The sequence below is a fragment of the Oncorhynchus kisutch genome, unplaced genomic scaffold, assembly GCF_002021735.2.
Source record: "Oncorhynchus kisutch isolate 150728-3 unplaced genomic scaffold, Okis_V2 Okis04b-Okis11a_hom, whole genome shotgun sequence".
In the NCBI taxonomy this organism is placed as follows: Eukaryota; Metazoa; Chordata; class Actinopteri; order Salmoniformes; family Salmonidae; genus Oncorhynchus; species Oncorhynchus kisutch.
Window position 1 is genome coordinate 2315746 of NW_022261981.1, and position 121289 is coordinate 2437034.

General features: G+C 41.9%; 3 protein-coding genes across 5 annotated transcripts in view; all 3 read right to left on the reverse strand.

Moving 5' to 3' along the window:
• LOC109877318 (neutral amino acid transporter A) overlaps positions 1 to 10739 on the reverse strand; it is a 40370-nt gene extending 29631 nt beyond the window's left edge. Inside the window, exon 1 of the mRNA XM_031813104.1 lies at positions 10069 to 10739. Within this exon, the coding sequence (XP_031668964.1) occupies positions 10069 to 10580 (512 nt within the window). The 5' untranslated portion in view covers positions 10581 to 10739. The remainder of the gene's footprint in view (positions 1 to 10068) is intronic.
• A 14950-nt stretch (positions 10740 to 25689) lies between these two features.
• Positions 25690 to 55244, reverse strand: LOC116359701 (butyrophilin subfamily 2 member A1-like). Of its 3 annotated transcripts, none has more exons than XM_031812996.1 (14): positions 55116 to 55244; positions 50168 to 50236; positions 43398 to 43748; positions 42976 to 43257; positions 42568 to 42849; positions 41292 to 41408; positions 40623 to 40643; positions 39842 to 39862; positions 39577 to 39597; positions 39158 to 39178; positions 38893 to 38913; positions 30200 to 30220; positions 28609 to 28635; positions 25691 to 26991 (listed from the first exon to the last, which is right to left on the reverse strand). In XM_031812996.1, the coding sequence occupies exons 1-14, from the start codon at positions 55168 to 55170 to the stop codon at positions 26462 to 26464; spliced, it is 1839 nt and encodes a 612-aa protein (XP_031668856.1). In that variant the 5' UTR covers positions 55171 to 55244; the 3' UTR covers positions 25691 to 26461. The 3 variants fall into 3 exon arrangements, with proteins under 3 accessions (XP_031668858.1, XP_031668856.1, XP_031668857.1); XM_031812997.1 differs by lacking the exon at positions 55116 to 55244 and adding an exon at positions 50381 to 52491 and having other exon boundaries at positions 25693 to 26991; XM_031812998.1 differs by lacking the exon at positions 42568 to 42849 and having other exon boundaries at positions 25690 to 26991.
• An 11168-nt stretch (positions 55245 to 66412) lies between these two features.
• On the reverse strand, positions 66413 to 113030 carry LOC109885886 (butyrophilin subfamily 2 member A1-like). Its single transcript, XM_031812999.1, has 13 exons — positions 112839 to 113030; positions 112626 to 112694; positions 109858 to 110208; positions 109447 to 109728; positions 95186 to 95299; positions 94443 to 94463; positions 93825 to 93845; positions 86536 to 86556; positions 85834 to 85854; positions 73308 to 73328; positions 72478 to 72504; positions 70830 to 70856; positions 66413 to 69075 (listed from the first exon to the last, which is right to left on the reverse strand). Exons 2-13 carry the CDS (start codon positions 112690 to 112692, stop codon positions 68546 to 68548), a joined length of 1503 nt encoding a protein of 500 aa, XP_031668859.1. The 5' UTR covers positions 112693 to 112694; positions 112839 to 113030; the 3' UTR covers positions 66413 to 68545.
• Between the last annotated feature and the right edge of the window lie 8259 nt (positions 113031 to 121289).

Genomic DNA, 121289 nt, shown 5'->3' on the forward strand with positions numbered 1-121289 from the left:
GGTTCACTACCCACATAGTTAAACTACATAATGCTGGGGTGGTTCACTACCCACATAGTTAAACCACATAATGCTGGGGTGCAACACTACCCACATAGTTAAACTACATAATGCTGGGGTGGTTCACTACCCACATAGTTAAACTACACAATGCTGGGGTGGTTCACTACCCACATAGTTAAACTACATAATGCTGGGGTGGTTCACTACCCACATAGTTAAACTACATAATGCTGGGGTGGTTCACTACCCACATAGTTAAACCACATAATGCTGGGGTGCAATACTACCCACATAGTTAAACTACATAATGCTTGGGTGCATCACTACCCACATAGTTAAACCACATAGTTAAACTACATAATGCTGGGGTGCATCACTACCCACATAGTTAAACCACATAGTTAAACCACATAATGCTGGGGTGCACCACTACCCACATAGTTAAACCACATAGTTAAACCACATAGTGCTGGGGTGCATCACTACCCACATAGTTAAACTACATAATGCTGGGGTGGTTCACTACCCACATAGTTAAACTACACAATGCTGGGGTGGTTCACTACCCACATAGTTAAACTACATAATGCTGGGGTGCAACACTACCCACATAGTTAAACTACATAATGCTGGGGTGGTTCACTACCCACATAGTTAAACTACACAATGCTGGGGTGGTTCACTACCCACATAGTTAAACTACATAATGCTGGGGTGGTTCACTACCCACATAGTTAAACTACATAATGCTGGGGTGGTTCACTACCCACATAGTTAAACCATATAATGCTGGGGTGCAATACTACCCACATAGTTAAACTACATAATGCTTGGGTGCATCCCTACCCACATAGTTAAACCACATAGTTAAACTACATAATGCTGGGGTGCAGCACATAGTTAAACTACATAATGCTGGGGTGCATCACTACCCACATAGTTAAACCACATAGTTAAACCACATAATGCTGGGGTGCACCACTACCCACATAGTTAAACCACATAGTTAAACCACATAGTGCTGGGGTGCATCACTACCCACATAGTTAAACTACATAATGCTGGGGTGGTTCACTACCCACATAGTTAAACTACATAGTTAAACTACATAATGCCGGGGTGCCTCACTACCCACATAGTTAAACTACATAATGCTGGGGTGCAGCACTACCCACATAGTTAAACTACATAATGCTGGGGTGGTTCACTACCCACATAGTTAAACTACATAATGCTGGGGTGGTTCACTACCCACATAGTTAAACTACATAATGCTGGGGTGCAGCACTACCCACATAGTTAAACTACATAATGCTGGGGTGGTTCACTACCCACATAGTTAAACTACATAATGCTGGGGTGCAACACTACCCACATAGTTAAACTACATAATGCTGGGGTGGTTCACTACCCACATAGTTAAACTACATAATGCTGGGGTGGTTCACTACCCACATAGTTAAACTACATAATGCTGGGGTGGTTCACTACCCACATAGTTAAACCACATAATGCTGGGGTGCAATACTACCCACATAGTTAAACTACATAATGCTTGGGTGCATCACTACCCACATAGTTAAACTACATAATTCTGGGGTGCATCACTACCCACATAGTTAAACTACATAATGCTGGGGTGGTTCACTACCCACATAGTTAAACTACATAATGCTGGGGTGGTTCACTACCCACATAGTTAAACTACATAATGCTGGGGTGGTTCACTACCCACATAGTTAAACTACATAATGCTGGGGTGCAACACTACCCACATAGTTAAACTACATAATGATGGGGTGCAACACATAGTTAAACTACATAATGCTGGGGTGGTTCACTACCCACATAGTTAAACTACACAATGCTGGGGTGCATCACCACCCACATAGTTAAACTACACAATGCTGGGGTGGTTCACTACCCACATAGTTAAACTACATAATGCTGGGGTGGTTCACTACCCACATAGTTAAACTACATAATGCTGGGGTGGTTCACTACCCACATAGTTAAACCACATAATGCTGGGGTGCAATACTACCCACATAGTTAAACTACATAATGCTTGGGTGCATCACTACCCACATAGTTAAACCACATAGTTAAACTACATAATGCTGGGGTGCATCACTACCCACATAGTTAAACCACATAGTTAAACCACATGATGCTGGGGTGCACCACTACCCACATAGTTAAACCACATAGTTAAACCACATAGTGCTGGGGTGCATCACTACCCACATAGTTAAACTACATAATGCTGGGGTGGTTCACTACCCACATAGTTAAACTACATAATGCTGGGGTGGTTCACTACCCACATAGTTAAACTACATAATGCTGGGGTGGTTCACTACCCACATAGTTAAACTACATAATGCTGGGGTGCATCACTACCCACATAGTTAAACCACATAGTTAAACCACATGATGCTGGGGTGCACCACTACCCACATAGTTAAACCACATAGTTAAACCACATAGTGCTGGGGTGCATCACTACCCACATAGTTAAACTACATAATGCTGGGGTGGTTCACTACCCACATAGTTAAACTACATAATGCTGGGGTGCAACACTACCCACATAGTTAAACTACATAATGCTGGGGTGGTTCACTACCCACATAGTTAAACTACATAATGCTGGGGTGGTTCACTACCCACATAGTTAAACTACATAATGCTGGGGTGGTTCACTACCCACATAGTTAAACCACATAATGCTGGGGTGCAATACTACCCACATAGTTAAACTACATAATGCTTGGGTGCATCACTACCCACATAGTTAAACTACATAATTCTGGGGTGCATCACTACCCACATAGTTAAACTACATAATGCTGGGGTGGTTCACTACCCACATAGTTAAACTACATAATGCTGGGGTGGTTCACTACCCACATAGTTAAACTACATAATGCTGGGGTGGTTCACTACCCACATAGTTAAACTACATAATGCTGGGGTGCAACACTACCCACATAGTTAAACTACATAATGATGGGGTGCAACACATAGTTAAACTACATAATGCTGGGGTGGTTCACTACCCACATAGTTAAACTACACAATGCTGGGGTGCATCACCACCCACATAGTTAAACTACACAATGCTGGGGTGGTTCACTACCCACATAGTTAAACTACATAATGCTGGGGTGGTTCACTACCCACATAGTTAAACTACATAATGCTGGGGTGGTTCACTACCCACATAGTTAAACCACATAATGCTGGGGTGCAATACTACCCACATAGTTAAACTACATAATGCTTGGGTGCATCACTACCCACATAGTTAAACCACATAGTTAAACTACATAATGCTGGGGTGCATCACTACCCACATAGTTAAACCACATAGTTAAACCACATGATGCTGGGGTGCACCACTACCCACATAGTTAAACCACATAGTTAAACCACATAGTGCTGGGGTGCATCACTACCCACATAGTTAAACTACATAATGCTGGGGTGGTTCACTACCCACATAGTTAAACTACATAATGCTGGGGTGGTTCACTACCCACATAGTTAAACTACATAATGCTGGGGTGGTTCACTACCCACATAGTTAAACTACATAATGCTGGGGTGCATCACTACCCACATAGTTAAACCACATAGTTAAACCACATGATGCTGGGGTGCACCACTACCCACATAGTTAAACCACATAGTTAAACTACATAATGCTGGGGTGCAGCACATAGTTAAACTACATAATGCTGGGGTGCATCACTACCCACATAGTTAAACCACATAGTTAAACCACATAATGCTGGGGTGCACCACTACCCACATAGTTAAACCACATAGTTAAACCACATAGTGCTGGGGTGCATCACTACCCACATAGTTAAACTACATAATGCTGGGGTGGTTCACTACCCACATAGTTAAACTATATAATGCTGGGGTGCAACACTACCCACATAGTTAAACTACATAATGCTGGGGTGGTTCACTACCCACATAGTTAAACTACATAGTTAAACTACATAATGCCGGGGTGCCTCACTACCCACATAGTTAAACTACATAATGCTGGGGTGCAGCACTACCCACATAGTTAAACTACATAATGCTGGGGTGGTTCACTACCCACATAGTTAAACTACATAATGCTGGGGTGGTTCACTACCCACATAGTTAAACCACATAATGCTGGGGTGCAATACTACCCACATAGTTAAACTACATAATGCTGGGGTGGTTCACTACCCACATAGTTAAACTACATAATGCTGGGGTGCAACACTACCCACATAGTTAAACTACATAATGCTGGGGTGGTTCACTACCCACATAGTTAAACTACATAATGCTGGGGTGGTTCACTACCCACATAGTTAAACTACATAATGCTGGGGTGGTTCACTACCCACATAGTTAAACTACATAATGCTGGGGTGGTTCACTACCCACATAGTTAAACTACATAATGCTGGGGTGGTTCACTACCCACATAGTTAAACTACATAATGCTGGGGTGCAACACTACCCACATAGTTAAACTACATAATGATGGGGTGCAACACATAGTTAAACTACATAATGCTGGGGTGGTTCACTACCCACATAGTTAAACTACACAATGCTGGGGTGCATCACCACCCACATAGTTAAACTACACAATGCTGGGGTGGTTCACTACCCACATAGTTAAACTACATAATGCTGGGGTGGTTCACTACCCACATAGTTAAACTACATAATGCTGGGGTGGTTCACTACCCACATAGTTAAACCACATAATGCTGGGGTGCAATACTACCCACATAGTTAAACTACATAATGCTTGGGTGCATCACTACCCACATAGTTAAACCACATAGTTAAACTACATAATGCTGGGGTGCATCACTACCCACATAGTTAAACCACATAGTTAAACCACATGATGCTGGGGTGCACCACTACCCACATAGTTAAACCACATAGTTAAACCACATAGTGCTGGGGTGCATCACTACCCACATAGTTAAACTACATAATGCTGGGGTGGTTCACTACCCACATAGTTAAACTACATAATGCTGGGGTGGTTCACTACCCACATAGTTAAACTACATAATGCTGGGGTGGTTCACTACCCACATAGTTAAACTACATAATGCTGGGGTGCATCACTACCCACATAGTTAAACCACATAGTTAAACCACATGATGCTGGGGTGCACCACTACCCACATAGTTAAACCACATAGTTAAACCACATAGTGCTGGGGTGCATCACTACCCACATAGTTAAACTACATAATGCTGGGGTGGTTCACTACCCACATAGTTAAACTACATAATGCTGGGGTGGTTCACTACCCACATAGTTAAACTACATAATGCTGGGGTGGTTCACTACCCACATAGTTAAACTACATAATGATGGGGTGCAACACATAGTTAAACTACATAATGCTGGGGTGGTTCACTACCCACATAGTTAAACTACACAATGCTGGGGTGGTTCATTACCCACATAGTTAAACTACATAATGCTGGGGTGGTTCACTACCCACATAGTTAAACTACACAATGCTGGGGTGCATCACCACCCACATAGTTAAACTACACAATGCTGGGGTGGTTTACTACCCACATAGTTAAACTACATAGTTAAACTACATAATGCTGGGGTGCAGCACTACCCACATAGTTAAACTACATAACGCTGGGGTGGTTACTACCCACATAGTTAAACTACATAATGCCGGGGTGCCTCACTACCCACATAGTTAAACTACATAATGCTGGGGTGCAGCACTACCCACATAGTTAAACTACATAATGCTGGGGGGGTCACTACCCACATAGTTAAACTACATAATGCTGGGGTGCAGCACTACCCACATAGTTAAACTACATAATGCTGGGGTGCATCACTACCCACATAGTTAAACCACATAGTTAAACTACATAATGCTGGGGTGCAACACTACCCACATAGTTAAACTACATAATGCTGGGGTGCAACACTACCCACATAGTTAAACCACATAATGCTGGGGTGGTTCACTACCCACATAGTTAAACTACATAATGCTGGGGTGCATCACAGAGTTAAACTACATAATGCTGGGGTGCATCACTACCCACATAGTTACACTACATAATGCTGGGGTGCATCACTACCCACATAGTTACACTACATAATGCTGGGGTGCAACACTACCCACATAGTTAAACTACATAACTATGTGGGTAGTGAACCACCATAGCATTAAACTACATAATGCTGGGGTGGTTCACTACCCACATAGTTAAACTATATAATGCTGGGGTGCAACACTACCCACATAGTTAAACTACATAACTATGTGGGTAGTGAACCACCATAGCATTAAACTACATAATGCTGGGGTGGGTCACTACCCACATAGTTAAACTACATAATGCTGGGGTGCATCACAGAGTTAAACTACATAATGCTGGGGTGCATCACTACCCACATAGTTACACTACATAATGCTGGGGTGCAACACTACCCACATAGTTAAACTACATAATGCTGGGATGCATCACTACACACATAGTTAAACTACATAATGCTGGGGTGGGGCACTACCCACATAGTTAAACTATATAACTATGTGGGTAGTGAACCACCCCAGCATTAAACTACATAATGCTGGGGTGGTTCACTACCCACATAGTTAAACTATATAATGCTGGGGTGCAACACTACCCACATAGTTAAACTACATAATGCTGGGGTGCAGCACTACCCACATAGTTAAACTACATAATGCTGGGGTGCAACACTACCCACATAGTTAAACCACATAATGCTGGGGTGGTTCACTACCCACATAGTTAAACTACATAATGCTGGGGTGCAACACTACCCACATAGTTAAACTACATAATGCTGGGGTGCAGCACTACCCACATAGTTAAACTACATAATGCTGGGGTGCAACACTACCCACATAGTTAAACCACATAATGCTGGGGTGGTTCACTACCCACATAGTTAAACTACATAATGATGGGGTGCAGCACATAGTTAAACTACATAATGCTGGGGTGCAACACTACCCACATAATTAAACTACACAATGCTGGGGTGCATCACCACCCACATAGTTAAACTACACAATGCTGGGGTGGTTCACTACCCACATAGTTAAACTACATAGTTAAACTACATAATGCTGGGGTGCAGCACTACCCACATAGTTAAACTACATAATGCTGGGGTGGTTCACTACCCACATAGTTAAACTACATAATGCTGGGGTGGTTACTACCCACATAGTTAAACTACATAATGCTGGGGTGCATCACTACCCACATAGTTAAACCACATAGTTAAACTACATAATGCTGGGGTGCATCACTACCCACATAGTTAAACCACATAGTGCTGGGGTGCATCACTACCCACATAGTTAAACTACATAACTATGTGGGTAGTGAACCACCATAGCATTAAACTACATAATGCTGGGGTGGTTCACTACCCACATAGTTAAACTATATAATGCTGGGGTGCAACACTACCCACATAGTTAAACTACATAACTATGTGGGTAGTGAACCACCATAGCATTAAACTACATAATGCTGGGGTGGGTCACTACCCACATAGTTAAACTACATAATGCTGGGGTGCATCACAGAGTTAAACTACATAATGCTGGGGTGCATCACTACCCACATAGTTAAACTACATAGTTAAACTACATAATGCTGGGGTGCATCACTACCCACATAGTTACACTACATAATGCTGGGGTGCCCCACTACCCACATAGTTAAACTACATAATGCTGGGGTGCAACACTACCCACATAGTTACACTACATAATGCTGGGGTGGTTCACTACCCACATAGTTACACTACATAATGCTGGGGTGCAACACTACCCACATAGTTACACTACATAATGCTGGGGTGGGGCACTACCCACATAGTTAAACTACATCACTGCTGTCCTTAAGTGTTTCATTCTCACCTTTCAATAAGTGACTGATTTAGACAGGAGAAAACCAGGTGTTTACTCTCTCTCTCTAATTGTCAATTAGTGACGTTAATAAGTTAGACACTGATACATGGGACAGCCATGTTATCTTATGACAGCTCTCCCTTGTAAAATAGATATTTGATCTGAACTGGGTCGCCTAGTAAAGTTAAAGATAAAGTAAATTAAGTTCTTGTCCCAGACAGTTTGTAATAGACCACTAACACTTCAGGACAGGAGGATTCTTGTCCCAGACAGTTTGTAATAGACCACTAATACTTCAGGACAGGTGGATTCTTGTCCCAGACTGTTTGTAATGGACCACTAATACTTCAGGACAGGTGGATTCTTGTCCCAGACAGTTTGTAATAGACCACTAATACTTCAGGACAGGTAGATTCTTGTCCCAGACAGTTTGTAATAGACCACTAATACTTCAGGACAGGAGAATTCTTGTCCCAGACAGTCTGCATTGATACCTGATGCTGTGTATTATGATAAGAGGCACAAGTGTTTTCAGTCACCAGCAGTGACATGTATAGAGTATTGGAATACATGTACAGCCATACAGGGATATATGGCTGTGATATATGGCTGTGATATATGTCTGGGATATATGGATGGGATATATGTCTGGGATATGTCTGGGATATATGTCTGGGATATATGTCTGGGATATATGTCTGGGATATATGTCTGGGATATATGTCTGGGATATATGTCTGGGATATATGGCTGTGCTATATGGCTGTGCTATATGGCTGTGCTATATGGCTGGGATATATGGCTGGGATATATGGCTGTGATATATGGCTGGGATATATGGCTGGGATATATGGCTGTGATATATGGCTGTGATATATGGCTGGGACATATGGCTGGGACATATGGCTGGGATATATGGCTGTGATATATGGCTGGGACATATGGCTGGGATATATGGCTGTGATATATGGCTGGGATATATGGCTGTGATATATGGCTGGGACATATGGCTGGGATATATGGCTGTGCTATATGGCTGTGCTATATGGCTGGGATATATGGCTGGGATATATGGCTGTGATATATGGCTGGGACATATGGCTGGGATATATGGCTGGGATATATGGCTGGGATATATGGCTGTGATATATGGTTGTGATATATGGCTGTGATATATGGCTGGGACATATGGCTGGGATATATGGCTGGGACATATGGCTGTGATATATGGCTGGGACATATGGCTGTGATATATGGCTGGGACATATGGCTGTGATATATGGCTGTGATATATGGCTGGGATATATGGCTGTGCTATATGGTTGTGAGCATGCCTGTGTAGTTGACATACGCCAGCTGTGGCGTAGCTTGGGCTTCCCTACAGATAACTTTTCTTTGTGCAGAACAGAATCCTGGGTTTAACAGCTGTCAGCTTTCCCTCAGATGCAGACATACAGATGGACAGGCAGGTAGACAGACAGGAAGGCAGACAGATTGGAGGGCAGGCCGAGCGTTTGACATGCAGATAGTTGGACACATAGACCAACAGACATACACACAGACAGTCATTCGGGTAGAGAGGGAGTTAGGTAGGCAGACACACAGACCGGCAGACAGGCAGACACCCAATGACACACTGTGTTAGAACCTTTGTCTCATGGGAATGCTATTATAATATTTATTTTATGTTGTTTGTTTGCTTTGATTCTTCCTGTCAGGGTCTGTTTTGTTTTACTTACTGCTTTATATCGTACCATTATGCATAAACAAATCACGTAAATGAAAAACATATGTTAACTAATTCCCCCCAAAATATTGACCAATGACCATCTATATCCAGGCCTAGGTCTCTTGATTTCTGAGTGCCATGTAATTCCATGTAAGGTACTGGAACAAGCATGCGCCTTGGCTCTCATGTGTGTAACCTATATAGGCTACAGTATTGCGGCCGGGGGAATTAGTGGAGCACGCATTTACTCTACTACTACCCAGTCATCTCACCCCCTGAACCATGCTAGCTTATTTCCTTTCAAGAAACACTCTTTAACATAATACATGTATTAGCCTATTGAAACAACAACCTCATCCCCGCAACAGTTACCTTGCAAGATCTAAAAACGAATCCGTGGTCTCCTTGTTGGTATTGACGCTCTCGAGACCTAGATTATTTGTGTTCAGAGCCCCGGCACCGACTCCCGGTTTGATAATGAAGGCGAGGGACACACCAATTCCCGATGCGATGAGTGTGGTCACCAGGAAGTAGGAGACCGCGATGCCTCCTAGTTTTCCCAGGGAGCGCGTGTCCAGGCTGGCGGCGCCGGAGATCAGGCTGCACACGACCAGAGGAAGGATAATCATCTTCAGCATCCTCAGAAGCATCTCACCGGGGAAAGCAAAATAAGTCATCTGCGCCCGGGTTAGGTTCATATTCCGAACCATCATTCCGAGGCCGACGCCTACTAGAACTCCAGACACCGTCATTATCACTAACATATTCCTATTCAAAAATCTCATCAACTTGTCTTTACAGCTTTTCTTCTTCTTTCCATTCTTCTCCAAGATGTCGTCGGTGGAGACCGAATCGGTCATTGTGTGTCCGTTTTTCTTCTCCATTTTGATGGAAATTGTGGGGCAGAACACTGAATAACAGTAAATTCGTGAGAAAATTGAATGTTCCTGGAGCAGCGTGGGAGAACACACTCTCAGACGAGTAGCATTTGTGAGTAGACTGATGCAAGCGTAATTAGTCCTGTCAAACGCAACGTGTTTCTCCACCAATGGTGAGAGAGGGGCTACACACTAAAAAAGAGGACATGCGCACTTCCTCCTTTTGCTCAATATTAAGACCATCTGATGCAACAGTGGGAGAAATTGCCTGGGTCTGCAACTGTGCATTTGTATTGAAACATGTTGTGACTGGAAATTAGAGAAAAATGTAAACATTTCAAAGATAATATTTGATTTAGTGTACCTCTAGTTGTGTCATTATTTTTACACTAGTCATTATCTGCAGATGAAATAACTTAGGCCTGTATAGCGAATTACTTAATTAAACATTCTGAGTGAGACAGACTCTCCATGAAGGACATCATGCCTATAGGTTATTAATTAATGAAACATGTGAGTGAGACAAACTATCCATGAATGACATCATGCCTATAGGTTATTAATTAATGAAACATATGAGTGAGACAAACTCTCCATGAATGACATCATGCCTATAGGTTATTAATTAATGAAACATATGAGTGAGACAAACTCTCCATGAATGACATCATGCCTATAGGTTATTAATTAATGAAACATATGAGTGAGACAAACTCTCCATGAATGACATCATGCCTATAGGTTATTAATTAATGAAACATATGAGTGAGACAAACTCTCCATGAATGACATCATGCCTATAGGTTATTTAAGCAATAAGGCCCAAGGAGCCGTGGTATATGGCCAATATACCACGACTAAGGGCTCTTCTTATGCACAACGCAATGCAGAGTGCCTGGATACAGCACTTAGCCGTGGTATATTGGCCATATACCACAAACCCCTGAGGCGCCATATTGATATTATAAACTGGTTACTAGAGTAATTCAAAATAAATGTTTTATCATTCCCGTGGTGTACGGTCTGATATACCACTGCTGTAAGCCAATCAGCATTCATGGCTCGAACCACCCAGTTTATAATAATTCATCAAACATGTGAGTGAGACAAACTCTCCATGAATGACATTTACTTGATGCAGTACTGTTTGGTGATGGTGGGTCTGAATGGGGGTGTGAATCATGCCTATGGGGCACTGGTAATGTGCAAGCTGTTGGGATGGAGCCTACAGAGCCTAACCTTTTACTTTTTTACACATTCTATTGTTTTACAGCCTGGATTAAATTGAGATGTTATGTCACTGGCCTACACACAATACAATACCCAAATTCATTCAAAAGAAAAGCTGTAATGTCAATAAGTTTTCGATCGCTTTGTTATGGGAAGCCTAAATAAATTCAGGGGTAAAAATGTGCTTAACAAGTCAAATAATGGATCAACAACATTGTAGTTACTCCACAATAGTAACCTAAATGACAGAGTAAAAACAAGGAAGCCTGTACAGAACAAAAATATTCCAAAACATGCATCCTGTTTGCAATAAGTTACTAAAGTAAAACTGCACAAAATGCACATGCAAAATCCTAGAGGAAAACTTGATTCAGTCTGCTTTCCAACAGACACTGGGAGACAAATGTACCTTTCAGCAGGACAATAACCTAAAACACAGGGCCAAATCTACAGTGGAGTTGCTTTCCAAGTTGACATTTAATGTTCAATGGGATTGAACATCTATGGCAAGACTTGAGAATGTCTGTCTAGCAATTATCAACAACCAACTTGACAGAGCTAGAATAAAATAATAATGTGCAAGTATTGTACAATCCAGGTGTGCAAAGCTCTTAGAGACTCACCCAGAAAGACTCACAGCTGTAATCACTGCCACACATAATTCTAACATGTATTGACTTAGCGGTGTCAATACATATGTAAAATGAAATATTTCTGTATTTCAGTTCCAATACATTTGCAAAAATGTTGAAAAACCTGTTTCCCATTTGTTATTATGGGGTAGTGTGTGTAGATGTGTGAGAAAATAAATACATTATAATCCATGTTGAATTCAGGCTATAACACAACATGTGGAATAAGTCAAGTGGATTGAATTCTTTCCGAAGGCACTGTATATACTAGGAGCTAGTCCTATTGGCTATAGGCTAGGCTACAGTTATTAATCATATAGCCTATCTTGGATACAATTAGGTGCTCTTAAAATCTGTGCATCGATGCGTACTGTCAGACCATTCTCTCATAACTCATATGTGCTTCATGTTGTCATTGAGACCGAAATACTTTGTTCCCGATCCCAAAATAACACAGGCAGTGGCTAAAGAAGACGAGGGGCGGGTTTACCGCCCGGCCCTGCTAATAATCCATTCAACATTGTACGCGAGCGAACAGGCCTTTCAGGGGGCGAGTAGTCTGCGTAGATCTCAGTCGTCCTACATCTTCAGATATTATGTAATGTCAGTTATCCTATAAGATTGAAATTTGCAGCAATGTTATTTTATAGGCTGTACATGAATAAAGTGTAGGCTACAAATCAATCTCTGGTGATCTTGTGTTGTGTCATGTACAGTATATTATGGTGTAGCCTATAGGCTCTCAACATCATTATGATATGTGAATATGGCACACAGTGCAATGATAGGCCTAATGCATGATAACAGATATTGGCTAGGCCAAATAGCCTGCAGTAACTTAATTTCCTATAGGCTTTGTGTGAATGATTGATTATTCAGAGATTTTTAAATCTGGACTTCTGCCTACTTTGAGTGACACCGAGGCAGACTGTCATCACTCCTAAATTTGACCTTTATTTAACTAGGCAAGTCAGTTAAGAACAAATTCTAATTTTCAATGACAGCCTAGGAACAGTGGGTTAATTGCCTTGTTCAGGGGCAGAACGACAGATTTGTACCTTGTCAGCTCGGGGATTTGAACTTGCAACCTTCCGGTTACTAGTCCAACACTCTAACCACTAGGCTACCCTGGTGGATGACACCATAATAAAGGTTGTCTCCCACTCAGAGATTCCTGTCCTCCTCCCAATAGGCCTACTGCCAGTTTGAACATGTTTTAAAACATGCTGCAGCTTTCTAATAAGAAGGCCTAATTTACTGTCACTTATAAAAGGAGAAGGCATTTTGTTACCAAATCTGTCAGTTAGCTAAATGGCTAGGGTGGTAGGCCTAAATTACTTACATTAATGAACTAAATGAATAGGTCATTTTGATAGGTATATGCTATATATTTCATATGAGACGGTCATGTTGTCTGTTAATCAGGTTCCAGATTTATATATAGATGATCTTGATCAGCTGATCAGCTGTCCCTGTGTGATGTTGATCAGCTGATCAGCTGTCCCTGTGTGATGTTGATCAGCTATCCCTGTGTGATGTTGATCAGCTGATCAGCTGTCCCTGTGTGATGTTGATCAGCTGATCAGCTATCCCTGTGTGATGTTGATCAGCTGATCAGCTGTCCCTGTGTGATGTTGATCAGCTATCCCTGTGTGATGTTGATCAGCTGATCAGCTATCCCTGTGTGATGTTGATCAGCTGATCAGCTATCCCTGTGTGATGTTGATCAGCTGATCAGCTATCCCTGTGTGATCTTGATCAGCTGATCAGCTGTCCCTGTGTGATGTTGATCAGCTGATCAGCTGTCCCTGTGTGATGTTGATCAGCTGATCAGCTATCCCTGTGTGATCTTGATCAGCTGTCCCTGTGTGATGTTGATTTTTGATGTAACAGTGATATTGTTATTTCCATATACACTTTAGATTGAATATTCATAAAACTGTAAATGGTTTATATTCCACTGTGAAATCTCCACCCACATCTAGGCCACCGGCGAGCTAAAACTAAATCACCCGTGTAGACTAGTAGGGATGGATGATGGAATCTACAGTTTGAACTTGTGCACTAAAACAAATCTACAGGCTACCATACTGTACAGTCTTTGAGACTACATTACATCTAGGCCTTGGTCATGACTCTCAGTTCCATTAAATTACACACAAGAGTCATAAGAGTCTCAGGTCCATTACATTACACAGAAGAGTCATTGGAAGAAGGCCTCTTCTGTAGGTGGGAGTACTACATCTTCTTCAGGATCAGTGTCCCGTCCTTGGGACGGTTGCGCTAACGTAGGCTAATGTGATTAGCATGAGGTTGTAAGAAACAAAAAATAAATCCAGTACATAGACATGTCTGATATGGGCAGAAAGCTTAAATTCTTGTTAATCTAACTGCACTGTCCAATTTACAGTAACTACTACAGTGAAATAATACCATGCTATTGTTTGAGGAGAGTGCACAAATGTATGAATAAACCAATTAGGCACATTTGGGCAGTCTTGATACAACATGTTTAATAGATATGCAATAGTTCATTACTTCACTCTAAAACTTTGCACATACAGTGCTGCCATCTAGTGGCAAAAGTCTAAATTGCGCCTGGGCTAGGAACGTTTTTTTTTTTAAACGATTGTTTTTTTTCTTTGTATTATCTTTTATCAGATCTAATGTGTTATATTCTCCAACATTTGTTTCACATTTCCACAAACTTCAAAGTGTTTCCTTTCAAATGGTATCAAGAAAATGCATATCCTTGCCTCAGGTCCTGAGCTACAGGCAGTTAGATTTGGTTATGTCATTTTAGGCGAAAATTGGGGGAAAAAAGGGGCGGATCCTAAAGACGTTCCATGATGCTCGGTTTAACATGCATCACTTGGGTTACGGTTTTAAAAGCATAAGGATTATCTTTCATATCAGTGAGAAATAATTGTCAAAAAACAAAGGGTTAAATTGGTACACACCTTGATAGGATCAGGGTTAGTGTTCCCACTCGGCCATATCTCCATGTTACAGCACATGTTTATGGATAACAGATGGAAGACAGAGGGGCCACCTGTGCTAATTAGCTGTCTAGCATGCTTCAAACACCTGTGTGTAATGGAAGAAGGCTGCCAGAAACATGTTGTCACTGAAAAATACTGTCCACAGCAACTGTTATAAAGCCAGTTAAAACCTTGTACAGTAAGGGTATATTTTACATTTGTGAAATGATTTTAATGTGAGATGAAAGTCAAGGGCTTTATGATTCTAGAACCATATTGCAATTAAGAATCTATTCACTTTTAGACAGTGTATTTGGCTGTTTTGGCTGCCACAGTCAGTATACCGCTGAACATAACATTTACTGAACAAAAATATAAATACAAAATGTAATGTGTTGGTCTCATGTTTCATGAGCTGAAATTAAAGATCCCTGAAATGTTCCATAATGCACAAAACACGTACAGTATTTCTCTCAAATTTTGTGCACAATTTTTGTTTACATCCCTGTTAGTGAGCATTTCTCCTTTGCTAAAATAATCCATCCACCTGAAAGGTGTGACATATCAGGAAGCTGATGAAACAGCATGATCATAACACAGGTGCACCTTGTGCTGGGGACAATAAAACGGCACTCTAAAATGTGCAGTTTTGTCACACAACACAATGTCACAGATGTCTCAAGTTTTGAGGGAGCGTGCAATTGACATGCTGACTGCAGGAATGTCCACCAGAGCTGTTGCCAGATAATTTAATGTTAATATCTCTACCATGGGCCGCCTCCAACGTCGTTTTAGACAATTTGGCAGTACTCCAACCAACCTCACAACTGCAGACCATGTGTAACTACGCCAGTCCAGGACCTCCATATCCGACTTCTTCACCTGCGGGATCGTCTGAGACCAGCCACCCGGACAGCTGATGAAGCTAAAGAGTATTTCTGTCTCTAATAAAGCCCCTTTGTGTGGGAAATCTCATTCTGATTGGCTGGGCCTGACTCCCCAGTCATTGGGCCTGGCTCCCAAGTGGGTGGGCCTATGCCCTCCCAGGCCCACCCATGGTTATGCCCCTGCCCAGTTATGTAAAATCCATAAATTAGGGTCAAATTGATTTATTTAATTGACTGATTACCTTACATGAACTGTAACTTAGTAAAACCTTTGAAATTGTTGCATATTGCGTTTATATTTTTGTTCAGTATATAAAGATCATTGGACCTTAAAGAGTAACGGTAGGCTGCTTTAGAGTCATACATCTGGGCTACATTACAACCAACGGTCTACAGCCAAGGCTACTTTCGATTTCTCTAACATCAAATCCTAATTGAGTTCCACCACCTAAATGAGTCCAGCGTACCTCTGTGAGACAACTACAATAAAGATATTCTACTCTGCCACCACTTCGTAATTTCATTAAATAAATGTGACTGGTTCATCAGTGATCCAGGTATATCAGAAACGAACCACTGGGGACACTGTCATTTCAATGTGGATAATTGGGTAATATTTGGTTGAGACGTTGATTAATGAGATTACAACCTATATTCACCCACTCAAAAAGACAGCCAGAAGTTAGTTGAATTTCCAATGTGTTTTCCCTGCGCTTTCAACCATCTAAAAGCACAATGAAATCCCAGTAGAAAAACTATGTTCGATATTTGGTTTTGTTGCCACCCTATTGTATTTCACTGCGCTTTCAACTAATGTAAAGCACAGCAAAGTTCAAATGGGAATACAAGGTCAGATATGTTGTTTATTTATACAACAGATTAATGTGAATATCCCTGTGCTTCATCTAATAGCAGAACCAAATGACCTGGATTACAGTTGAGATTACATAAAAAGTACATGGAGCAAGTAATCAATGACATTCTAGTTCTGACAGATTATAACAGCAATGGTGAAGATCTCCACAGACCTGCGATGACCTATGCATGTTATCTAGAACATGCACGCTTTCTATGATTACATAAGAAGAAATGCATCAACATTTAAAGGAGATGTATCTATTGCTTGGATAGTTCCATCTGAGACACTGGCTTAATCCCATTCTTTAATTTATATTTTTGGGTGATTTGGGGACACAAATTCATCATCTAATTTGTCAACAAGTTAGTAGGCTATCTATTGTATTTTAAAAGTGATATTGAATTGTGTTTGGTTGGCAACGCAACCAAAAATCAACATTTGAAGGAGATGTATATCCTGCAAGTGTAGTTCGATCTGTGCCACTGATTTAGTCTAGCATTAATTCCAGTTTTTCTACAAATTAATATGTTGGATTCACATCTCCATCTCAACCAAAAATCTAAGGTATAGGATTATATCAAATCTAACTTTAAATACATTCTGATTTGATTTAGTCATATTCTTCACTTAGATGTTTGGTTGAGATGGAGACGTGAATCCAACAACAATCATCCTGTAATATGATTCTGGCCTGTGATAGCAAAAATATGTTCTAATGTGGCCCTCCATGGAAAATAATTGCCCAGGCCTGTTCTAGAGTCATCCCAGAGAGTTCTTGGACCTAGCTCATACATACATGTTTATACAACGAATGGGTCTAATCCTGATTGCTGATTGGTTAAAACCGCATTCCAGCCGTAGTCTACTCCACAAGTTGCCACAGGCTAAATCTATGATATTAAAATACCTATTTACTCTGTTCCATCGGACTGAGCAATCCACTGTCTCATCAGCCCAGCTAGGCAGTGTCGTTGGCTAGCTCCTCTGAACAACATTGTCCTGACAAGTGAGTATGTTTTCTATGCCAGGCGAAATCGAGCCTTTAAAAAAAATATATATATATATATATTTCACCTTTATTTAACCAGGTAGGCTAGTTGAGAACAAGTTCTCATTTGCAACTGCGACCTGGCCAAGATAAATCATAGCAATTTGACACATACAACACAGAGTTACACATGGAATAAACAAAACATACAGTCAATAATACAGTAGAACAAAAGAAAACAAAAAGTCTATATTCAGTGAGTGCAAATGAGGTAAGATAACGGAGTTAAGGCAATAAATAGGTCATGGTGGCGAAGTAATTAAACAGTGGAATGGTGGAATGGTGGATGTGCAGAAGATGAATGTGCAGGTAGAGATACTGGGGTGTAAAGGAGCAAGATAAATAAATACAGTATGGGAATGAGGTAGATAGATGGGCTGTTTACAGATGGGCTATGTACAGGTGCAGTGATCTGTGAGCTGCTCTGACAGCTGGTGCTTATAGCTAGTGAGGGAGATATGAGTCTCAAGCCTCATTAGCTCACTGTTATGGACGTTTCCAAATAAATGTCACTAGAAAACAGCTTAAACAAACGCAAATGCAGCTACTTTACTGTTATTCTGGCTGCACTTCTTTGACATGACTGTAAGTTAGTCATAGTTGGCTAGCTAGCAAGCAAGGGATAAGAACGTTGACAGCCAGTATGGCAATGGAACATTTAGAAAGAATGACTGTGTCGCGTCCATAGATACAGAACAAAAAGACTGAACGACTGGGTCGAGTCCATAGATACAGAACAAAGGTTTGTGTTGGGACTATATCTTGTAGAAGGATAAAATAGTACGAATAAATTCATCCAAATAACGTTTTTAATTCAAATATGTCAGTCATTATTTGAATATGTTGGTAACCCATTGTTCAAAAGTGCCCTTGAAGCCAGTGTTTGGAGGACATATTGGCACGGTTTGCCGGATCTCGACTTCGTCCCGGGCCTAACAACACACGTGCAAATATATCCTCCAACTACTGTTGGGCATTACCACTTAAATACTGCATAGTTATAACTCTTAATTAATACTGTTTACATGTGTGCATATCTTTGTCTTATAGAACCACAACAATAAGATTCCAAGTCATTCAGGTTACCAGAATCATATAAACATTCTCAAATGGAAACAGCTGTGTCTGTGTGTGTGTGTGTGTGTTGTGGTGACTATCAAGAGTATAGTGATGGACCTCAACATCATGTTCTAACTGGGCAGCACTATAGAGGGCAGAACCAAACTAATCAGTTAGAAGTATACAAGCGGGCGAGGGCATTCACAGCCGATCTCTCAGACGGGTGAGGCCATACCAGCCAATCATTTTTACATGGTCCTTCTAGACGGATTTAGTGACAAACAGTTTTTTTTACATGGTCTGTCATTTCTAAGGATTTAGCAACCAATATTTCTTACAGGTAGTCTCTGAAGAACCGGTTTATATACAAAAAGTAGCCAATGCCCCCCTCTCTCTCTGCCCCCCTCTCTCTCTGCCCCCCTCTCTCTCTGCCCCTATGGTCCTTCTGGTAGTCAGAGACTCCAAGCCAACAGAGCTATACCAATTCAAAAAAGTGCTATACAGAAACCCAGCCTAAAACCCCAAGCAATGCAGATGTAGAAGCATGGTGGCTAGGAAAAACTCCCTAGAAAACAAGGAACCTAGGAAGAAACCTAGAGAGGAACCAGGCTCTGAGGGTTGGCCAGTCTTCTTCTGGCTGTGCTGGGTGGAGATTATAACAGTAAATGGCCAAGATGTTGAAACGTTCATAGAGGTTGTAGAGGGTGCAAAGGTCGGCACCTCAGGAGTAAATGTCAATTTGCTTTCATATCCGACCATTCAGAGTTAGAGACAGCAGGTGCGTTAGAGAGAGAGTCGAAAACAGCAGTTCCGGGACAAGGTAGCATGTCCGGTGAACAAGTCAGGGTTCCATAGCCGCAGGCAGAACAGTTGAAACTGGAGCAGCAGCACGACCAGGTGGACTGGGGACAGCAAGGAGTCATTAGATCAGGTAGTCCTGAGGCATGGTCCTAGGGCTCAGGTCCTCAGAGAGAAAGAGAGAGAAAAATAGATAATTAGAGGGAGCATACTTATATTCACACAGGACACCGGATAAGACAGGGGAAATACTCCAGATATAACAGACTGACCCTAGTCCCAACACATAAACTATTGCAGCATAAATACTGGAGACTGAGACAGGAGGGGTCAGGAGACATTGTGGCCCCGTCCGACAATACCCCCGGACAACTTACAACCCTGAGACAAGGATGAGTATAGCCCACGAAGATCTCCCTCACGGCACGAACCCGAGGGGTGCGCCAACCCGGACAGGAAGATCACGTCAGTGACTCAACCCACTCAAGTGAGGCACCCCTCCTAGAGACGGCATGGAAGAGCACCAGTAAGCCAGTGACTCATTCCCAGAAATTGGGTTAGAGGCTGGGAATCCCAGAAACAGCAAGGGTGGATTGTCGCTCCAGAGCCTTTCCGTTCACCTTCCCACCCCTGGGACAGACTACACTCAATCATAGGACCCAATGAAGAGATGAGTCTTCAATAAAGACATAAATGTTGAGACCGAGTCTGCGTCTCTCACATGGATAGGCAGACCATTCCATAAAAATCTTGCTCTATAGGAGAAAGCCCTGCCTCCAGCTGTTTGCTTACAAATTCTAAGGACAATAAGGAGGCCTGCGTCATGTGACCGCAGCGTACGTGTAGGCATGTATGGCAGGACCAAAATTAGAAAGATAGGTAGGAGCAAGGCCATGTAATGTTTTGTAGGTCAGCAGTAAAACCTTGAAATCAGCCCTAGCCTTAACAGAAAGCCAGTGGTAGAGATGCTAGCACTGGAGTAATATGATTACATTTTTGGGTGCTAGTCAAGATTCTAGCAGCCGTGTTGAGCAATACATGAAGTTTATTTAGTGCTTATCCATGTGGCCAGAAAGTAGAGCATTGCAGTAGTCTAATCTAGAAGTGACAAAAGCATAGATACATCTTTCTGCATAATTTTTGGACAGAAAGGTTCTGATTTTTGTAATGTTATGTAGATGGAAAATAGCTGTCCTTGAAGCAGTCTTGATATGTTCTTCAAAAGAGAGATCAGGGTCCAGAGTAATGCCAAGGTCTTTCACAGTTTTATTTGAGATGACTGTACAACCATCAAGATTAATTGTCAGATCCAACAGATGATCTCTTTGTTTCTTGGTACCTAGAACTAGCATCTCTGTTTGGTCCGAGTTTAAAAGTTTAAAAAAATGCCGCCATCCACTTCCTTATGTCTGAAACACAGGCTTCCAGGGAGAGCAACTTTGGGGATTCATCATGTTTCATCGGAATGTACAGCTGTGTATCGTCCACATAGCAGGGAAAGTTAACATTATGTTTCCGAAGGACATCACCAAGAGGTAAAATATAGAGTCAAAACATTAGTGGTTCTAAAACGGAACCTTGAGGAACACCGAAATGTTCAATTGATTTGTCAGAGGACAAACCATCCACAGAGACAAACTGATATCTTTCCAGCAGATAAGATCTAAACCAGGCCAGAACTTGTCTGTGTCGACCAATTTGGGTTTCCAAATATCTCTCCGAAATAGTGTGGTGATCGATGGTATCAAAAGCAGCACTAAGGTCTAGAGGCACGAGGACAGATGCTGCGCAACAGCTTTCTAAAAAAAATTTGAGAGGAATGGGAGATTTGATATAGGAAAATTCGTATTTTATATTTTCTGGGTCAAGGTTTGAATCCCAGCTCTTGTCTCATACCACTGTTCCAACATCCGAAGGAACACCTGGGGCCAATCAGAAGTTGAAACGATAACACAACGTAATCCCAGCCACTGTTGTTTTGGTAAAAAGCTGAGGGAGGGGCTGGAGAAATAATATCGCTCTCAAATTCATAGACAGATCTATGGATGCAAGGACTGACCACCCATGATGCTATATCAACATTCTAGTTTTAAATATGTTTTAGACTGTATTGTGTTTGCTTACATTTACTTTGTTTACAAACATTGAAATAAAACAAGGTTATATTTTGAGTTCTGATGGGATACAACAGTTAAACTAAGCTCTTTAATCATGAATAAGTTATATTCTTCAAGAAGCAATGGGTACATGTAATTCATGTATAAGTCTGTATAAGAAACACAGATCACATGGGCTTCGAAAAAACGGAAGGGAGGGAGGTGCGGCAGGTGCCGCTTCTCCCACGAATGCTGTTATTTTGTCTAAAATCAGGTGTACGCCGTCCCCAGCTAAGTAACATGCAAAGATTTAAAGCGCGATTATGTGTTTTATCTCCAGTACATTGCCATGATTGTTTTATGTAGCTGCTCTACTGATAATCTCAGTGCGTCCTTGCTGGGATGACACAATCAATCTACTGCCGGAGAATATCAGCACCAAACGCATTGGTTCACCGTTCCACGGAAGCGGACAGTACACAGCACACCATAATGTTCTGAATAATGGCCAAGTCTACTACCGGAGAATATCAACACCAAACACATTGGTTCACCATTACACAGCGTACCATAATGTTCTGAATAATGGCCAAGTCTACTACCGGAGAATATCAACACCAAACACATTGGTTCACCATTACACAGGAGAGGACAGTACACAGCACACCATAATGTTCTGAATAATGGCCAAGTCTACTACCGGAGAATATCAACACCAAACACATTGGTTCACCATTACACAGGAGAGGACAGTACACAGCGTACCATAATGTTCTGAATAATGCCCAAGTCTACCTCGCTCCCTATTCCACTGAACCACTTAGGCGTAACAAACACAAGTCCAACATTTATCGGAAACTGTTAAACTACCCGTTAGCTACCCTCCTGCTCTCTGGGGATGTGTAACTCAATCCTGGGCCTAACATCACCGAGCCAGCGATACTCACCGGAGTGGAAAGCGGTGGATGGCCTCCTTGCTGTTGTGGAAGTGGGTGAGTGCTATGGTCCCATGGTTTCTCCTGACTCACCCGGCTCCAAGATGGAATTTGCCTCTGCAAACATATCCAAGTTTCTATATGCGATCCTTGACTCTGCTTCTGGTACGCAAGTTGTTTTAATTAGCTCCCCGCATCCAGTGCAGGCAGGAGGGATAGTTAAATGCACTACCGAACTCCCCCTAATCAAAACTAAACATAACGGCATAACCCATCCGTCAGAAAATGTTACTTTTTTCAATGTGTCAATCACTCTTGAGTAATCTGGGACCCACAAGCTAAACCCAAGGGACTACTAGGGGGGCACTTGAACATTTGTAGTGTCATTCCAAAAAGTGATCAAATTCAACATCTACTCACAGACTCCAACCTTGACTTCCTCTGCCTCTCAGAGACATGGCTCCATAAAACCTCTCCATATGCTGCTCTGATTGTGATTGGCTACAATGTTTTCAGGAGAGACAGGATTGAAGGAAGAGGAGGGAGGGGGTCTGATGATTTACATTAAAGAACATATCGGATGTAAACAAATTGAGTGGTCATGGGATAATGAACTAGAATGTATCGGCCTGAACATTACACTGTCTCCCCAAATGTCTTTTACCCTTATTGGAATGTATAGGCCACCTTCCACCAAAAGTGTGGTTTTTGATCAGTTTAATAACATGCTTTAGGGAATGTGATTTTGGGAAAGAAGTCATCTTAATGGGAGATTTTAACATGAATTATGAAGACAAGTCTTGTAGGAAAACTCTCAAATGGACCACTAAAACCTTTGACCTCACACAGCTAGTTAAAGGGCCAACCAACTAGTTAAAGGGCCAACCAACTTTCGGCCAGTCTTTGGACACTGTGCTATCTAACCTCCAAACAAGCTTCAATGCCATACAACACTCCTTCCGTGGCCTCCAACTGCTCTTAAACGCTAGTAAGACCAAATGCATGCTTTTCAACCGGTCGCTGCCTGCACCTGCATGCCCGACTAGCATCACCACCCTGGATGGTTCCGACCTAGAATATGTGGACGTCTATAAGTACCTAGGTGTCTGGCTAGACTGCAAACTCTCCTTCCAGACTCATATCAAACATCTCCAATCGAAAATCAAATCAAGAGTCGGCTTTCTATTCCGCAACAAAGCCTCCTTCACTCAAGCCGCCAAGCTTACCCTAGTAAAACTGACTATCCTACCGATCCTCGACTTCGGCGATGTCATCTACAAAATGGCTTCCAACACTCTACTCAGCAAACTGGATGCAGTCTATCACAGTGCCATCCGTTTTGTCACTAAAGCACCTTATACTACCCACCACTGCGACTTGTATGCTCTAGTCGGCTGGCCCTCGCTACATATTCGTCGCCAGACCCACTGGCTCCAGGTCATCTACAAGTCTATGCTAGGTAAAGCTCCGCCTTATCTCAGCTCACTGGTCACGATGGCAACACCCATCCGTAGCACGCGCTCCAGCAGGTGTATCTCACTGATCATCCCTAAAGCCAACACCTCATTTGGCCGCCTTTCGTTCCAGTACTCTGCTGCCTGTGACTGGAACGAATTGCAAAAATCGCTGAAGTTGGAGACTTTTATCTCCCTCACCAACTTCAAACATCAGCTATCTGAGCAGCTAACCGATCGCTGCAGCTGTACATAGTCTATTGGTAAATAGCCCACCCTTTTCACCTACCTCATCCCCGTACTGTTTCTATTTATTTACTTTTCTGCTCTTCTGCACACCAATATCTCTACCTGTACATGACCATCTGATCTTTTATCACTCCAGTGTTAATCTGCAAAATTGTAATTATTTGCCTACCTCCTCATGCCTTTTGCACACATTGTATATAGACCCCCCCTTCGTTTTCTACTGTGTTATTGACTTGTTAATTGTTTACTCCATGTGTAACTCTTTGTTGTATGCTCACACTGCTATGCTTTATCTTGGCCAGGTCGCAGTTGCAAATGAGAACTTGTTCTCAACTAGCCTACCTGGTTAAATAAAGGTGAAATAAAAATAAAAAAACCAGGGTGACTTGTTGCTCTAAAACACAGATAGATTTGTTGTTCAGTAATAAACCAGAGAGAGTGACTAAATCATTCAGTATGGTTACTGGGCTGTCTGATCATAATCTGACACTTATAGCCAGAAAGCATTCTAAGAACAGGTTTAACCTCTCTACTGTTAGAAAGCCCAATCAACTAAGAATACCTAAGAGTGAATTAAATAATTCTGAAAATGCAATTAAGGGAATTTACTGGAATGGTCTCTTGTCCTATGTCACGTTCAGACCTTAGTTCTTTTGTTATGTCTTTGTTTTAGTATGGTCAGGGCGTGAGTTGGGTGGTTAGTTTTTAGTTTTGTTAGTTTTTCTATGATTTGCTATTTCTGTGTTTGGCCTGGTATGGTTCTCAATCAGAGGCAGCTGTCAATCGTTGTCCCTGATTGAGAACCATATTTAGGGAGCCTGTTGTGTTTTCTTGTGTTTCGTGGGTGATTGTTTTCTGTTGTGTGTCTGCACCAGCCAGAATGGTTTTCGGTCGTTTCTCTTTGTTATTTTGGTTATTTCCGTGTTCATTCTAATAAATATGCGCACATACCACGCTGCACCTTGGTCCTCACCTTCTTCCACCAACAACGGCCGTTACAGTATACAATAGTCTGTCTGCAACAGTAGTCTGTCTGATGACAATGATGGAGATAAAACTATTTTTAAACACTCTTTCAGAACATTTAATTATCAAATGATCAATATGTAAAACACTTATTTTGTGCTGTTGCTACATTGTTACCTAAATGTAGGAGCACACAGCAGAAAGGTTACACAACCAGTTGCAATTTTAGCATGTAAATCTTATGCATGCCAGCAAAGCCACTATACAACACTAAACAATACATTAATTGCACTTTAACGGTTACAAACGGTGCCCACAAACTGTTAGGGCCTACATAAAGCTGTCCCAACACCTTACCACTGCTACACCTGGCTATCAGCGGAGCCATGTCTGGCAGCGAAACAGTTCATTGAGCCTAATTTACTGCCTTCTTAAATATTGCTCATATGGCTGACTTGTTTAAACGTGTTTTCTACTGACAATTGAGATGTACAAACTATGGCATAAGGGAACGAGGAGCGGATAAGAGACAATCCGTAATTTCCATTAAGACATAAATGAGCTCGGACGGATGTTGTCAATATAACTACTTGTTCAGCACTTTTTAAAATTATATACAGTATATTTACTGCACATTAGCAGAGTAACAAGCATTTCACAAATAACAATTGCACCCTGTTTGATTTAAAACAGTCAGTCAGTAGCATCCACAGGACAGACGACCAGTGAAATACTATCTGAATCACCAGGATTGAAGAATGGATAGAGTTTCTCAGTGAAGGAGCAGTCAGTGAAAGAGTAGATATGAGACCTGTCCTCCACATTGTAGAAGGAGACCTGTCTCTTCTCATAATCCACAAACACCCCCACCTTCTGGGGCTCCTCTCTCGGGGTGAAGGTGACAGGGGAATCAGCATGAGCTGTGTACTCTCCATCCTTCAGCTCCACAGTCCAGTATCCATTATAAGGGATCGGTCTAGACCTCTCATTCCTATTGATGGACTGTATGACCACCCCCAAAGTCCACTCAGTCTTCCCCTCCACCTTCACCTCATAGTAGAACTTCCCTGAGAAGCCCACATTTCCCAGGACACAGGACCAATTTGTAAACCTCTTCCCGTTGTCAGAGAGAACCTGATCTAGTTCTCCATGTCTCACTTGTTTCCCGTCATCAGACAGGATGAGTTTACAATGTGCCGTATCAGGGTCTAGAGTCACATCCACTGTGGAGAGAAACATACACTATGTAAACACAATGACATCAACATTAGTGGTATAATACACTATGGTAAACACAATGACATCATCATCAGAGGTATAATACACTATGGTAAACACAATGACATCATGACAACATCCATGGTATAATACACTATGGTAAACACAATGACATCATGACATCAACATCAGTGGTATAATACACTATGGTAAACACAATGACATCATGACATCAACATCACGGGTATAATACACTATGGTAAACACAATGACATCAACATCAGTGGTATAATACACTATGGTAAACACAATGACATCATGACATCAACATCACGGGTATAATACACTATGGTAAACACAATGATATCATCATCAGTGGTATAATACACTATGGTAAACACAATGATATCATCATCAGTGGTATAATACACTATGGTAAACACAATGACATCACCATCCGTGGTATAATACACTATGGTAAACACAATGACAGCATGACATCAACATCAGTGGGTATAATACACTATGGTAAACACAATGATATCATCATCAGTGGTATAATACACTATGGTAAACACAATGACATCATCATCAGAGGTATAATACACTATGGTAAACACAATGACATCATGACAACATCAGTGGGTATAATACACTATGGTAAACACAATGATATCATGACATCAACATCAGTGGTATAATACACTATGGTAAACACAATGACATCATCATCAGTGGTATAATACACTATGGTAAACACAATGACATCACCATCCGTGGTATAATACACTATGGTAAACACAATGACATCAACATCAGGGGTATAATACACTATGGTAAACACAATGACATCATCACCAGTGGTATAATACACTATGGTAAACACAATGACATCAACATCAGGGGTATAATACACTATGGTAAACACAATGACATCATGACATCAACATCAGTGGTATAATACACTATGGTAAACACAATGACAACATCATCAGTGGTATAATACACTATGGTAAACACAATGACAGCATGACATCAACATCAGTGGGTATAATACACTATGGTAAACACAATGACATCATGACAACATCAGTGGTATAATACACTATGGTAAACACAATGACATCATGACATCATCACCAGTGGTATAATACACTATGGTAAACACAATGATATCATCATCAGTGGTATAATACACTATGGTAAACACAATGACATCACCATCCGTGGTATAATACACTACGGTAAACACAATGATATCATGACAACATCAGTGGTATAATACACTATGGTAAACACAATGACATCATGACATCATCACCAGTGGTATAATACACTATGGTAAACACAATGACATCATCATCAGTGATATAATACACTATGGTAAACACAATGACATCAACACCAGTGGTATAATACACTATGGTAAACACAATGACATCACCATCCGTGGCATAATACACTATGGTAAACACAATGACATCATGACATCAACATCAGTGGTTATAATACACTATAGTAAACCCAATGACATCACTACTATTATTCTGTAAGTAAATCCTAGACACTCTATTTGGTATGGTATGTATTAATTTGTGGATGTCACAGAGTATAAAACACACCTTCATGTCTTCTGATGGTTTCAAAGTCTGAAATATAGAGTAAGAGACTGTTGGTTATGAAAATTAGCGACATACTGATGGATATCACAAACAACTGTAAGTGCACATTTGTGTTGTTCAACCCAGACCTCAAACTATGAAGACCTATAATAATTTGAATCTTAGTGAACATATGGGGAGAAACACTGGCATATATGACACCCCAGCAGTGCCAGGAAGGTGGGGAGACCAAGAGCCCATTTGTTATACAGTATACGCACAGTATATATAATAAATCATTTTGACAGTAACCCTCCATAAATTAATTCATAAACCTTTTTCTTTTCAAAATGTGATAGGAAGCTAAATGTGTTTTTTGGGGGGGCTACAGGAATGTGACTGAAAAAGTGAAAAAGAAACTGATTGATAGTTTGATGGGATAGTCAGGGATGGTAGAAACAGCTTGAGTTGCCGTAGCAACATCAGTGAAACTGGGCAGAAGGGAGATGTACTTCAAATACAGCAGTTCAGGAACATCAATAATTAATTCATATGTGTTTTATTTAACTTCTATTTAACTGTGCAATTCAGTTAAGAAACAAATTCTTACTTTACAATTTTTATTTATTTTACCTTTATTTTACTAGGCAAGTCAGTTAAGAACAAATTCTTATTTTACAATGAGGGCCTACCCCGGCCAAAACCTCCCCAAACCCGGACAACGCTGGGCCAATTGTGCGCCGCCCTATGGGACTCCCCATCACAGCCGGTTGTGATACAGCCCGGGATCAAACCATGTAGTGACGCCTCTAGCACTGAGATGCAGTGCCTTAGACTGCTGCGTCACTCGGAAACCCACAAGCTGACAGTCCCCGAAATCAGGCACTAGAATTACGTAAAAATATGTTCATGTTTACATGACTTCTTTGTTTGATTTCCCACCATGTTATAAGTCAGAAGACCATTCCGCACCTTGCTGGGGCGGCAGGGTAGCCTAGTGGTTAGAGCGTTGGACTAGTAACCAGAAGGTTGCAAGTTCAAACCCCTGAGCTGACAAGGTACAAATCTGTTGTTCTGCGCCTGAACAGGCAGTTAACCCACTGTTCCTAGGCCATGATTGAAAATAAGAATTTGTTCTTAACTGACTTGCCTGGTTTAAAAAATAAAAAACTAGGACCATGTCAACATCCTCTGTAAAATAAAAGTGTATTTGCCTCCCTCTGGTGGTAGAAAGTATCACTACATCCATTTATTTTACTTCACTGCAATGTTACTTCATAGGGGCGGTCCTTGGAAAAACATGTTTTTATCCATAGTTCTTTATTTAACATTTTATTCTAGGTGTTTACTGCTCCTTCTCACAACAACTCCTTTGGCAGAGGTCACCTAAAATGCTACTTTAATGAACTACAGATTTCAGCAAACAAAGAAAGTCACACAATTACACAGGACAATCAGGTTCACGGTAAGAGTTTAAGAATGGACATTTTTACAAGTATCGACTGATAGTCGGAGGTACAGTCCACACACACTCATCACAACTCAACTCCATTGACTAAGCTAACATATATAAGACATCATATACAGTAGGTAACAAAGCCATAATACTTACCCAGCTGAGAAGTCAGGATTTCTACAGATAAACACATACATATAGTCAATTAGACACATCAGTGGTGTCCAAGGAGGAATCAACATGTGTTAGCTAACTCTCCAGTCTACACTCTAAAAATAAAAGGTATGATCTTTTAGGATAATATAAGGTTTAAAAAAACTAAAAAACCTTACGGTTAATTTAAGAACCTATACTCTGCCATCAGGTCGTATTTTATTTTTTGTATTTGCCCCCTTTTTCTCCCCAGTTGGTAGTTACAGTCTAGTCTCATCGCTGCAACTCCCGTACGGACTCGGGAGAGGCTAAGGTCATTTTTTCCATTTCTTCCGAAACACAACCCAACCAAATCACACTGCTTCTTGACACAATGCCCACTTAACCCGGAAGCCAGCCGAACCAATGTGTCGGAGGAACCACCGTACAGCTAGCGACGGTGTCAGCGTGCACCGGCCCGCCACAGGAGTCGCTTGTACGCGATGGGGACAAGGACATCCCTGCCGGCCAAACCCTCTCCTACCCGGACGATGCTGGGCCCCATTGGTCTCCCGGTTGCGGCCAGCTGCGACAGTGCCTGGACTCAAACCCAGAATCTCTAGCGGCACAGCTAGCCTGATGCAGTGCCTTAGATCACTGTGCCACTTGGGAGGCCCGTCAGTTCATTTTTAACCTTTGTAGACTTAAGGGGTGCTTTGAAGAACCTTTTCAAAAGAGGGGTTTCGTTTTGGAACCAGTAAGTGAGTAAAGGGCACTCGGGCGTATAATTCAAATTGAGAACATTGGCATTATGGGTCAGCTAGGACTCAGGTAAGGCGTTACAATACAGTTTTTTTTTATCACTATTACATGAACTAAGAAACCTTCTACTATATACTCTTTTGTTTTCTATCCTATGAAATGACCTGTGGGGCCTTTGTCTGGCAAATACATTTCTGTTGTTACACTATAGAAGCGTTGGATTCCCTGTTTTGTGGTTACTTTGGAATGGCGACATCACATGACTGGATTACGAATTGCCGTTATATTTGACAAAAAACGTTGCTGAATGGAACGCTGACGAAAGGTTTATGAGCGTGATCACTCATCAGACCGGAGGTAAAGAGGCGAACATTTCATTTGACCGGAGGTAAAACTAATGTTGCTCCTCAACTGTAAATGAATGTTCCCTGTGACTGTGTTAGAAGTGACTGATGCTATTGAAGCTCTGGGACTGTTTGATTTGCGCTTTTCACTGTGAATAAAGGGGAGAGAATTGTGGTTGTTCTTCCGTTTTGGTTCTGCTCTATGTGTTGGATGAATTTGTGGAACTTGTAAGCTTGGAATCGATCGCTCGTTGAGCTTGGTATCGATCGCTCGTGTAGCTTGGTATCGATCGCTCGTGGAGTTTGGAATCGATCGCTCGTGGAGCTTGGAATCGATCGCTCGTGGAGCTTGGAATCGATCGCTCGTGGAGCTTGGTATCGATCGCTCGTGTAGCTTGGTATCGATCGCTCGTGGAGTTTGGAATCGATCGCTCGTGGAGCTTGGAATCGATCGCTCGTGGAGCTTGGAATCGATCGCTCGTGGAGCTTGGTATCGATCGCTCGTGGAGCTTGGAATCGATCGCTCGTGGAGCTTGGAATCGATCGCTCGTGGAGCTTGGAATCGATCGCTCGTGGAGCTTGGAATCGATCGCTCGTGGAGCTTGGAATCGTGTGTGTCTTTTGTTGTTGGATTTGCGCACTGAGACAAGAACTCCTGGTTGCAAATCAATGGAATTGAATGGGAATTGATGTTCAGTGCTCTTACCTGCCCTTACAATGGATCCAATTGAAACATTGCAAAAGTTCAAATGATCGAGAAGTGCTAAGTTGGGTGCACTTACTACAAGAGAAATGGGATCACACAACTTATGGGGGAAATGTTGAAATCTTTGATGACACAAAGATTACTCAAAGTTGGTTAACTTGGTGCATGATCTCAATGAGTCCATAAAGGCTTTGTTATCTGCTGAGAAGGCAACAAAGTATCAGGTTGAACATTATAGCCCAAACGCAGCAACACTGGATCGTTTTGCAACCATTTTGGACACGTGGATGGAAGAAGAACAGTAATAAACAATGGCTAAAAAACTGATGAGGAGGGCCAGCCAAGTATCTCCAATGTCTCATCAGAACATGTACATAGATCACAACACAGCAGGCACTCAGGACAATCCATCACATCTTCTACCAGGCTCTATTTGAAGGCTGAAAGGGAAGCCTTACTGGTTAAAGCTGAAGCATTGAAAAGTAAACAAGCATTGGAGAAACAGGAGGCTCAACTCAAGGCACAAAATAAAGGTTTGGAGCTTGAAGCTGAAATATTGGCTAACAGTGCAAAGCCGAATGTATTCCATGTGTAGGAAGCCACTCAAGGAATGGGGAAACAAATCAGATGATTTAATGAACGATACCTGAATGCAATGGGAAGGCCTGAAGATACCATGGGGAAGGTTACTCAAAGCAAATTGGTGCCCAGCACCACTCAGGTTGTCACAGGTCTCCATTCCACACAGTCACACATCTTGGCTGACCATCTTGGATCCCCATTGTTCACCACGTCTGTTTATACTGCACAGGGCCATCGTCAAAGTAGTATGTTATAACTACCACCACATACAGCTCTGTTTATACTGCACAGGGCCAGGGTCAATATACTATGTTATAACTAAGGACTACCACCACATACAGCACTGTTCATCATAGGTCAACTCACACACAACTAACACACTGTTGTAAAGACCAAAAGAGGCAGCTGCAACTTCCAACTAGGGGAGGAAGGCCTTTCAACCCAGATCAGGGTGGAGCTGACAACATGGACAGTATTGTCAACATTCTGCTACACCAAAATGCTATCACTGAGATGCTGGTAAGGCAACAAAGTTTTTCCTAATTACCACCTCTTAGTGTACGACTGGGTGACCCACCACACTACAGGTTCTTTGTACCAGTGTTTAAGGGTGACCCACTAGACTACAGGTTCTTTGTACCAGTGTTTAAGGGTGACCCACTAGACTACATATCTTTGTACCAGTGTTTAAGAGTGAACCACTAGACTACATATCTTTGTACCAGTGTTTAAGGGTGACCCACTAGACTACATATCTTTGTACCAGTGTTTAAGGGTGACCCACTAGACTACATATCTTTGTACCAGTGTTTAAGGGTGAACCACTAGACTACATATCTTTGTACCAGTGTTTAAGGGTGACCCACTAGACTACATATCTTTGTACCAGTGTTTAAGGGTGACCCACTAGACTACAGGTTCTGTGTACCAGTGTTTAAGGGTGACCCACTAGACTACATATCTTTGTACCAGTGTTTAAGGGTGACCCACTAGACTACAGGTTATTTGTACATGGCTTTGAACACGCTATCGAAGACCGGACCGAGAACAGCAAAGACAGGCTGTACCTTTTGGAGAAATTCACCATGGGGCAACCCAAATCAAATCTTGGCTCAGCTCCTTTGTCTTACTGAGGTTGAGGGAGAGGTTGTTGTCCTGTCATCACACTGCCAGGTATCTGACCTCCTCCTCAAGGCTGTCTCATTGTTTTCAGTGATCAGGCCTACCACCGTCTGCAAACTTAATGATGGTGTTGGAGTTCTAAGTGGCCATGCAGTCATGGGTGAACAGGGAGTACCCGAGAGGACTAAGTACGCACCCCTGAGGGGCCCCCATGTTGAGGGTCAGCATGGCGGATGTATTGTTGTCTACCCTCACCACCTTGGGGCGACCCATCAGCAAGTCCAGGATCCAGTTGCAGAGGGAGGTGTTCAGTCCCAGGATCCTTAGCTTAGTGATGAACTTGGAGGGCACCATGGTGTTGAATGCTGAGCTGTAGTCAATGAACAGCATTCTCACGTAGGTGTTCCTTTTGTCCAGGTGGGAAAGGGTAGTGTAGAGTGCAATAGAGATTGTGTCATCTGTGGTTCTGTTGGGGTGGTATGCGAATTGGGGTGGGTCCAGGGTGTCCTGAATGATGGTGTTGACGTGAGCCATGATCAGCCTTACAAAGCATTTCAAGGATATTGATGTGAGTGCAGGGAAAGGTTGAAAATGTCAGTAAAGACACTTGCCAGCTGGTCAGCGCATGCTCTGAGTACGAGTCCTGCAAATCCATCTGACCCTGTGGCCTTGTGAGTGAAAAACCTGTTTAAAGGTCTTACACACATTGGCTACTGAGAGCGTGGTCACACAGCCGCCCGGAACGCATGGTTTAGTGTTTCTTCCCTCGACAGGAGCGTAGAAGGCATTTAGCTCATCTGCTAGGCTCGTGTCACTGGGCAGCTTGTGGCTGCGTTTCCCTTTCTAATCTGTGATAGTTTGCGAGCCCTGCTACATCCGACAAGTGTCAGAGCTTGTGTAGTAGGATTTGATCTTACTCCTGTATTGATGCTTTGCCTGTTTGATGATTCATCGGAGGGAATAACATGATTTATTCGAAGCGTCTGGGTTTGTGTCCTGCTCCTTGAAAACGGCAGCCTTTAGCTCAGTGCGGATGTTGCCTGTAATCCATGGCTTCTGGTTGGGACATGTATGTACGGCCACTGTGGGACCGATGTCATCGATGCACTTTAATGAAGCAGGTGACTGATGTGGTAAACTCCTCACCACTTCCGAATTGAGCGTGTCACTGGTACTTCCTGTTTGAGTTGTTACTTGTAAACAGGATTAAGGAGGAGAGTTATGGTCAGATTAGCCAGAGATCTAGTCCACATTTACCAACATATGGAGGCTGACATAGGGTATGCAGAGGCCAAAAGACTTCTGAAAAAAGCACTTTGGAGACTAGTATAGAATTATCACAGCTTGTATTGAGAAAGCTCTCAGCTGGTCGTCCAACAAGACTGAAGATTCTGAATCCTTACAGAATGCTACAACACTATGGATAATGTTCAATATATGGAGGAAATGGACAGCCAATCAAATATGAGAGCCATAGTCTCAAAGCTGCCATAAAAGTTGAAAGAAAAATGTAGAGTCTTATGACCTACAAGAGAGAAATGGAAGAAGAGCCAGGTTTGCTCATCTGGTTACTAAGCCAGGATAGCCTCATAAGGTCAACTAATCTTTAAAAGCTTAACCTACAACTTGATAACTTCACCCATACTTATTGATACACTGTAGCCAAGAGTGGTAATATGCCTACGAGACAAAAAAATGCATAGGAAGAACCGAAACAGAGCAAGAAACGACAGAGCAAGAACCTCTGACCATGGCCTCCTTGGAAACCCAAGATGTCACTTTAGGAAGAAGTTAGGCTAGCTCACATCCTCAAAGTGATCAAAGAAGGCCATAACTCCCTCACAGCACAATTTAACTTGAAACCGTCTGAGTTCAGCTGCTCCATCTCAGCACAATTGGCTGAAATCAAAAACTCCATCTAAGGTTTGACAGCGATTATCAACACGCTAGGATCACAAATGGAAGAAGCTGAAGAGCTGCTGAGGACAAGCTAGAGGGAATGGGGACAGAACTACAGAAACTGAGCAAAAACAACAATACCTGATGAATAAGGTGAACCATTTAGAAAACTACAGCAGGCCAAGTAACATTAGAATTATCGGCCTCTGCGAGGCCTGTGAGGGGATGGACCCCATTGGTTTCTCTGCTGCCATTATCCCCTCCCTACCAGGAACCCCTGGTTATCGAATGGGAACACAGGTCACTCGCCCTTCACCCATCCCCTGATCAGAACCCACAACCCTTCCTTGTTCGGTTCCTGAGGTACCAGGACAGAGAGAATGTTTTCAGAACCGTGGCCAAACATTTCAAGGAGAAAGGAGTGATCCTATACAACGGGGAGGCAATTAAACAACGTCCTTATGTCCCTGAAAAAGCTAAAGACTGATGTTGCGTTTATACAAGAAACACATCTAACATGGGCAGAACATAAAAAGTTAGAGGGAATTGTAGCATCTGCTTCCAGCTCACACACTCAAACACGTAGATCCCCTGAACACAGCTCACTCTCCAGATCCCAATCACCTGAATTCTGTTCACACACCTGTCATTATCACACCTATTTAGTTCAGTTCTTTGCACCCCATCATTGTGAGGTATTGGTTGTTTTGTGACACATGTCTATGATAGTATGGTAGTTTTGCCTGCCTCACTAACGACACCTTTTGCCTATTCCCTGCCTGTACTTTAGCCTATCGGATTTCCTGTTATCAACCAATTGCCTGATCTCCCGGACTACATCATTAGCCATTTCCCTGCCTGTACTGTTGCCTTTTTGGACCCCCTGTGTATGACCTTCTGTATGCCCCTGGAACCAGCTACCTGCCTCCTCCTGTGGTCCCTTACAATAAACACCTGCTGCGCTCTGCGCTTGAAACCAGCTCTCGGTCTCCCTTCGTGTTCATTACAGGAATTGGCAGGACAGGTCTTTGCCTCTTCATATAACACAAAGACACAGGGAGTAGCTGTGATGATTAATAAGAATTTACCCTTCTGTGTAACGAAAACAAATATTGATCCACTGGGACGTTATATAGTGGTCCATGGCAAAATGTATTCTGAATCTTGGACCTTGCTTAATGTATATGCACCCAATTATGATTATCATATTTTTATTCATGATATATTCCCCATGGTACCAGAATTTCAGGGAACACTCTTAGTTGGGGGCAACTTGAATTTTTGTCTGGATCAGATTCTGAATACATCCTCCACTAAAGCAACCTCATTGACTAAGTCAGTCAAATGCACTCTATCATTTATGAAAGACTTACATTTGAAAGACACATGGAGATAGCTCCACCCCCAAGATAGGGATTACTCATTCTACTCCTACCTAAATAACTCTAATACCTGGATTGGTTATCTATCTCCTATCAACACAGGTAACCCATATAGTTGTGTAAACTGAGTATTTATCCAGAACTAGCTCAGATCATTCTCCCCTCACACTTTCTGTTTGGATGCCGGATGGAGTTCAAGGGACATATAGATGGAGCCTAAACCCAACTCTTTTTAAAAAAGCAGAATTTTGTCAATTTATCAGAGAACAAATTAAGTTTCAGTGAAAGAAACTGTCCTTCCTCTCCCAGTAGTTTTGTACTCTGGGATACATTAAAGGCCTTTCTTAGGGGTCAAATAATTTATTATACCAAAGGTCTCAAGAGAAATGCACTGCTGAATTGAATGTTACTACAAAAATAACACCAAAAATCTGTCTCTAAAGAAACATTCCGCTCATTGATGTATAAAAACTCATGGTTCCACCATTGGGGTGCCAGGACAGAGAAGAGCTTGGACTGGACTGAGCGGGAGCTGCCCTCCCAGGGGTGGGAGGGCCAAGAGACCAGAGGTGGCAGAACGGGGTGTAGGGTTTGCTCATAGCCTGAAAGAAGGGAGGGGCAGTTCTTCTTGCTGCTACGTAGGCAAGCACCATGATCTTGTAGTGGATGCAAGATTTGACTGGAAGCCAGTGGATTGTGCAAAGGAGCGGGTTGACATGAGAGAACTTGGGAAGGTTGAAAACCAGGCGGGCTGTAGCATTCTGGATAAATTGCAGAGGTTTCATGGCACAAGCAGAGAGCCCAGCCAACAGATATTTCTATTAGTCAAGACTGGAGATGACAAGTGCCTGGATTAGGACCTGTGCCGCTTCCTGTGTTAGGTATGGTCATATGGATGTTGTAGAGCATGAACCTGCGGTAGCGAGACGCTGCTTTGATGTTTTCAGAGAATGACAGGGTGTTGTCCAGGTTCACGCCAAGGTTCTTTGCACTCTGGGTGTGTGACACTGTGGAGTTCTCAATTGTGATGGAGAGGTGTGATAATATGAATGAGCCAAGTGACTTGGTGTATAGAGAGAAGAGGAGAGAAACTAGAACAGAACCCTGGGGGACACCAGTAGTGAGAGAACATGGTGCAGACCCAGATCCTCTCTACTGATGGTTCCCAGTGTCGAAGGCCGTGGATAGATCTAGGAGGATGAGAATAGATGAGAGAGAGTCTGCTTTGTCAGTACGGAGAGCCTCCGTGACACAAAGAAGAGCAGTCTCGGTTGAGTGACCCGGCCTGAAGCCTGAGTTAGGGTCAAGAAGATTGTTCTGAGAGCGATAACGAGAGAGTTGATCAGAGATAGCACGCTCAATTGTTTTGGAAAGAAAAGTAAAGGATACAGGTCTATAGCTTGACATCAGATGAGTCAAGTGTTGGTCTCTCAACAGTTTCCCGTGTGTATCAAGAATGGTCCACCACCCAAGGATATCCGGCCAACTTGACACATCTGTGGGAAGTATTGGAGTCAACATGGACTGGTATCCCTTGGGAATGCTTTCAACACCTTGTAAAGTCCATGCCCTAACAAATTGAGGCAAAAGGGGTTGCAACACAATATTAGGAAGGTGTTCCTAATGGTTTGTACTCTCAGCGTATGTCAGACTTGTTCTGGAAGAGGTGGACCAAAGAGTATCTTCCTGAGTTGCAGGAGCAACAAAAATTAACACAAGAAGAAAATTTGTCTCTGGGGACATGGTTCTCAGCAATATGACTCTTATCTCTGTACAAAGTGGTGATGGGTTAAAGGTTCCAAACTGTCTATTCATCACATACCTGGGGCCTCAAGGTAAGTTTTGAATTGGTTTACGAATAGCCTTTATAAAATGGTTCACATAATTCTTGCAAAGAGATGATCTGAAGACACTACTTACCCTTCTCCTTCCTGAGGACATCTGTAAACATGTAGAGTAGATGGAAGACAGTGAGAACATCATTAACATGAACACTAGAAGATGTAGTCTCTCTCTGGGACTCCTTGTCTCATATCAATGTTCCAACATCAGAACTAACATCTTCAATGAGCTCAAAATAACTTTCTTTAAATGTTTTCGTACTTGAAGTCGGTAAATTAAAGAGAATTTTACTTTTGTGGTTCTAATAATGTTATCAATGTGATGATCTGAAGACACTACTTACCTCGATTCTCAGTGAGGTAATCTGTAAACATGTAGAGTAGATGGAAGACAGTGAGAACATCATTAACATGAACACTAGAAGATGTAGTCTCTCTCTGGGACTCCTTGGTCAGGATTCAATCCAATGTGCGCTATACAGCAGGGCACTTCACAGCTGACAATGCAGTTTTTAAAGGCATTTTCCGCCGGCATTCACAGAGATCACATTCATGGTAAACACTGCACATGTCGACTCAAGTGCAAAATACCTTTAAAAGTCTGTTATAGTGTGCTGTGTTATAATGCGTCTTGAAATGAATCCCGGCCCTTGTCTCATAACACTGTTCTAACATCAGAAGGAACATCTTCAATGTGCTCAGCCACAAAAAAAGACTTAACATGCTTCACATAATTCTAGTAAAGTCTGAAGACACTACTTACATTTCTGTTCACAGAGTTCATCTGTAAACATGTAGAGTAGATGGAAGACAGTGAGAACATCATTAACATGAACACTAGAAGATGTCGTCTCTCTCTGGGACTCCTTGTCTCATATCAATGTTCCAACATCAGAAGGAACATCTTCAATGAGCTCAAAATAACCTTCTTAAAATGTTGTCGTACTTGAAGTCGGTAAATTAAAGAGAATGTAACTTTTGTGGTTCTAATAATGTTATCGAAGTGATGATCTGAAGACTGTACTTACAATTCTGGTCCCAGAGGTCATCTGTAAATATGTAGAGTAGATGGAAGACAGTGAGAACATCATTAACATGAACACTAGAAGATGTAGCCTCTCTCTGGGACTCCTTGGTCAGGATTCAATCCAATGTGTGATAAACGGCAGGGCACTTCACACCTAACAATGCACTTTTTAAAGGCATTTTCCGCCGGCATTCACAGAGATCATATTCATGGTAAACACTGCACATGTCGTCTCAAGTGCAAAATACCTTTAAAAGTCTGTTACAGTGTGCTGTGTTATAATGCACCTTCAATTGAATCCCGGCCCTTGTCTCATGACACTGTTCTAACATCAGAAGGAACATCTAGGGCCAAACAGAAGTTGAAACGATAACAAAGCCTGAACCACTCTTGTTTTGGTAAAAAGCTGAGGGAGGGGCTGGAGAAATAACATCACTCTCAAATTCATAGACAGAATTATGGATGCAAGGACTGACCACCCATGATACTGTATATACATTATAGTTTAAATATGTTTGGAGGCTGTATAGTGTCTGCTTGCATTGACTTTGTTTACAAACATTGAGATAAAACAAGGTTATATTTTGGGTTCTGATGGGGTACAACAGTTAAACTAAGCTCTTTAATCATTTATAAGTTATATTCTTCAAGAATCAGTGGGTACATGTAATTCATTTATAAGTCAAAAAATGGATGTAGCAACTACCGATTGTCCCTTTGTGCTAAAAAAAAACGGTGTTTACTTAAATTTAGCAAAGTGATGATCTGAAGACACTACTTACCTAGCTTCCTAGTGAGGACATCTGTAAACATGTAGAGTAGATGGAAGACAGTGAGAACATCATTAACATGAACACTAGAAGATGTAGTCTCTCTCTGGGACTCCTTGTCTCATATCACTTCTCTAACGTCACAAATCCTAATTGAGTTCCACCACCTAAATGAGTCCAGCGTACCTCTGTGAGACAACTACCTCTGTGAGACAACCAGCATACCTCTGTGAGACAACTACCTCTGTGAGACAACTACCTCTGTGAGACAAATATATTCTACCCACCACCACTTCTTAATTTCATTCATTAAATGTGACTGGTCCATCAGTGATCCAGGTGTATCAGAGACCACCCCTCTCTAGTTTAGTGGTCCTCCACAGTCTCAACACACCCTTAAAATCAGTCATCAGTGTTAACATGTGAATCACCTGTAGATTAAAATCAGTCATCAGTGTTAACATGTGAATCACCTGCAGATTAAAATCAGTCATCAGTGTTAAAATGTTAATCACTTGAAGATTAAAATCAGTCATCAGTGTTAACATGTTAATCACCTGCAGGTGTAGTATATTATCATGTATCCACAGAACACAACCACTGTGATTGTGTTGAGGTTGAAAAAATACATTGCAGACATTTTTTTCTAACAATTAAACATCCATATAATCTGTCCATTACCTTTCTTATTACGTATGCAGTAGACAGCCAGAGATAACCCAATCACAGTGACGGCTCCCAGACAGCATAACACAATGAAGGCCATTCTCAATGGGGTTGCGTAATCAAACAACTCACCTAAAACACACACATTAACAACCGGGTTTGGTACTAATACTACCACACATCAACAACAGGGTTTGGTACTACTACTACCACACATCAACAACAGGGTTTGGTACTAATACTACCACACATCATTACACATCAACAACAGGGTTTGGTACTAATACTACCACACATCAACAACAGGGTTTGGTACTAATACTACCACACATCATTACACATCAACAACAAGGTTTGGTACTACTACTACCACACATCAACAACAGGGTTTGGTACTAATACTACCACACATCAACAACAGGGTTTGGTACTACTACTACCACACATCAACAACAGGGTTTGGTACTAATACTACCACACATCATTACACATCAACAACAGGGTTTGGTACTACTACTACCACACATCAACAACAGGGTTTGGTACTAATACTACCACACATCATTACACATCAACAACAGGGTTTGGTACTAATACTACCACACATCATTACACATCAACAACAGGGTTTGGTACTAATACTACCACACATCACTACACATCAACAACAGGGTTTGGTACTACTACTACCACACATCATTACACATCAACAACAGGGTTTGGTACTAATACAACCACACATCAACAACAGGGTTTGGTACTAATACTACCACACATCAACAACAGGGTTGGGTACTAATACTACCACACATCAACAACAGGGTTGGGTACTAATACTACCACACATCAACAACAGGGTTTGGTACTAATACTACCACACATCAACAACAGGGTTTGGTACTAATACTACCACACATCATTACACATCAACAACAGGGTTTGGTACCAATACTACCACACACATCAACAACAGGGTTTGGTACTAATACTACCACACATCATTACACATCAACAACAGGGTTTGGTACCAATACTACCACACACATCAACAACAGGGTTGGGTACTAATACTCCCACACATCATTACACATCAACAACAGGGTTTGGTACTAATACTACCACACATCATTACACATCAACAACAGGGTTGGGTACAAATACTACCACACATCAACAACAGGGTTTGGTACTAATACTACCAACCAAAGCCTTTGGTTAAAACACATACTGTACATTAACACATCAATATCTCCAGTGTTTCATGTCTAAATAATATTATGTTGTTACTCACTAGGGAGGTGAATCTCTGTCTCCATCTTCTCATTGATTCGGCTCTGTTGGACTCTGCAGGTAAAGCGGTTGGTGTCAGTCTCCTGGACAATGACATGTTGTTTGACTCTGTAGAATCCCTTGGAGTCTCTGTGTATCTCAGGAGGACCAGCAGAGAGATTGACTCCTTTACTGTCCAGCCACACCAGCTCAGGCTCAGGGTGCCAGCCTTCTGATTCACACAGCAGACCCATCCCTCCCTCTCTGTGTCCCTCAATGGACACCACTGGCTTGGATCCTACAACTACAGACACACAGATAGACTGGCTGTTAACTGGTGACAGGCTGTGAACAAATAGACACATACTGGACATTAACACATCAATATCTCCAGTGTTTCATGTCTAAACAATATTATGTTGTTACTCACTAGGGAGGTGAATCTCTGTCTCCATCTTCTCATTGATCCGGCTCTGTTGGACTCTGCAGGTAAAGCGGTTGGTGTCAGTCTCCTGGACAATGACATGTCGTTTGACTGTGTAGAATCCATCTAAGTCTCTGTGTGTCTCAGGAAGACCAGCAGAGAGATGGACTCCTTTACTGTCCAGCCACACCAGCTCAGGCTCAGGGTGCCAGCCTTCTGATTCACACAGCAGACCCATCCCTCCCTCTCTGTGTCCCTCGATGGACACCACTGGCTTGGATCCTACAGCTACAGACACACAGATTGGATGTTACCTGGTGACAGGCTGTGAACAAATAGACACATACTGTATCCAGTAATATGAAGGAAAGAGGTGATGTCATTGTACTGTAATTAGATTATTACATTAACATGAAAATAAATCTCACCTTTAACGAGGACTTGAACAGTGAAATCATCATACCAGCTCTTTGACTGAATTAAGCATTTGTAACGTCCCTCATCAGTGCCTTGTACCCTGGTCAGTTTCAAAGAGGTGTTTCCCCTCCATAGTTCCTCTTCATACAGTGAAGTTCTTCCACTATAGAAGAGAATCTGATCCTCTCGTATGATTCTGTGGTTTTGGTAACGAAAGACACGACTGTCTAAGAAGTCCAGGTTAAGCCAGTCCACTGTCATGTCCTCAGCACTGATGTTGGGTTTGAGGTAACAGGGCAAAATGATGTCATCACCAGCTACAGCAACAATGGAATCAGTTGGACCAAGAACCTCAAACTTCTCTGAAGAGAACAGACATATTAACAGTTTCAATAGTTTACAGTGGTTTCCTCTCTCATCTGCACAGATCTGAAATACACTGTAGTATATATAGTGGTACTATACACTGTAGTATATATAGTAGTACTAGACACTGTAGTATATATAGTAGTACTAGACACTGTATTATATATAGTAGTACTATACACTGTAGTATATATAGTGGTACTAGACACTAGTATATATAGTAGTACTAGACACTGTAGTATATATAGTAGTACTAGACACTGTAGTATATATAGTAGTACTAGACACTGTAGTATATATAGTAGTACTAGACACTGTAGTATATATAGTAGTACTAGACACTGTAGTATATATAGTAGTACTAGACACTGTAGTATATATAGTGGTACTAGACACTGTAGTATATATAGTAGTACTAGACACTGTAGTATATATAGTAGTACTAGACACTGTAGTATATATAGTAGTACTAGACACTGTAGTATATATAGTAGTACTAGACACTGTATTATATATAGTAGTACTATACACTGTAGTATATATAGTGGTACTAGACACTGTAGTATATATAGTAGTACTAGACACTGTAGTATATATAGTAGTACTAGACACTGTAGTATATATAGTAGTACTAGACACTGTAGTATATATAGTGGTACTATACACTGTATAATATATAGTAGTACTATACACTGTAGTATATATAGTAGTTCTAGACACTGTAGTATGTATAGTAGTACTATACACTGTAGTATATATAGTAGTTCTAGACACTGTAGTATACAGTGCCTTGCGAAAGTATTCGGCCCCCTTGAACTTTGTGACCTTTTGCCACATTTCAGGCTTCAAACATAAAGATATAAAACTGTATTTTTTTGTGAAGAATCAACAACAAGTGGGACACAATCATGAAGTGGAACGACATTTATTTGATATTTCAAACTTTTTTAACAAAGCAAAAACTGAAAAATTGGGCGTGCAAAATTATTCAGCCCCTTTAAGTTAATACTTTGTAGCGCCACCTTTTGCTGCGATTACAGCTGTAAGTCGCTTGGGGTATGTCTCTATCAGTTTTGCACATCGACATTTTTCCCATTCCTCCTTGCAAAACAGCTCGAGTTCAGTGAGGTTGGATGGAGAGCATTTGTGAACAGCAGTTTTCAGTTCTTTCCACAGATTCTCGATAGGATTCAGGTCTGGACTTTGACTTGGCCATTCTAACACCTGGGTATGTTTATTTTTGTACAATTCCATTGTAGATTTTGCTTTATGTTTTGGATCATTGTCTTGTTGGAAGACAAATCTCCGTCCCAGTCTCAGGTCTTTTGCAGACTCCATCAGGTTTTCTTCCAGAATGGTCCTGTATTTGGCTCCATCCATCTTCCCATCAATTTTAACCATCTTCCCTGTCCCTGCTGAAGAAAAGCAAACCAAACCATGATGCTGCCACCACCATGTTTGACAGTGGGGATGGTGTGTTCAGGGTGATGAGCTGTGTTACTTTTACGCCAAACATAACGTTTTGCATTGTTGCCAAAAAGTTCCATTTTGGTTTCATCTGACCAGAGCACCTTCTTCCACATGTTTGGTGTGTCTCCCAGGTGGCTTGTGGCAAACTTTAAACAACACTTTTTATGGATATCTTTAAGAAATGGCTTTCTTCTTGCCACTCTTCCATAAAGGCCAGATTTGTGCAATATACGACTGATTGTTGTCCTATGGACAGAGTCTCCCACCTCAGCTGTAGATCTCTGCAGTTCATCCAGAGTGATCATGGGCCTCTTGGCTGCATCTCTGATCAGTCTTCTCCTTGTATGAGCTGAAAGTTTAGAGGGATGGCCAGGTCTTGGTAGATTTGCAGTGGTCTGATACTCCTTCCATTTCAATATTATCGCTTGCACAGTGCTCCTTGGGATGTTTAAAGCTTGGGAAATCTTTTTGTATCCAAATCCGGCTTTAAACTTCTTCACAACAATATCTCAGACCTGCCTGGTGTGTTCCTTGTTCTTCATGATGCTCTCTGCGCTTTTAACGGACCTCTGAGACTATCACAGTGCAGGTGCATTTATACGGAGATTGATTTCACACAGGTGGATTGTATTTATCATCATTAGTCATTTAGGTCAACATTGGATCATTCAGAGATCCTCACTGAACTTCTGGAGAGAGTTTGCTGCACTGAAAGTAAAGGGGCTGAATAATTTTGCACGCCCAATTTTTCAGTTTTTGATTTGTTAAAAAAGTTTGAAATATCCAATAAATGTCGTTCCACTTCATGATTGTGTCCCACTTGTTGTTGATTCTTCGCAAAAAAAATACAGTTTCATATCTTTATGTTTGAAGCCTGAAATGTGGCAAAAGGTCGCAAAGTTCAAGGGGGCCGGATACTTTCGCAAGGCACTGTATATAGTAGTACTATACACTGTAGGATATATAGTAGTACTATAGGGTGGAGGCCTACAGAAGAGTTGGATTCACCATTAGTTTAGTTTTTACATCAGTACAGAGGATATGAATCAGTACAGATTCATATCTCCAAGGTGGCATAGCAGTTCAGACGTCTTTTGTCCTCGTCTTGTCGTGTCCTGTATATATATATATTTACAACTTTTTCACATACATTTTATTTGTATTTTCCATCAACTCATCTTCAAAACACTCTCCTGCAACCCGCCTCACCAATGTATATTTATAAAAAAGTATTATTTACCTCAGATCTGTAATCCTCCAAGAAGCTAGCCAGAAACTCCAAGAAGCTAGCCTGAAACTAGCCAGAAGCTAATCCAGAAGCTAGTTAGCTCCTTTACTGGCAAATCGTTAGTATTCAGCTAACCACGGTTTGTGGTCATCAGCTATCCTTTAGCTCGAAAATCTATCGCCAGTTCTGTACGGCGCAGCGCGGCTCGGAACGGAACATACCGGACCAATTTTTCTCTCCATGTCCCTGGATTTCGACTGCTCTCTGGACATTCATACCCGGATCTCACAGCTAGCTAGCTGCTATCCGTGTGACTATCGGCCTTCGTCGATTCCGGAGCAAACATCAATTATTCCGGAGCTAGCAAGCTCCGTCAATCACTCCTGAGTTCCATCAATCACACCTGGGCTGCAGTCACCTATCCGGACCCGTTTTACTGCCTTCGCGGAGCCCCACCGGGCCTTCACAACTGGACTGCCGACGTTATCTACCCGAAGGAGTTATTCGGCTGGCTCCTCCGTAGCGACGTTACCTGAACGCCCATCTGCGGCCTGCTAACCGTTAGCTGTCTTACCGGCTGCTATCTGAATAGACAATCGGACAATTTTTTTATTATTTTTATTATTTTATTATTATTATTATTATGTTTTCTTCTTGGGCCTCTATAACTATATCTATTGTTTTTATTTTTGTTGTTGTTGTGTGATTTGGATTAATCCCCTCTACCACACGGAACCCCACTAATCTACTGACGGAACGCAAGAGGTGGCTAACAACAGACCTCCATCCTATGCTAGCTTGCTACCGATGCCCTGGCTAGCTGTCTAAATCACCAACCAACCTCTCCACTCACCGGACCCTTTTGATCACTCGACTAAGCATGCCTCTCCTTAATGTCAATATGTCTTGTCCATTTCTGTTCTGGTTAGTGTTTATTGGCTTATTTCACTGTAGAGCCTCTAGTCCTGCTCACTATACCTTATCCAACCTATTAGTTCCACCACCCACACATGCAGCAATGACATCTCCTGGTTTCAACGATGTTTCTAGAGACAATATCTCTCTCTTCATCACTCAATACCTAGGTTTACCTCCACTGTATTCACATCCTACCATACATTTGTCTGTACATTATACCTTGATGCTATTTTATCGCCCCCAGAAACCTCCTTTTACTCTATGTTCCAGACGTTCTAGACGACCAATTCTCATAGCTTTTAGCCGTACCCTTATTCTACTCCTCCTATGTTCCTCTGGCGATGTAGAGGTGAATCCAGGCCCTGCAGTGCCTAGCTCCACTCCTATTCCCCAGGCGCTCTCTTTTGACGACTTCTGTAACCGTAATAGCCTTGGTTTCATGCATGTTAACATTAGAAGCCTCCTCCCTAAGTTTGTTCTATTCACTGCTTTAGCACACTCTGCCAACCCGGATGTTCTAGCTGTGTCTGAATCCTGGCTTAGGAAGACCACCAAAAACTCAGACATTTTAATTCCAAACTACAACATTTTCAGACAAGATAGAACTGCCAAAGGGGGTGGTGTTGCAATCTACTGCAAAGATAGCCTGCAGAGTTCTGTCCTACTATCCAGGTCTGTACCCAAACAATTTGAACTTCTACTTTTAAAAATCCACCTCTCTAAAAACAAGTCTCTCACCGTTGCCGCCTGCTATAGACCACCCTCTGCCCCCAGCTGTGCTCTGGACACCATATGTGAACTGATTGCCCCGGTTTCAGAGCTGGTCCTGGGTGCACCTCAGCCACGCTCAAGGTCCTAAACGATATCTTAACCGCCATCGATAAGAAACATTACTGTGCAGCCGTATTCATTGATCTGGCCAAGGCTTTCGACTCTGTCAATCACCATATCCTCATTGGCAGACTCGACAGCCTTGGTTTCTCAAATGATTGCCTCGCCTGGTTCACCAACTACTTCTCTGATAGAGTTCAGTGTGTCAAATCGGAGGGTCTGCTGTCCGGACCTCTGGCAGTCTCTATGGGGGTGCCACAGGGTTCAATTCTTGGACCGACTCTCTTCTCTTTATACATCAATGAGGTCGCTCTTGCTGCTGGTGAGTCCCTGATCCACCTCTACGCAGACGACACCATTCTGTATACTTCCGGCCCTTCTTTGGACACTGTGTTAACAACCCTCCAGGCAAGCTTCAATGCCATACAACTCTCCTTTCGTGGCCTCCAATTGCTCTTAAATACAAGTAAAACTAAATGCATGCTCTTCAACCGATCGCTACCTGCACCTACCCGCCTGTCCAACATCACTACTCTGGACGGCTCATACTTAGAATACGTGGACAACTACAAATACTTAGGTGTCTGGTTAGACTGTAAACTCTCCTTCCAGACCCATATCAAACATCTCCAATCCAAAGTTAAATCTAGAATTGGCTTCCTATTTCGCAACAAAGCATCCTTCACTCATGCTGCCAAACATACCCTTGTAAAACTGACCATCCTACCAATCCTCGACTTTGGCGATGTCATTTACAAAATAGCCTCCAATACCCTACTCAACAAATTGGATGCAGTCTATCACAGTGCAATCCGTTTTATCACCAAAGCCCCATATACTACCCACCATTGCGACCTGTACGCTCTCGTTGGCTGGCCCTCGCTTCATACTCGTCGCCAAACCCACTGGCTCCATGTCATCTACAAGACCCTGCTAGGTAAAGTCCCCCCTTATCTCAGCTCGCTGGTCACCATAGCATCTCCCACCTGTAGCACACGCTCCAGCAGGTATATCTCTCTAGTCACCCCCAAAACCAATTCTTTCTTTGGCCGCCTCTCCTTCCAGTTCTCTGCTGCCAATGACTGGAACGAACTACAAAAATCTCTGAAACTGGAAACACTTATCTCCCTCACTAGCTTTAAGCACCAACTGTCAGAGCAGCTCACAGATTACTGCACCTGTACATAGCCCAACTATAATTTAGCCCAAACAACTACCTCTTTCCCAACTGTATTTAATTTTAATTAATTTATTTATTTTGCTCCTTTGCACCCCATTATTTTTTATTTCTACTTTGCACATTCTTCCATTGCAAAACTACCATTCCAGTATTTTACTTGCTATATTGTATTTACTTTGCCATCATGGCCTTTTTTGCCTTTACCTCCCTTCTCACCTCATTTGCTCACATTGTATATAGACTTGTTTATACTGCATTATTGACTGTATGTTTGTTTTTACTCCATGTGTAACTCTGTGTCGTTGTATGTGTCGAACTGCTTTGCTTTATCTTGGCCAGGTCGCAATTGTAAATGAGAACTTGTTCTCAACTTGCCTACCTGGTTAAATAAAGGTGAAATAAAAAATAAATAAAAGGAAGGAAAGGAGACTAGGAGAGGAATCCACCTTAGGTTATGCACCTTAACACTACACAAGCAACTAAAGACACAATGAGATAATATTAATCACACACACATCAGAAAGATGAAGGAAAGGAGACTAGGAGAGGAAATCACCTTAGGCCAGACACCCTAAACGGATCTCCACAGTTTACACAATGGAGCTGATGGACAATAGTAGTAGAACTATGTAGACAGAGGAGCAAAAGGACCTCCTTCTGCTCCGTTTGATTAGACTGGGTAGAACCCTTAAGACCACAATAGTGACTAAAGACACAATGAGATCATATTAATCACACACACAGAGGTATTGAAGGCAGTGAGATATTAAATGTGTTTTCTACTGTACCAGAGCCTGCTGTGTGTAGGAGATGTAGAAGAATCAGACACAGACAGTCTAGTTGAGTCACCTTCATTCCTGAAGAAGACAATTAGATTCATCATAAAGAGAAAGACTAACACAACTTGAAACCTGGAAAGCAATACTGTAGCATTAATTATACAATAACAATGGATAATATAGTATAACACATTTCAAAAGACAACTAGCTGATCCATTTACCTGGTTGAATCGGTCCTATTGAGACACTGCAGTCTGATAAATGTACTAGTGTTCTGTGATCAAACTATTGTGATGTGATCAAACTACCTTCTTCTTTCTATTCCTTGGAACAAGAACCTGTTCAACTGCATCGCTGCACACAACTGTTGCATAGTGAGCTCAGAATCAGATAACATGGGTGTGAACTGTGGTGGTACGTTTTGGTTGTGGATTCTAAGCCTGATGTGCAGACCACATGACACAGAGAGGTCTATAACCCAAGCAAAACACATTATAGTTTACTTAAATCTGTGCCACTCCTTTTATATAGTATGATATGTTTATGTTAGGTTACATGACTAGACTAGATGTAACTTAGTAAACGTAAATACAGAACATTTAAATTAGTATGTTACGTTTGATATGGTCACATAAGACAGATGGTTATTTAAGGCAAAACTGAAAGGAGGGTGGTTGGTCGAGGTGGACGTTTAACGTAAACATCTAGTGTAATAATCTAGTGTTGACGTGTTTGAATCTCACCACGAACAAACACACGTTCACACTCATGTACCTCTTCTAAATCATTTCCATTTGAATGTACATTAAAAGGAACAGCCAAGGAGAGCAAGGCTTTCAAACCTTTCTAGAGGCTCTTTAATGTCTTGTGTTTTTCCACAGGAAGTCCCTTACAGGAAGTCCCTTACAGGAAGTCCCTTACAGGAAGTCCCTTACAGGAAGTCCCTTACATTTTACAGTCCATAGTTTTCCTACACAGATCTTATTGTTAAGCACCAGTGAACTACAGGTCACATTCATTTAATATCTTTAGAATGTGCAAAGGCATCCTTGAAGATGTAGACAGGCAGCGGGAACAAGTGTGAGAAACTGTCACAAACCCAAATATCAAACACACAAAACGTAACAAAAAATATATATATTGCTCCTGTGAGCACCACCATATGATCCTTAAAGGGGCAATCTGCGATTCAAACAACTAAATGGCCACCCACTATATGGCCACCCACTAAATGGCCACCCACTAAATGGCCACCCACTAAATGGCCACCCACTAAATGGCCACCCACTAAATGGCCACCCACTAAATGGCCACCCACTAAATGGCCACCCACTAAATGGCCACCAACTAAATGGCCACCCACTAAATGACCACCCACTAAATGGCCACTCAGAAATTAAACCACTCAAATTGAGTGACCATCCATGAGATCAAAATGATAGTTTAACCATGTTCTGAAGCTATACAGCGTTAGTTACCAATTACATTATTTACAAGAAATGTAGTGAAACAAGCTGATAATTTGGGTTCTGATTAGGGAAGACATTTGAACTAAACTCATGAGGTATTTATTCATTAAATTCTCTAACAATCAATGGCTACATATCATTCATTTAAAGGTTAAAAAAAATGGATGTACCAATACTGGATTGTCCCTTTAATGGCAGATCATCTGAACACACAAGACTGTGTTTCCCCCGAGACACTAATCAGAAATAGTAGGGTTCTGGAAGCCCTATTCATTAAGACTTGTGCTATTATATTATTTAACAGTAGTTAACCCCATGATGATAGGCTGTGTCCCAAATGGCACTCTATCCCCTATGTAGTGCACTACTTTTCACAAGGGCCAATTTGGCTCTGGACAATAATAGTGCACTATATAGGGAATAGGGTGTCATTTAAGAGGAAATCACACTCTGGATCAACAACACAAACATATATCATATAAATATTGTTATGACCAATCTGTTCTGTAAATATTAAATACAATATATTTCCTATGGATTTATGATGAATTTACATGAATAACCATACACACATTAAGAATAAATACATGAAGATAAAATGTCCATCTTGAAAAGAGAAACAGGAAATTGATCTAAGACCACTGGAGGAACGAGGCAGATGACTGGAGGTAAGTGTGGATCAGTCTTAGACCTCAACCACTGTGTCACAACATAAATACATCAATACATTCAGAACAAAAGACTAACTACAGTGAGGGAAACAAGTATTGGATCCCCTGCTAATTTTGTACATTCGCCCACTGGCAAAGAAATGATCAGTCTATCATTTTAATGGTAGGTTTATTTGAACAGTGAGAGACAGTAATAACAAAAAATCCAGAAAAACTTATGTCAAAAATGTTATAAATTGATTTGCATTTTAATGAGGGAAATAAGTATTTGACCCCCTCTCAATCAGAAAGATTTCTGGCTCCCAGGTGTCTTTTATACAGGTAACAAGCTGAGATTAGGAGCACACTCTTAAGAGGTTAAAACCTCTTGGGGCTAGGGGGCAGAATTTTCACTTTTGGATAAATAGCGTGCCCCATTTCAACTTCCTGCTACTCATGCCAAGAATATAAGATATGCATATTATTCGTAGATTTGGATAGAAAAACTCAGAAGTTTCTAAAACTGTTTGAATCATGAATGTGTGTATAACAGAACTTCTGTAGCAGGCAAAACCCTGAGGACTAACCGTTCAGATTTCTTTTTTGAGGTCTCTGTCTGTTCAGTGAGTTCTCGTTGGCAAACGATATTTCTTAGGAACTGGTTTTCAGTTCCTACCGCTTCCACTGGATGTCACCAGTCTTTGGAATTTGGTTGTGGTTATTCCTTTGTGCAATGAAGAAGTAGGCCAACTAGGAACTGGGTAACACTGTTGAGAGTTGCGCAAGACTTGAAAAGTAGAGCTGGTTTGTTGTCTTCCTGTATTGAACAACAGATAGACCCGTCTACAATTTGATCGATGATTAACGTTTAAAAATACCTAAAGTTGTATAGTTTAAAATATTTTGGCAAAGTTTATAGGCAACTTTTGAAATATTTTGTAGTGACGTTGCATTTTTTGGAAGCAGTTTTTTTGGGATCAAACGCGATTTTTTAAATTGACATTTGGATATATATGGCTGGAATTAATCGAACAAAAGGACCAATTGTGATGTTTATGGGACATATCGGAGTGCCAACAAAAGAAGCTCGTCAAAGGTAATGCATGTTTTATATTTTATTTCTGTGTTTTGTGTAGCGCCTGCAGGGTTGAAATATGCTACCCTCTTTCTTTCCTGCTTGTGCTATCATCAGATTATAGCTTCTTATGCTTTCGCCGACAAGCCTTTTTAAAATCTGACATGTTGGCTGGATTCACAACGAATGTAGCTTTAATTGAGTATCTTACATGTGTGATTTAATGAAAGTTAGATTTTTATATAATTTTTTTAATTTGCCACGCTGCATTTTCCCTGTTTTTTGCCCAAGTGGGACGCGACTGTCCCGCCTATCCGTAATCTCAGTTTGTTATCTGTATAAAAGACACCTGTCCACAGAAGCAATCAATCAATCAGATTCCAAACTCTCCACCATGGCCAAGACCAAAGAGCTCTCCAAGGATGTCAGGGACAAGATTGTAGACCTACACAAGGCTGGAATGGGCTACAAGACCATCGCCAAGCAGCTTGGTGAGAAGGTGACAACAGTTGGTGAGATTATTCGCAAATGGAAGAAACACAAAAGAACTGTCAATCTCCCTCGGCCTGGGGCTCCATGCAAAATCTCACCTCGTGGAGTTGCAATGATCATGAGAACGGTGAGGAATCAGCCCAGAACTACACGGGAGGATCTTGTCAATGATCTCAAGGCAGCTGGGACCATAGTCACCAAGAAAACAATTGGTAACACACTACGCCGTGAAGAACTGAAATCCTGCAGCGCCCGCAATGTCCCCCTGCTCAAGAAAGCACATATACATGCCCGTCTGAAGTTTGCCAATGAACATCTGAATGATTCAGAGGACAACTGGGTGAAAGTGTTGTGGTCATATGAGACCAAAATGGAACTCTTTGGCATCAACTCAACTCGCCGTATTTGGAGGAGGAGGAATGCTGCCTATGACCCCAAGAACACCATCCCCACTGTCAAACATGGAGGTGGAAACATTATGCTTTGGGGGTGTTTTTCTGCTAAGGAGACAGGACAACTTCACCGCATCAAAGGGATGATGGACAGGGCCGTGTACCGTCAAGTCTTGGGTGACAACCTCCTTCCCTCAGCCAGGGCATTGAAGATTGGTCGTGGATGGGTATTCCAGCATGACAATGACCCAAAACACACGGCCTTGGCAACAAAGGAGTGGCTCAAGAAGAAGCACATTAAGGTCCTGGAGTGGCCTAGCCAGTCTCCAGACCTTAATCCCGTAGAAAATCTGTGGAAGGAACTGAAGGTTCGAGTTGCCAAACGTCAGCCTCAAAACTTTACTGACTTGGAGAAGATCTGCAAAGAGGAGTGGGACAAAATCCCTCCTGAGATGTGTGCAAACCTGGTGACCAACTACAAGAAACGTCTGACCTCGGTGATTGCCAACACGGGTTTTACCACCAAGTACTAAGTCATGTTTTGCAGAGGGGTCAAATACTTATTTCCCTCATTAAAATGCAAATCAATTTATAACATTTTTGACATGCGTTTTTTCTGGATTTTGTTGTTGTTCTGTCTCTCACTGTTCAAATAAACCTACCATAAACATTATAGACGGATCATTTCTCTGTCAGTGGGCAAACGTACAAAATCAGCAGGGGATCAAATACTTTTTCCCCTCACTGTATTTCACCATATTACTGATTATCAACATTTTGACTTTGCATTAATGTTCAATCTAGCTTTGAAGCGGACAAGTCTTCTGTGTTTGTGTGTGTGTGCATCCATCCATGTGTGCATCACTCTAGCAGTGTACCAGAGCCAGCGGCTGGTGTGAGGGTGATGGGGAACATTAGGACCTTAGCCTTCATGAAGGACAGGTCAGCCAGCCCACAGATCACCCTGGCTGCCTCCTCACTCAGCTGGTCCTCCTCATCCCTATGGGGTTTCCTGAGACAAACACACACAACACATTAAGATGGAAATACAAAGAGGCAACATTTGATTGCAGGTGAGTTTCCCCTCTTTCCATGCAAAGCTCTTTCAGACTTGGCAAAGCACGATATAAAACCAATCGATTATGCTTGATTAGCAATTATTGATCACTACGTGTGTGTGTGTGTGTGTGTGTGTGTGTGTGTGTGTGTGTGTGTGTGTGTGTCAGTCTGACCTGGTGGAGGTGGTGGTGTTCTCCATAGTAGACATGAGGTGGTTCAGGGTGTCAGCTGGACGGCTGCTGGTGTCACTGTCTAGCTCTGGATCCACCACATCACACACACACACAATACATATGTACACATACATTGTACTTGTGTTTAGAGTTCAAAACAAAAAGACCACCATGGCACTTCTGTCTTTGGTCCAAATAAAAGGTGTACAAACTACTAGCAAGTGGTGAAGAAACCATCAAGAATTTGGACTTTCAACACAGTGGGTGGCAGTATGGAGCTGGAATAAGAATCTCCAGAACAGAGGAAAGCAGCATAGAGTTGGATAGAGGGCTCTTCCTTACATCTTTGCCATACTGGCTTCCGTGACAGCATGGGCAGCAATATTGAGAGCTCTCTCCATTTGACTTAAATTAGTTAATTGACAGTCGGTTAACAAACTGAAAGGGTTTGCATACTGCCTCCTGGAGTGTATTGTCTGAACAGGCATTAAGGCCAAGGTGGGTGATTTACAGCCACATCCAGGTATGGAACGTTTGCTCAGGAGTATAATTCATTGGCAGATCCTTCCTGCTGACCTGGATGGAATTCTGTGATCCTTACATATCCTATAGAAATTCCCACCCAGTTGACTGCTTCCTTATGGTGAACGGCCTCAATGGCACTGCCGGTGTTACACCAGGATGTGTTACATCTATCCATGTCTATGGAGGAAAGTCGTCAGTGCAGTGATAGAACAGCCAGAGAAAACCAAGAGGCAGGACAGCTCAGATAGGTGTAATATATTAGAAAGAGGTTTATTCACGTATTTACAACAGTGTTTATTGCAACCACACTGAAAGAACCTTAAAACATCTCATTGGTTGGGGGGAATCTAAAAAGAAATATAAAAACATATTCAAGCTAAATCAAATGGTATTTTCTTTTGCCGATATTGTGTTTATATCAAATCAAATCAAATCAAATTTATTTATATAGCCCTTCGTACATCAGCTGATATCTCAAAGTGCTGTACAGAAACCCAGCCTAAAACCCCAAACAGCAAGCAATGCAGGTGTAGAAGCACGGTGGCTAGGAAAAACTCCCTAGAAAGGGTGGCAGGTGTTAGTCATTGTCTCTGATTGAGAACCATATTTAGGTATCCTGTTTGGTGTTGGGTTTTGTGGGTGATTGTTCCTGTCTTAGTGTTTGTACCACACGGGACTGGTTTCGGGTTTTCACATTTATTGTTTTGTAGTTTGTTCATGTATAGTTTTCCTTATTAAAAAACCATGAACTTCAACCATGCTGCGTATTGGTCCGCCTCTCCTTCGACGGAAGAATCCCGTGACAGAATCACCCACCACAACAGGACCAAGCGGCGTGGTGACAGGCAGCGGCAGCAGGAGCAGCGAAATCCAGAGTACTGGACATGGCAGGATGAGTTGGATGGAAAAGGACCCTGGGCACAGCCTGGAGAATATCGCCGCTCCAAAGAAGAGCTGGAGGCGGCGAAGACCGCCATTCAGCCAGGATCTGCCAGAACCGCCATTCAGCCAGGATCTGCCAGTACGGAGCTGCCCCTCTGTCCCGAGCTGCCCCTCTGTCCCGAGCTGGCCCTCTGTCCCGAGCTGCCCCTATGTCCGAGCTGCCCCTCAGTCCAGTGGGGTCATTTAGAAGGGTAGCCGTGGTTAGGAGGCCACGGAAGCGGAAAATGTGGCAGACAAAGACTATGGTGAAGTGGGGGCCACGTCCAGCACCAGAGCCGCCACCGCGGACAGATGCCCACCCAGACCCTCCCCAATAGGTTCAGGTTTTGCGGCCGGAGTCCGCACCTTGGGGGGGGGGTACTGTCACACCCTGACCATAGTTTGCTTCGTTTGTTTCTATGTGTTGTTTGGTCAGGGTGTGATCTGAGTGGGCATTCTATGTTGTGTGTCTAGTTTGTCTGTTTTGTGTTTGTGCCATACAGGACTGGTTTTGGGTTTTCACATTTATTGTTTTGTAGTTTGTTCATGTATAAAAAAAAACGCCTCTCCTTCAACGGAAGAATCCCGTTACACCCAGACTGTCTGGAAACATTACCAACGGTTACATCCAAGTCAGGCTGTCTGGAAACATTACCAACGGTCACATCCAAGTCAGGCTGTCTGGAAACATTACCAACGGTTACATCCAAGTCAGGCTGTCTGGAAACATTACCAACTGTCACATCCTAGCCACAGGCTGTCTGGAAACGTTACCAACTGTCACATCCTAGCCACAGACTGTCTGGAAACATTACCAACTGTCACATCCTAGCCACAGGCTGTCTGGAAACATTACCAACTGTCACATCCTAGCCACAGGCTGTCTGGAAACATTACCAACTGTCACATCCTAGCCACAGGCTGTCTGGAAACGTTACCAACTGTCGCATCCTAGCCACAGGCTGTCTGGAAACGTTACCAACTGTCACATCCTAGCCACAGGCTGTCTGGAAACATTACCAACTGTCACATCCTAGCCACAGACTGTCTGGAAACATTACCAACTGTCACATCCTAGCCACAGGCTGTCTGGAAACATTACCAACTGTCACATCCTAGCCACAGACTGTCTGGAAACATTACCAACTGTCACATCCTAGCCACAGGCTGTCTGGAAACATTACCAACTGTCACATCCTAGCCACAGACTGTCTGGAAACATTACCAACTGTCACATCCTAATCAGAGTGTCTGGAAACATTACCAACTGTCACATCCTAGCCACAGGCTGTCTGGAAACATTACCAACTGTCACATCCTAGCCACAGGCTGTCTGGAAACGTTACCAACTGTCACATCCTAGCCACAGGCTGTCTGGAAACGTTACCAACTGTCACATCCTTTCCTCTTCTGTCCTCAATTCAAGGAACATAACTATTCTTACCTCTCTCAAAGTTTATTTTGAAGAGAGTATCTAAGGTCCCTCCTCTCAAACCTCCTCTTCCAATGAGCTTTGAGAAAGGGGTGCGGGATTGAGGAGACAAAGACGGAGGAGAGTTTAACAGCTGGTAACATGTTCACACACCATAGACCGCTTTGCCAACATGAAAGAGAGGAGGATGGCATTGGTGTTCAACTAGACTATAAATCAAATGAAATATTATTGATCACATAGACATGGTTAGCAGGTGTTATTGCGAGTGTAGCGAAATGCTTATCCTTCTAGATTCGACAGTGCAGCAGTATCTAACAGGTAATATCTAACAATTCCACCTCAAAACCTAATACACACAATCTAGTAAAGGAATGGGATGAGAATACTGTATATAAGTATAAAATATATGGTTGAGCAATGACAGAGCGGCCAAGATGCAATAGATAGTAAAGAATAGATAGTGAAGGATACAGTATATACATATGAGATGAGTAATGTGAGATAAGTAAACATTCTTAAAGTGGCATTATTAAAGTGACTAGTGTTCCATTTATTAATGTGGCCAATGATATCAAGTCTGTATGTAGGCAGCCACCTCTCTGTGCTAGTGGTGGCTGTTTAACAATCTGAAAGCCTTGAGATAGAAGCTGTTTTTCAATCTCTCTCCCAGGTGTGATGCACCTGTACTGACCTCGCCTTCTGAATGGAATCGGGTAGTGGCTCGGATGGAACAGGTTGTGGCTCGGGTGGTTATTGTCCTTGCCTAGCAGGCTCACAATCTTTTTTGCCTTCCTGTGACATTAGGTGTTATAGGTGTTCTGGGAGGCAGGTAGTTTGCCCCTGGTGATTTTTTGTGCAAACCCCACCAACCTCTGAAGAGCCCTGTGGTTGTGGGCAGTGCAGTTGCCGTACCAGGCGGCGATACAGCCCAATAGGATGCTCTCAATTGTGCACCTGTACAATTTGTTGCGCCTTCTTCACCAAATCAAATCAAATCAAATGTATTTATATAGCCCTTCGTACATCAGCTGATATCTCAAAGTGCTGTACAGAAACCCAGCCTAAAACCCCAAACAGCAAGCAATGCAGGTGTCTGTGTGCGTGGACCATTTCAGTTTGTCGGTGATATGTACACGAGGAACTTAAAACTTTCCACCTTCTCCACTGCTGTCCCATTGATATGGATAGGGAGGTGTGGATAGGGGGGTGCTCCCTCTGCTGTTTCCTGAAGTTCACGATCATCTCTTTTGTTTTGCTGACATTGAGTGAGAAGTTATTCTCCTGAAACCACACTCCAAGGGCCCTCACCTCCTCCCTGTAGTCTGTCTCGTCATTGTTGGTAATCAAGCCTATCACTGTATTGTCGTCTGCAAACTTCATGATTGAGTTGGAGGCGTTCATGGCCACGCAGTCGTGGCTGAACAGGGAGTACAGGAGAGGGCTGAGAACGCACTCTTGTGGGGTCCCAGTTTTGAGGATCAGCGGGGTGGAGATGTTGTTTCCTACCTTTACCACCTGGGGGCGGCCCGTCATGAAGTCCAGGACCCAGTTGCACAGCGGGGTTGAGACCCGGGGTCGAGACCCGGAGTCTCAAGCTTAGTGATGAGTTTGGAGGGTGCTGTGTTGTTGAATGCTGAGCTGTAGTCAATGAACAGCATTCTTACATAGGTTTTCCTCTTTACCCTATCCCACCTGGATATGTGCAGTGTGATGGCGATTGCACCGTCTGTGGACCTATTGGGGCGGTAAGCAAATTGGAGTGGGTCTAGGGTGTCAGGTACGGTGGAGGTGATCTGATCCTTGACTAGTCTCTCAAAGCACTTCATGATGACAGAAGTGAGGGCTACTGGGTGATAGTCATTTATTTCCGTTACCTTAGCTGTCTTGGGAACAGGAACAGTGTTGGCCATCTTGAAGCATGTGGGAACAGCAGACTGGGATAGGGATTGATTGAATATGTCTGTAAACACATCAGCCAGCTGGTCTGCGCATGCTCTGAGGACGCGGCTAGGGATGTCGCCTGGGCCGGCAGCCTTGCAAGGGTTAACATGTTTAAATGTTTTACTCACGGTGGCCACGGAGAAGGAGAGTCCGTAGTCTATGGTAGCAGTCTAGGATAGTAGGGTTAGTCAAAAAACTATGTTTTGCGAACACACGAACACACACACACAAAAATCAGTACCATGGACGGCCACATGATATTTAGCAACATTGATTGGACAATTTTTTGTTGTTGGTATCTTTAAGTTTGTTTTCAGTGTATTAAACTAAGCATACAGTATGTAGCCTTCTTGATTTGAGAGTGTTTACATTTTTAAGTGTAAATGGTGCTGGAATAGCGGAGGCAGTGCTCATGTCGTCTTTTGTTGATTTGAGGTAAGTCTGTGTTTCTAAATCAGTGGTTGTTAGTAAACTGTCAAACGTTAACTGGCTTGACCTTGCTGCAGACTTCTGTGACTGTTGTCTTTTTATTGTCACGGCCTTATTGTATATCATGGTGGTGTATGAACGAATGGGTTGTAGAGCAAACAATGCAATTATCACAACATAGGTTGTAATATGGCTTAATTTACTGGCTTGACTTCCTCAGTGATTTTACCCACAGACCTCTACTGGTCATAACTAGCTAACTGATGTATAATGTTACGTGTCCTTGTGTTAGAGTTCTGATGTCTATTGTATGAAACCATGCTGATATTGGCTAGCTAGCTACTTGCACCAAGATGGCTGCTGTAGCATGGATCTGACATGCAACAAGATGGCTGCTGTAGCATGGATCTGACATGCAACAAGATGGCTGCTGTAGCATGGATCTGACATGCACCAAGATGGCTGCTGTAGCATGGATCTGACATGCACCAAGATGGCTGCTGTAGCATGGATCTGACATGCACCAAGATGTCTGCTGTAGCATGGATCTGACATGCACCAAGATGGCCGCTGTTGCAAGGATCTGCTGCAAGGAGATACAGCCATGTATGAGTCACATGCTAAATGCCACCACCATCACTGCAATAGAGCATGCTAGCTAGTTGTTCATACAGCAATAATATCAAAATACATGGCTAGAATTACATCAAACTCTAACAGGATACTGTAAATATAGCTAATATACATAGTGAATAGAACACAGCACTTCAGAACATTATCTACCGCTTGCATGTCAATATCAGACTGGGAAAAAGATATGTTTGCGATCTCATCCTATCTGCAGCCATAGCCAATGACATGACCCCTTATTGATATCTGACGTAAACCAACCAATTAGAATAAATAAACATTTAATACACATGTCTGCTTTGGCAAAGGGAACATTACTAACCACGTTACACAAGCATGATACATTTATGGATTTAAAAAAAGTTTCTTCGTACCTCTTGACTAGGTCTCTCATTGTTGGGTCCATGCTTCCTTTAACCTGTTAATTACTACAATATTAATTACTCTTTTCTGTAAGCCTTTATAAAGACTTCATAAATGCCAGTGGAAATGCACAAGCTTCAATTAACATAACCACAACTGGTACAAGGCTTCCACTCACAGGTTGCCAAAAAGTACTGATGCCACGGCCCAACTAAGCCACGTCTCCAATGATTGTACCTTTATATTCAACACAATTTATCATTTGGTATTCTTTATTAGGATCCCCATTAGCTGTTGTGAAAGCAACAGCTACTCTTCCTGGAGGTACACACAAAACATGGTATAATATCGAACATTAATAGACAAGAACAGTTCAAGGACAGAACTGATTTTAAAAAGGCACACGTAGCCTACATATCAATACATACACACAAACTATCTAGGTCAAATAGGGGAGAGGCGTTGTGCCTTGAGGTGTTGCTTTATCTGTTTTTAAACCATTATAATACATTATCCACACATGTACCCATTATCCACACATGTACCCATTATCCACACATGTACTCATTACCCACACATGTATTCATTATCCACACATGTACTCATTATCCACACATGTACTCATTGTCCACACATGTACCATTAAAGGTACCAAACAGTACCATGTTAGATCATGTGTACATCTGAAGGTACATGATGTGTATTTTGATCTTTTTGCACCCCAGGGAACAATACTGTACCTTAACCAGGGGTGGACTTAGTGATTTGGAGGCCCCAGGCAGAGTCCAGTCTGAGGCCTTCACCGGACAAAGCATCTGAGTGAGCGAAACAGCACTACTCTTTACTAAAGAAATGCATTATCTATTAATTGAGTAAATTCCTGTAATGTTTATTGTATTATTCGTGTTAAACTGTTTTTGTTTTTCTGGACATTTTAATTATATTCAGTACCAGTCAAAAGTTTGGACACACCTACTCATTCAAGGGTTTATCTTTATTTTTTACTATTTTCTAGTGAAGACATCAGAACTATGAAATAACACATATGGAATCATGTAGTTACCAAAAAATGTATCAAAATATATTTTATGTTTGAGATTCTTCAAAGTAGCCACCCTTTGCCTTGATGACAGCTTTGCACACTCTTGGCCTTCTCTCAACCAGCGTCATGAAGTAGTCACCTAGAATGCATTACCAGGTGTGCCTTGATAAAAGTTCATTTGTGGAATTTCTTTCCTTTTTAATGCATTTGAGCCAATCAGTTGTGCTGTGACAAGGAAGGGGTGGTATATAGAAGATAGCCCTAGTTGGTAAAAGACAAAGTCCATATTATGGCAAGAACAGCTCAAATATACAATTTGGAAAATGTCAAGGACTTTGTGAAAGTTTCTTCAAGTGCAGTCGCAAAAACCATCAAACGCTATGATGAAACTGGCTCTCATGAGGACCGCCACAGGTAAGGAAGACCCAGAGTTACCTCTGCTGCAGAGGATAAATTCATTAGTTATCAGCCTCAGAAATTGCAGCCCAAACAAATGCTTCACAGAGTTCAAGTAACAGACATCTCAACAATAACTGTTCAGAGGAGACTGTGTGAATCAGGCCTTCATGGTCGAATTGCTGCAAAGAAACCACTACTAAAGGACACCAATAATAAGAAGAGACTTGCTTGGGCTAAGAAACACTAGCAATGGGAAAGGGAAAGGGGGATACCTAGTCAGTTGTACAACTGAATGTATTCAACTGAAATGTCTTCCGCATTTAACACAACCCCTCTGAATCGGAGAGGTGCGAAGGGCTGCCTTAATCGACATCCACGTCTTCGGCGCCCGGGGAACAGTGCCTTGATGCCTTGCTCAGGGGCAGAATGACAGGTTTTTACCTTGTCAGGGGACATTAGACTGGTGGAAATCTGTGTGATTTTTGGTTCCAACCGCCGTGTCTTTGTGAGGCACAGAGTAGGTGAACGGATGATCTCCGCATGTGTGGTTCCCACTGTGAAGGATGGAGGAAGAGGTAGGATGGTGTGGGGGTGCTTTGCTGGTGACACTGTCAGTGATTCATTTAGAATTCAAGGCACACTTGTTGCTGTGATGTTTTGCTACCATGCGGTGTTGTCCTGTGTTGCTGCCATGCTATGTTGTTGTCTCAGGTCTCTCTTTATGTAGTGTTGTGTTGTCTCTCTTGTCGTGATGTGTGTTTTGTCCTATATTTGTATTATTTATTTATTTTTTAATCCCAGCATGCGTCCCCGCAGGAGGCCTTTTGCCTTCTGGTAGGCCGTCATTGTAAATAACAATTAGGTCTTAACTGACTTGGCAGTTAAATAAAGGTTACATATTATCTTTTTTTAAATTTAACAACATCTGCAGCGATATGTCATCCCATCTAATTGAAATGCATTCCAGGTGATTACCTCATGAAGCTGGTTAAGAGAATGCCAAGATGTGCAAAGCTGTCATCAAAGCAAATAGTGCCTATTTGGAAGGATCTCAAATCAAAAATATATATATATAACAAAAAATATATAACACTTTTTTGGTTACTACATGATTCCATATGTGTTATTTCATAGTTTTGATGTCTTTACTATTATTCTACAATGTAGAAAATAATAAAAATAAAGAAAAACCCTTGAATGAGTAGGTGTGTCCAAACTTTTGACTGGTACTGTATATTTACACTGGCAGAAAACAAGCATTTCACAAATACCAAATGCACTTGTTTGATTTAAAACAGTCAGTTGGTGACATCTACAGGACAGTTGAGCAGTGAGACTCTATCTGAAACACCAGGGTTGAAGAATGGACAGAGTTTCTTAGTGAAGGTGCAGCCAGTGAAAGAGTAGATATGAGACCTGTCCTCCACATTGAAGGAGTCCTGACACTTCTCATAATCCACAAACACCCCCACCTTCTGGGGCTTCTCTCTCAGGGAGAGGGTGACATGGGCGGGTAGTAGAATCCCTGCACTCTCCATCCCACAGTCATACAGTCTAGTATCCATCATCAGGTCTCAATGTAATCCTCCCTGTACTCTCCATCCCACAGTCATACAGCCTAGTATCCATCATCAGGACTCAGTGTAATCCTCCCTGTACTCTCCATCCCACAGTCATACAGCCTAGTATCCATCATCAGGTCTCAGTGTAATCCTCCCTGTACTCTCCATCCCACAGCCATATCATATCATACTAATTTGACTGTCCTGGATGTACTTTTACTATATTACATTTAGTCTATGAGACCAGTCTTAATACACAAGTGGCTCCTGGCATTATACCTAAAGTGAACATTGCCATTGGCTGCACATGCATTATCAGAAATCTCATGGAGCCTTGTTTTTGGAACACTGGAATGTGAGATGTAATCTACACCTTCTAGGAACACTAGAATGTGAGATGTAATCTACACCTCCATTAGATACACTGGAATGTGAGATGTAATCTACACCTCCATTAGGAACACTGGAATGTGAGATGTAATCTACACCTCCATTAGGAACACTGGAATGTGAGATGTAATCTACACCTCCATTAGGATGATAGAAATCCTCATTATTTTCTTGAATTTGAGAGCGATTTTGTCAGTATAGCCTTCACTCTCTCTTTCTGACTTCTGAAGCCAGTGGGGTGGGTGCTGCTTCGTGACAATGATCAAGAGCAGCTGCTCACCGATTGACTCCTCCAATGCAGTTCCACCTCAATCACTACCAAAATATCCCCTATGTGGGCGTCTTCTATCTCTGGTTAATGCTTGATCTGATTGACTCTTGGCCTCAGCCTTACTTACCCATAATTACAGCTGTCAAAGACACATGGCTGGTGATCAAAGTACATACATGATAGTTATGTCAGGATAATACTCTGGCTTGTAGAGTATTGATGAGTTTGGACCAGATCAACAGGACAGTGAGGACACTATTCCACTGGTTGAAAAAGTACCCAATTGTCATACTTAAGCTTTAAAAGTAAAGATACCTTAATAGAAAATGACTCAAATAAAAGTAAGTCACCCAGTAACATTCTACTTGAGAAAAGGCTCAAAGTATTTCATTTAAAATATACTGAAGTATAACAAAAGTAAATGGAATCGCTGAAATATACTTGAAATATATAAGTTAAAGTATAAATCATTTCAAATTCCGTATATTAAGCAAACCGGATGGCACCATTTCCTTGTTTTTTAATTTACGGTGAACCAGAGGCACAGTCCAACATTCAGACATCATTTTACAAACAAAGCATGTGTTTAGTGAGTCCGCCAGATCAGAAGCAGTAGGGATGACCAGGGCTGTTCTCTGTTTAGTGAGTCCACCAGATCAGAAGCAGTAGGGATGACCAGGGCTGTTCTCTGTTTAGTGAGTCCGCCAGATCAGAAGCAGTAGGGATGACCAGGGCTGTTCTCTGTTTAGTGAGTCCACCAGATCAGAGGCAGTAGGGATGACCAGGGCTGTTCTCTGTTTAGTGAGTCCGCCAGATCAGAAGCAGTAGGGATGACCAGGAATGTTCTGTTGATAAATGTGTGAATTGGACCATTGTCCTGTCCTGCTAATCATTCAAAATGGAACTAGTACTTTTGGGTGTCAGGTAAAATGTATGGAGTAAAAAGTACATTATTTTCTTTAGGAATGTAGTGAAGTAAAAGTAAAAGTAGTCAAACATATAAATAGTAAAGTAGAGTACAGATACTACAACTAATTAATTAAGTAATACTGTAAAGTATTTTTTTATGATACAGTAGTCTGATACACTAGTCAGTCTGATACACTAGTCTGTCTGATACAATCAATTAATAAATCACATTTATATATTAAGCTCTTTTTTCATCATCCGATGTCACAAAGTGAAATACAGAAACCCAGCCTAAAACCCCAAACAGCAAGTAATGCAGATGTAGATGCACAGTAGTCTGTCTGATACAATAGTCTGTCTGATACAGTAGTCTGTCTGAAACTGTAGTCTGTATGATGACAATGATGGAGATTAAACTATTTTTAAACACACAGGCAGAACATTTTGTTATCAAATGATCAATATGTAAAACACATTTATTTTGTGCTGTTGCTACATTGTTACCTAAATGTAGGAGCACACAGCAGAAAGGTTACACAACCAGTTGCAATTTTAGCATGTAAATCTTGTGCATTCCAGCAACGCCACTATACAACACAACACTAAACAATACATTCATTGCAAGGTAACGGTTACAAACGGTGCCCACAAACTTTCAGGACCTACATAAAGCTGTCCCAACAGCAGAGTCCCAACAGCAGAGTCCCAACAGCAGAGTCCCAACAGCAGAGTCCCAACAGCAGAGTCCCAACAGCAGAGTCCCAAAAGCAGAGTCCCAAAAGCAGAGTCCCAACAGCAGAGTCCCAACAGCAGAGTCCCAACAGCAGAGTCCCAACAGCAGAGTCCCAACAGCAGAGTCCCAACAGCAGAGTCCCAACATCCCAACAGCAGAGTCCCAACAGCAGAGTCCCAACAGCAGAGTCCCAACAGCAGAGTCCCAACAGCAGAGTCCCAACATCCCAACAGCAGAGTCCCAACAGCAGAGTCCCATCAGCAGTCCCAACAACAGAGTCCCAACAGCAGAGTCCCAACAGCAGAGTCCCAACAGCAGAGTCCCAACACCTTACCAGCTGATATGGCTGACTTGTTTAAACAAATGTGTTTTCTACTGACAATTGAGATGTACAAACTATGGCATAAGGGGACGACAAGCGGATAAGAGACAATCCGTAATTTTGATGAAGCCGTTAATGAGCGAGCTAGGACAGACGTTGTCAATATAACTACTTGTTCAGCACTTTTGAAATATACAAAAAAGGGAAAAGGGACCAGATGATTAACGTGAGGCACATGGGCTACTAACAGCTTACTACACAACATACACTTAGTATTACTTTCTTAGCTACAGTCTATATATCTCCCTGGCATATTACATCATTTATGCAGCAGCATAAAAGGCATTTTTGGGCTCACCTTGTTGTGCTGTGAGCACTTCCTTCCAAACCACTCTTTGTTGAATTTCTAACTTGTTGTGTAATGTTTATGTCCAATGGCCAATAAGCACCGATACGGTTTATCTATAATTTCACTCCATTATTTATCTTCATATGACAAGGATTAAAAAGGATTTGCCAGTAGATTGTCGACTTGATTCATGATACTGACTGCCAGCTAAGATTTTGAAAGAATGATGTTGACATGATCTGTCCAATCAAAGCTGCTGTACATGTAACATGATTTGACGTAATTTTATCTATGACCTTGAGCCTTCTTGGATGGGCACTTCTAATGTAACTCTATGGCAGCACCCAAAGGGCTAGAATTTTGGAAGTCTACCCATCGACTTCGAGGTGACGTCGTGTCCCCATGAGAGACAGAATACTGAGCCAATCACGGCACAACGCTCCGTATTTGTTGCTGGCTTGCCCCACCACCACAGAAAGCACTATACTTTTAGAAAACACAGAGAATAAAAAAATATATATAACACACTCTCATGAAGACCGAACAGTCCAAGGGAAAGAAAAACGTCAAAGATGAGAAGGTATCTTTAAGAAACGTCAAAGATGAGTCAAACATTAACAAGAAATCGGTGGTCTGGGATGGTCCAGTACCAGAATGGGTTCAGATCCAACCCATTGCTCTTTCAACATTCCTACCTTTACCTCTCTGTCCAATCCAATAAACAATCAACTGGCCCACTCTACAACAACAACAAAGATTGACAGGAAATCTATAACTAAGATCTCATGTACATTAAGTCTCTCAATAGGAGTTACTGCAGTTTATACTGAATCTGCCCTGTTTGATTTAAAACAGTCAGTCAGTGACATCTACAGGACAGATGACCAGTGAAATACTATCTGATCCACCAGGGTTGAAGAATGGATAGAGTTTCTTAGAAAATTTGGAGCGTGTGAAAGAGTAGATATGAGACCTGTCCTCCACATTGTAGAAGGATACCTGTCCCTTCTCATAATCCACAAACACCCCCACTTTCAGGGGCTTCACTCTCAGTAAGAGGGTGACAGGGGAATCAGCGTGAGCTGTGTACTTTCCATTCTTTAGCTCCACAGTCCAGTATCCTTTATAAGGGATCGGTCTAGACCTCTCATTCCTATTGATGGACCTTCTGACCACTCCCAAAGTCCACTCAGTCTTCCCCTCCACCTTCACCTCATAGTAGAACTTCCTTGAGAAGCCCACATTTCCGAGGACACCGGACCAATTTTTATACCTCTTCCTGTTGTCAGAGAGAACCGGATTTAGTTCTCCATGTCTCACTTGTTTCCCGTCATCAGACAGGATGAGGTTACGATGTGCAGAATCAGGGTCTAGAGTCACATTCACTGTGGAGAGAAACATACACTATGTAAACACAATGACATCATGACATCAACCTCAGTGGTATAATATACTATGGTAAACACAATGACATCATGACATCATCATCAGTGGTATAATACACTATGGTAAACACAATGACATCATCATCAGTGGTAAAATACACTACGGTAAACACAATGACATCATGACATCAACATCAGTAGTATAATATACTATGGTAAACACAATGACATCATGACATCATCATCAGTGGTATAATATACTATGGTAAACACAATGACATCACCATCCGTGGTACAATACACTATGGTAAACACAATGACATCATCATCAGTGGTAAAATACACTACGGTAAACACAATGACATCATGACATCAACATCAGTAGTATAATATACTATGGTAAACACAATGACATCATGACATCATCATCAGTGGTATAATATACTATGGTAAACACAATGACATCACCATCCATGGTATAATACACTATGGTAAACACAATGACATCATCAGTGGTATAATATACTATGGTAAACACTGACATCATGACATCAACATCAGTAGTATAATATACTATGGTAAACACAATGACATCATGACATCAACATCAGTAGTATAATATACTATGGTAAACACAATGACATCATGACATCAACATCAGTAGTATAATATACTATGGTAAACACAATGACATCATGACATCAACATCAGTAGTATAATATACTATGGTAAACACAATGACATCATGACATCATCATCAGTGGTATAATATACTATGGTTAACACAATGACATAATCATCAGTGGTATAATACACTATGGTAAACACAATGACATCACCATCCGTGGTATAATACACTATGGTAAACACAATGACATCATGACATCATCATCAGTGGTATAATATACTATGGTAAACACAATGACATCACCGTCCGTGGTATAATACACTATGGTAAACACAATGACATCATGACATCAACATCAGTAGTATAATATACTATGGTAAACACAATGACATCATGACATCAACACCAGTGGTATAATACACTATGGTAAACACAATGACATCACCATCCGTGGTATAATACACTATGGTAAACACAATGACACCATCATCAGAGGTATAATACACTATGGTAAACACAATGACATCACCATCCATGGTATAATACACTATGGTAAACACAATGACATCACCATCCGTGGTATAAAACAATATGGTAAACACAATGACATCATGACATCAACATCAGTGGTATAATACACTACGGTAAACACAATGACATCAACATCAGTGGTATAATACACTATGGTAAACACAATGACATCATCATCAGTGGTATAATACACTATGGTAAACACAATGACATCATGACATCAACATCAGTGTTATAATACACTATGGTAAACACAATGATATCATCATCAGTGGTAAAATACACTATGGTAAACACAATGACATCATCATCAGTGGTATAATACACTATGGTAAACACAATGACATCATCATCAGTGGTATAATACACTATGGTAAACACAATGACATCATCATCAGAGGTATAATACACTATGGTAAACACAATGACATCAACATGAGTGGTATAATACACTATGGTAAACACAATGACATCAACATGAGTGGTATAATACACTATGGTAAACACAATGACATCCGAGACACTATTTGGTACATTATGTTACGTTTCATATGGTATGTAATAATTTGTGGATGTCACAGAGTATGAAACACACCTTCATGTCTTCTGATGGTTTCAAAATCTGAAATATAAAGTAAGAGACTGTTGGTTATGAAAATGAGCAACATACTGATGGATATCACAAACTACTGTTAAAGGACATTTGTGTTGTTCAACCCAGACCTCAAACTATGCAGACCTATAATAACTTTAATCTTAGTGAACATATGGGGAGAAATATCTGACACCCCAGCAGTCCCAGGAAGGTGGGGAGACCAAGAGCCTATTTTTTATGTACGTATACATAATAAATTATTTTGACAATAACCCTCCATAAATTCATTCATAAACCTTTTTTCTTTTCCATATGTGATAGGAAGCTAAATGTAGTTTTTTTTTGGCTTCAGGAATGTGATTGATAGTATGAGGGGATAGTCAGTGCTGTTGTCAAGGCTACAACAGCTCCAGTGCAATGAGTGGAGCTTACTGAGGTGTTCAAAAACTCAGACCGAGAGACTAATGCTTCTTAGATAGTTCTTTTTGAGTTTTAGTTTAGAAAATAATCTCTCTGCAGAAGCAACAGCTACATTGAACAGTTACATTGATGGTAGAAACAGCTTGAGTTGCCGTAGCAACATCAGTGAAACTGGGCAGAAGGGAGTTGTACTTCAAATACAGCAGTTCAGTAACATCAATAATTAATTCATAATGTTTTTTATTTAACCTTTATTTAAACTATGCAATTCAGTTAAGAAACAAATTCTTACTTTACAATGAGGGCCTACCCCGGCCAAAACCTCCCCAAACCCGGACAACGCTGGGCCAATTGTGCGCCGCCCTATGGGACTCCCCATCACAGCCGGTTGTGATACAGCCCGGGATCAAACCAAGTAGTTACGCCTCTAGCACTGAGATGCCGTGCTTAGACCGCTGTGTCACTCGGGAGCCCACAAGCTGACAGTCCCTGAAATCAGGCTCTAGAATTACTTTAAAATATGTTTGTTTACATGACTTCTTTGTTTATGTTTACATGACTTATTTGTTTATGTTTACATGACTTATTTGTTTATGTTTACATGACTTATTTGTTTATGTTTACATGACTTATTTGTTTGATTTCCCACCGTGTTATAAGTCAGAAGACCATCCAGACCTTACTAGGACCATGTCAACATCCTCTGTAAAATAAACTTGTATTTGCCTCTCTCTGGTGGTAGAAAGTATCACCACATTTATTTGATTTCTTATTTATTTATTCATTTTACTTCACTGCAACGTTAAGTCAAAGGGGCAGTCCTTGGAAAAACCTTTATTAAACTAGGTTTATTAAACTACCAATTAACATTTATCCATTAGCCAAAGCTAAGCCTTGGCACCACAGAAAACCCATCGTCGATTCGATAGGCATGCAGCCCCATAGACATGTCGCGATTTCAGCACCATGGTCAGTGATCGGTAGTCTATACTTCAATTTTTTATTTTAGGGGGGGGGGGGGGGGGGGGACGCTGACCTTGCGGGGGTCCAGAGAAACTGTGTTATGCCAGTGGTGAGATTGATGGTAACTTCAGTCAAATTTAGTGCCAGACACAGTGACACAATGTAATACAACATTTACTACATTAATTATCTATCATACTATAACTGCAAACAAGATTCCAAGGAAAAGTACATTCAAAATATTAGAAATCAGTTCCTCCTTTACCTGGACTCCAGTTTGTGTTCACAAAATCTGTGGAGACATTATTTTTAACCAATATTAATCATTGAGATATACAGGTTTTTCATCACTGTACACAAACATTTAGACATTGTCAATGTATTATTGATGTACTGGAAGCCAACATATACTGAAGCTATAGTTTAGAACTCTGTAATAAGGACATCTTCCATAATGAGTTCTAGAGCGATTCACCCAGAAGAGTGTACCGTCACTACATCCAGTCACTCACTAGTTCATACTTGTCCGTACTTGTAAATGCTCATTCTTTAATTATTTCTTTGTATCTATGTGTGTCCTGTGTAACTGTGTGCCTTTTTTGTTTGCTGAAATCTGTAGTTTTGGATAAAATCGGTTATAATCACATTGACTTCAATCAGGCACGACAACTCAATGCTCTTATACATATCCATTATTTAACTGTATGTATTACGTACTGTGTAGCTGTGCTTATCCTTGTCCTGATTGTTATAGCATTGTCAGTTGGACTGGAAATCCATAGTTTTTCATTAAACATTTAATTCTAGGCGTCCACTTCCAAAACCTTCACACAACGATTCCTTTGGCAGAGGTCACCTAAAATGCTATTTTAATAAAAAACGAAGGATTTCAGCAAACAAAGAAAGTCACGCAAGTACACAGGACAAACAGGTTCACGGTAAGAGTTTAAGAATTTACATTTTTACAAGTATCGACTGATAGGGACTGATAGTCGGAGGTACAGTCCACACACACTCATCACCACTCAACTCCATTGACTAAGCTAACATATATAAGACATCATATACAGTAGGTAACAAAGCCATAATACTTACCCAGCTGAGAAGTCAGGATTTCTACAGATAAACACATACATATAGTCAATTAGACCCATCAGTGGTGTCCAAGGGGGAATCAACATGTGTTAGCTAACTCTCCAGTCTACACTCTAAAAATAAAAGGTATGATCTTTTAGGATAATATAAGGTTAAAAATAAATTATCTTAAGGTTAATTTAAGACCTATACTCTGCCATCAGGTCGTATTTTATTTTGTGTATTTTACCCCTTTTTCTCCCCAACAGTCCTGTCTCATCGCTGCAACTCCCGTACGGACTCGGGAGAGGCAAAGGTCGAGGTTGTTTCTTCTGAACCACAACCCAACCAAGCCGCACTGCTTCTTGACACAATGCCCACTTAACCCGGAAGCCAGCCGAACCAATGTGTCGGAGGAACCACCGTACACCCAGCGACGGTGTCAGCGTGCAATGCGCCCGGCCCGCCACAGGAGTCGCTGGTACAGGATGGGACAAGGACATCCCTGCCGGCCAAACCCTCCCCTAACCCGGACGATGCTGGGCCAATTGTGCGCCTCCCCATTGGTCTCCCGGTCGCGGCCCTCTGCGACAGAGCCTGGACTCAAACCCAGAATCTTTAGTGGCACAGCTAGCACTGCCTTGTGCCATTCGGGAGGCCCATCAGTTCATTTTTTAAAACCTTTGTAGACTTAAGGGGAGCTTTAAAGAACCTTTTCAAAAGAGGGGTTCTTTTTGGAACCAGTAAGTGACTAAATTCCAACTCGTGCCTATAATTCAAATTGAGAACGTTGGCATTATGGGTCAGCTAGGACTCAGGTAAGGCGTTACGATACAGTTTTATCACTATTACATGAACTAAGAAACCTTCTACTATATACTATTTTGTTTTCTAGCCTATGAAATTATCTGTGTTTTGGAAACGTGGATCCTTTGTCTGGCAAATACATTTCTGTTGTTACGCTATAGGAGCTGTTGGATTCCCTGTTTTGTGGTTACTTTGGAATGGCGACATCACATGACTGGATTACGAATTGCCTTTAAATTTGACAAAAGACGTCGCTGAATGGAACGCTGACGAAAGGTTTATGAACGGGATCACTCATCAGACCGGAGGTAAAGAGGCGAACATTTCATCGGACCTGAGGTAAAACTAGTGTCGCTCCTCAACTGTAAATGAATGTTCCCTGTGACTGTGTTAGAAGTGACTGATGCTATTGAAGCTCTGGGACTGTTTGATTTGAGCTTTTCACTGTGAATAAAGGGGAGAGAATTGTGGTTGTTCTTCTGTTTTGGCTCTGCTCTATGTGTTGGATGAAATTGTGGAACTTGTAAGCTTGGTATCGATCGCTCGTGTAGCTTGGAATCGTGTGTCTTTTGTTCTTGGATTTGCGCGCTGAATTGAGAACTCATTGTGGAGCGGCAAAAAGAGGACGCTTTGCTGATTGGCTGCTGTGTCTGAGTTGTGATGATGTAGTTTTTGGCTCATTCATTAACCTATGCAGTGCTAAAAATGTGTTCACACATGCTGATGGTTGCGGATGAGGATGTCCAGACAAGGGACAGATGAGGAGGACCAGACAAGGGACAGTATCTCCAATGTCTCATCAAAACTGATGAGGAGGACCAGACAAGGGACAGTATCTCCAATGTCTCATCAAAACTGATGAGGAGGACCAGACAAGGGACAGTATCTCCAATGTCTCATCAAAACTGATGAGGAGGACCAGACAAGGGACAGTATCTCCAATGTCTCATCAAAACTGATGAGGAGGACCAGACAAGGGACAGTATCTCCAATGTCTCATCAAAACTGATGAGGACGACCAGACAAGGGACAGTATCTCCAATGTCTCATCAAAACTGATGAGGATGACCAGACAAGGGACAGTATCTCCAATGTCTCATCAAAATATGTAAATAGATCACAACACAGCAGGCACTCAGGACAATCCGTCACGTATTCTATCAGGCTCTATTTGAAGGCTGAAAGGGAAGCCTTACTGGTTAAACCTGAAGCATTGAAAAGTAAACAAGCATTGGAGAAACAGGAGGCTCAACTCAAGGCACAAAAGAAAGGTTTGGAGCTTGAAGCTGAAATATTGGCTAACAGTGCTAAGATGAATGTATTCCATGAGTAGGAAGCCACTCAAGGAATGGGGAAACAAATCAGATGATTTAATGAACGATACCTGAATGCAATGGGAAGGCCTGAAGATACCATGGGGAAGGTTACTCAAAGCAAAATGGTGCCCACCACCACTCAGGTTGTCACAGGTCTCCATACCACACAGTCACGCATCTTGGCTGACCTGGGATCCCCATTGTCCATCACGTATTTTCATACTTCACAGGGCCAGGGTCAAAGTAGTATGTTATAACTACCACCACATACAGCTCTGTGCGCCAGGGTCAAAGTAGTATGTTATAACTACCACCACATACAGCTCTGTTCATACTGCACAAGGCCAGGGTCAAAGTAGTATGTCATAACTACCACCACATACAGCTCTGTTCATACTGCACAGGGCCAGGGTCCAAGTACTATGTTGTAAATAAGTACTATCACCATATACAACTGTCCATCATAGGTCAACTAACACACAACTAACACACTGTTGTAAGACCAAAAGATAGGCAGCTGCAACTTCCAACTAGGGGAGGAAGGCCTTTCAACCCAGATCAGGGTGGAGCTGACAACACGGACAGTATTGTCAACATTCTGCTACACCAAAATGCTATCACTGAAATGCTGGTAAGGCAGCAAAGGTTGTCTTAGTGTACAACTGGGTGACCCACTACACTACAGGTTCTTTGTACCAGTGTTTATGGGTGACCCACTAGACGACAGGTTCTTTGGACATGGCTTTGAACACGCTATCGAAGACCGGACCGAGAACAGCAAAGATAGGTTGTACCTTTTGGAGAAATTCACCATGGGGCAACTCAAATTTTAGCTCAACTCCTTTGTCTTACTGAAGTCGAGGTAGAGGTTGTTGTCCTGTCACCACACTGCCGGGTCTCTGACCTCCTCCCAAGGCTGTCTCATTGTCTTTGGTGATCAGGCCTACCACCATGTTGGAGTTCTGAGTGTCCATGCAGTCATGAGTGAACAGGGAGTACCCGAGGGGACCAAGCACGCAACCCTGAGGGGCCCCTGTGTTGAGGGCCAGCATGGCGGATGTGTTGTTGTCTACCCTAACCACCTGGGGGCGACCCGTCAGGAAGTCCAGGATCCAGTTGCAGAGGGAGATGTTCAGTCCCAGGGACCTTAGCTTAGTGATGAGCTTGGTGGTATTGTAATCTGAGCTGTTGTCAATGAACATTATTCTCACGTAGATGTTCATTTTGTCCAGGTGGGAAAGGGCAGATTGTGGAGTGCAATAGAGATTGTGTCATCTGTGGTTCTGTTGGGGTGGTATGCGAATTGGGGTGGGTCCAGGGTGTCTTGAATGATGGTGTTGACGTGAGCCATGATCAGCCTTTCAAAGCATTTCAAGGATATTGATATGAGTGCTAAGCGGTGATAGTAATTTAGACAGGTTACCTAGGTGTTGTTGGACACAGGGACTATGGTGGTCAGCATTTGATTTGATTTGAATAATAATAATAATTAAAAATGTTAAAAACAACCAGGAAGTCATGAGTACCTTTGTTGTCTCTGGCTTGGAGATAAGTAGCCTTGATGACAGCAGTTTTGTGTAAATCCTTGCAGTTTTCACGCAGAAAGAAATCCCTGTAACTAAGGAGAACATTCCCACCAGCGGCGGCTGGTGGGAGGAGCTATAGGAGGATGGGCTCATTGTAATGGCTGGAGTGAAATCAATGGAATGGAGTCAAACATGAGGTTGTCCATGTGGTTTCCACAAGCAATAACATCTGCTAAATATGTGTATGGGACCAATCAAATTGGATTTAATAGGATTGATGTTTGATACCGTTCCATTTATTACATTCCAGGCATTACAATGAGCCTGTCCTCCTATAGCTCCTCCCACCAGCCTCCACTGATTCCTAACCAGACAGCTGTGAACATATGGCCATATCTGGAAAGGTGCATCTCAAGCAGATTGATTCTGAAGTTGTATTGTTGACAAACATACCTCAGGCCATTGAGCCATGAATGGTCATAAACAGCCAAGAAGATAAGGCCCATTACGCTGTGAAAACCACTCTGGTCTGGATTGTGAATGGGCTTCTAAAAAAGGGGAATGTCTCCACCTATGGGCGGTCTCATGTAATGTCACACAGAATCTCTGTGGTAGAGCTGGAAGAGTTGCTGCAGCAACAGGTCAAGCATGATTTCCCAGAGCACCACCATGAGGAGCAGCTTGAAATATCAAGAGAAGTTCATATCTTCATGGAGAGTGTATCTGTCAGCCAAGCTGGTGGTGGTCACTATATTATTTGCCTCCCACTGAGGAATGAGGATGCTGAATTTCCCAAAAACTGCTGTGTGGCAGTACAGCATGCTCTCAACCTGAAATGGAAACTCAGTAAGAATCCCTGGTCCTGTAAGGACTATACCAACTTCATGGCAGACATCCTGGACAAAGGCTTTGCAGTGATGGAAAAGACTTACAGAACGACAGCAGCAAGATAGTTTGGTATATTCCTCACCACAGAGTATATCATCCCAAGAAGCACAATCTGAGGGTGGTATTAGACGGTGGAGCCACCTAACAAGAGACATCACTGAATGCTGAGCTTCTACAGGGTCCAGACATGACAAACCATATCATTGGTGTTTTGTCCAGATCCCACCAAGAGCCTGTTGCCTTCATGACAGATATTGAAGTCATGTTCCACCAGGTGAGAGTTGCAGAGCAGAATACAGACCTGAGATTTCTCTGGATCTGGAAAAGGAGCTGGAGGATTGGAGGTGCTCTTCTATATGGATGACTGTCTAAAGTAATCAGCAAGTGAGGAAGAAGCCTTGACACTTACTCAGGACCGCACATCACTGTGTTCTAAAGGAGGCTTTAGACTGAACAAATGGATCAGCAACAGTCAAGTTGTTGCCTCTATTCCTGAAGAGGAGAAAGCAAAGGAGATAACGGATCTGGACTGGGATCAGAACATGCTACCAGTAGAAAGTACAATGGTGCATTGAATCAGACTCAATAAATTTACAAATATCCATTCAGGACAGACCACTTACCAGAAGAGGCGTTATATCAACGGTGGGCTCTGTTTACGACCTGTACAGTTAACTAGGCTAATAACTTACTAACTAGCAAATAATATATGCACACACTCTGATTTGCACTGATCTGAAAAGAGCATTCACTGGTGGGTGATTGAAAGGTTGTCAGGTACTTTCGGAAGATGGGCAGGGACTCGGCTGTCCTAGCTTCAGGGGGAAACTGGTTCCACCATTGGGGTGCCAGGACAGAGAAGAGCTTGGACTGGACTGAGCGGGAGCTGCCCTCCCGGAGGGGTGGGAGGGCCAAGAGACCAGAGGTGGCAGAACAGAGTGCTCGGGTTGGGGTGTAGGGTTTGAGCATAGCCTGAAGGTAGGGAGGGGCAGTTCCTCTTGCTGCTACGTAGGCAAGCACCATGATCTTGTAGTGGACGAATAATTTGGGTTGACATGGGAGAACTTGGAAAGGTTGAAAACCAGGCGGGCTGTAGCATTCTGGATCAATTGCAGGGGTTTCATGGCACAAGCAAAGAGACCAGCCATCAGAGATTTCTAGTAGTCAAGACGGGAGATGACAAGTGCCTGGATTAGGACCTGTGCCACTTCCTATTTGAGGTATGGTCATATGGATGTCGACCATGAATCTGCAGTAGCGAGACACTGCTTTGATGTTTTCAGAGAATGACAGGGTGTTGTCCAGGTTCACGCCAAGGTTCTTTGCACTCTGGGAGGACAACACTGTGGAGTTGTCCATTTTGATGGAGAGGTGTGAGGATATGATGGAGCCAAGTGACTTGGTGTATGGAGAGAAGAGGAGAGGAACTAGAACAGAGCTATGGGGGACACCAGTAGTTAGAAAACGTGGTGCAGACCCAGATCCTCTCTACTGATGGTTTCCAGTGTCGAAGGTAGTGGATAGATCTAGGAGGATGAGAACAGATGAGTGAATCTGCTTTGGTCATACGGAGAGCCTCCGTGACACAAAGAGCAGTCTCGGTTGAGTGACCCGTCTTGAAGCCGGACTGGTTAGGGTCAAGAAGATTGTTCTGAGAGCGATAACGAGAGAGTTGATCAGAGATAGCACGCTCAATTGTTTCGGAAAGAAAAGAAAGGGGTACAGGTCTATAGATTGATGTCAGATGAGTCAAGTGTTGGTCTCTCAACAGTTTTCCGTGTGCATCAAGAATGGTCCACCACCAAAGGATATCCAGCCAACTTGACACATCTGTGGGAAGCATTGGAGTCAACATGGACCAGCATCCTTTGGGAAAGGTTTTGACACCTTGTAGAGTCCATGCCCTCAAGAATTGAGGCAAAATGGGGTGCAACTCAATATTAGGAAAGTGTTCCTAATGGTTTGTACTCTCAGCTTATTGTAAGACTTGTTCTGGAAGAGGTGGACCAAAGAGTATCTTCCTGAGTTGCAGGATCAAAAAAATTAACAAGAGAAGAAACTTCGTCCCCAGAGATATGGTTCTCATCGGGATGACTCTTGTCTCTGTACGAAGTGTTGATGGGTTAAAGGTTCCAAACTGTCTGTTCAAGCAGTTGGCACACAGTTAGGACACTCACCGCTACCACACAAGACATGTAGCAGAGGTCTCTTCACAGTCCCCAGGGCCAGAACAGAGGCTGGGAAATACAGAGTATTAAATAAAGCCATGACTACATCACAGGAAGTTTGTGGCACCTTAATTGGGGAGAACAGGCTCATGGTAAAAGCTGGAGCAGAATAAGTGAAATGGTATCAAATACATCCAACACATGGTTTCCAGTTGTTTGTTGACATTCCATTTGCTCCGTTCCAGTCATTATTATGAGCCATCGTCCCCTCAGCAGCCTCCACTGAACTACATGGAACTCTCTGCCACCCCAGTTAACTCAAGTAAACACTAAAAACAGATGGAAAAAAACAGATAAAAGAGCACCTTGCGGAACAACGGGGACTGTGAATACGTTTGTATATATCTTGTATTGTATTTTGTAATGTTATGTATAGTATGTATTATATTATATTGTTGTGTTTTGTTTTGAGTTTGGAACCCAGGAAGAGAAGCCGTTGACTTGGCAGCGACTAAATAGCAAATACTAAACTCGTGGCTCATGGGGCAAGTCACACAAACCACCCAGACTCCAGAGGGCTGGTTAGGCAAGTGAGAACCCAGACCACCAAGCTGTGTCTGCTGCTGGAGGCCCACATTAGGTTTCCTCTATGTTTTGAAGTTGTAATTGTTTTGATCCCACAAGAACAAGGAGTTTGGTTGATGAAATCATGTTTCTGGTTTCCTACTATTGTTATCATGGGTATTTGAAAGCAAGATGGAGCCTCACCTGGACACAGCCCTTTTCCCATGTTCACCTTTCCTATACTTATTTAGGGTTTTGGCATTATGGGTCAGCTAGGTCTCAGGTATAGAGTAAACATACATTATGGGTCAGCTAGGTCTCAGGTATAGAGTAACCATACATTATGGGTCAGCTAGGTCTCAGGTATAGAGTAACCATACATTATGGGTCAGCTATGTCTCAGGTATAGAGTAACCATACATTATGGGTCAGCTAGGTCTCAGGTATAGAGTAACCATACATTATGGGTCAGCTAGGTCTCAGGTATAGAGTAACCATACATTATGGGTCAGCTAGGTCTCAGGTATGAAGTAACCATACATTATGGGTCAGCTAGGTCTCAGGTATAGAGTAGCCATACGTTATGAGTCAGCTAGGACTCAGGTATGGAGTTACCATACATTATGGGTCAACTGGGACTCAGGTATGGAGTAACCATACATTATGGGTCAGCTAAGTCTCAGGTATAGAGTAACCATACATTATGAGTCAGCTAGGACTCAGGTATGGAGTTACCATACATTATGGGTCAGCTGGGACTCAGGTATGGAGTTACCATACATTATGGGTCAGCTAGGACTCAGGTATGGAGTTACCATACATTATGGGTCAGCTAGAACTCAGGTATGGAGTTACCATACATTATGGGTCAGCTAGGACTCAGGTATGGAGTTACCATACATTATGGGTCAGCTAGGACTCAGGTATAGAGTAACCATACATTATGGGTCAGCTAGGACTCAGGTATGGAGTTACCATACATTATGGGTCAGCTAGGACTCAGGTATGGAGTTACCATACATTATGGGTCAGCTAGGACTCAGGTATGGAGTTACCATACATTATGGGTCAGCTAGGACTCAGGTATGGAGTTACCATACATTATGGGTCAGCTAGGACTCAGGTATGGAGTTACCATACATTATGGGTCAGCTAGGTCTCAGGTATAGAGTTACCATACATTATGGGTCAGCTAGGACTCAGGTATGGAGTTACCATACATTATGGGTCAGCTAGGACTCGGGTATGGAGTTACCATACATTATGGGTCAGCTAGGACTCAGGTATGGAGTTACCATACATTATGGGTCAGCTAGGACTCAGGTATGGAGTTACCATACATTATGGGTCAGCTAGGACTCAGGTATGGAGTTACCATACATTATGGGTCAGCTAGGACTCAGGTATGGAGTTACCATACATTATGGGTCAGCTAGGACTCAGGTATGGAGTTACCATACATTATGGGTCAGCTAGGACTCAGGTATGGAGTTACCATACATTATGGGTCAGCTAAGACTCAGGTATGGAGTTACCATACATTATGGGTCAGCTAGGACTCAGGTATGGAGTTACCATACATTATGGGTCAGCTAGGACTCAGGTATGGAGTTACCATACATTATGGGTCAGCTAGGACTCAGGTATGGAGTTACCATACATTATGGGTCAGCTAGGACTCAGGTATGGAGTTACCATACATTATGGGTCAGCTGGGACTCAGGTATGGAGTTACCATACATTATGGGTCAGCTAGGACTCAGGTATGGAGTTACCATACATTATGGGTCAGCTAGGACTCAGGTATGGAGTTACCATACATTATGGGTCAGCTAGGACTCAGGTATGGAGTTACCATACATTATGGGTCAGCTAGGACTCAGGTATGGAGTTACCATACATTATGGGTCAGCTAGGACTCAGGTATGGAGTTACCATACATTATGGGTCAGCTAGGACTCAGGTATGGAGTTACCATACATTATGGGTCAGCTAGGACTCAGGTATGGAGTTACCATACATTATGGGTCAGCTAGGTCTCAGGTATGGAGTTACCATACATTATGGGTCAGCTAGGACTCAGGTATGGAGTTACCATACATTATGGGTCAGCTAGGTCTCAGGTATGGAGTTACCATACATTATGGGTCAGCTAGGTCTCAGGTATGGAGTTACCATACATTATGGGTCAGCTAGGACTCAGGTATGGAGTTACCATACATTATGGGTCAGCTAGGACTCAGGTATGGAGTTACCATACATTATGGGTCAGCTAGGACTCAGGTATGGAGTTACCATACATTATGGGTCAGCTAGCTCTCAGGTATGGAGTTACCATACATTATGGGTCAGCTAGGACTCAGGTATGGAGTTACCATACATTATGGGTCAGCGAGCTCTCAGGTATGGAGTTACCATACATTATGGGTCAGCTAGGACTCAGGTATGGAGTTACCATACATTATGGGTCAGCTAGCTCTCAGGTATGGAGTTACCATACATTATGGGTCTTCTAGCTCTCAGGTATGGAGTTACCATACATTATGGGTCAGCTAGCTCTCAGGTATGGAGTTACCATACATTATGGGTCAGCTAGGACTCAGGTATGGAGTTACCATACATTATGGGTCAGCTAGGACTCAGGTATGGAGTTACCATACATTATGGGTCAGCTAGGACTCAGGTATGGAGTTACCATACATTATGGGTCAGCTAGGACTCAGGTATGGAGTTACCATACATTATGGGTCAGCTAGGTCTCAGGTATGGAGTTACCATACATTATGGGTCAGCTAGGACTCAGGTATGGAGTTACCATACATTATGGGTCAGCTAGGTCTCAGGTATGGAGTTACCATACATTATGGGTCAGCTAGGTCTCAGGTATGGAGTTACCATACATTATGGGTCAGCTAGGACTCAGGTATGGAGTTACCATACATTATGGGTCAGCTAGGACTCAGGTATGGAGTTACCATACATTATGGGTCAGCTAGGACTCAGGTATGGAGTTACCATACATTATGGGTCAGCTAGCTCTCAGGTATGGAGTTACCATACATTATGGGTCAGCTAGGACTCAGGTATGGAGTTACCATACATTATGGGTCAGCGAGCTCTCAGGTATGGAGTTACCATACATTATGGGTCAGCTAGGACTCAGGTATGGAGTTACCATACATTATGGGTCAGCTAGCTCTCAGGTATGGAGTTACCATACATTATGGGTCTTCTAGCTCTCAGGTATGGAGTTACCATACATTATGGGTCAGCTAGCTCTCAGGTATGGAGTTACCATACATTATGGGTCAGCTAGGACTCAGGTATGGAGTTACCATACATTATGGGTCAGCTAGGACTCAGGTATGGAGTTACCATACATTATGGGTCAGCTAGGACTCAGGTATGGAGTTACCATACATTATGGGTCAGCTAGGACTCAGGTATGGAGTTACCATACATTATGGGTCAGCTAGGACTCAGGTATGGAGTTACCATACATTATGGGTCAGCTAGGACTCAGGTATGGATTTACCATACATTATGGGTCAGCTAGGACTCAGGTATGGAGTTACCATACATTATGGGTCAGCTAGGACTCAGGTATGGAGTTACCATACATTATGGGTCAGCTAGCTCTCAGGTATGGAGTTACCATACATTATGGGTCAGCTAGGACTCAGGTATGGAGTTACCATACATTATGGGTCAGCTAGGACTCAGGTATGGAGTTACCATACATTATGGGTCAGCTAGGACTCAGGTATGGAGTTACCATACATTATGGGTCAGCTAGGACTCAGGTATGGAGTTACCATACATTATGGGTCAGCTAGGACTCAGGTATGGAGTTACCATACATTATGGGTCAGCTAGGACTCAGGTATGGAGTTACCATACATTATGGGTCAGCTAGGACTCAGGTATGGAGTTACCATACATTATGGGTCAGCTAGCTCTCAGGTATGGAGTTACCATACATTATGGGTCTTCTAGCTCTCAGGTATGGAGTTACCATACATTATGGGTCAGCTAGCTCTCAGGTATGGAGTTACCATACATTATGGGTCAGCTAGGACTCAGGTATGGAGTTACCATACATTATGGGTCAGCTAGGACTCAGGTATGGAGTTACCATACATTATGGGTCAGCTAGGACTCAGGTATGGAGTTACCATACATTATGGGTCAGCTAGGACTCAGGTATGGAGTTACCATACATTATGGGTCAGCTAGGACTCAGGTATGGAGTTACCATACATTATGGGTCAGCTAGGACTCAGGTATGGATTTACCATACATTATGGGTCAGCTAGGACTCAGGTATGGAGTTACCATACATTATGGGTCAGCTAGGACTCAGGTATGGAGTTACCATACATTATGGGTCAGCTAGCTCTCAGGTATGGAGTTACCATACATTATGGGTCAGCTAGGACTCAGGTATGGAGTTACCATACATTATGGGTCAGCTAGGACTCAGGTATGGAGTTACCATACATTATGGGTCAGCTAGGACTCAGGTATGGAGTTACCATACATTATGGGTCAGCTAGGACTCAGGTATGGAGTTACCATACATTATGGGTCAGCTAGGACTCAGGTATGGAGTTACCATACATTATGGGTCAGCTAGGACTCAGGTATGGAGTTACCATACATTATGGGTCAGCTAGGACTCAGGTATGGAGTTACCATACATTATGGGTCAGCTAGGACTCAGGTATGGAGTTACCATACATTATGGGTCAGCTAGGACTCAGGTATGGAGTTACCATACATTATGGGTCAGCTAGGACTCAGGTATGGAGTTACCATACATTATGGGTCAGCTAGGACTCAGGTATGGAGTTACCATACATTATGGGTCAGCTAGGACTCAGGTATGGAGTTACCATACATTATGGGTCAGCTAGGACTCAGGTATGGAGTCCTAGGACGTTTTATTTATTTATTACATGAACATAAAACTTCTGCTATATATAATTTTGTTTTCTGTTTAAATAATCATGTTTGCTTTGATCATGGAAAGACTCTGTAACCTGTGAAATGACCTGTGTTTTGGAAACGTGGAGCCATTGTCTGGCAAATACATTTCTGTTTGTTTTTACACTATTCGAGATTTGTATTCCATCTTTTGTGGTTACTTTGAAAGCGTGTATGATGGCAGCATCACATACCTGGGGCTTCAACGTAAGTTTTGAATTGGATTACGAATCGCCTTTATAAAATGGTTCACATAATTCTTTCAAAGTGATTATCTGAAGACACTACTTACCTAGCTTCCCATTGTGGTCATCTGTAAACATGCAGAGTAGGTGGAAGACAGTGAGAACATCATTAACATGAACACTAGAAGATGTAGTCTCTCTCTCCGGGACTCCTTGTCTCAAATCACTTCTCTAACGTCACAAATCCCAATTGAGTTCCACGCACCTAAATAACTCCAGTGTGAGACAACTTCTCCAATGAAGATATTCTACCCTGCCACCACTTCTTAATGTCATTAAATAAATGTGACTGGTCAATCAGAGATCCTGGTCCATCAGAAACTACCCACTGGGCAAACTACGTAATCTCAACGTGGATATTTGGGTAATATTTGGTTGAGATGTTGATCAACGAGATAACAACCTACAGTATATTCACCCACTCATGAAGACTGCCAAAAGTTAATTTAATTTCCAGTGTTTTCAACCATCCAGCACAACCAAATTACAGTGGAAAAACAGTGTTTGATATTTGGTTTTGTTGTCACCATAATGTCCATCACTGCACTTTCAACTAATTTAAAACGCATACAAGTTCAAATGGGAATACAATGTCAGATATTTGGTTTATTTATACAACAGGTTAATGTGAATATCCATGTGCTTCATCTAATAGCGGAACCAAATGACCTGGATTGCAGTTTAAAAATGTAAAACATCAAATGGTTGACATAATTCAGGTAAAGTGATGATCTGAAGACACTACTTACCTAGCTTCCTAGTGAGGTCATCTGTAAACATGTAGAGTAGATGGAAGACAGTGAGAACATCATTAACTTCTTTGGGATAGGTTGCAGCATTTTCACTTTGGATGAATAGCGTGCCCAGAGTAAACTGCCTCCTACACAGTCCCAGAATCGAATATATGCATATTATTTGTAGATTTGGATAGAAAACACTATAAAGTTTCTAAAACTGTTTGAATGATGTCTGTGAGTGATAGATTAGTGGAATCTGTGTGGGTAGCTGGACAGGTAGGATGACTGACAGTGAAGGTGACAGAGGAATGGATGAGACTGAGGTAGGAATTCCTTTAACCATAAAGTGGTATATTTAGAGTAGTCTGTGGTGGATTCATGGATGCACAGAACATCTGGATCAGATGGAGTTAAGGAAGAGAAAGCAGCGAGATCAGGCGATGGCAATTTCCTCCTTTTATGGAGTTTTATAGATCTGTCGGACATGTCCACCTGACCTAATTAAAGTGCCCCTGGCCCAGCTGAGTAAGTGGCAATGAATTAAAGGATTATTCCACCAACTCCATGGGCCTTTTCTACAGTGAGTATAACAGAACTCATATGGCAGGCGAAAACCTGAGAAAAATCCAACCAGGAAGTGGGAAATCTGAGGTTTGTAGTTTTTCAACGCTTGGCCTATCGAAAACAGTGTCTATGGGTCAATTTGCACTTCCTAAGGCTTCCACTAGATGTCAACCGTCTTTAGAAACTTGTTTTAGGCTTCTACTATAAAGGAGGGGGGAATGGGAGCTCTTTGATTCAGGGGTCTGGCAGAGTGCCACAGGCTCATGACGCTCGGTCACGAGAGAGTTAGCTCTCATTCCATGGCTTTTCTACAGACAATGGAATTCTCCGGTTGGAACATTATTGAACAATTATGATAAAAACATTGTAAAGATTGATTCTATACAATGTTTGATATGTTTCTATGACCAGTAATCTAACTTTTTGGAATTTTCGTCCGACCTTTCCGCTAGAAGTTGCACGCGCTTTTTGATTTGTTTACCAAATGCTCTAACAAAAGGATGTATATGGACATAATTTATGAACTTTATCGAAACAAATCAAACATTTATTGTCAAACTGGGATTACTGAGAGTGCATTCTGTATTCATAAGTGAATATTTATAATGCTATTTCTGACTAATGTTGACTACGCAACATGGTGGATATTTATTTTGGCTGGTTTGGGCTCTGCTCTCCGTACTCAGATTATTGCATGGTATGCTTTTTCCGTAAAGTTTTTTTGAAATCTGACACAGAGGTTGCATTAAGGAGAAGTCGATCTAAAGTTCCATGCATAACACTTGTATTTTCATCAACATTTATAATGAGTATTTCTGTAAATTGATGGCTCTCTGGCTCTCTGCAAAAATCACTACATGTTTTGGAACTACTGAACATAACACGCCAATGTAAAATGAGATTTCTGGATATAAAAATGCACTTTATAGGACAAAACATACATGTATTGTGTAACATGAAGTCCTATGAGTATCCAAGATGGCGTAGCAGTCTTGTCCTGTCCCTTGTATATATCGTTTTTACATATTTTTCTTCGCATATCTTTCTAAATATTTTGCTAAACCTCAACATCTAAATACTCTCCTGCAACCCGCCTCACTCAATGTAGCCTGGATCTGCTTTTTTCCCGAAAGTATTTATATTTACTTCGGATCTGGAACCCCTCAACTGAAGCCAGCCAGCTAACTACCAGCTATCAGTCAGCAAACCATTGCTAGCGGTCATCAGCCAACCTTTAGCTCGGAAAGCTCTCGCCAGTTCGAACAACGCGACTCTAACCAGAGCATAACGGACCTATTATTTTTATCCCCGGATTCCCACCGCAAACTGACATTTTCATCTGGATCTTCACAACTAGATAACCGCAACCCCGGATGACTACTCCTGGCAAGCTTTTCCATCCACTTAGCTTGAAGCTAGCCCGGCCAGAGCTCCTGTGCTACCACCGAAGTATACACCTGGGCTACAATATCCGGACCCCTTCTACAGCCGGTACGGGGCATGGAACCCCGCAGATCCCCTACGACTCGAATATCGACATAATCTGCCCGAGGACTGAAGACCGCTGAAGGCCCATTATGCTAACCAGCTAGGCCAGCTTAGCCACCTATAGCTATTTGGAACCCTACTAATTCCATGACCGGTCTATTGATGTCACCGCATGAAGAGGCATAAACAGACTTAACCCCATCGCGACGTCCCCCAAAGGCTAACTTTCTAGCCCTAGCTACCTGCTTGCATGCTAATTCGGCCTGCTAACTGCTAGCCTGCCCCGGTCTACTAACTGCTAACTTGTTTAGCCCCGGTCTGCTAACTGCTAGCTTGTTTAGCCCCGGCCTACTAACTGTTAGCTTGTTAGCACAGGCCTGCTAACTGTCTGAATCGCTGTGTCCCCAGCCAGCCCAACCACTCACTGGACCCATATTTTTTTTCAATATCTTTTCGATTTTTAATTCGATTATACCTTCCGGTAACCTGCCTCACCCAATGTGATACGGAATCGCTATTATTTTTTATTTTAGAACACATTCAAGAACCTCCAGAAGCTAACCAGCTAACTAGCTACAAGCTATTTAGTCATTGTTAGCGGCTTTTACCTTCTGCACAGCCAGACAGTTTTTTTATCCTGGATAATACTCGCCAGTCTACCAGTATCGAACTGTCTCTCCACAACAATGCCAGATTCCTGCCGTAATCCCTGGACCACTACTTCTGATCTTCACAGCTAGCTTGCACCCAGTACCGAAGCTATCCTTCCCGGCCTACTCAGCTGTTCACCCGAACCACACTCATACACAGCTAGAGCCCAATACTCCACCGGATCCTTGCTGTAAACTCTGGACCTTGGCTAATGCCACTGCTACGAAGCTAGCACCAGTTAGCCGTGAGCCAGGCACATCTCCCTGCTAGCAGGCACATCTCCCTGCCAACCCCCCCCTACCACCCCCGGGCAACTAACTTTAAACGCTGTGTCGCTAGCGTAGTGGCGTCTTCCCTGTCCCATCTACTGCTGCCCCCTGGACACTGTGATCACTTGGCTACATAGCTGATGCCTGCTGGACTGTCCATTAATCACTGTACTCCATTCAGGCTCTGTGTGTAGTTAATCCAACCCTCTCTGCCTAGTCAACGCCATTTTACCTGCTGTTGTTGTGCTAGCTCTCCCAATCAACACCTGCGATTACTGTATGCCTCGCTGTCTCAAATGTCAATATGCCTTGTATACTGTTGTTCAGGTTAGTTATCATTGTTTTAGAGTACAATGGAGCCCCTAGTTCCACTCTCTGATACCTCCTTTGTCCCACCTCCCACACATGCGGTGACCTCACCCATTACAACCAGCATGTCCAGAGATACAACCTCTCTTATCATCACCCAGTGCCTGGGCTTATCTCCGCTGTACCCGCACCCCACCATACCCATGTCTGCGCATTATGCCCTGAGTATATTCTACCATGCCCAGAAATGTGCTCCTTTTGTTCTTTGTCCCCAACGCTCTACGCGACCAGTTTTGATAGCCTTTAGCGGCACCCTCATACTATTCCTCCTCTGTTCCGCGGGTGATGTGGAGGTAAACCCAGGCCCTGCATGTCCCCAGGCACCCTCATTTGTTGACTTCTGTGATCGAAAAAGCCTTGGTTTCATGCATGTCAACATCAGAAGCCTCCTCCCTAAGTTTGTTTTACTCACTGCTTTAGCACACTCTGCTAACCCTGATGTCCTTGCCGTGTCTGAATCCTGGCTTAGGAAGGCCACCAAAAATTCGGAGATTTCCATACCTGACTATAACATTTTCCGTCAAGATAGAACTGCCAAAGGGGGGAGGAGTTGCAGTCTACTGCAGAGACAGCCTGCAAAGTAATGTCATACTTTCCAGGTCCATACCCAAACAGTTCGACCTACTAATTGTAAAATTACTCTCTCCAGAAATAAGTCTCTCACTGTTGCCGCCTGCTACCGACCCCCCACAGCTCCCAGCTGTGCCCTGGACACCATTTGTGAATTGATCGCCCCCCATCTAGCTTCAGAGTTTGTTCTGTTAGGTGACCTAAACTGGGATATGCTTAACACTCCGACAGTCCTACAATCTAAGCTAGATACCCTCAATCTCACACAAATCATCAAGGAACCCACCAGGTACAACCCTAAATCTGTAAACAAGGGCACCCTTATAGACGTCATCCTGACCAACTGGCCCTCCAAATACACCTCCGCTGTCTTCAACCAGGATCTCAGCGATCACTAGCTCATTGCCTGTATCCGCTACGGGTCCGCAGTCAAACGACAACCCCTCATCACTGTCAAACGCTCCCTAAAACACTTCTGCGAGCAGGCCTTTCTAATCGACCTGGCCCGGGTATCCTGGAAGGATATTGACCTCATCCCGTCAGTTGGTGATGCCTGGTCATTCTTTAAAAATAACTTCCTCACCATTTTAGATAAGCATGCTCCGTTCAAAAAATGCAGAACTAAGAACAGATACAGCCCTTGATTCACTCCATACCTGACTGCCCTCGACCAGCACAAAAACATCCTGTGGCGGACTGCAATAGCATCGAACAGTCCCCGCGATATGCAACTGTTCAGGGAAGTCAGGAACCAATACACGCAGTCAGGCAAAGCAAAAAGCAGAAATTTGCATCCTGTAGCTCCAACTCCAAAAGGTTCTGGGACACTGTAAAGTCCATGGAGAACAAGAGCACCTCCTCCCAGCTGCCCACTGCACTGAGGCTAGGTAACACGGTCACCACCGATAAATCCATGATTATCGAAAACTTCAACAAGTATTTCTCAACGGCTGGCCATGCCCTCCTCCTGGCTACTCCAACCTCGGCCAACAGCTCCGCCCCCCCGCAGCTACTCGCCCAAGCCTCTCCAGCTTCTCCTTTACCCAAATCCAGATAGCAGATGTTCTGAAAGAGCTGCAAAACCTGGACCCCGTACAAATCAGCTGGGCTTGACAATCTGGACCCTCTATTTCTGAAACTATCCGCCGCCATTGTCGCAACCCCTATTACCAGCCTGTTCAACCTCTCTTTCATATCGTCTGAGATCCCCAATGATTGGAAAGCTGCCGCAGTCATCCCCCTCTTCAAAGGGGGAGACACCCTAGACCCAAACTGTTACAGACCTATATCCATCCTGCCCTGCCTATCTAAGGTCTTCGAAAGCCAAGTCAACAAACAGGTCACTGACCATCTCGAATCCCACCGTACCTTCTCCGCTGTGCAATCTGGTTTCCGAGCCGGTCACGGGTGCACCTCAGCCACGCTCAAGGTACTAAACGATATCATAACCGCCATCGATAAAAGACAGTACTGTGCAGCCGTCTTCATCGACCTTGCCAAGGCTTTCGACTCTGTCAATCACCATATTCTTATCGGCAGACTCAGTAACCTCTGTTTTTCTAATGACTGCCTTGCCTGGTTCACCAACTACTTTGCAGACAGAGTTCAGTGTGTCAAATTGGAGGGCATGTTGTCCGGTCCTCTGGCAGTCTCTATGGGGGTGCCACAGGGTTCAATTCTCGGGCTGACTCTTTTCTCTGTATATATCAATGATGTTGCTCTTACTGCGGGCGATTCCCTGATCAACCTCTACGCAGACGACACCATTCTGTATACTTCTGGCCCTTCCTTGGACACTGTGCTATCTAACCTTCAAACGCGCTTCAATGCCATACAACACTCCTTCCGTGGCCTCCAACTGCTCTTAAACGCTAGTAAAACCAAATGCATGCTTTTCAACCGTTCGCTGCCTGCACCCGCACGCCCGACTAGCATCACCACCCTGGATGGTTCCGACCTAGAATATGTGGACTATAAGTACCTAGGTGTCTGGCTAGACTGTAAACTCTCCTTCCAGACTCATATCAAACATCTCCAATCTAAAATCAAATCTAGAGTCGGCTTTCTACTCACGCCTCCAAACTTACCCTAGTAAAATTGACTATCCTACCGATCCTCGACTTTGGCAAAATCTACAAAATAGCTTCCAATACTCTACTCAGCAAACTAGATGCAGTTTATCACAGTGCCATCCGTTTTGTTACTAAAGCACCTTATACCACCCACCACTGCGACCTGTATGATCTAGTCAGCTGGCCCTCGCTACATATTCGTCGCCAGACCCACTGGCTCCAGGTCATCTACAAGTCCATGCTAGGTAAAGCTCCGCCTTATCTCAGTTCACTGGTCACGATGGCAACACCCACCCGTAGCACGCGCTCCAGCAGGTGTATCTCACTGATCATCCCTAAAGCCAACACCTCATTTGGTCGCCTTTCTTTCCAGTTCTCTGCTGCCTGTGACTCGAACAAATTGCAAAAATCGCTGAAGTTGGAGACTTTTATCTCCCTCACCAACTTCAAACATCTGCTATCTGAGCAGCTAACCGATCGCTGCAGCTGTACATAGTCTATCGGTAAATAGCCCACCCAATTTACCTACCCTCATTTATCACTCCAGTGTTAATCTGCAAAATTTTAATTATTCGCCTACCTCCTCATGCCTTTTGCACACAATGTATATAGACTCTTTTTTTCTTCTACTGTTATTGACTTGTTTATTCTTTACTCCATGTGTAACTCTGTGTTGTTGTCTGTTCACACTGCTATGCCTTATCTTGGCCAGATCGCAGTTGTAAATGAAAACTTGTTCTCAACTAGCCTACCTGGTTAAATAAAGGTGAAATAAAAAAATAATAATAAATGAGTGTCACCTGATGAAGATCATCAAAGGTTAGTGATCAATTATCTCTCTTTTTGTGCTTTTTGTGACTCCTCTCTTTGGCTGGAAAAATGGCTGTGTATTTCTGTGACTTGTTGGTGACCTAACATAATCGTTTGTGGAGCTTTCGCTGTAAAGCATTTTTAAAATCAGACACAGTGGCTGGATTAACGAGAATTGTATCTTTAAAATGGTGCCTATGTTTGAGAAATTTGATTTATGAGATTTCTGTTGATTTGTATATGGCGCCCTGCAATTTCATTGGCTGTTGGCGAGGGGTTCCGCTGTCCAAATACCCAGACAGATTAACATGAACACTAGAAGATGTAGTCTCTCTCTGGGACTCCTTGTCTCATATCACTATTCCAACATCAGAAGGAACATCTTCAATGAGCTCAAAATAACCTTCTTAAAATGTTTTTGTACTTGAAGTCGGGAAATATTTTTATTTTTTTTACTTTTGTGGTTCTAATAATATTATCAAAGTGATGATCTGAAGACACTACTTACTATTATCCTTCTTGAGGTCATCTGTAAATATGTAGATGGAAGACAGAGAGAGAGAGAACATCATTAACATGATCTTTAGAAGATGTAGTCTCTCTCTGGGACTTCTTGGTCAGGATTCAATCCAATGTGCACTATACTGCAGGGCACTTCACAGCTGACAAAGCACTTTTTAAAGGCATTTTCCACCATCATTCACAGAGATCACATTCATTGTAAACATGTCGACTCAAGCTTAAAATACCTTTAAAAGTCTGTTATAGTGTGCTGTGTTATAATGCGCCCTGAATTGAATCCCGACCCTTGTCTCATATCACTGTTCCAACATCAGAAGGAACATAAATGTGCTCAGCAACCAAAAAAAGACTTTAAATTCTTCAAATAATTCTTGCCAAGTAATTTAAATTTTTTATTTTATCTTTTATTTACAAGTCAGTTAAGAAAAAAATCTTATTTTCAATAACGGCCTAGGAACAGTGAGTTAACTGCCTGTTCAGGGGCAGAACGGCAGATTTGTACCTTGTCAGCTTGGGGATTTGAACTTGCAACCTTCCAGTTACTAGTCCAACACTCTAACCACTAGGCTACCCTGCCATACCAATATATGAAGACACCACTTACCTCGCTGCTCAGTGAGGTCATCTGTAAATATGTAGAGTTGATGGAAGACGGTGAGAACATCATTAACATGAACATTAGAAGATGTAGTCTGTCTCTGGGACTCATATCACTTCTCAAACGTCGCAATTCTAATTGAGTTCCACCATCTAATTGAGTTCCAGAGTACCTCTGTGAGACAACTTCTCCAATGAAGATATTCTACCCTACCACCACTTTGTAATTTCATTCACATTAAATGTGACTGGTCCACCAGTGATCCAGGTGTATCAGAGATGACCTCTCTCTAGTCTAGTGGTCCTCTACAGTCTCAACACATCCTGTTCTAGAACATCAACATTAATGTGACTGGTCCATCAGTGATCCAGGTGTATCAGAGACGACCTCTCTCTAGTCTAGTGGTCCTCCACAGTCTCAACACATCCTGTTCTAGAACATCAACATTAATGTGACTGGTCCATCAGTGATCCCGGTGAATCAGAGTTAAGGACAATAAAACTACTACTTTTCCCACTGCAGTTTAAGTTGAACTATTATCACACCTGCAGATTAAAATCAGTTATCAGTGTCAACATGCTAATCACCTGCAGGTAAAATCAGTCATCAGTGTTAACATGTTAATCACCTGCAGGTAAAATCAGTCATCAGTGTCAACATGTTAATCACCTGCAGGTTTAGTATATTATCCTGTATCCGTATAATACAACCATTCCAACAATTAAACGTTCATATAATTTCTCCATTACCATTCTTATTGCATATGCAGTAGACAGCCAGAGATAACCCAATCACAGTGACGGCTCCCAGACAGCATAACACAATCAAGGATATTTTCCATGGGGTTGGATCAAATAACTGACCTAAAACACAAATATCATTACACATCAACAACAGGGTTTGGTACTAATACTACCACACATCATTACACATCAACAACAGGGTTTGGTACTAATACTACCACACATCATTACACATCAACAACAGTGTTTGGTACTAATACTACCACACATCAACAACAGGGTTTGGTACTAATACTACCACACATCATTACACATCAACAACAGGGTTTGGTACTAATACTACCACACATCATTACATATCAACAACAGGGTTTAGTACTAATACTACCACACCTCATTACACATCAACAACAGGGTTTGGTACTAACACTACCACACATCAACAACAGGGTTTGGTACTAATACTACCACACATCAACGGCAGGGTCTGGTACCAATACTACCACACATCAACAACAGGGCGTGGTACTAATACTACCACACATCAATACACATCAACAACAGGGTCTGGTACCAATACTACCACACATCAGCAACAGCATCTGGTACCAATACTACCATACATCAACAACAGGGTTTGGTACTAATACTACCACAGATCATTACACATCAACAACAGGGTTTGATACTAATACTACCACACATTAATACACATCAACAACAGGGTTTGATACTAATACGACCTCACACATCATTACACATCAACAACAGGGTTTGGTACTAATACTACCACACATCATTACACATCAACAACAGGGTTAGGTACTAATACTACCACACATCAACAACAGGGTTTGGTACTAATACTACCACACAAATCATTACACATCACCAACAGTGTTTGGTACTAATACTACCACACACATCACTACACATCAACAACAGATTCTGGTACTAATACTACCACACATCAATACACATCAACAACAGGGTCTGGTACCAATACTACCACACATCAACAACAGCATCTGGTACCAATACTACCATACATCAACAACAGGGTTTGGTACTAATACTACCACAGATCATTACACATCAACAACAGGGTTTGATACTAATACTACCACACATTAATACACATCAACAACAGGGTTTGATACTAATACTACCACAGATCATTACACATCAACAACAGGGTTTGATACTAATACTACCACACATTAATACACATCAACAACAGGGTTTGATACTAATACTACCTCACACATCATTACACATCAACAACAGGGTTTGGTACTAATACTACCACATATCATTACACATCAACAACAGGGTTTGGTACTAATACTACCTCACACATCATTACACATCAACAACAGGGTTTGAGACTAATACTACCACACATCAACAACAGCATCTGGTACCAATACTACCACACATCAACAACAGGGTTTGGTACTAATACTACCACAGATCATTACACATCAACAACAGGGTTTGATACTAATACTACCACACATTAATACACATCAACAACAGGGTTTGATACTAATACTACCTCACACATCATTACACATCAACAACAGGGGTTGGTACTAATACTACCACACATCATTACATATCAACAACAGGGTTTGGTACTAATACTACCACACATCATTACACATCAACAACAGGGTTTGGTACTAATACTACCTCACACATCATTACACATCAACAACAGGGTTTGGTACTAATACTACCACACATCATTACATATCAACAACAGGGTTTGGTACTAATACTACCACACATCATTACACATCAACAACAGGGTTTGGTACTAATATTACCACACATCAACAACAGGGTTTGGTACTAATTCTACCACACATCATTACACATCAACAACAGGGTTTGGTACTAATACTGCCACACATCATTGCATATCAACAACAGGGTTTAGTACTAATACTACCACACATCAGTACACATCAACAACAGGGTTTGGTACTAACACTACCACACATCGACAACAGGGTTTGGTACTAATACTACCACACACATCACCAACAGTGTTTGGTACTAATACTACCACACAAATCATTACACATCACCAACAGTGTTTGGTACTAATTCTACCACACATCATTACACATCAACAACAGATTCTGGTACTAATACTACCACACATCAATACTAATCAACAACCGGGTTTGGTACTAATACTACCACACATCAATACACATCAACAACAGGGTCTGGTACCAATGCTACCACACATCAACAACAGCGTCTGGTACCAATACTACCACACATCAACAACAGGGTTTGGTACTAATACTACCACACATCAATACACATCAACAACAGGGTCTGGTACCAAATGCTACCACACATCAACAACAGTGTCTGGTACCAATACTACCACACATCAACAACAGAGTTTGGTACTAATACTACCACAGATCATTACACATCAACAACAGGGTTTGATACTAACACTACCACACATTAATACACATCAACAACAGGGTTTGATACTAATACTACCTCACACATCATTACACATCAACAACAGGGTTTGGTACTAATACTAACACACATCATTACACATCAACAACAGGGTTTGTACTAATACTACCACACACATCAACAACAGGGTTTGTTATTAATACTACCACATATCATTACACATCAACAACAGGGTTTGGTACTAATACTACCTCACACATCATTACACATCAACAACAGGGTTTGAGACTAATACTACCACACATCAACAACAGCATCTGGTACCAATACTACCACACATCAACAACAGGGTTTGGTACTAATACTACCACAGATCATTACACATCAACAACAGGGTTTGATACTAATACTACCACACATTAATACACATCAACAACAGGGTTTGATACTAATACTACCTCACACATCATTACACATCAACAACAGGGGTTGGTACTAATACTACCACACATCATTACATATCAACAACAGGGTTTGGTACTAATACTACCACACATCATTACACATCAACAACAGGGTTTGGTACTAATACTACCTCACACATCATTCCACATCAACAACAGGGTTTGGTACTAATACTACCACACATCATTACATATCAACAACAGGGTTTGGTACTAATACTACCACACATCATTACACATCAACAACAGGGTTTGGTACTAATATTACCACACATCAACAACAGGGTTTGGTACTAATTCTACCACACATCATTACACATCAACAACAGGGTTTGGTACTAATACTGCCACACATCATTGCATATCAACAACAGGGTTTAGTACTAATACTACCACACATCAGTACACATCAACAACAGGGTTTGGTACTAACACTACCACACATCGACAACAGGGTTTGGTACTAATACTACCACACACATCACCAACAGTGTTTGGTACTAATACTACCACACAAATCATTACACATCACCAACAGTGTTTGGTACTAATTCTACCACACATCATTACACATCAACAACAGATTCTGGTACTAATACTACCACACATCAATACTAATCAACAACCGGGTTTGGTACTAATACTACCACACATCAATACACATCAACAACAGGGTCTGGTACCAATGCTACCACACATCAACAACAGCGTCTGGTACCAATACTACCACACATCAACAACAGGGTTTGGTACTAATACTACCACACATCAATTCACATCAACAACAGGGTCTGGTACTAATACTACCACACATCATTACATATCAACAACAGGGTTTGGTACTAATACTACCACACATCATTACACATCAACAACAGGGTTTGGTACTAATATTACCACACATCAACAACAGGGTTTGGTACTAATTCTACCACACATCATTACACATCAACAACAGGGTTTGGTACTAATACTGCCACACATCATTGCATATCAACAACAGGGTTTAGTACTAATACTACCACACATCAGTACACATCAACAACAGGGTTTGGTACTAACACTACCACACATCGACAACAGGGTTTGGTACTAATACTACCACACACATCACCAACAGTGTTTGGTACTAATACTACCACACAAATCATTACACATCACCAACAGTGTTTGGTACTAATTCTACCACACATCATTACACATCAACAACAGATTCTGGTACTAATACTACCACACATCAATACTAATCAACAACCGGGTTTGGTACTAATACTACCACACATCAATACACATCAACAACAGGGTCTGGTACCAATGCTACCACACATCAACAACAGCGTCTGGTACCAATACTACCACACATCAACAACAGGGTTTGGTACTAATACTACCACACATCAATACACATCAACAACAGGGTCTGGTACCAAATGCTACCACACATCAACAACAGTGTCTGGTACCAATACTACCACACATCAACAACAGAGTTTGGTACTAATACTACCACAGATCATTACACATCAACAACAGGGTTTGATACTAACACTACCACACATTAATACACATCAACAACAGGGTTTGATACTAATACTACCTCACACATCATTACACATCAACAACAGGGTTTGGTACTAATACTAACACACATCATTACACATCAACAACAGGGTTTGTACTAATACTACCACACACATCAACAACAGGGTTTGTTATTAATACTACCACACATCATTACATATCAACAACAGGGTTTGGTACTAATACTACCACACATCATTACATATCAACAACAGGGTTTAGTACTAATACTAACACACATCATTACACATCAACAACAGGGTTTGTACTAATACTACCACACACATCAACAACAGGGTTTGTTATTAATACTACCACACAAATCATTACACATCACCAAAAGTGATTGGTACTAATACTACCACACACATCACTACACATCAACAACAGATTCTGGTACTAACACTACCACACATCAACAACAGGGTCTGGTACCAATACTACCACACATCAACAACAGCGTTTGGTATCAATACTACCACACATCAACAACAGGGTTTGGTACTAATACTACCACAGATCATTACACATCAACAACAGGGTTTGATACTAATACTACCTCACATCATTACACATCAACAACAGGGTTTGGTACTAATACTACCACACATTAATACACATCAACAACAGGGTTTGGTACTAATACTACCACACATCATTACACATCAACAACAGGGTTTGGTACTAATACTACCACACATCAACAACAGGGTTTGGTACTAATACTACCACACATCAACAACAGGGTTGGGTACTAATACTACCACACAAATCATTACACATCACCAACAGTGTTTGGTACTAATACTACCACACACATCACTACACATCAACAACAGATTCTGGTACTAATACTACCACACATCAATACACATCAACAACCGGGTTTGGTACTAATACTACCACACATCAACAACAGGGTCTGGTACCAATACTACCACACATCAACAACAGGGTTTGGTACTAATACTACCACACATCAATACACATCAACAACAGGGTCTGGTACCAATACTACCACACATCAACAACAGCATCTGGTACCAATACTACCACACATCAACAACAGGGTTTGGTACTAATCCTACCACACATTAATACACATCAACAACAGGGTTTGATACTAATACTACCTCACACATCATTACACATCAACAACAGGGTTTGGTACTAATACTACCACACATCATTACACATTAACAACAGGGTTTGCTACTAATACTACCTCACACATCATTACACATCAACAACAGGGTTTGATGCTAATACTACCACACATCAACAACAGGGTTGGGTACTAATACTACCACACATCATTACATATCAACAACAGGGTTTGTTACTAATACTACCACACATCATTACATATCAACAACAGGGTTTGGTACTAATACTACCACACATCATTACACATCAACAACAGGGTTTGGTACTAATACTACCTCACACATCATTACACATCAACAACAGGTTTGGTAGTAATACTACCACACATCAACAACAGGGTTTGGTACTAATTCTACCACACATCATTACACATCAACAACAGGGTTTGGTACTAATACTACCACACATCGACAACAGGGTTTGGTACTAATACTACCACACATCAATATTGATCAACAACCGGGTTTGGTACTAATACTACCACACATCAATACACATCAACAACAGGGTCTGGTACCAATGCTACCACACATCAACAACAGCGTCTGGTACCAATACTACCACACATCAACAACAGGGTTGGGTACTAATACTACCACACAAATCATTACACATCACCAACAGTGTTTGGTACTAATACTACCACACACATCACTACACATCAACAACAGATTCTGGTACTAATACTACCACACATCAATACACATCAACAACCGGGTTTGGTACTAATACTACCACACATCAATACACATCAACAACAGGGTCTGGTACCAATGCTACCACACATCAACAACAGCGTCTGGTACCAATACTACCACACATCAACAACAGGGTTTGGTACTAATACTACCACACATCAATACAAATCAACAACAGGGTCTGGTACCAATGATACCACACATCAACAACAGTGTCTGGTACCAATACTACCACACATCAACAACAGAGTTTGGTACTAATACTACCACATATCATTACACATCAACAACAGGGTTTGATACTAATACTACCACACATTAATACACATCAACAACAGGGTTTGATACTAATACTACCTCACACATCATTACACATCAACAACAGGGTTTGTACTAATACTACCACACACATCAACAACAGGGTTTGTTATTAATACTACCACACATCATTACATATCAACAACAGGGTTTGGTACTAATACTACCACACATCATTATATATCAACAACAGGGTTTAGTACTAATACTAACACACATCATTACACATCAACAACAGGGTTTGTACTAATACTACCACACACATCAACAACAGGGTTTGTTATTAATACTACCACACAAATCATTACACATCACCAACAGTGATTGGTACTAATACTACCACACACATCACTACACATCAACAACAGATTCTGGTACTAACACTACCACACATCAACAACAGGGTCTGGTACCAATACTACCACACATCAACAACAGGGTTTGGTACTAATACTACCACACATCAATACACATCAACAACAGGGTCTGGTACCAATACTACCACACATCAACAACAGCGTTTGGTATCAATACTACCACACATCAACAACAGGGTTTGGTACTAATACTACCACAGATCATTACACATCAACAACAGGGTTTGATACTAATACTACTTCACATCATTACACATCAACAACAGGGTTTGGTACTAATACTACCACACATTAGTACACATCAACAACAGGGTTTGGTACTAATACTACCACACATCATTACACATCAACAACAGGGTTTGGTACTAATACTACCACACATCATTACACATCAACAACAGGGTTTGGTACTAATACTACCACACATCAACAACAGGGTTGGGTACTAATACTACCACACAAATCATTACACATCACCAACAGTGTTTGGTACTAATACTACCACACACATCACTACACATCAACAACAGATTCTGGTACTAATACTACCACACATCAATACACATCAACAACCGGGTTTGGTACTAATACTACCACACATCAACAACAGGGTCTGGTACCAATACTACCACACATCAACAACAGGGTTTGGTACTAATACTACCACACATCAACAACAGGGTCTGGTACCAATACTACCACACATCAACAACAGGGTTTGGTACTAATACTACCACACATCAATACACATCAACAACAGGGTCTGGTACCAATACTACCACACATCAACAACAGCATCTGGTACCAATACTACCACACATCAACAACAGGGTTTGGTACTAATACTACCACACATTAATACACATCAACAACAGGGTTTGGTACTAATACTACCTCACACATCATTACACATCAAAAACAGGGTTTGATACTAATACTACCACACATCAACAACAGGGTTGGGTACTAATACTACCACACATCATTACATATCAACAACAGGGTTTGTTACTAATACTACCACACATCATTACATATCAACAACAGGGTTTGGTACTAATACTACCACACATCATTACACATCAACAACAGGTTTGGTAGTAATACTACCACACATCAACAACAGGGTTTGGTACTAATTCTACCACACATCATTACACATCAACAACAGGGTTTGGTACTAATACTACCACACATCAACAACAGGGTTTGGTACTAATACTACCACACATCAATATTAATCAACAACCGGGTTTGGTACCAATGCTACCACACATCAACAACAGTGTCTGGTACCAATACTACCACACATCAACAACAGAGTTTGGTACTAATACTACCACATATCATTACACATCAACAACAGGGTTTGATACTAATACTACCACACATTAATACACATCAACAACAGGGTTTGATACTAATACTACCTCACACATCATTACACATCAACAACAGGGTTTGGTACTAATACTACCACACATCATTACACATCAACAACAGGGTTTAGTACTAATACTAACACACATCATTACACATCAACAACAGGTTTTGTACTAATACTACCACACACATCAACAACAGGGTTTGTTATTAATACTACCACACATCATTACATATCAACAACAGGGTTTGGTACTAATACTACCACACATCATTACATATCGACAACAGGGTTTAGTACTAATACTAACACACATCATTACACATCAACAACAGGGTTTGTTATTAATACTACCACACAAATCATTACACATCACCAACAGTGATTGGTACTAATACTACCACACACATCACTACACATCAACAACAGATTCTGGTACTAACACTACCACACATCAACAACAGGGTCTGGTACCAATACTACCACACATCAACAACAGGGTTTGGTACTAATACTACCACACATCAATACACATCAACAACAGGGTCTGGTACCAATACTACCACACATCAACAACAGCGTTTGGTATCAATACTACCACACATCAACAACAGGGTTTGGTACTAATACTACCACAGATCATTACACATCAACAACAGGGTTTGATACTAATACTACCTCACATCATTACACATCAACAACAGGGTTTGGTACTAATACTACCACACATTAGTACACATCAACAACAGGGTTTGGTACTAATACTACCACACATCATTACACATCAACAACAGGGTTTGGTACTAATACTACCACACATCATTACACATCAACAACAGGGTTTGGTACTAATACTACCACACATCAACAACAGGGTTGGGTACTAATACTACCACACAAATCATTACACATCACCAACAGTGTTTGGTACTAATACTACCACACACATCACTACACATCAACAACAGATTCTGGTACTAATACTACCACACATCAATACACATCAACAACCGGGTTTGGTACTAATACTACCACACATCAACAACAGGGTCTGGTACCAATACTACCACACATCAACAACAGGGTTTGGTACTAATACTACCACACATCAATACACATCAACAACAGGGTCTGGTACCAATACTACCACACATCAACAACAGCATCTGGTACCAATACTACCACACATCAACAACAGGGTTTGGTACTAATACTACCACACACATCATTACACATCAACAACAGGGTTTGGTACTAATACTACCACACATTAATACACATCAACAACAGGGTTTGGTACTAATACTACCTCACACATCATTACACATCAACAACAGGGTTTGATACTAATACTACCACACATCAACAACAGGGTTGGGTACTAATACTACCACACATCATTACATATCAACAACAGGGTTTGGTACTAATACTACCACACATCATTACATATCAACAACAGGGTTTGGTACTAATACTACCACACATCATTACACATCAACAACAGGGTTTGGTACTAATACTACCTCACACATCATTACACATCAACAACAGGTTTGGTAGTAATTCTACCACACATCATTACACATCAACAACAGGGTTTGGTACTAATTCTACCACACATCATTACACATCAACAACAGGGTTTGGTACTAATTCTACCACACATCATTACACATCAACAACAGGGTTTGGTACTAATACTACCACACATCAACAACAGGGTTTGGTACTAATACTACCACACATCATTACATATCAACAACAGGGTTTGGTACTAATACTACCACACATCATTACACATCAACAACAGGGTTTGGTACTAATACTACCACACATCAGTACACATCAACAACAGGGTTTGGTACTAACACTACCACACATCAACAACAGGGCTTGGTACTAATACTACCACACACATCGACAACAGGGTTTGGTACTAATACTACCACAGACCATTACACATCAACAACAGGGTTTGATACTAATACTACCACACATTAATACACATCAACAACAGGGTTTGGTACTAATACTACCACAAATCAACAACAGGGTGTGGTACTAATACTACTACACATCAACAACAGGGTTTGGTACTAACACTACCACACATCAACAACAGGGTTTGGTATTAATACTACCACACAAATCATTACACATCACCAACAGTGATTGGTACTAATACTACCACACACATCAACAACAGATTCTGGTACTAATACTACCACACATCAACAACAGGGTCTGGTACCAATACTACCACACATCAACACCAGGGTTTGGTACTAATACTACCACACATCAATACACATCAACAACAGGGTCTGGTACCAATACTACCACACATCAACAACAGCGTCTGGTACCAATACTACCACACATCAACAACAGGGTTTGGTACTAATACTACCACAGATCATTACACATCAACAACAGGGTTTGATACTAATACTACCTCACATCATTACACATCAACAACAGGGTTTGGTACTAATACTACCACACATTAATACACATCAACAACAGGGTTTGGTACTAATACTACCACACATCATTACACATCAACAACAGGGTTTGGTACTAATACTACCTCACACATCATTACACATCAACAACAGGTTTGGTAGTAATACTACCACACATCAACAACAGGGTTTGGTACTAATTCTACCACACATCATTACACATCAACAACAGGGTTTGGTACTAATACTACCACACATCAACAACAGGGTTTGGTACTAATACTACCACACATCATTACATATCAACAACAGGGTTTGGTACTAATACTACCACACATCATTACACATCAACAACAGGGTTTGGTACTAATACTACCACACATCAGTACACATCAACAACAGGGTTTGGTACTAACACTACCACACATCAACAACAGGGCTTGGTACTAATACTACCACACACATCGACAACAGGGTTTGGTACTAATACTACCACAGACCATTACACATCAACAACAGGGTTTGATACTAATACTACCACACATTAATACACATCAACAACAGGGTTTGGTACTAATACTACCACAAATCAACAACAGGGTGTGGTACTAATACTACTACACATCAACAACAGGGTTTGGTACTAACACTACCACACATCAACAACAGGGTTTGGTATTAATACTACCACACAAATCATTACACATCACCAACAGTGATTGGTACTAATACTACCACACACATCAACAACAGATTCTGGTACTAATACTACCACACATCAACAACAGGGTCTGGTACCAATACTACCACACATCAACAACAGGGTTTGGTACTAATACTACCACACATCAGTACACATCAACAACAGGGTTTGGTACTAACACTACCACACATCAACAACAGGGCTTGGTACTAATACTACCACACACATCGACAACAGGGTTTGGTACTAATACTACCACAGACCATTACACATCAACAACAGGGTTTGATACTAATACTACCACACATTAATACACATCAACAACAGGGTTTGGTACTAATACTACCACAAATCAACAACAGGGTGTGGTACTAATACTACTACACATCAACAACAGGGTTTGGTACTAACACTACCACACATCAACAACAGGGTTTGGTATTAATACTACCACACAAATCATTACACATCACCAACAGTGATTGGTACTAATACTACCACACACATCAACAACAGATTCTGGTACTAATACTACCACACATCAACAACAGGGTCTGGTACCAATACTACCACACATCAACACCAGGGTTTGGTACTAATACTACCACACATCAATACACATCAACAACAGGGTCTGGTACCAATACTACCACACATCAACAACAGCGTCTGGTACCAATACTACCACACATCAACAACAGGGTTTGGTACTAATACTACCACAGATCATTACACATCAACAACAGGGTTTGATACTAATACTACCTCACATCATTACACATCAACAACAGGGTTTGGTACTAATACTACCACACATTAATACACATCAACAACAGGGTTTGGTACTAATACTACCACACATCATTACACATCAACAACAGGGTTTGGTACTAATACTACCTCACACATCATTACACATCAACAACAGGTTTGGTAGTAATACTACCACACATCAACAACAGGGTTTGGTACTAATTCTACCACACATCATTACACATCAACAACAGGGTTTGGTACTAATACTACCACACATCAACAACAGGGTTTGGTACTAATACTACCACACATCATTACATATCAACAACAGGGTTTGGTACTAATACTACCACACATCATTACACATCAACAACAGGGTTTGGTACTAATACTACCACACATCAGTACACATCAACAACAGGGTTTGGTACTAACACTACCACACATCAACAACAGGGCTTGGTACTAATACTACCACACACATCGACAACAGGGTTTGGTACTAATACTACCACAGACCATTACACATCAACAACAGGGTTTGATACTAATACTACCACACATTAATACACATCAACAACAGGGTTTGGTACTAATACTACCACAAATCAACAACAGGGTGTGGTACTAATACTACTACACATCAACAACAGGGTTTGGTACTAACACTACCACACATCAACAACAGGGTTTGGTATTAATACTACCACACAAATCATTACACATCACCAACAGTGATTGGTACTAATACTACCACACACATCAACAACAGATTCTGGTACTAATACTACCACACATCAACAACAGGGTCTGGTACCAATACTACCACACATCAACACCAGGGTTTGGTACTAATACTACCACACATCAATACACATCAACAACAGGGTCTGGTACCAATACTACCACACATCAACAACAGCGTCTGGTACCAATACTACCACACATCAACAACAGGGTTTGGTACTAATACTACCACAGATCATTACACATCAACAACAGGGTTTGATACTAATACTACCTCACATCATTACACATCAACAACAGGGTTTGGTACTAATACTACCACACATTAATACACATCAACAACAGGGTTTGGTACTAATACTACCACAGATCATTACACATCAACAACAGGGTTTGATACTAATACTACCTCACATCATTACACATCACCAACAGTGATTGGTACTAATACTACCACACACATCAACAACAGATTCTGGTACTAATACTACCACACATCAACAACAGGGTCTGGTACCAATACTACCACACATCAACACCAGGGTTTGGTACTAATACTACCACACATCAATACACATCAACAACAGGGTCTGGTACCAATACTACCACACATCAACAACAGCGTCTGGTACCAATACTACCACACATCAACAACAGGGTTTGGTACTAATACTACCACAGATCATTACACATCAACAACAGGGTTTGATACTAATACTACCTCACATCATTACACATCAACAACAGGGTTTGGTACTAATACTACCACACATTAATACACATCAACAACAGGGTTTGGTACTAATACTACCACACATCATTACACATCAACAACAGGGTTTGGTACTAATACTACCACACATCATTACACATCAACAACAGGGTTTGGTACTAATACTACCACACATCAACAACAGGGTTTGGTACTAATACTACCACACATCAACAACAGGGTTGGGTACTAATACTACCACACATCACTACATATCAACAACAGGGTTTGGTACTCATACTTCCACACAGCAGTGGATTGTGTCATAATAAACACGAATGTATTGTCGTCTCAAAGCCTTTGGTTAAAACACACTGTACATTAACACATCAATATCTCCAGTGTTTCATGTCTAAATAATATTATGTTGTTACTCACTAGGGAGGTGAATCTCTGTCTCCATCTTCTCATTGATCCTGCTCTGTTGGACTCTGCAGGTAAAGCGGTTGGTGTCAGTCTCCTGGACAATGACATGTTGTTTGACTCTGTAGAATCCCTTGAAGTCTCTATGTATCTCAAGAGTTCGAGCAGAGAGATGGACTCCTTTACTGTTCAGCCACACCAGCTCAGGCTCAGGGTGCCAGCCTTCTGTTTCACACAGCAGACCCATCCCTCCCTCTCTGTGTCCCTCAATGGACACCACTGGCTTGGATCCTACAGCTACAGACACACAGACAGACTGTTAGCTGTGAACAAATAGACACATACTGTGTCCAGTAATATGAAGGAAAGAGGTGATGTCATTGTACTGTAGTTAGATTATTACATTAACATGAAAATAAACCTCACCTTTAACGAGGACTTGAATAGTGAAATCATCATACCAGCTCTTTGCTTTAATAAAGCATTTGTAACGTCCCTCATCAGTGACTTGTACCCTGGTCAGTTTCAAAGAGGTGTTTCCCCTCCAGAGTTCCTCTTTAAACAGTGAAGTTCTTCTTCTATAGGATGGAATCTGATCATCTCGTATGATTCTGTGGTTTTGGTAACGAAAGACACGTTCGTCTATGATGTCCAGGTTAAGCCAGTCCACTGTCATGTCCTCAGCGCTGATGTTGGGTTTGAGGTAACAGGGCAGAATGATGTCATCACCAGCTACAGCAACAATGGAATCAGTTGGACCAAGAACCTCAAAACTCTCTGAAGAGAACAGACAGATGAACAGTTTCAATAGTTTCAATTGTTCTCCTCTGTCATCTGCTCTGATCTGAAATACACTGTAGTATATATAGTAGTACTATACACTGCAGGGTAGCCTAGTGGTTAAAGCGTTGGACTATTAACCGAAAGGTTGCAAGTTCGAATCCCCGAGCTGACAAGGTACAAATCTGTCGTTCTGCCCCTGAACAGGCAGTTAACCCACTGTTCCTAGGCCGTCATTGAAAATAAGAATTTGTTCTTAACTTGCCTTGTTAAATAAAGGTTAAATAAAAAATATATAAACTGTAGTATATATAGTAGTATTATACTGTGGTACACTATAGTATATATAGTAGTACTATACACTGTAGTATATACAGTACTATACACTGTAGTATATACAGTACTATACACTGTAGTATATATACACTGCTCAAAAAAATAAAGGGAACACTTAAACAACACAATGTAACTCCAAGTCAATCACACTTCTGTGAATTCAAACTGTCCACTTAGGAAGCAACACTGATTGACAATAAATTGCATATGCTGTTGTGCAAATGGAATAGACAACAGGTGGAAATTGTAGGCAATTAGCAAGACACCCCCAATAAAGGAGTGGTTCTGCAGGGGGTGATCACAGTCCACTTCTCAGTTCCTATGCTTCCTGGCTGATGTTTTGGTCACTTTTGAATGCTGGCGGTGCATTCACTCTAGTGGTAGCATGAGACGGAGTTCAGGATGGCACATCAATGCGAGCTGTGGCAAGAAGGTTTGCTGTGTCTGTCAGCATAGTGTCCAGAGCATGGAGGCGCTACCAAGAGACAGGCCAGTACATCAGGAGATGTGGAGGAGGCCGTAGGAGGGCAACAACCCAGCAGCAGGACCGCTACCTCTGCCTTTGTGCAAGGAGGAGCAGGAGGAGCACTGCCAGAGCCCTGCAAAATGACCTCCAGCAGGCCACAAATGTGCATGTGTCTGCTCAAATGGTCAGAAACAGACTCCATGAGGGTGGTATGAGGGCCCAACGTCCACAGGTGGGGGTTGTGCTTACAACCCAACACCGTGCAGGACGTTTGGCATTTGCCACAGAACACCAAGATTGGCAAATTCGCCACTGGTGCCCTGTGCTCTTCACAGATGAAAGCAGGTTCACACTGAGCACATGTGACAGACGTGACAGAGGGGTGAGACGCCGTGGAGAACGTTCTGCTGCCTGCAACATCCTCCAGCATGACCGGTTTGGCGGTGGGTCAGTCATGGTGTGGGGTGGCATTTCTTTGGGGGGCCGCACAGCCCTCCATGTGCTCGCCAGAGGTAGCCTGACTGCCATTAGGTACCGAGATGATATCCTCAGACCCCTTGTGAGACCATATGCTGGTGCGGTTGGCCCTGGGTTCCTCCTAATGCAAGACAATGCTGGACCTCATGTGGCTGGAGTGTGTCAGCAGTTCCTGCAAGAGGAAGGCATTGATGCTATGGACTGGCCTGCCCGTTCCCCAGACCTGAATCCAATTGAGCACATCTGGGACATCATGTCTCGCTCCATCCACCAACGCCACGTTGCACCACAGACTGTCTAGGAGTTGGCGGATGCTTTAGTCCAGGTCTGGGAGGAGATCCCTCAGGAGACCATCCGCCACCTCATCAGGAGCATGCCCAGGCGTTGTAGGGAGGTCATACAGGCACGTGGAGGCCACACACACTACTGAGCCTCATTTTGACTTGTTTTAAGGACATTACATCAAAGTTGGATCAGCCTGTAGTGTGGTTTTCCACTTTAATTTTGAGTGTGACTCCAAATCCAGACCTCCATGGGTTGATATATTTGATTTCCATTGATCATTTTTGTGTGATTTTGTTGTCAGCACATTCAACTATGTAAAGAAAAAAGTATTTAATAAGAATATTTCATTCATTCAGACATAGGATGTGTTATTTTAGTGTTCCCTTTATTTTTTTGAGCAGTGTAGTAGTACTATAGGGTGGATGCCTACAGAAGAGTTGGATTCACCTTTAGTTGAGTTTTTACATCAGTGCAGAGGAAGGAAAGGAGACTAGGAGAGGAATCCACCTTAGGTTATGCACCTTAACACTACACAAGCAACTAAAGACACAATGAGATAATATTAATCACACACACATCAGTGCAGATGAAGGAAAGGAGACTAGGAGAGGAAATCACCTTAGGCCAGACACCCTAAACGGATCTCCACAGTTTACACAATGGAGCTGATGGACAATAGTAGTAGAACTATGTAGACAGAGGAGCAAAAGGACCTCCTTCTGCTCCGTTTGATTAGACTGGGTAGAACCCTTAAGACCACAATAGTGACTAAAGACACAATGAGATCATATTAATCACACACACAGAGATATTGAAGGCAGTGAGATATTAAATGTGTATTCTACTGTACCAGAGCCTGCTGTGTGTAGGAGATGTAGAAGAATCAGACACAGACAGTCTAGTTGAGTCCCCTTCATCCCTGAAAAAGACAATTAGATTAATCATAAAGAGAAAGACTAACACAACTTGAAACCTGGAAAGCAATGCTGTAGCATTAATTATACAATAACAATGGATAATATAGTATAACACATTTCAAAAGACAACTAGCTGATCCATTTACCTGGTTGAATCGGTCCTATTGAGGCACTGCAGTCTGATAAATGTACTAGTGTTCTGTGATCAAACTATTGTGATGTGATCAAACTACCTTCTTCTTTCTATTCCTTGGAACAAGAACCTGTTCAACTGCATCGCTGCACACAACTGTTGCATAGTGAGCTCAGAATCAGATAACATGGGTGTGAACTGTGGTGGTAAGTTTTGGTTGTGGATTCCAAGCCTGGCTGATGTGCAGACCACATGACACAGAGAGGTCTATAACCCAAGCAAAACACATTATAGTTTACTTAAATCTGTGCCACTCCTTTTATATAGTATGATATGTTTATGTTAGGTTACATGACTAGACTAGATGTAACTTAGTAAACGTAAATACAGAACATTTAAATTAGTATGTTACGTTTGATATTGTCACATAAGACAGATGGTTATTTAAGGCAAAACTGAAAGGAGGGTGGTTGGTCGAGGTGGACGTTTAACGTAAACATCTAGTGTAATAATCTAGTGTTAACGTGTTTGAATCTCACCACGAACAAACACACGTTCACACTCATGTACTTCTTAAATCATTTCCATTTGAATGTACATTAAAAGGAACAGCCAAGGAGAGCAAGGCTTTCAAACCTTTCTAGAGGCTCTTTAATGTCTTGTGTTTTTCCACAGGAAGTCCCTTACAGGTAGTCCCTTACAGGAAGTCCCTTACAGGAAGTCCCTTACAGGAAGTCCCTTACATTTTACAGTCCATAGTTTTCCTACACAGATCTTATTGTTAAGCACCAGTGAACTACAGGTCACATTCATTTAATATCTTTAGAATGTGCAAAGGCATCCTTGAAGATGTAGACAGGCAGCGGGAACAAGTGTGAGAAACTGTCACAAACCCAAATATCAAACACACAAAACGTAACAAAAAATATATATATTGCTCCTGTGAGCACCACCATATGATCCTTAAAGGGGCAATCTGCGATTCAAACAACTAAATGGCCACCCACTAAATGGCCACCCACTAAATGGCCACCCACTAAATGGCCACCCACTAAATGGCCACCCACTAAATGGCCACCCACTAAATGGCCACCCACTATATGGCCACCCACTAAATGGCCACCCACTATATGGCCACCCACTATATGGCCACCCACTATATGGCCACCCACTATATGGCCACCCACTATATGGCCACCCACTATATGGCCACCCACTATATGGCCACCCACTAAATGGCCACCCACTATATGGCCACCCACTATATGGCCACCCACTAAATGGCCACCCACTAAATGGCCACCCACTAAATGGCCACCCACTAAATGGCCACCCACTAAATGGCCACCCACTAAATGGCCACCCACTAAATGGCCACCCACTAAATGACCACCCACTAAATGGCCACTCAGAAATTAAACCACTCAAATTGAGTGACCATCCATGAGATCAAAATGATATTTTAACCATGTTCTGAAGCTATACAGCGTTAGTTACCAATTACATTATTTACAAGAAATGTAGTGAAACAAGCTGATAATTTGGGTTCTGATTAGGGAAGACATTTGAACTAAACTCATGAGGTATTTATTCATTAAATTCTCTAACAATCAATGGCTACATATCATTCATTTAAAGGTTAAAAAAAATGGATGTACCAAAACTGGATTGTCCCTTTAATGGCAGATCATCTGAACACACAAGACTGTGTTTCCCCCGAGACACTAATCAGAAATAGTAGGGTTCTGGAGGCCCTATTCATTAAGACTTGTGCTATTATATTCTTTAACAGTAGTTAACCCCATGATGATAGGCTGTGTCCTAAATGGCACTCTATCCCCTATGTAGTGCACTACTTTTCACAAGGGCCAATTTGGCTCTGGACAATAATAGTGCACTATATAGGGAATAGGGTGTCATTTAAGAGGAAATCACACTCTGGATCAACAACACAAACATATATCATATAAATATTGTTATAAACAATCTGTTCTGTAAATATTAAATACAATATATTTCCTATGGATTTATGATGAATTTACATGAATAACTATACACACATTAAGAATAAATACATGAAGATAAAATGTCCATCTTGAAAAGAGAAACAGGAAATTGATCTAAGACCACTGGGGGAACGAGGCAGATGACTGGAGGTAAGTGTGGATCAGTCTTAGACCTCAACCACTGTGTCACAACATAAATACATCAATACATTCAGAACAAAAGACTAACTACAGTGAGGGAAACAAGTATTTGATCCCCTGTTCGGCCACTGACAAAGAAATGTGCATGTTCGCCCACTGACAAAGAAATGATCAGTCTATAATTTTTATGGTAGGTTTATTTGAACAGTGAGAGACAGAATAATAACAAAAAATCCAGAAAAACGTATGTCAAAAATGTTATAAATTGATTAGCATTTTAATGAGGGAAATACGTATTTGACCCCCTCTAAATCAGAAAGATTTCTGGCTCCCAGGTGTCTTATACAGGTAACAAGCTGAGATTAGGAGCACACTCTTAATTAAAACCTCTTGGTGCTAGGGGGCAGAATTTTCACTTTTGGATAAATAGCGTGCCCCATTTCAACTTCCTGCTACTCATGCCAAGAATATAAGATATGCATATTATTCGTAGACTTGGATAGAAAAACTCTGAAGTTTCTAAAACTGTTTGAATCATGTCTGTGAGTATAACAGAACTTATGTAGCAGGGAAAACCCTGAGGACTAACCGTTCAGATTTTTCTTTTTTTAGGTCTCTGTCTGTTCAGTGAGTTCTCGTTGGCAAACAATATTTCTTAGGAACTGGTTTTCAGTTCCTACCACTTCCACTGGATGTCACCAGTCTTTGGAATTTGATTGAGGTTATTCCTTTGTGCAATGAAGAAGTAGGCCAACTAGGAACTGGGTAATACTGTTGAGAGTTGCGCAAGATGTGAAAAGTAGCGCTGGTTTGTTGTCTTCCTGTATTGAACAACAGATAGACCCGTCTACAATTTGATCAATTATTAATGTTTGAAAATAGCGAAAGTTGTATTCCAAAAGTAGTTTGAAATATTTTGGCAAAGTTTATAGTCAACTTTTGAAATATTTTGTAGTGACGTTGCGTTTTTTGAAAACAGTTTTTTTCTGGATCAAACGCGCTTTATAAATTGACATTTGGATATATATGGACGGAATTAATCGAACAAAAGGACCAATTGTGATGTTTATGGGACATATTGGAGTGCCAACAAAAGAAGCTCGTCAAAGGTAATGCATGTTTTACATTTTATTTCTGCGTTTTGTGTAGCGCCTGCAGGGTTGAAATATGCTACCCTCTTTGTTTACTGGTTGTGCTATCATCAGATAATAGCTTCTTATGCTTTAGTCGAAAAGCCTTTTAAAAATCTGACATGTTGGCTAGATTCACAACGAATGTAGCTTTAATTGAGTATCTTACATGTGTGATTTAATGAAAGTTAGATTTTTATATCATAAAAAAAAAAATTGCCTCGCTGCATTTCTCCTGGTTTTTGCCCAAGTGGGACGCGACTGTCCCGGCCTATCCGTAACCTCAGTTTGTTACCTGTATAAAAGACACCTGTCCACAGAAGCAATCAATCAGATTCCAAACTCTCCACCATGGCCAAGACCAAAGAGCTCTCCAAGGATGTCAGGGACAAGATTGTAGACCTACACAAGGCTGGAATGGGCTACAAGACCATCGCCAAGCAGCTTGGTGAGAAGGTGACAACAGTTGGTGAGATTATTCGCAAATGGAAGAAATACAAAAGAACTGTCAATCTCCCTCAGCCTGGGGCTCCATGCAAAATCTCACCTCGTGGAGTTGCAATGATCATGAGAACGGTGAGGATTCAGCCCAGAACTACACGGGAAGATCTTGTCAATGATCTCAAGACAGCTGGGACCATAGTCACCAAGAAAACAATTGGTAACACACTATGCCGTGAAGGACTGAAATCCTGCAGCGCCCGCAAGGTCCCCCTGCTCAAGAAAGCACATATACATGCCCGTCTGAAGTTTGCCAATGAACATCTGAATGATTCAGAGGACAACTGGGTGAAAGTGTTGTGGTCAGATGAGACTAAAATGGAGCTCTTTGGCATCAACTCGACTCGCCGTGTTTGGAGGAGGAGGAATGCTGCCTATGACCCCAAGAACACCATCCCCACCGTCAAACATGGGAGTGGAAATATTATGCTTTGGGGGTGTTTTTCTGCTAAGGGGACAGGACAACTTCACCGCATCAAAGGGATGATGGGCAGGCACATGTACCGTCAAATCTTGGGTGAGAACCTCCTTCCCTCAGCCAGGGCATTGAAAATTGGTCGTGGATGGGTATTCCAGCATGACAATGACCCAAAACACACGGCCCTGGCAACAAAGGAGTGGCTCAAGAAGAAGCACATTAAGGTCCTGGAGTGGCCTAGCCAGTCTGCAGACCTTAATCCCATAGAAAATCTGTGGAGGGAGCTGAAGGTTCGAGTTGCCAAACGCCAGCCTCGAAACCTTAATGACTTGGAGAAGATCTGCAAAGAGGAGTAGGACAAAATCCCTCCTGAGATGTGTGCAAACCTGGTGGCCAACTACAAGAAATGTCTGACCTTTGTGATTGCCAACAAGGGTTTTGCCACCAAGTACTAAGTCATGTTTTGCAGAGGGGTCAAATACTTATTTCCCTCATTAAAATGCAAATCAATTTATAACATTTTTGACATGCGTTTTTTCTGGATATTTGTTGTTGTTATTCTGTCTCTCACTGTTCAAATAAACCTACCATTAAAATTGTAGACGGATCATTTCTCTGTCAGTGGGCAAACGTACAAAATCAGCAGGGGACCAAATACTTTTTTCCCTCACTGTATTTCACCATATTACTGATTATCAACATTTTGACTTTGCATTAATGTTCAATCTAGCTTTGAAGCGGACAAGTCTTCTGTGTTTATGTGTGTGTGCATCCATCCATGTGTGCATCACTCTAGCAGTGTACCAGAGCCAGCGGCTGGTGTGAGGGTGATGGGGAACATTAGGACCTTAGCCTTCATGAAGGACAGGTCAGCCAGCCCACAGATCACCCTGGCTGCCTCCTCACTCAGCTGGTCCTCCTCATCGCTATGGGGTTTCCTGACACAAACACACGACACATTAAGATGGAAAAACAAAGAGGCGACATTTGAAGGCAGGTGAGTTTCCCCCCTTTCCATGCAAAGCTCTTTCAGACCTGGCAAAGCACGATATAAATCCAATCGATTATGCTTGATTAGCAATTATTGATCACTACGTGTGTGTGTGTGTGTGTGTGTGTGTGTGTGTGTGTGTGTCAGTCTGACCTGGTGGAGGTGGTGGTGTTCTCCATAGTAGACATGAGGTAGTTCAGGGTATCAGCTGGACGGCTGCTGGTGTCACTGTCTAGCTCTGGATCCACCACATCACACACACACACACAATGCATATGTACACAAACACCATACCTGTGTTTAGAGTTCAAAATAAAAAGACCACCATAGCACTTCTGTCTTTGGTCCAAATAAAAGGTGTACAAACTACTAGCAAGTGGTGAAGAAACCATCAAGAATTTGGTCTTTCAACACAGTGGGTGGCAGTATGGAGCTGGAATAAGAATCTCCAGAACAGAGGAAAGCAGCATAGAGTTGGATAGAGGGCTCTTCCTTACATCTTTGCCATACTGGCTTCCGTGACAGCATGGGCAGCAATATTGAGAGCTCTCTCCATTTGACTTAAATTAGTTAATTGACAGTCGGTTAACAAACTGAAAGGGTTTGCATACTGCCTCCTGGAGTGTATTGTCTGAAAAGGCATTAAGGCCAAGGTGGGTGATTTACAGCCACATCCAGGTATGGGACGTTTGCTCAGGAGTATAATTCATTGGCAGATCCTTCCTGCTGACCTGGATGGAATTCTGTGATCCTTACTTATCCTATAGAAATTCCCACCCAGTTGACTGCTTCCTTATGGTGAACGGCCTCAATGGCACTGCCGGTGTTAAACCAGGATGTGTTACATCTATCCATGTCTATGGAGGAAAGTCGTCAGTGCAGTGATAGAACAGCCAGAGAAAACCAAGAGGCAGGACAGCTCAGATAGGTGTAATATATTAGAAAGAGGTTTATTCACGTATTTACAACAGTGTTTATTGCAACCACACTGAAAGAACCTTAAAACATCTCATTGGTTGGGGGGAATCTAAAAAGAAATATAAAAACATATTCAAGCTAAATCAAATGGTATTTTCTTTTGCCGATATTGTGTTTATATAATCACAGTGATGGTAAAGATCAGTTTCAGTTTACTGAATATATATGTCCTCTTTATTTTACAAAGAAAATGAAAAGTAAAGATACAGAAGAATATAAGAAAACACAGAATAGCAGAAAACAGTAAGAGAATCCTGGCTTTCCCTATCCTGGCTTTCTCTATCCTGGCTTTCCCTATCCTGGCTTTCCCTATCCTGGCTTTCTCTATCCTGGCTTTCTCTATCCTGGCTTTCTCTAACCTGGCTTTCTCTATCCTGGCTTTCTCTATCCTGGCTTTCTCTATCCTGGCTTTCTCTATCCTGGCTTTCTCTATCCTGGCTTTCTCTATCCTGGCTTTCTCTATCCTGGCTTTCCCTATCCTGGCTTTCTCTATCCTGGCTTTCTCTATCCTGGGTACTAGTAAGAGGATCCTGGCTTTCTCTATCCTGGGAACTAGTAAGAGGATCCTGGCTTTCTCTATCCTGGGTACTAGTAAGAGGATCCTGGCTTTCTCTATCCTGGCTTTCTCTATCCTGGCTTTCTCTATCCTGGGTACTAATAAGAGGATCCTGGCTTTCTCTATCCTGGCTTTCTCTATCCTGGCTTTCTCTATCCTGGGTACTAGTAAGAGGATCCTGGCTTTCTCTAGCCTGGGTACTAGTAAGAGGATCCTGGCTTTCTCTATCCTGGGTACTAGTAAGAGGATCCTGGCTTTCTCTATCCTGGGTACTAGTAAGAGGATCCTGGCTTTCTCTAGCCTGGATACCAGTCTGTTTGTGCTAATATTCTACTTCATGTCATGCCACACATTCATCTATATGGCTTGACTTATCTTTGCCCCATTCCCTCCACTAATACTGAAAGATCTCTCGCCCAGTGCAATAAGAAACAGTGTTTGGATCAATGATGAAGGGTAACAACATGTGAGAAACCTCATCACCATCACTCTATACAGGGCAGACGAGGTAGCCGGTTAAGTTAGACGTATAGAGGGAGATAGCCTTGGGATTCCACAGTACAAGATACAATTAAAGGGACAGTAGGTCATGAAAATGAGTAGTACCATCTAGAGGGAGACATCAATGTGAAGAGAGGAGCAGAGGAGAGATGGAGAGGGGGGAGTGATAGGGACTATGTTCCAAAGTCCACACTTGCATACGACTTACTTAGAATGTATGTCCAACACATTGAGTCATTATAGGTGGTAGTCTAGTATGTCCAACACATTGATTCATTATAGGTGGTAGTCTAGTATGTCCAACACATTGATTCATTATAGGTGGTAGTCTAGTATGTCCAACACATTGATTCATTATAAATGGTAGTCTAGCATGTCCAACACATTGATTCATTATAAATGGTAGTCTAGTATGCTGGTGTGGACATTGGAACCAAAGAGAGCAACAGGAGTCAGGTAGCAGCAGAGTCGGAGGGGAGAGTGTGTTCAGCAGCCTCATCTCTAGCCCTGTAGGTAGGGAGCTCAGTGGGAGGACGTACCATCCAGACGGTTGACGCCAAGGCCACTGCTGCTCCAGTCAAACTGGGACCAAGGCTGGGGGGCCCCCTGCTGGCGGAAGGAACAAACTGTAGTGATGAACAGCAGTGTGCCCTGTATTCAACACAGTCTCTTGAAGGCCCATACTCACAAAAGCACATCAGACAAAGTTCATTTTGAAGAGAGTATCTAAGGTCCCTCCTCTCAAACCTCCTCTTCCAATGAGCTTTGAGAAAGGGGTGCGGGATTGAGGAAACAAAGACGGAGGAGAGTTTAACAGCTGGTAACATGTTCACACACCATAGACCGCTTTGCCAACATGAAAGAGAGGAGGATGGCATTGGTGTTCAACTAGACTATAAATCAAATGAAATATTATTGATCACATAGACATGGTTAGAAGGTGTTATTGCGAGTGTAGCGAAATGCTTATCCTTCTAGATTCGACAGTGCAGCAGTATCTAACAGGTAATATCTAACAATTCCACAACAAAACCTAATACACACAATCTAGTAAAGGAATGGGATGAGAATACTGTATATAAGTGTAAAATATATGGATGAGCAGTGACAGAGCGGCCAAGATGCAATAGATAGTAAAGAATAGATAGTGAAGGATACAGTATATACATATGAGATGAGTAATGTGAGATAAGTAAACATTCTTAAAGTGGCATTATTAAAGTGGCTAGTGTTCCATTTATT

What these genes read in the sequence shown, in the direction of transcription:
- LOC109885886 (XM_031812999.1), bottom strand. Translation starts at nt 112,692, where the DNA reads ATGAAGGGGACTCAACTAGACTGTCTGTGTCTGATTCTTCTACATCTC. An exon ending in CCTACACACAGCAGGCTCTG is followed by an intron (nt 110,209 to 112,625) that starts GTACAGTAGAAT and finishes TGTTCTCTTCAG; the next exon opens with AGAGTTTTGAGGTTCTTGGT. An exon ending in TGACCTCACTAGGAAGCTAG is followed by an intron (nt 85,855 to 86,535) that starts GTAAGTAGTGTC and finishes GCATGTTTACAG; the next exon opens with ATGACCACAATGGGAAGCTA.
- LOC116359701 (XM_031812996.1), bottom strand. Translation starts at nt 55,170, where the DNA reads ATGAAGGCTAAGGTCCTAATGTTCCCCATCACCCTCACACCAGCCGCT. An exon ending in CCTACACACAGCAGGCTCTG is followed by an intron (nt 43,749 to 50,167) that starts GTACAGTAGAAA and finishes TGTTCTCTTCAG; the next exon opens with AGAAGTTTGAGGTTCTTGGT. An exon ending in TGACCTCTGGGACCAGAATT is followed by an intron (nt 39,598 to 39,841) that starts GTAAGTACAGTC and finishes ACATGTTTACAG; the next exon opens with ATGAACTCTGTGAACAGAAA.